Consider the following 144179-nt stretch of genomic DNA (forward strand, 5'->3'; position numbering starts at 1 on the left):
CCGCCGCTGGCAGATCAGCCCTGTCGCTTTGCGGAAGTGACAGGCAAACGGACCAGCGCTTTATAAACGTAAAAATTTATTCTCAGAACCTTTAAAGTTAGATTCCTTTATCTAAGAAGTGAAAGCGGGTCAAGGTTAACATGAGAATTTGTTTCGTACCATGGTGACTGCTGATACTTCATTATCCGGAGCCCTCCATACGGCATTCCCGTAAGTCGAGTCATTTTGAAACGTTAAACTCTGTAAACTAAACCAGCTTTTATACATGCCCAATGGAATGTGTTATATTGTGAGTTTGGTTCTTGTTTCAATTTCATGGACTGGCATGTGTACTCCTGTGCGAGTCCTGTGTACTTGTTTATTGGCCGTTTGTGTTGCATGTGCAACGTGTGCTCGCTGAACTACAAACATCGGTCCGAATTCTGTCCAATTGAATGTCGACTCCCTTCGTTACGATCGCCCCGGCCGATATAACATTGGGCCAATTTTGTATTGACGCCAATGGGAGGCGAGTCTCGTTTGAACGTGACGTGTTATTCATTGATCACACGTATATATAGGTACGGGACACGTGACACAAACAGCCAATGAACAAGTACACATAATTCGCACACAAGTACATATCGAACCCATAAAACCGATACAAGTAGAAAAACTCGCAATATGCATGCACCCAAAGCAGTCATTCAGAAAAAGGCTACGCATCGATTCTGTGGATACTTTCGGGCACCTTGCTTGCGCTTCCATCGAAAATTGCGGCCGCTGTGCCTTGGGCACAGCAGTCGACCACCCCAGCCCACTGCACCACCCAGGCAAATTATACTGCGATTAATTGTGATCGTGTATATGTTAGTTCATGGTTCCATGTGCGCAGCTCGCCTTCATCAGGGCGAAGGCATCTCCCATATTTCTCCACTTAACCCGGCAGCTCGCCTTATCTTTATTTATTTTTTTTTTCCTTATCCGCGCGCCGCAGGGCGAGATCGAGTTCCCTTTCATACATTTTCAGCGCCTTCTTGTTGTGGTCCTCTCGCAAGAGCGGTTTGCGCGCAAGGAATCTGCGCCTGCAAAACTTGCGTTAGGCTTCATGCACTTCCATGCGAGACTCCGAGCCATGCTACGCGCGTTTCCACAATAACTCGCAACCCAGAAAACTTACCATTCCAGGGAGAAACTGCGTCGGCAAAGCGTCGGACTTGAGGCGTTGACGTCTCACGTTGAGGCCAGTTCGCTGCGCCAAACTGGGATTGTACTGGTATGCGTCAGCGGAAAAGTGGCGGCCACAAACTCTGAGTGCTCTGAGCTCCTAGCGCTTGTCCGACGATGACAGCCCGATCGTTGGAGCCAGCTTTCCTGCGTGACACCTTGCTTTGTAGGGACACGATGTCGCATTATAACATCTTTTCTGTCCTCGGCTTTACAGCCAACTACACAGCAATGGTGGTCCATTGCAGACCAGAAAAAAAAGCAGCAGCAGTTGGGATCGCGAGATTTCAAGACTGACAACCGGACAACACGTGCTTTCGCGAGCAGACGGATCTCTCTCGGCCGGAAGTGTTCCGTTCCCATCAAGATGCGCGCAGAATTCTTACCTTTCTTTAATATACAATAATAACTAACGAATAAAATACTACTTTCAGGAAGAATAGTGCTAATTTTTAAATATATAATTGCAAAAATTACACGTGACGTCATATGGCCATGGCCAATGATAACGCTAACCCCAATGACGTCGCATGGGCTGGGCGGCTGAAAACGCACGGTGGTGAGTCGCTCAAATCGGCTGCGAGCGGCAATTTTCAAAAATTATTTGTAAATTATAGCTAACACGCAGAGCTTTTTGAATATGATAAGATCGGCAGTGGCGTGAGAGGAGCCCTCGCGCTAGGCCAGACAATAAAATCATCGTTCATCCTGTCACCATGTTGTGCCGTCTCTTTGCTTGTCACCACGTAACATTTTGGTCATGATTTTGGTGGAGGTGCGGCGTACGGCGCCATCCTCGCCCTGGAGCATCGACGCCATCTGTAAGCCGGGACCATCGACCGAGAGCCCTGGGACATCACCGAGCAGCTTCACCCCAGCCCTTACTGTCCAGACCCGATCTGAAGACAAGGAGAACAGACAGACCAACCAGACTTGAGACGAAAGACCCGAAGGACCCAAAGGAACCGGACATGTACACGCAACCCCTACCCAGCTGCTCGTCGACACCTCGAGCCATCGGTCCCATGGACTTTGGTGGCAGATGGTTAATTGAACAGCATAGTTCTGTTTTCCGCTGTGAGGTTGCCTGCATCTCGTTTTAGCTACACTGCTACCTGGAAGAAAATATGAAGTAAATTTAGAAGTGATCTCACTGGTTTTCAAGTGGTGCAATCTAAAAGCAAGAGGTTTTGGTAACATCACTTGTAGCCAATTTAACAGCAGAAGAAAGGAAACAGGAGTTGTAGCAGAAAAAGTCACTTTACTTCCACCAAGTCGCAACAAAACAGTGCAACAATTCAATGAAAAATATAACATAAATGCAGCGTGTACAAGGAAAACTTTACGATATTGGTGAAAGCAGAAAGGCTGTACAAAAAGTCTACATCATTTGCAGACAGTCAAAGCAGAAAGCTACACTGAAAACTAGTGTTACCAATATTGTCTTGACAACTGCTGTGTCAGAGAGCCCTAAATGTTCTTGTCATATATGTCCCCAGTGCCAGAACTGAAAATGAAATATTTTTCCTGCTTCTAGAAAAATAAGGCTTGCCCCTTTGCTCCAGTTTCCTTGCAAAGAAATTGCCCCTGGAGTGCTGCCTATTGCGTTATTGCGCATATCACATTCAAGGAAACATTTCCTAGAAGTGAAAACCGGTGCAGGAGTTATTCTACTCACGTAAGATGCTGCCACCTTGCCTGGCAAACAAGCAAAAGCTAGAGGAGCAGGTGCTCTTCTAAAAATGGCACAACTACTCTCCTTTGCCCAATGAAAGTGTCTACTTGTGAGACTGATCCTGTCGTGAGCTTCAGATCACGTAGCTGCTTCCAGCTTGACAAGCTAACACTGTCAGCACTGAGAAGCTGCATATATGAAATTGGGTTTGCAAGCAAACAGCTCAGTGAATCCAGTCTACGAATTCTGAAATTACAAATGCAAAACAATACACTATCACAGCAAAAATAATACTCTGCCTGCATGCTCCACACATCGTTTGAGAAAACTTAATTTATTTTGACGAGTACATACAAACATAACAGAGGACTTCATAAAGCATAACTGACTTTGTATATGTGTATATAGACTTGGAAAGAGCACAGCTAAGTAATTGTAAACAAATCGATACGTATGATACACTAAAAGCGCTTGCAAAATGCAAAAGTTAAAAAAAGAAAATCTATCTTGCACAGTTTTGAAGTATACTACCTCAAATTGAGAGACAACACCATTAGACTGCAGATTCAGCTTACGAGTGCAACAAGTTTATTTTTCGTAGTGACCATGTCGCCAAAACGTTCCCAGACAACTACACTTTGGGGCCATTTAATAAAACTGTCTGTACACGTACATATGCAGCTGATTTATCCAATTTTACAGCAGTCACAGAACAGACACTTAAAAATATGCCCAATTTTGGGCATCAGGCATACATTCTCTTGCTAAAATACGTTCAAAAAATTAAAAAAATAAACAAGAAATGCTGCAGATCTTCCACAAAGATTCTAAACAAATGTCACCAATGCTGCTTTCACATTCTCAGGAACACAACCGAAATCACAAATTTCTGATCACAAGATGGAATCAACGGTTGATGCATACAAGTAAATACACATGGTTTATTCCCCACAAAAAAGCTTGAAGATGAAAAAGCCTTGTAATGAAAAAGCCTTACAGACAAAAACATAAGCAGGAAAAGACACAGGCCACTGCCTTTTCTTTTGCAGAACTGCAGACAGCAGATCTCACAACGTGATAGCTAGTAATCACATGCCCAAAAGTGTGAGGCTTTGTGAAAACAATGTTTAGGCAACAATGCCTCAGTATTGCAGAGAGTCTACTAAACGAAACACATGGCATACAACTGTGCATTATTTATCCATACAAACTTTGCGGGGAGAAATTCTTGAAAATAATGCGCATCCCACTGCACTATATTACGAGAAGGAAATGGGTTTGATTTGATCATCATGGCTTGCACTTATGGTAGGTCTGTTTTAAAATGCACTATAAACTTTTAATAGTATATTATGATCAACTTGTGCCTGCTGTGAACAACACTCGGCTCCTTATGGGTATGAATCAGCTTAACAAGGTGCTTGCATAAATGCGTAGCAAAAGCTGCATAACTGCGGACGATTACGTCGGTTGTTGACAGCAGCTAACGATCCTGTTTAAACTATGTAACCTACTCTTGTACCTTAAGTCACTGTGGTCATGACGTGTATATAACAATAATAATCTTTGTATGATGTGAATGCACTGTGGAAGCGATTTTAGTCATGAAGTGCAAACTGTACTTTGTGTAAGCTATACGAAACCATTATGTCCGGTGATACTGAGGCCATAATGAGAGTAAGATAGGTACTAGTTTGATCCGTCGGCTGGCTTGCTTTCAACTTGAGTGGTGGCAAAACCGCGTCCCTCACGACTCTTGCAATTGAACACACTTGCTAAGAGTATACGCTCAGCACTAAGCAGCTTGTCAACAATCTGTCTAACAAGCAGTTTTTAATTAACTAGCTCTGTTTGCTAACAAGCTGAAATACCTTCTCCCTTTTTACAGACACCCTTTTCTTCTTTGCACTATTTTGTGAAAAAAATGCACGGCTCAGTGATCTGTATAACAGGATGCAACTAAAGTGTTAAGCAGATACCTGTACATAGCTAGAAATGGTTAAAAAAGTTGTACTGAGTGAACCACTGTATTCTATCATGCCTAGCATCCCAGAAAAGGAGAAAAATGAAATGAGGAATTTCCAAAACACAAATGAAATCTACAAATTATGCGTCCCAAAATGGTTTCAGTAATGTGTTGGAGGTTTTCAATATTTATTTCTTTTCCTGCAGTAGAATTCAAATGTAAACACGATTACTGCCGGTATCAGAAGCAATTACCAGAACCATTAATGGTTGTCTCAGTATCAAAATATGAGGCTTTTACAATATGAAAGAACCCATCCAGTTTGCTGCATTTGAGAAGCAGCTGTAACACATAAAATTTTCACATTTCCATGAACTGATACAATCTGCAAAATATAAATGAATAGGAGATGTATTTTAAAATTTTGGTCATATATCAGAGCTTTAATAGATTTTTCTGTACATACTTTGGATTAGCTGCTTCAAACTCCAGTAGCTTGATATATACTGTTCGATAACAGTATTCATCTTTGGCAATGATTCTGCAAGCATGGATCAACCAAACTGCAGAAGTGTTTTTAAGAACGTTCAGACATAACGATGCTTTTACAATAATGCAGTCCTTCTGCCCCGTCTCATTTCTTCCAACTTAATAACACTGTTTTCTCTGTTTGAAGTTATTCCAAAGAGCTACATGTTATACGAGTGCAGCTTTATTTTTGTTTTTCCAAAAAATCAGAGTATGTATGTCATTGTATTGACCTTGAAGAAGAAGGAACCTGTTACTTGGAGAAAGGGTACTAGTAGATGTCAATAGCATAAAACAAGACCCTGATCCTAAATAGCTGAGTGGCATACAAGGCCAATAGGTTTCTTTGGTACGTGAACCTGAGGTCATTGCAGTTTGGAATGAATGTTTTAAAATTTAAGGAACAAAATAGTCCATGCAATACCTCAAAATGAAGAAACTATGGCTCCAAAAAATAAGTCAGTGATCCCCCAGAACACTAAAAGAAAAAAAAAAAAAAGCAAGAAGTCATAACCAAGTTTGAAAGATGCCCCAAACAGAAACTATGTTCCTAGACAAAGAATAACATAAGGAATACAGAAGAAGCTAGTTTTGGGCTGCTGCACTAAATGGGACTTTTACGATTTTTCTACTTTAACCCCATGTTTTGTTTTATCTGCCTTCTTATTTCCATTAAATGTAGAGTTGCTTTCAATGGATGCAAATCTGAGTGAACATAGAAGTACAGGCAAATGATAAATTCAACACCGTAGGATAGCTTCCATAAGTCATCATCCTCTCTCACTCACGTGTGCACCTAATTCTTGCAATAAAATTGTAACACTGAGGCCTTTCAGCATACACGCATTTGAATTAGTACATTTCCCTTTTCCCCCCTTGTTGATAATCAAGGATATCGTAAACAAAATGAGATTTTTGGGCATGAGTAAGGTAGCCACTTAGTCTGGTTTAGAAACTGCCAAGGCAGAAGAAAGGCATCGTACACACTCTTACACAGAAACTTCGCTGCATTGGTAACCATCATCATGACCCTAGCACGAATACAACCCCAAATAGAAAGCAAACAATATTTAGACAGAAACTATCACTCCGGAGTTCGCATTCACAAACTAACAGCACAAAGTTCAAACCATGGGAGTCAAACTTAGGAACTAAGCTGAATCACAGGAATTGACATCACATTTTAACCAAACCCGAACACTCACTCACTTACCAACATTAAAAATGCCCCTACACTTGAGAACTGATACAAACTCAATGATTTACTTGGACACAAGTAATTCACATCAGGAATCAAAGTGCCACAAGCAAGGATCCAAAATGTCATCATGAGTTCACAAAGCTGCTTCAAGGAAAGTATTTGAATTTCATTTAAAACCATTCAAGCTCATGCCTTTCATGAACTTCATGAACAGATCATAACTCTCATGTGCCAGTTAATTAAATTTCCTAAAGTTAATGAAATAATATGCATTCTCTAGAGATTTATTATTGTATCATGGTACAAATGGTCACCTGTGAATATTTTTTCACAAAGTCTGTACCTTACGGCCTGCGTGCACGTCTGCTGGGCATGTACGCATGCTGCAAGATACAGCCTTCATCAAAAGTATGAATACCACCAGTGTTCGCCGTTGGGAACATAGAAACGTCCCTCCAGCTCTTTTAAATCTCTTATGTTTTGGAAGTGTTCAGAGATGTTGAGCACTAGTGGCGGTAAACAAGCCACACTGCACAACTCAGGTGGGGCCTTTATTACACTGACAAAATCTGTATGCACAAATACCACGTGGATCAAAGAACGAACAAATATTTTGATGACGTGTACTAAGAGTACAGAAGTTCACGCGAGACATTCCCGTAAAATCAAAAACGTTTTTGCAGAGTCACTTTCACTGGTTCTCCTGCGGCTAGAATGCTCAATCACAAAAACATGAAAATGCTGCGATGACTCTTAAAGCCAAAACGTGGAACGAGTGGTGGAGCTGGGAATGAGGGAGATGGGAGAACGCCCATTTCTTGTACTCCATGCGCGCACTTCTTTCTTTCCAAGTCCAGCCGTGACCTAACCCACAGGGATCATGTGACCATACAGTCATGTGACAGTCACATTCACACTCCGACTCACTTGAACTATTCCAATGGCCAACGGTAAGGGAGTTTCTGGTCACAATATACTATGCGACTAAAAACATCGGCACCGTCTCTCGAAAGCGCTCAACCACACAGCCACAACTGTTTAAAGAAAAAAATAAAAATAAAAAAAACGAGACAAATTAACAAATAAAAACAACAAACAAGCCACATCACCCGCTTCTGTCACCGAGAGTTTGGATGGAACACTGTTGTGCTTTGCACTTGCATTAGGTTCTTCCCTTTCTTAGGGTTCACCGAAAGAGGGAGAAGGAGAGGCCGTGCCACTGGCTCACTCGATGGTGGTTGTAATATCACAGTTGGAGAAAAACCTTGTGATGCAGTCACTGCCACTGGCAGTCTTTCAAACAATATCAGTCTCTCGGATCCACTCCGGGAGCTCGATGAGTTCCTGGCCTCGCGAGAGGGGACCTGCATATAAAGACAAGTCAGTAAGTCAGTAAAGCAGACAAAATAAATGCCCGCCACCTCTCCTGCTAGCAAAAATGCGTGCCAGCCGAAACTCTTTCCGAGGTCGTCACACAGTGTTGTGGGCATTAGCTGATAAAATAAAGTGTTGCTGTCGTAATTCAAGCGGCAGCATTGTTTCATGACTCAATGATCGAGCGTGTTTGATTTGCATATTAAAACCCACTTCTTCTTCTCCACAGTGCTTTCAACATCCTAAAACAGGACCCTTATTAGAGAATGAGCAGCTTTGAAGTTTATGCCAGGATACTTTGAGTTTCAATAAAATGTGCTCTGTAAAACTTGCAGAAGGTCTGTGTAAATATAACGCATGTCTCATACACAGTGGCACTATGCTTAAATGCTTGCCGCCTGCGGCTAATGGGACAACCTGACCCAAGTTTTGCAGCATGTGATATACGACAAAAAAAAAAAAAAAGAATTTCTTCTAATGAGTGATGACGTTAGAAACGTGCCAAACTTCTTCTAATGAGTGATCACATTACAAATGCACCAAAAAACATTAGTGCACCGGTCAGCTTTGGAGAGTAAGCTTGCAAGTGTAACTTGAAGGCTTGGATTTGGTTTTTCCTTTATTATAACGCGTTAAAACCTTATTGCTTAGAAAACCTGGCATCGGTGTTGTGAGCGATAAATCATGGGCATGGTTCTGGCAGGTGGCAGTAGCTGGCAGATGACATGGCCATGCACTGATTGGCAGTTGGGTTGTGCGACATCACGAGACAATGTCACGTTGGCAGGAGCTTTCAGACGTGAGGGGGTGCGAAAATTGAGCCTCCTGGGACCCCTGGGCAATGAGTAAGATACAATACTCTTAAGCAACATGAACACATCCGTACAACAGCTTGGTAACAGCGAGGCCTTGTAGATATCCATACTGAGCAGTCTTTCATATAGGCTTCCAAAGTACCGTCGAGTGGCGCTGCTGCTCCTGACAGGGAGCGCCATCTCTGACAGAAATATAGAAACTGGGGATACTCGCGGAGGCACCACCTAGGCTCCCGTGCACGTTTTCTCCTTTCGCTCTCTCGCTTCCGCGCACGTACAGACGTCTTGCGCTGCTTTGTCGCGCACTGGAATGATCCGGCTGCCATCTGTGACAGAAAAGCATGCACTGGGATGCCACCGGCTCAGCTCGCTGCCTGCACGGCGTGCGCCGCGCACTTTCTCTCGCCTGAGCACGCGCCCTGATACACCCTGGCAGGTGCATCGCGACATGCCACCTGCGTTCCGTCTTGAATGAGCAACCTGACACGTATTTCCATGAAGGATACTTAATTATAGGTGAAAAACTTTTTATTCACGTCTGCACTGTAGAGCAGACAACAGACGGAGATGAGTAAATATTGATTGTGAATGCGTCCCACGTTAGCGAAAACGTAGGAAGTGCATCTCCAGGTAAGTCTGCTATGTAACTATATTGTCGTATATAATATGTTTAAAAACTGCTAAAGTATTATCGTACTGTGAAATAAGTGGCTCGCTCGTTGACCATCGTTTTGGCCTTTAGCATGAGATCTATATACGGTTTTGTTTTTTATTAATTACGATGTTACCAAAACAAATCTTGCAGTAGAAGAATAAGTATATAGTCTGAAAGAGGTGTTTCTTCAAAGGCAAGAACGCTAGCAATCTCATAAGCACATGCGTGCTCCATGCGCTGCAAGCGACCTAACCGGCTTGCTGGCTTGGAAGGCAGGTGAAATCCAAGCTTGTGCAACATTGTGTTTTATTTCGGTTCTTATTCAATGGTTGTACTTTATTTATGGTATTTGGTTTGCACTCACAAACCCCGTGATGCGAATGGGGTGCTCCGTGCGAGTAGTGTCAATCGAGCCATAGCTAGGATCGCTTTTGTACTGCACTTCTGACATATCTTCGTTATTAATAATAATAATAATAATAATAATAATAATAATAATAATAATAATAATAATAATAATAATTGATTCATTTATTGGCCAGTTTGTGGAAATCTGTAAAAGCGTCTCAGAAAGGCATGTTTTCCAACGTTGCCCCAACCCCTGAAAAAAAAAAGACCTCGTTCCTAGACATTTTCTTGGTCATTTTAAAAATGAAAAGGCAGCTGTGGACATTTAGGGCACATTCACACATCGGTATCAATCGCGGACGTCAAATCTGTTGATTTGGTTGCTTTCAGAGGACTCGCAAAGCAGGAAGAGAGCACAGAAAATCGGCAAAACAAGACATGCAGGGAACGAAGAGTAGGATAATCTTCTATCCTCTTCACTTTGCATGGTGTTACGTATACCATTGTACTCTTTTGATGCCTCTCCAAGCCATCTTTGTCAACTGTCAACATTTCTGAGTTTACGAAGAAAGGGGAAATTGTCTCTTTTCTTTTCCACAAAGAACATGAGCCTTCTCAGAACGCTGTCATGTGGTTGGAAAACAGGTCTTGCCGAGACGCTTCCAAAGGAATCTGCAAAGTTTCACACGTGAGCCTTGTCTCTTGGTGCCTCGCCTACTATTGTGACTGCCCGTGACACAATGCTACTTAGTACTTCCTTTTCACATCAGCGGAAGCATTTTTATATCGCCAAATAACCGCCAGGCGCAACTCGATCGCCGCACGTGCACTGGAAGCTAGCGGAACGTCTGCTCCGACGATGTCCCATCATTTCACATTTCGCCACCACGGCAGGAATGCGGCGCTGCCGTCGCGTGACGAAACTTGAGCTTGGGTTCCCTATAGCAGGTATCTTAAGGATATATGCTAATGAACACGTGCAAGATAATAGGCACAAATAAAGGCTTTGAGGTTAAGTGGGTAGCGATGCAGATATACATGAACGGGGATCCAACAGGGGAGCCCCAGACGGGAGACCTCAACAATATTGCATCATTCCCTCAACAGAAGAGCCTAAGTGAGCCCCCAATTCTGTTCAATGCACATGCATCTAATAATTATCGTTTCTGAACAATTGCTCTCTTTACCTATTTTATTGATTTCGCTCGAGCTTTTTGGGCACTAATGGGGCTTCTTAACACTTTCCTGTCCGTGCCTATTCCCATCGATAGCCTGCTCTCAATGGTTTCACGATTTGAAATTTTCCCACTTTTGAAGCGCTCCTTGACAAGTGGCATTATCCAGTGGGAAATTCCGGCGTCTAGATGGTCTCCGGAGTCAGGTGATCGGCGCTCCTTGTTTAAATCATGGCGTCAATGTTATGCGCTCCTGCTGCACGGAAATGGCACGGTTCTGAAGAAGTTGACACATCGGAGAGCTCTTTCTTGGATGTGAACAGCAGCAGTGATGACACAGAAGACGAATTCAGCTCTTCTGACTTCAACACTGACAGCGAAACTACGTCAAACCGATCCAGAAAACTGACAGCCATGTCCCGATAAGTTTCGCTTTCACCCTCAAAAAGTTCCGCTTTTGTTGCGCGCTGATTGGAAGAGATCACTGTTCTGAAGGTCACAACTGTTATCTGCAGAGTGATAACGTCTTTTTGATAGTATTACTTGCCGCCAGCAGCGCAGGGAGTCGTGTTTTCAGCTAGAGGACAGCTAGGAGTCGACCTCGACTACTGTGTTCTTTCTTGACACAGCGAATACAGTACACAGAAAGCTAGAATTTGCTGCAGTGGTCCTTGTTGTAAAAAACTTATACTTTGAAAATTTTTTATTTTATATTTGTGTCAAGAAATTTTGACGCTTTTGTGTGTTTTTTTTTACTACAATTTTTTGTTGATAGTTGTTTTTTTTTCAGCATTCACTCAATAGATATGTTGATTGTCACTAATACCAATGTGAAGAGGAATTCCTCCTCTACAATTGGATACTAGACACTACTCCTGTACCAAGCAAGTTTTGTTAAAGAAAAAAAAATATTAATGACACCACCCAAAAAATCACCCCATTTCCCATGGGCAGGAAAGTGTTAAGAATTTATTTAATCACAGTGTGCTCTAGCACATGCTTCGTAGCATTCCATCGCAGCTCATGTGAAAGCACACTTTGTGAAAGAAAAAAAATTATGAATTAAAAACAACACTTGCCAGTGGAAGTGGGTCCTATGCTGACAACGGGTGTGAGCTTCTCGACCGCGGTACTGCCGGGATGTATGGCTTTTGGAGACGACGGAAGCGTTGATGATGGTAGATCGCTTTCCACATCCCCCTGCTCACCCTTGACATCGCCTTGTTGCTTGGCAAAGTTGATGAACACCTGTTAGTGGGAGCATCAAACACAGGTGCACATTTTCAATTCTTGCAAAATAACTTGCGAAAGAGAAAAAGGTAAACAAAATCTCTGAAGTTTGTTTCTTTGGAAACGGTTTTACTCGTGAAAACTGTTTAATGTAGAGGATCATAACCTGAACAGAAAGGTTATCATAGAGGGAAGCTCTTCTAAACTAAAATGAGATGCTAAAACTGTGGCTATAACTTGACACTGGCTGAAATGTGCACTGCTTACTTGAATGCTGCCGTGGAAGAGAGAAAAAAAATGCAGAGCAAATAGAGCCAAGAAGCAATAGAGGGAAAATCCTCAATATCCACTTGCATCCATACATGAAACAGCATTTTACTGCATACTCTACAGTTTATATAGCACTTCGATTTCAGAACCAACAAACTTGGTGCGGTACCACAATACTGTGTCAGGCTTACTTCTAAATAAACAACAAAAAAAAAAAAAATGCTGCTGTAATTTTATAGATTCATACTCTGAGTTGTGGTGAGGAAAATTTTGTTTTCTAGCCAAAACAAAGGCACGTTTTTCTGTCTTCTAGTTTGCTGTGGGTGTTATGGAGAACAAACCAGAATATTGAGTCCCAGTTCGCTTTCATCAAGTTTAGCAAATGACCATGAAGTCATGAAGCCCGGCTTGTCGTCAACAGTACTGTTACAAAAATGTTAAAGAGTTAAGTGCCACAATTATGAAGGCAAAAGATTTGTTGAGAGTGATCACCATAATATATTTTTGACATCAATGGTGCTTTGCAACCATAGCAGCCATTAAGTGGTTGAGGACAATGTAAGGGCCTTGTTAAAGCAGTGGTTACGGGTAGTATGCAGAAATAATCAGTTAATACAATTCACTGCCGCCTACAAAACCTTGGACGTCACGGCAGAAACTGCACTGGAAGGATGTGAAAGCATTAGCGCGGCCATGATGTTTTTACTAACTACCTATCGCTATCTACATACCACTAATCATCCTATAACTAATTAAGTCATCAATGATTATCTGATGACTAAGTATATTCATCATTAATTAACTTCAGTAATCATTTATTTAGTTAATAATTAACTAGCAATGATTATAACTTTTATCAGTATATTTTATCATTAATCAAAACTATTAATCATCAATGACTCAATATGACGTCACCAGGTGATGACATGATGACATCCGGCGACACATTTTGATGGCAGATTTTGTGAACACAGCCTGGCAGGCTTTCACTTGACATTTCACCCCTTCTCCCTAAACAATTGCTTACAGACTAAAAGTTCACCTGATCAAGGGTGGTTTGCGTGACGGAGTAATCGTCTAGCGCCGAGCTTTCGCGGGCAGCCTCGAGTCGCCGGAAAAGGACGGCCAGGGGCACGCTGGGAGACACCTGGTACTCCATCTGGTTCAGATGCTGCTCCCGCAGTTGTGCATTGGCCGCACCAAACGATCGCTCCATCAGAGACGCCACGTGGGCCAGCTCGGCCGACGCCCCGCCCACCTTCAGCGTCACCGTGTAGCCAGAACCGTACCTGCGTGGGAAATGCATGCAAATCTATTTCTGCACTAGCTGACGTCACTGTAAAATACTCCGGTGCACCCTTTGTCTGCTTTCAAAAACCAACAAGTGCAGGATGTCTGAATTTTCTGCAGAAATAATATTTCTTCCCCTGGAATAAACAGGGCACACGTTACACTCAGCGATTTTAATGCAAACTGTTCGCTCCAGTAACTCGGTGTGCATTGTGACTGGTCCTCGCAAGAAATAATCTGTGAAGCTGTACTTTTGCATTTAGCTGGAAAAAGCCACATTTTGTGACTGACAGTTGAGATCAAGCATTTCATCCACTGGTGAAACCGTTGCATAACCTATATAAAATATTCCGGGGATATAAGCTTTACTTCCAACAAAATACACATAGAAAAGAAAAGAGACAATAAGCTGAGCAAAGTTAAAGCGTTGTTTTGTATTCAGTCCGCTACCACAGTGTTAAGTCTTTTTCCAGATTAAAGATTCCAGAAGCTACACTTACACAGCTGTGAATAGTTTTGCAAAGAAAAGTTGTAAGCAAAGCTCAAAGAGCGAAGTATGCACGCTCACTTGTTTTTGAGATGCTGAATGCTCCCGAGGCAGCGGAACTGCCCATTCACCATGATTGCCAGGCGACTGCAGAGTGCTTCGCATTCCTCCATACTGCAAAAATCAGAAGAAATATGTCATGACGCAAGCAGTGCTTCGTGACAGCAGTTCAAGATGATACAAAAGGCTCATATGACAGCCTGTGCAGCGAAGATGCCTTCTTCTGATGATATCCTGCCCGACCAACACTTGCCTACACTTGCGCGTTTATGTGATAACAGTTAGTGTACAACACGTGCGACTTGCCTGTGTGATGTCAGGATGACCGAGCGGCCATCTCGGACGATGTCTAAGATGCAGTCCCAAAGGAAGCGACGAGATTTGGGATCCATCCCCGTGGTAGGTTCATCCTAAACAAGCGTATTTAAGGAAGAAAAATACCATGGATTAGTGGGAGATGGATATTCCAAAAAGCAAGCTGACTAGCAAGCAATTAAATGCCCAATCCCAAAGCCAATGAATAAATCACCAAAAGAGTGATTAAATGGATGGATAAATAAGAGGGTCGCTGCCGGCCACACCTTGGAAGAAAATGTATAGTAGTAGTAGTGGTACATGGTGATTTTACTGGGACTCTGAATGGGCCTTACCAGGAACACCAACGGAGGGTCACCAACCAAGGCGATGGCAGTGTTCAGCTTCCGCTTGTTGCCACCCGAATATGTTCCGGCACATCGATGTGCGTAACGATGCAGACCGAGTTTCCGGATACCCCAGTCGGCAACCTGCAAGACAGAAACCAAAATCTGCCGATATCTTCTGAAACTATAGAATCCGTGGCAGAACCTTTTGAACAGCTGTTATTGGAGCTAAGAAAATGTTTGGCAAGCAAAAGTTCTCGTGTCTTTCAACATAGCATTTTAATGCGACATTTTTTTTAACAACATGTCATCTTGCTTTCGAATACACCGCAAGAAATAAGTCATTGCGACAGCCATAGCATAAACATAATAAGGGCGTAATTACTCAATAACATACACCAAAGCCCAACCATACGGCCAGAAAGAAAACCTATATACAGCTTTCTAAGAAACTTTGTAGTTTAAGAAAAATTTGCCCTGGTCCGTTCTACTCCACCTTGGGGTTTCCCCTAAATTCCGGCTAATAACTGAAACATACCGAGTAAAGCTGAGATTTGGGTGAGTTGGTACACATTCATTGTTTGTATAGATAGGATCCACGGTTCCACCGATTATGGTCACGCATATTTCTAGGTAAATAGATGACTACTTGGTTATCACCCATGCAAGCACCTTCCCGAATTCCCCAAAGCGCTTGTTCATGTATTGAAGGTTTTCAATGAGTTTTCAATGATTATGGAGCAGACTCAAGCTCACAACCGAGGTTCCCAGTGACAATCAGCTTCAGTTTTTAAATCCGACTTTAACTGGTGTTATGCCCGAGGCCTGCTGAACCTTTGTTGAATTTTACATCAGCTCATTCCAAGCCAATCAAAGTAGGCACAGAAATATCATGCCTGAAATGCGCTCTTTATTGTTTAATGACAGGATTGGTGACAGCATTGTTGCACAAGTCCTGCACACTAATAGCTACCTGGCTCAAATTCTTTTTAGGACTTGAGAAATGCTGCTTAAAAGAGTGAAGAGTGGTCAGCCCGGTGTGGGTAAGAAGAAAAAGAGGACCGGTTGTGGTCCCTTATAAACATGGTATGCCATAAAACAAGGTGACATGCAAAATCATGGAAGCCTATGACATCTACAATCATGGCAAAAAGGGCGTATTTCTTCTGTGACATTAAATGACAAGGAACTAGAATACCTTGCCCCCACCCACACGTGACAGCGATTTCACCTTTCTGGCTCTGTTCTAACATCTGTCAGTTTTAACATATACCTTTTAGATTGTTGGCTGCCACTGTATACATATTTAACTTTTCGGCCTTCAATACATTCAGTTGTTAGTCAGCGCTTGTCTTATTTATGTCCCACCTTTATTGCACTGTTCCTCAAGAGTAAATGAAAGAGAAGACAAACACAAGGCCAGAAATAATTCAAGGCCAAAATTTAAAACAGCACAGAATAAAGAGTCAAACTAAACAAGAAATTAGACCTCAAATAACCGCGTGATGTAACGAAAGCAAAGCGGAGCTCCACCCTGTAGCATAAAACGCTCCAGTAAAGTAAAAAGTGATCGTTAAGCCTTGAGGCTGGTCTCTATACCTAAACTCTACCTAACCTCTACCTGATAGAGCAAATAACTAGTAACAGAGTTGTGTTCGACTATGGAGTGAAATGATGCACAGGGAACAAGTTGAAAGGCTACTAACCTTTTGAACATACTTTTCAGGTATTCCGCGAAGCCGAGCGTAGAATTCCAAGTGCTCCCACCCCGTGAGCAAAGGGTCAAGCGCATCAAACTGTGGGCAGTAGCCAACGTTCTGCCGCGCCAAGTCTAGCTGGGTACGTACGCTGAAAATGAAAGAGCATAGTAATTAAACTTAACCATAAATTATCAGCTTGAACATCCTGAAGCAACATACTGGCTACAAAGGATGCCGTAATGAAGAACTACATATTAATTTAGGCCACGTACACAGGATTTATTGTATTTTGACTCTATTAGAATATAACCACCAAGACCAGAATCAAGACATTGATATACAGTTGAACCTCGGTGATACAAATCTGACGGGATTACGAAAAAATTCGTATCGTCCAAATATTCGTATCATGACAGCATGACTGGAGATGGCGATGAGCGGGCTGCGTGGCGCCGCAAACTGCTCGTGGAGCCAGCGATGTCCGGTCCATGTGCACCTGCCGCGTACGGCGCTGCCAGCTACGGCGGTTGCGAAGTTTGCGGTTTGTGGGCCACACGCCGCTGAAAGCTTTTCACGGCGTGAGCCCGAAAGAAAATCGTGACGTCGGCGAGGTGCGGAACACGTGTCACCGCAAACTGCTCGTGATGCGTACATACAGCATGGCTGGCGATCGCGGAGTCAACGATGTGCGGACAGTGCATAGTGCTCAAGGCTGCGGTCGCAGTTCGCGCGTTCGTATCATCTGTAGTGGCGCGGGAGAGTGTTTGGACCACCCGAAATTTTGCACATTAAACACAATGCACTCTGGCCGGGGAATTTCGTGAATTCGTATCATCCTGAAATTCGTATCAACGGTATTCGTATCACCGAGATTTTACTGTATTCGCATTGTCTTCTACGCTCCATATATAAGGAAGCATGCAGTTGCAAGTCGCTCAACAAATCCTCCGCGCCTACTCAACACTGGAATCTGTGACAACATTGGAACAACAACGCAAAAAGTTGCAACACTGAGGGCTGACGTTAGAGATCCACCATAACATGGGCAGTTTTTAACAGTCTCGGTCGACTGACCTGTAGCCTGAGATGTAGGCGTTTCCTTCCGTCACCTCCGTGTTGCCAGTGAGCATCTTGAACGTGGTGGTCTTTCCAGCACCATTCACTCCGAGCAGCCCGAAGCACTCACCCGCCCTGACGCCTACACAGAGGTGATCCACGGCAGGATGCTGGCCAGCTCGGTAGACCTGGGTGAATAAAAGTGAAAAGTCAAGAAATGTAGGTAACATAGGTAAGTAATAACAGCTAGTGAAGAATACAAATTTATAGGTCTCTGGCACGTGCAGGCTTTGAATGTAGAACTGCCCTAAAAAACAATGTGGGCAGCATTAATAGCTCTGTAGTCACGCATATTTTGTTGCCCTTGGTGATGAAAAATAGGCTACTGATGCTCTTGTGGCAATGTTTTCCAGATACTCCTGCCTCAACATATTGGTGACTGATCTAATTTGACAGTGCTCCACATGTGATAACCAAAGCCAAACACCACGTCCATGCCCAACCCTCATGTCAAAATGTTCATGTCTGGACATAGCACATCTTCACAGAAACTGGCAGAGTAGAAAGATAACTGTGTTCTGGACCTGTGTTCTATATCTGTTTGGCTATGCCTGCAATGAATACAGATTAAAAACAGCCAAAGTCTTGAAGAACAATGGCTCACCTTAGTGAGGTCCACCACCCTGAGTATGGAGTCATTTGCTTGCCCAGAAAGCACGCGCTCTCTTTCCTGTACCACATCTTGGTCTGAGAGGTCCTTTGAGTCGAATGGAATTGGCCGTTGCCTAATTGTGAGACCGGGAAAGAGGAAACAAAATGCGACTATCAGAGCTGTAACCTAAAATTGTCTGCCATGGCAAGAAATGCATGCAAATATCAAACTATATAGAGTATATATGCACTACAGAGGCCAATTAGTTTAAAAATCAATGCTTAAAATGTTACAGCTAGTAGGTAAGAACATAAGGTTCATTCAGCAATCGGGCGAGCTCTTAAATTTATGGAACCTAATTTAACATATATTTTTTCTTGTACAGTAGAACCCCTTTATAGTAAAGTCCCTGGAATCAGCAAAAATATTTACTATATCAGGGTCTTTACTATATCAGTTTTGGTGATGACATGGTCCTGAAGACGCTGTATGGCAGTTAAATAAGCACTTACTGAACACGTCTTGTTGCTTAAAAAAAAAAAACTCTGAAATATCTTCCATCTCACCTTTATCACCTCCGTGCATTTTTTTGTTACAAAATTTTTTTTTTACATCATGTGGAAGTACCTCTTAAGCATGAGGACAATGTGGCTACGAATACAACCAAGTTCGATATCATGTGAAAACCAAAGCCTTGCATGAAAACTTTTTGCTGATTACGTCTTTTAAAAGGCAATAAATGATAAATGTGTGTGGAACTCAAGTGCTCTAAGACCGCACTCACTGCACCTCCACTTTTTGCCTCCGCTGCCTCATGCTTTGTGCTGCACAATGCTGTGAAGGTTCGCCAGTTTTTTCCCCTTCTCTACTTCTTGCTGCACTTTTACTCTCCTTTACTTTCTGAATGGACCACGTCGCCTCCTTTCCATGTTTGTAGACAGCTTTACTTTTTTTTTATACACGCTGCATGCTTTTCCTCACGGCTTCAAGGCTGCCATAAAGTAGGCTTCTCCTGAATGCTACTAAGTCTGGCGGTAAAGCCATTTAAATGAACACTCAATGTTATTTTTCTATTTTCAAATACAAAAAATCTTTGCCTCGCGATTCTAGGTAGTGCGCGGGTGGCGATAGTGCGCGGGTGGCGATATCATAACGCGGGAGTCGTCGCCGCGGCCAGGCGCACTTTGCTATAACCGATTTTTACCAAAAACGTCTTGACTATAAAGGGGGAGAAATGTACAGTTGTCTATGGAAGATGAACAGGGACTTCAGTTTCACTTTACTATATCAGAGTTTTTACTATACCCAAGTTTACTTTAGTGGGGTTCTACTGTATAGGTAGTATGCTGTCGCAACCTACACACATGCAAATGCAAAAAGAGCAACTCAAGCAATCACGTGCACAAACCTTTTCCGTATGAAGAAGTGATACTGGAGCAGTAGTGTGAAGGCAAAATACACAACGCCTTGGACCGCAAGGCTCACGAGGTTGAGGCCCAGGAAGTCCCATTCCAAAGGGTGCTTGAAGGTCTTCAAGCCTGGGACGCGGCACATCGAACCCAAAACTTGCAGCGAATGTCTCAAACCAACACTGCCGTTTACCTAGCACCAAATTATATTGAAAAGAAGACTGACACACAGTACTATTGTTCTCCCTAACTAACACTGTTACTGCTTGGATTCAACCAAAGCAGCACCTTGCTAGGTGTTAGTCCTACTGTGACACCATCAAGCAGAGCTGCATCTTCAAAAACCAACTTCCTACAATGCAGAACCATCAAATACCTCTCACATCATCCTTCATCCACCCTTGCTAAATTATGAGTACAAATTTTTTTTTGCCTGTGGCATAACACAATCATAGTTAGCAACAAATAAATAAATAAAAGTAGGCTGGGCCGTACACACTAAAGTCTGTGCAGTTTTTTAAAACACGATCTGGATTTCCATCCCAGAGCACAAAGAACTCAATTTCAAGGTTTAAAAGCCCCAGTCCATGTAAAGAGGCAAACTATGAAAATTTTTTAAATGGTTATTTTGGGCTATAAAGACAACAGCCTAATAAACAAATATTGTGAAAGAGGGCTAGGTCGAGATGGCAAGGTCGTGACGGCAAAACCAGCAATGCCTTGTCTAGCATTTTAATCCGATCACGAACCCAGGTGTAGAGCTTACCGCAGGTGTAGAGCTTACCAAAACGTGCCAAAGCTTCGGCTGTGAGGTGATTGGAGAACATGTCCATCAGCCCTCTCCCCAAACAGTACTGTGGAAGCACAAGAAAGGCCTTGCGCAGGATGCGGGCTATTGACTGGAGCTCCTGAAAATGGCAAACAGCATCATGACAAATGGCAAATAAGACACCCAAGGACTGCACAAAGACCCTGGACATGAGTTCTCTCACGCTTACTAACAGAGTGACGTGTTTCCATCTTCTAGAACATTACCTTGTCGTCAAAGAGCTCCAGAACGTACGTCGAAACCGTGCTCACAATGCCCACAAAGAGGTTGCAGCAGGCAAGTGTGACAAATGCGGAGCTCGGCACGCTGAAGATGAACGACGATGGGTACATCAGTGGAATGCTTGACCACCTGCGGCATGTCGCCAGCATGGCAAGAAAAGACAAAGGAGTATGATCAAGGAGTATGTCGCAGTCATTAACGAAAAGACAAAGAGTGCATTAAAGACAGCAATATGAATTTCTGTGCACAAACCTTGTAAAGCGTTGTAGAAATAGAGCATTATCATCATCACCAACAGCCTGACTATACCTACTGTAGGGCGAAGGCCTCTCCCATATTTCTCCAATTAACCCGGTTCTGTGCTAGCTGCATCCACTTGACCCCTGCGAACTTCTTAACCTCATCCGCCAACCTAACTTTCTGCCGCCCCCTGCTACGCTTTCCTTCCTTTGGAATCCAGTTTGTCACCCTAAGCGACCATCGATTATCCTCTCTTCGCACTACATGTCCTGCCCATGCCCATTTCTTCTTGATTTCCACTAGAATGTCAGGAACTGAGTTATTTCTCTTACCTACTCTGCACGCTTCCTGTCTCCTAATGTTAACCCCACCATTTTTCGTTCCATAGCCCTTTGCATTGTCCTCAACTTAAGTAGAACCCTCTTGGTTAGCCTCCACGTTTCAGCCCCATAGGTAAGAACAGGTAAGATGCAACTGTCGTATACTTTCCTCTTGAGCAATACCGGTAAGCTGCTAGTCATAATCTGAGAGTGCTTGCCAAATGCACTCCATCCCAGTCTTATTCTTCTTGTTATTTCCCTTTCTTGGTCCGGATCTGCAGTTACTACCTGTCCTATAGATATATTTGCCTACTACTTCCAATGCTTCGCTACCTAACGTAAACTACTGTTCCTTCCCGAGGCTGTTGAACATTACCTTAGTCTTCTGCATATTGATTTTCAAGCCTACCTTTCTACTTTTCCTGTCTAGGTCACCAATCATTCTTTGCATTATGGTTATTTCAATATATCTACGGAAATTCTCTGAGGTGGAGTAGATTTAAATCAAGGAAATGATCACTCAGGAACTTCGCACTCGCAGAAGAAAATTTAACCTGCCCCGTGTTCATGAGAGATTTTATGTTAACCAGAGAAGTAATCAACCTTCAAAATTTTTCATTTGTAGCTACAAAGGAAAGCAATATTTTAGCTTCCTTTGCCATTGTAAATGGTTGCACTTAGATTTCAGATCAGTGATGAACAGACAATGGTAAATCCAAGCTTTCTGTATTTTCCTCATTGCTTTTCTATTGCAGACCTTGAGTTCCACATGACAAACTTGCTACTGCCAACAAAGCTTAAAACATATTTTTATATATTTTATTGTGCTACCAATTATCAAACTGACAAAGTTAATTAGAACATTGCATAATGATGGCTAACTGAAAGCATGGACATTCACTTAGCTACCTAATCTTGAAAACTAGAAATGCAGCTTTATTAGTTTCGTAGTAAAGCTTATAGGGTTTAAAATACCAAAGTCACTCAGGCTATGAGGGACACCATAGTGGACGGCTTTGGAAATAGCTTTCTTTCTTTCTTTATTAAAACCAAAGACATAGCTTACATTGTAAAGTTTTAAACCTCCCCCAACCACATGCTACTTGTCCAGAATGATGAGAAAACTTAAATGCTCTTGAGAAAAACAAAATGGTAGACTGAATAAATCTACAAACAAGCGATAAAGTTATGATTAGATGCTCAGCAAACAACTTGCATATTAAGCAGAGAGTATCTTGCTTTGTTCAAACTAAAAAAAAAATCAGATGTCCGCTCACCCATAGAGCAACAGGAGCAAGACAAGTCCACCAATGTTGTCGTGGGAGACGTACGCTTCTTCTTTGAACGCCATGAAGATGAATACGCACAGCACTGCTGGCACAATGTAGTTACACTGGAAAGCAAACGGTCGAAAGCCGTCTGAAAACTAAAAAAAAAACTCGACTCTGGACAGTTGTAATTCGAAGGACCCCAAAGATCTATTCGAATCGATAGGACCATTTTTAATAAGCTTGACAATGATAGGAGAAAAAGACAGTTTGAATAAACCAGATGCTCAAATAAAGTCCATTCAAAGTACCACATTTCAGGCACAACTATGCCAGAGACCAAGCCACAAAAGAAACTTGCCAGCATGCTTTTTAAGAGCTGTCCAGGAAGGAGGGGATTTAAACAGAGAGAGAGAGAGCAAGAGAGAGACTGCTTACCAAGTCCCAAGTGTAGTTGCCGATCCAGTAGAGGAAGGGCTTGAGGCCGCTCACAAACTGCAGGTGCTGGGAGCCTGAGGTGCGGTCCTCTATGAGGAACATGACGAAGCTGGCTGGCACAAATGACATGGCGAAGATTACGCAAGTGGCATGGAGAAGGCTCAGGCCCCCACGCTTCCTGCATGTCATGAGGGGAAGGTGTAGTAGTACGTAATTCTTTTAATGGGGCAACAAAGGTGGCAAATGGCATCGAATAGATATAAGTAACTAACAGGCAATTCAATCACCTCTAGAATTATGCTTTGGAAAGCCTCAAAAGGTTAGTGAACCACTGTTGGAGGATTTTCTTTTTTTACTCGATTCTCTACAGTTGCAACCATATGCATTACAAAGTCTCTACTAACAAATACTGCAGAATGGTCAGCTATAAATTATGTGATTGCGGAATCAAGCAATACAGTAAAACCTACATGCACTGTGCTTTGGTAGCATCTAGTAGACAGGAATGCTTCAGCCACTTTCATCAAAGACGTTCAATCATGAGACAAAAATAATTAATTTTCCCCAACGCAGACTCCAGTTAGAGCAATATGAATCATTTCATGATTATGCAAATGACTGCCACTAACATTATTATGTTCAACCTTCAATAGAAGAGCCAAGTGGCTACAGACAACACCTTCATTCAGTGTCAGAGTGCTATCATAACTACGGACAGCAATGTGTCCAAAAGCTCTACAAAAAAAAAAATATACTAGTACTGGTACATTCCCAGCCAACCAGCCCTCTCAGAGCATTTGAAAGAGCACAAGCGGTGACTTACAGAAGTTCATCCTGGAGCTGTGCTTGGGTGAAGTTCATCGGATGGTTGATGACCGACATTCCGTACAGGCTGGCAACAGCCTCGGATGGTAGGTGTGCCCGTAAGAGGACATTGTTGATGGCGTTCATGTACGCCACTGATGAGACCCAGCCCTTGTTGTTGTACCAGACCTGTTGCGATTCACACAGTCGGTCAGTACGCTACTCAAATACGACAACAATACAATTCCTCAAACTGGACTGTGAAGAGTCCTTGGGTTCCTCAAAGAAGCTTTCTGGGTCTTGTAAACACCTGATGCATGCCTCAACCCTGCATTTCTCGTTTGTCCACTTCACAGGCCCTACTGTAAATGGTTACAACAAAGAAGCTATTCCCACTCTACATACTTTCCTGGTAAAAGTTGATTCCTTAGGTCTCTCTGGGTATGCTGACATTTGATTAGCAGCACAGAATACATTTATTCACAGAAAATCGATTTTTAAAACCTTCCTGCTGGTTGACGCAAACTCGCGACATCCTTACTGAAAATGACGGGTTGCCATCATTTTCGAATGAACGGCAGTGTAGCATCTGAAATGTGCACCAAAAATTAAAAAACAGACACCGGTACGTGCATTTTATACTTGCCAATTCAATCAATGATGGCGACACCTCTATTTTGGTTTTGATGCAAGCCAACATTTATTATTTCTCAGGGTCCCTTTGTGAGCTCTCTATCAGTCCTCTACATATGAATTTTTGCTTTAAATTCTCTCTGAAGACCATGAGAAGCAAAAAAGAAAATTTTAGAAGAATAAAGACCAGGCAACAAACCTTGACATTTTCCTGCACTCGAGAGTTGTCCACGCCACGACGTAAAGCAAAGACTGCAGCTGACAAGTTCAAGCCACCGGGGGCATTCATCTTCGAGACGGCTTCCTCGATGGCAGTAATGTTGAGTGAGGTGAGGTGATTCTTGACTCCAAACTGGACACCGCCGAATCTAGACGACAATTCGTTTCCGGAATTAAGCACAGCAGAGTGCCCGTATTCAGTGCACATCACCTGACAATGCATATGCATCAAGCAAGGCTAAGTAACATAAAGCTTTAATGAGCTTTAATGCTCATAAAGCTTTAATGAGTGCTGTAACCCTTCTTTGCTGATAAAAACAATTGCTTAAATGCACTTCCTTCACCAAGGAAGATTAAAAGTGAACAATAATAAGTGGCACTTTAAGTTTCTGAATGTACCACTATTATAAAAATTTGAGGACACTTTGGCGACTAAAGTGATGAAAGGCGAAAGCCTGAGTGCTGCGCCAAATTTGCGTCTATCCTCAGGTGCAAGCATTTGGGGGAGATGACATCAGCTCACCAGCGCTGAGATCGTTCGTGCTCCTTGTATCTTTGCAGTTGTTCTACTTTCACTGTTGTGTGGTTGACTTTATCGGGTGTGCGACTTTATTTAGTAATTAATTACACAACTGACATTAATTAGCACTTAATTATTAGTAATTGCCTAGCAATTATTCAATTAGTCATTTATTAGTAATTGATCATTGATTGGCATATGGCCATAGAAGGCACGCATTCGCGCATACTGTGGTGGTGCTCTGTGATTGGTCGAGACCTCCATGATGTCATCCCGTCTCAACCAATCAGAGCCGCCACAAAAGCGTGACACTTTTGCTGACGACAATGATGAGGCAATAAAGATTAAAAATGAAAGTGAATAAAGAGAGAGAGAGAAGCCCTACATAGATACGCTAGCAATCAACCACCTCTAATGGCCTTCCTGGCTCTAGTCAAAAAGAAAAGCTGGATTTACACTGAGCTGTCACTCAGTATAGTTGTGCACATGTGCCTTGTTCAATAATTGTATCGTTTCTCAATCTGCATGGACATTTTGTTAGCCTAACCTTTAGCTCAACACACCACACAGAAAATGCCTAACCAAATTAACTGTGCATGTTTGAAATTACAACATGAAATCTGGAGCATGAAACATGCATGAAATCCCCAGAAACACACAACAACGCAACTCGCAGTCGAGTAGAAAGCACCTTGTCTTGTGGTATGGATTCCAGGTCTTGACAAGCCAGTCTGGGACGTCACGGCCGGTCACATTGAGCATCACATCAGTGGTGGCAATGCGAACGGCTGGCGGTGTGGGTCCACCCGCGTCACGGGTGCACTGCTGGGCGCCACTGGCACAACTGCAAGTGCCGCCAGCCTCGGAGGACTCGTAGCCGTAGGGGGCGCCGGGCACCACGACACTTCCGTTGGACATCTCTTCGCACCTGAGGCCTCTGTTGAGGAAAGCATTAAAAAAAATATATAACGAGAAAACTTGCCTTCACAAAGAGGTTACCTTTCCTGCAAAGACTGCTTGCTCGCGAGAATATAACCATCCCGAGCACTTCTCTCAAAAATAACATTTCTTCAGAATGTGAAAGGTACTTTTTCTAAGGGTATGGTAATTACTTCGAGACTAAATTTTGTTTGCTTTTAATAAAACTAACACTATTTCTTCCTGAACACAAAACTGATTCTGAAGACAGTGTACAAGATATGCGCACTGCATGTGGGGTCTTTTCAGTACATTTTGAATGACTGCACGAAAAAGTGGTGCACAGATTCTCTCTCAGAGAAGTGAGCGACTGATAACAAACTTATATTTTTCAAAAGCTGGGTCAACTTGTGCTTCCACAATGCTAGTGTACTTTTGAGCTTGTGTTTTTGCAGAACAACTCTCGCTTTTGAAATGACAATGTGATTAACAGATACTTACTGAACCACAGTTGAGGACCAATTTATAAAATGCCAAAAACTTGGCAAAAATGCCAAAAATTTCTTTCTGCTTGTGCAGTTTTTCTTTTTTTTTCCCCCAATCATGTGGAAGATATGTGGACATTTTCCTTTCGAGAAACGTGCGCAAAAGTTAGAGCCTCACCTGAGAGGTTCCCCTTTGACACACCGGGCTCCCAAACCTGTTCGAGACAGGAGGCTGTCTGTGTACTTTTGGGCCAATGAACTAGATGGGTCTTCGGTGCTGAAACAGAGGTTCACAGAAAAAGTTCAGCCCTTCCACAACCCCCTAACGTGCAGAGGACATACAATGGCTTGAACAGCCACTGCTCAACATCCACTGCTCGTATCACAAACTTGCCATACTTGCTTCGCAGATTTTAAGAACGAAAAGATTAAAATAGCACAGCTTTATGAAGAGAAGCCGCAAAAATTTTCATTTTAAAACTTGTTTCTCAATATCAGAAAGGGTGATAACTTAGCTGCGCAAGACTATGTGATTAAGTGCACAAGAGTTTAATCCTAGTCAAGCTGGCTTTACGACATAAGTGGCATGCAAGTCGTAAAGCCTAGCCTGTCAAAATGCTTGCCTCTCACCCGTAAAAAACATAGTTCGGTGGGCCGTACACCCACGGTGTCAACTCCAGAGGTGGTTCTTCAGACATTGGTGGAATTAGTAAGGTGAACAGCAGGGCCAGGAGCACAAATAAGGCAGGCAAGATGATCTGATAGAGCATGGAGATAAGGACAGACAAGTTATGGCATCATTAGTTGGAAGCCATACTGACACCATTGCAATGCATAGTGTAAAGTATCAATCACATTTACCTTTCCAAGCTAATACAATAAAAGCTTTCTTTTTTTTTTTTTTTCAATGAAAGCTGCCTCTCAGCCAACTGAATGCAGTAATCTATAAATACAGAAAAATCCAATTAGTCCTCGGTGTCATTAAAAAATAAAAGTTATGAGGGTGCCTAATAATCATTATGCGATGAGGTTGCGTTAACATTAGGTGTTCTCCTAGCTTGGATATCTAAGATTGTAGGCTTAGTTCATAAACCACCGAAAGTTGATTGACGTTTGCTGATTGGCCTACCACAATCCACAGTAATCCCTCGCTGCATTGTTCACGTGCCAGCCGCCCGTAGCGCTGATCAAAGAAAATTTACTGACTGACTGGCCTTCATTCAGTAATAAATTGGCCAGTAACATGACTGACTGACTAATTAATCAGTTGACTGATTTACTGAACGAGGGATGCGATAAATAAATAAATGAACAAGTATGTGAAGTAGTGTAAAATGAATAATTGAATATGTGAATGCACAAACAAAATGTGCCTCAGCCTTTCTCCAAGAAAACGCTGAGAAACTCATAACAATTGAGAAGAACCCGGCTATAGTAAAGCCACTTGGACCAGCAAAAATCTTCACTATATTGGTGTCTTAACTATAACAGTAACAGTTTTTTATGATGGCATAGCTATGAGGATGACATTTGGTAATTAACAATCTACTTACTTAAGCACAGTGTTGATGCTTGCAAATACCTTTTATTATCCTATCAACCCTGTACGAGACCATTTATTTTTTCCATTATCGCATTTCCCGTCATCGCACTTTTGATTTCATTTACGTCTAGTGGAAGTACTGCATTTGCATAAATACAATGCGGCTACAAACGTAACACAAACTGGACTCCATGTGAAAACCAAAGCTTTGTGTGAACACGATGTCTTCTTCAAAAGCCGGGCCTCCGCTTCCATCTTGTGGCCGCAGCCTCAAGCCCCGCTGCAAACGTTTGCCCTTTTCTTCCCTTTTCTATTATCACTGCACTTTTACTTTCTTTCCTTCCACAGTGGCCTGCATTGCCTTTCTTTCCATCTTCACAGCCAGTTTTCATTCTTTTTTTAGTTTTTTTTATGAACTATCTCCCCCTCCACGCACCGCGTGCTTTGACTCACAGTTCCCACCAGACCTGTAAAGCTGGCTTCTGCTACCAGCTCAGGAGTCTAGTGGCTAAGCCCTCTCAAAGAGCACCATTTTATCACTATTCAATAATCAGTTGCCCGAACCAAATTGGCCTCGCAATGCTAGACTATGTGCACTCCAGGCTGTCAGTGTTGAAGTATGTCACCATGGCCAGGTGCTCTTTACTATAAATGTTCTTTATTAGAAGTGCTTTCAAATTAAAAGGTAAAATAAATGGCAATGTAAATCGCTCACGCGAAATGCGGCCCCAGTTTCACTTTAACTGCGCTGCACTTGGAGTCACGCACCTCGCAAAACAGTCCCTTGTAGTTTCGCGTATTACGCATGAAGCGGCGCCGGTACATGGCTGCCAGTTGCCGGCGATGAAGCAGGGGACCCACGGCCACTTTCTTGACAACAGGTGGTGCGGGGAGGTCACTGTCACCATTTGCACCTCCTGGCACAGTTGACGGTTGGGGAGAAAAATGAGGGGGGGGGGGGGGAGGTAGAGGTAGAGCAGAACCGCATGCATGCATGTTAATGAAGTTAGTAACAGAGCTACAGATTCGTGCAGATTTGAGCTCACAAGTGCCCAGAACCAGTTTAGGTGCTTGCAGAAACTTTAACAAAGGAAGAACAAACAGATACAATAGCAACAACAACAACAAAACAAAAGACACAAAGATGTTTGTGTTGTTTTCAGTTTCCATGCTTTGTTTCATAGGGTCAGTGACGAAATTGAACAGAGTACGGTGCAGGACGCAAAAAAAAGGTTTTATTTTGTCAAGGTGTTATTTTATAATTAGCGCATCAGTTTACCACAGGGGTGAAATAACATTTCTGAGCTACGAAAACACAGAACAGTGACCTGAATTAGACTCCAATAATCTAGCCTAACCTGGCTTTGCCTGTCAAACGAGCTCATAACTTCACATGTCCCGTCGACCAATCAGCGAATTTTACAACGGAAGATGTCAAATGCTGGGCACTTCAGGATTAATTATCCTGAGCCACTGTGAAACTGCACTTTAATCTGAACTAGACTCATATTACCTAACCCTCACCTGCTTTGCACTGCTTTGTGCTAACCTGGCCTTGTCCATAGCCTACCTTAGCCTAGCTTGGCCTTGTCCAATAATATTTCCACGCGCCTTACAATAACTAATATTTTTCGCTCAAAAGCAGTGTCGCACGTTTCTTTCTTAAGAATGGATATGTCTGTGACAATTTCTACAATTTCGAAAAACGCAAGAATAGCTGCACGTGGCTACAAACATTCGAGACAAATGGCAACTGGAAAAGTGAGTCAGTTTGTCCCGGCTTATCTTGGCAGTGTGGGCGGGAGAGTAGCGCAGATGTCACCACATTCTGCCATTTCATATTACTAATACTTAGGTTCCATAAGAAGACCACTAGTTTCATAGTTGCAGAAACCGTTACCCCTCTACTTCATGACAAATTTCACATTGAAACACCCGTGCGCCCAGGCGTGCGCGCGGTCACACACACAAACACACCAAAAAAAGAAAAAAATGCATATAAGACACACCCTTGTATAAGATGCACCAGCAAACTTTTTGTTAAAAAACCCATGCCGTAAAATATGGTACTTGAAATCTTGCTCATCGCTGCTTACTAGCATGCTTTTCCTGCTGAGAGATCAGTCCTGCAGTGAGTGTAAATGTTTAGTGCAGAATAATAAGAGGCCAATAAGTAAAGTCTGCGTTGTTTTTGGAAAGTGTCACTTTCACCCTCACCTGATTGGTGGAAACGTCTGAAGTGGATGTCAGCCCGTTTGGGATGGTGGCTGCTGTCACCAGAGGTGGTACATAACAGAAAGCTAACTTGCTTTCACAACACTCTCTTTGAAATTTATCTCGAGAAGGGAAAGGAGCAGAAGCGACTGGTGCTCTTGCATGCATTCACTCACTACACAAAGGTGTCGTGATAACTTGCTGTCAAATAAAAGGGATGAGTTAAAGACTTCTTGCTGTGTTTCTCTGTATTTGCACTGGGAGATCACGCAAAGTTTTCAAAGAGTAGCCAAGGTTCACCACGGCACGAAGTGCACACATGCTACAGTCGCCTGAAAACTAGCACGTACAACGCATCGGGCACCGGTCACGTCACTAATGACTGACCATCCACACGATGAGTGGGTTCATGTTGCCACACAGGGTGCATAATCATGATGTGGGAAGCTCCGACAGCTAACAGAGTGTTCTAGAACACGAATCACACAGCAGTAAACACTAGCATGTTGTGGTACATTACACTGTGTAACATCGTTCAACATTTGCAAACAAACATGATATTTTCAGCGATAGTGGCACCATCTGTTTTTTAGGAGATTCACTTTCTGCAAGTGGCGCCATCTGTTTTTCTGAAGGGGATCTACTTTCTGCAACTTAGCAGTGCTTCTCGTTATGCCTTGGAGCCGTCGAATCAGAAAATGAAGAACAGGCCAAAACTGTCATCCACCAAATTTCTTATAGGCAAAATAAGATGAAGCAAAAGCCCTGTAAAGAATCTACAGCCCGCTGACGAGCCAAAAATTCATCAGCACCTTATTGCAGTCCTTCAGCTTATGTTGTTAAGTTGAATGAATGAGGTAACTGTCCGGTTTCTTTGACAGTTCATCAGCACCTGAGCAGCCACATCCAGTTCCGGCATTTCTACCAATGAGGCGAGAGTGAAAACGACACTTTCAAAATGACTCAAACTCAGAATGTGGCACCAGCTTTACGGCAGATTGTGGACTTCATTGCAGCATTTAAGTGCTTTGACTCCCAGCACCAAGAGTTAAAGAAACATGCAAGTTGCCAGAAAACCTTAATTTCGATAACGTTATGACTGGATTATACTGCTGCCATATCACAGTACATACCCCGCATCTTAATTTTCCCAGCTATAAACTCTGACTGCAAGAAGATGCTTTTGTTCTTTTTCCTAAGAACCTAAAGCTTTGTAAATGTATGATGCTGGGTGAATAAAGTAGCATGATCTGGCTTGACTTGGCTTGGCTTGGCTGGCAAAAATTCAACCTTGCAAACGTTGCCCTTCCCCATCGCATTCACACTGCAGTCCACAGGACTTCTTATGCAAGGTCTTGGCACCTTCACCCAAAGAGGGGCTCCCGGTCTTCAAGGTCACACAAGACTCAAACAAACATGCGGAGTGCAAAACCAAGGTTTCCGCATACCCATGCCAACCCCGGGACGTGCAAATGCTGAACAGGACAGGATGGCGAAAACAAAACGAAACGGTGCAAACTGAAAAGTAACAAAAAGCGAGACTCACTAGACGACATATCCGCTGCCAGGTGCTGCCTTGCGGCTGTGAGGTGGACACCAGCAATGCATGGAACAAGCGCATGGCAGGCAATAATGGCAACAGTAAGCGACAGCAACAAAACTCCGCCAACACCCACCACAGATAGAGAGAGAGGCCCCACTTGACCAAACGTATAACTTGACCAAACTTGACCAAATAAATAACTGCCTCACTCTGCATTGTCCTAGTGTCAAAGAAGTGACAGCGATAGCTCCGTCACACCCTCAAAGGTAGAAAAGTGATCTAGGCACAGCCAGGTAGCAATCTCTGTGTTTTCAGGTATGACACTCAGTTATGTCATTTGGTCGCAACATCTGGTAAGACAAGATAGGCAGTTATGACAATGATAGCGTTGTTTATTCCAAAAAATGTCCTCCATGCAACCACTGCAGAGCAGGAACTATAAAATGAATTTAAAATTTGGAGGGTACTTTATGACAAAGGTTGAACGAGGCCATTTGCCACTTCCAATGACGGAAATTATAATGCAGGGTCTCTAACATTCACCTCAAAAGTATTAGATTTCACGAAAATAAGAGGGGAGATGATTTGTGTCTTTCCATTTTTTAAATTATAAATAACATGAAAGGATTGGGGCAGAAAAGTAATGTGACTGATGAATGACAAACCCTACAAATTGTTTCCCAGATCTTACGATTAGTACTTGTGAAGCTCATGACAATGGTCTGAGAAATATCTACGGCACAAGCTTTTGTCCCCGGTTTGTTGCAGCATAGGCCTGGTTTAAATAGTCCTGATGAAGTCCTTACATGAAGTGTGTAAAGCAACAAGGTTCCCGTCCTCCGTTTCATGGTGATTAAATAAGTTTGTACTGTAATTTTGCACAAATAGTGTTAGGGAAGAGGCTAATCCAATCATGTGTATGAGAATAGCTCAGCAGGAATAGCCCGTGACCAAATGTGACGAGAGGTTTCCCATGAGAATGTTGATTGGTAAGAGCAAAGCATACTTATTAGCATTGTATGCAGCCCTCCTAAATATCAGCGGTTTAGGATTTGCTATTTGTAAATATAGTATTCCGTTTGTTTTTTATTTATTTATTTTTATTTTTTTCAAAGTTGCCTGCAGTGATTGCAACCAGTTCACAAGCTAGAACATGTTCAAGTGAGGCCTCTCGTTCGAATCAACTGTCACAACATGCCAAACCTCCAGGCAACAAAAAAACAAGGGTACAAAAGGAAAAAAAAAATCTCCGGAACAAAAAGAAGCAACAGGACATCTACTGCTACAAACAGCCCAGAACATTCTACACGGCTAATCATGCCACTGTAAATGGTCCTTAGGCCTTTCTCATATGTTCCAAGGCATGATATGCCAATATGCGACATGAACAAAAAAATGCCTTCCACATTTGGTTCCTCAAGCTGAGACAGCCCAGGTACTTTGTTCCAGGAAAAAATATGAGACTCTCTTGTAAGCGACCGCACAGCAAAGCTGAACAATTATTGCAACAAGCGCACAAAATTTAGTACAATTGTCGTCATCATCTGACTACAGATGATGATGACAACAAACGAGAGCAACTTTTGCACAATGAGCAACACTCACTTCACAAACTTTCTTGCCACCAAAGTAAAGCAAGTAATTACGGCAAATGTCTGTTTATAACAATGGCTACTCGATTCCACTTGTCTGCGAGCCAAGGCACAGTGTCGACAGCAGCAACATCTCCGCATACCTATTTCCATTAACATCTTCTGTAGCACTGGCTCTTATAACAGCGATACAAGACGAAGTGTGCGTTACCATCAAAAGAGTAGCCACTCGATATTTCAATGATATCAATGTTAGCTGTAATCTTTAATGCTGTTGGAATGCTCTAGGAGACTGATACAACGCTTGTAATTTTAAAGCTACAGGCTTCTTTAGGTCACAAAAATTACACAGATGCAACATATAGTAGTAGTAGTGGTGGATTCTGTATAATGGCTCAGAGTGTGAAGCCTGACAGCAAGAAGGGGGCTGGTCGTTAAGGCGAAAAAAATCATTAGCACTTGCTGCCATAGTCAATGCGCCGGTCAGCATGAGAAAACGATGACTTGCCTGAGACCACAAAAAAAAATTATAATAAATAAATAAATAAATGTGTTGCTGCTTCGAGCACTCGCAAATGCAAGGAAAACGAACGTCGCGGTTCATACCTGCCTCTTCTGGATCCGGCCTGACGGTCTTTGCAGACGTCCTTAGCGACAGGCACCAGATGTGCAGTGCATCCAGGGTCTTTTGGAGCCTTGTCTTTGGCGGACCGTCCACAGACTCAGGACTGAGGATGGACAGGTTGCCTAGGGCAAGATACAATATTAGTCATACGAGGCTGTATAACCGCCATCATGGGTCTCACTCTAGATCAGATAACGGCACAAATAGTCAAAGATCGAACCGTAGGTGAGACTGTATAAAGCTTGACCTTACCCTCCGTTGCAAAAAACAAAAACAAAACAAAACGACAGCCTTTCAACAAGACAACGACATTTACAGTATGCGCACAAAACGATGCCACACTATATGTTCAATTATTGAGTGTAAACAGTCTCAAAAAGGTCAAAACAAATTAACTTCTACATACCATGATGAAAATAAAATGGTTGCAAAGTTTTTTTACACATTTGCGTCTGAAGAGTACAAAAGCAGTAGAGGGGAGAGGAGGTGACCCTTTTTTCTTTCTTTTTCAGGTCACGGGACCACAGGTTTCCAGTTCGGACAAGGACATCTCCAAGGAATAATTTTTTTTTTCATTCCTTTCCCTGCTCGCTACCTCTATCTTTCGTCTTCAGGGTTAAAAAAGTATATAAACCCCTTCAGTCATGATGGCATTGCATAACAAAAGAAAGTCGTCTTGTCGAAATGTTGGTTTGCGAACTGAGCCCCACCCCCCTTCAATCTTTGTTTAGTTTTCTGTCGCTTGTTCCGACTCTGAAAGTTACATGCTACATTTTCTCACCTTACTGAGAAAACCTATAGAAGTGCAGCGGTTATCCATCGATTAAATAAATCCTTTGATCGCCTGTTTGGCCTCTTCAAGCTTACTGCATAAAAAAACTCTGATGCGAGAACTTTAGCGCAAACATCATTTGAAAATGGTAGGCTGACAAGGGGTACTAGTTTCATGAATTATTTTGCGTATCTTTCTTTTAATTCTATTGTTCTATTTTTATTAATCTTTCTATTATTGAAGGTCATCCACATTGACCTTGCTCCAAGGCAAACTACTTGCAGGATGTTACTCCCGCTTCTACAACTGCTGGAACTGTGGTTCTTTAATCTTACAGATTCCTGGCAAAGTATAACAGGAGCATTTGAAAACTGCATGTGTGAATAGTAAATATAGTTAACAGACTCGTACAGTCTTACCTTCACCATATGGCGGGCTTGCAGCATTACTCCTGCCTTGAGTCACTCGCAGAAAGACCTTTAATAAAAAAAGAAAACAATTTTAAAAGGCATGAACGTTATCTAACAATCTGCAACTCTACGATACCCCGGCATGTAATCACTGACAGCGATTTCCATATTTCATACATGAAGTACTCCTGCACAAAGAATAGAGCACAGCACAAGAAGATAGGTTAAGGAGAGGCACAGCTACTACAGCTCTGTGACATGGCGCAGAAAGCAGAGCTAGTTGGTTGCTTCAAACAAGTCTTCATGGACATGGCATGAAAGACATGGACATGGTCCATGTCTTTTAGCACTCATATTATGGCTCACCACATTCAAAGTAACCAAACCCGTCACGCGTTCCCAGCTGGGGTAACTGCGCCCTTGACCTTGTAATCCTCAAAGATATGAATGGGCACCTTGTTTATTCTAGACAAAAAAATCTGCTAAGGTCAGTCACAGCAAAAACATAAGTATTCCCATACAGAGATGGAGCACTAGGTTGTTTCTACTCCTACACAGATTACTTCTGTAAATGGCACATTGTTGTTTATCAAGCTTCTCAACTTGAGCAACCCGAACAAACTTGTACTTTCTAGAAAAAGGAGGGAAACACAAAAAGGCAGACGCTGTGGCTACAAAATCTCGCCGTCGGAGCAAGGTGTCACACCTCCTCTAGTGTGGTGTCCGAGATGCCGTAACTGGTGATGCCAAGTTCTGCGAGGTTGTCGTCGAGGTCTTTACACAGAGACACGAAGCAGGGATACATCTCCGGGTTCGCCGGAAGCCTGTATGACAGGTCAGCTCCCATGTCCGTGGAAAGCTCGGCCTTCGGAATGTGCCGGCGTATGAGTTTGTCAAGGGCCTCAGCTGGAACAGTTGAAGATGAAACGAAAACAAAAAAACAAAAATGAAGTAACAATGGTTAGCAAAAGAAAAAAATGTGACACCTTTGAATGTGGGTTGATAAAACATACTGCAACTAACAGCACTTAGCGAAATTCCATTTGGCTTAGAGACTGTTATACTATTAGGATCCCGAGAAATGTAGGGCACTCGCTTAAAAAAAAATGGTGCTCTTCCTTCCCATACCACAGGTTCTGAATCCTTACAGTGTAAATAGAAATGATTGAACTTTCCGGGAAGAAACAGAGACTGCTGCAATAGTAAGACCTCAGATAGCATCACTTTGAAAGTTCTAATTATTTCTGTTAAGTTGGCAGTCAAGCATTACCAGCCCTGTTTCTTTGAGGTTGTTCAATGTGTGTTTTATTAATCGTCATCATAGCAAAACAGTCAGTAATAAAGTAATGGAACATATTAAAAATAAACATACTACAATGAAAGCTTAGTAATTCGAACTTCATGGAACCGGGAAAAGTTCGAATTTGGCCTCGAAAAAAACTGACAAGAACCATTTGCATTACGGTAAATGTACCGTATTCACTTGCGTAACGAACCCACTCGGATTATGAACTCACCCACCCACCCTTGATTTTTGCCTAAGAATTAAAAAACAAATAGAGAGAAGGCATCAGTCATTAGCGCTTCAATCTGTTTCACGCTGTCATGGTCCACAACGCATTTCCTGGCAATGCGCCAAGATGCTGTGGAGTGATAACATCACGGTGTGTTTACCTGGGTGTGTTTACCTTTTGACGTTAACTCTAGCAAGGGGAGGAAGCGGATTTGGTAGAGCGCCAGCGCTTGCCTGGTTGTGCAAGCCTCGTTTTCAGTACATTCTTGGGTGACTGGAGCGGGCGCTGTCCGTGCTGCTCAATCATTGGAACACATGATAGCAGCAAATGCCTTTTGAACCAGCATCATGATTGCGGCTGACCGCGTGCCTCCATTGTCAACTGATGGGTGGAAGGATGGACAACTCGTGAAAAAAAAAGAAAGTTTTTCCCACGTAACTCGTAGCGCCCATCCAAAGTGATAGCCTTTCATAGGCGTTGGTTGGGACCACACCGACTGTCTTATCTGTATTTCCAAATTAACAGGGCTCGAATTAACGAGTATTTAGTTGCGAGTTTCGGAGGTTGCGTGGAAGAGAGAGTAGGCAGCCGCCACTGCAGTCGCCGACCCCTACCCTCTGGCGCCACTGGCTGCCGCGCTGGTCATGGCGCCATTTAGTCTTTACCCACTCTTCCATGGTTTTACCTGGTTCCATCTTCTGTCCCCATTTCAGACATGCACGGCCTCTAACTATACTGCTCTTTTGCGGAGGTGTATTTTTTATTTTTTTTTTCTGGCCACGCGTTGTGTGCTAAATCACCCAGACGCGGCGGCGCGTAGTTCGAATTATCCGTAGCGAAACCGAATTGCATTCAAATTAACAGGCATTTTTATACACAGACCTCTATGAAGCTTGGCTGGACCCAATAGTGTAATTCGAACTATATTCCAATTATCGAGGTTTGAATTAACAAGCTTTCACTGTATGTAATTCTCCTCAAAATGTAACATGATCTACGATTATTTCTTGTGTTCTAATTAATGAAAATGGAAATATAATAGACCAATAATCCCCCTTCTTCCAATTTGTAATTACAAGATAACAGCTGCCGTGCTCTGCTGATTGGCGCTGCAGACAGCGAGAAAAAACAGAGGAATGTAACACAACGTACTGGCCTCGTCGCCACTGCCGCCAGTTACAAGTGAAGGGGAATCAGTGTTGGTCGATGAAATGCTGTTCGCTCCATTAGCGGGCTTCTGGGCCTGAAATAAGATCAGACGTCAAATACAAAGGTGATCACATATAGGAACTCCAGATTAAAATTTTAGAGCCGTAAACAGCATTTCACATTAAAGGGATTGAGGGATATTACACAACACAAGAGCGCTCTGCGCACGGCGTCCCATATGCTCACGTCAAAATCCGAAAAGACTGACACCACGTGTTCGCAAGAAAATGTGGAGAATTATCAAACTCGTGCTGTAACGCTGCGTCAGTTTAAAGTAGGCTTCCATTTTAACTGAATACGCATCAGTTTGGTTGCCAGAAACAATGTGCAGCATGTGATGCTCACGACTATAAATGTCAGATTGCTGCACCGCGTACAGGCCGGCGCAAAGCTGCCCCGTGTTCCTAACTTACACCCGCAAGCTAGCTTCCCTGCAGCTTCATAAAGATGCAAAGAAGCTACCTTGCAGGGTGAGAAAAAAATGCGAGGCAGCTTTCTTGTGGGGTATGTTTTTCGGTGAGAAAGTGATGTTTCAATATTTATTTTTCTAAAGCTTGCCTCAAAAGCACCTCGCAGATGTACCGTAAGCATCCTTCATGGATGATGGTCTCTGCAAAAGCTTCTCTCAACGAAAGGACATACAAAATGGTTAGTCTTAATTGTTTTTTACGCCGAATCTATGGGAACCAACCAAATGCTCGCAGATTGTTCACTGTATCCAAGAGTTCATTTTAGCTGAGACTATCATAAGGAGAGTAGAACTTATAATTTAACAATTGCAAAAGCTTTACCCATTGCCGTCTCCCATAGAGCTAGCATCGCCAACCAGAAAACAGGCCGCTCTATTAAACCAGTCTTGCAACTCACCACGTCCCTACAAGCAGACGCTATGGGGGATGATCGATTCTTGAGCGACTTGTTACGACGTGCCGACCGTACGAGAGTAAGGTAGTAGCCGCTCCCAAATCGAGTCTTGAGGAACAAGGACGAACCGCAGCAACGCAGACGCCCCTCATTGATGACCGCAATGCGGTCACCCAGCAGGTCTGCCTCATCCATGTGGTGTGTGGTCATGATGACCGTGCGACCTGAAAGCCCGACCGCTCATTACTGAGACTTGCAAAACAAACACAGTCAACTTCGAGGCTACTGCTTGTATAGCAAACGGGCGCCACTTGAACGTAAGCAACTTTAAACCCGATGACCGAAGGCTAGGGCATCTTCCTGCTCTAATGCCAGGGTCATACCTTGTTGCTGCAACACTACCTTCATTAGTCATTATCAAGCAGTACTAAGTGGCCTTGAAGACAGAAACAACCATGTAGAAAAGTTATTTTTATTTCTGAACTTGTGTCATCTCATGCTGCCAGTTTTACTGATACATAATATATGATATCTAGCTGACGATACTCTACCTTGTGATAACTTTTGCTTGAGTATTTACCGAAAAATTAAAAAAAAAATTTGGAGGACGCTTAAGCTTCGCCTTCAAGAGCGGAACGCGATAGCGTTATTGCACCTCGTTCGCACCGCCCACTCATTCGCTCGGTATGCTCTTGAAGCAGCTTGGCACACATCGCAGGGGACGCTTTCCCAGCAGAAGCGCTACGGCGCAGCGATCACGTCAGAGGCGTCTGGCATCAGACGCTGCACCTAGCAATCGCGCTGTGAGCGGAAAGAGGAGCCGCGTCGCCTAAACACCACTGTTCGAGTGACGCACGCTGGATGTTGGAAGGGGAGAGAGCGAGAAAAGTGCATGTCGGGATTTATCGCTCACGGCCAACGCCGCCGACGACACCGGCTTTTCTGCGACACGAGCTCCTTAACGCTACCGCGTTAAAACTCGGCATGCAGGGGCCAGTAGCCAAGACAGACCTTGCTTGTACTTGAGCATGAGATCCCAGATTGCTCGACGAGCGTAGGGGTCCACACCAGCCGTTGGCTCATCGAGGATCACTGTTCGGCTACCGCCAACAAAAGCGATGGCCACTGAAAGCTTGCGTTGCATACCACCTAGATGTTGCAGAAAGCCATAAAAAAAAGATAAGCATACTGCATCAACGAAGACGTAGTCATTCCCCCAAAATACTGGGAGAAGAAATATATATGTAACATTTAGTTTGCACACAAAAGAATTTTCCACAGTACAGCCAGTCCTTAGTAGTATAGTCACGATCGACTGTCAATAATTTCAACTCAAGATAGTGAAGAACTGAAGGTAATACAGTTGAACCTGGATATATCGAATTTGAAGAAGATTGCGAAAAAGTTCGATACATCAATAATTTATTGTAGAGAAATGAGCTTGAGACAAAAAAATGATACCGTATTTGTCGCGTAATCCACCCACTCGCATAACGAAGCCACCTTTCACTTTTACCCCCTAAGAATTTGAAAAAAAGAAAAAAAAGAAAGGGTTAGTCAGTGGCACGTCCCTCCGCTTCGACTGTCGCATCCACAGCTCATTCACGATAACGTCATGACGCGTTTATCTTTTGACTATACTTTTAATGTTAGCACCTATGATGGCTGGGATCGAACTTGGCAGATTGCCTATGATGGCTTGATTGCATAAGCCTGGTTTGATTTATCACGCCGCGCTTGGGGCGGGCAGAGTCCACTGCCACAAAATCAATGGAAAGCATGACAGCTGCAAATGCCGTTTGAAGCAAAGAATGCTAAAAGCCTGTGTCATGATCGCAGCTGACCGCGGGCTTTTGATGGACGACTCTTGCAAAAAAAGACATTCTGCCGCTTCTTAATGTCAGCAGCCGCCATAGCTTACGCTACGCCGTACGTTCAGCACGACAAGAATGGACTCTTGGAAAAAAAAGAAAAAACAAATTAGCTGCTTCTTAAAGTCTACAGCCATCATAGCTTACGTTACGCCCCACGTTCAGCACGAAGCCACAAGACGCGCATCACACGTCACCCGCTGCGCACAGAGGGTACACGACACACACTCAACAAAGCGTCCGATGTTCTGTCTGTCACCGGCTGAGCTGGCCTGTCGGCACATGTGTAGTGCATGCTGCTGTGAACGATGACCGGTAAAGAGAGAGGAAGGAAAGAAAGCTCAGCAGAAGAATGGGCACATTCTTGTGCTTCGCTCTATCGCGTTGTTTCTCCACTCTCGAACACCACGGCTGTATTCTGAATCTACTCCGTAACGGCTGTAGCCAAACCGGCTCCCTCTCGTTTCTTCATGCACATGGCTTGCAAACGTCATGTGCTGGCGCGCGGCAAACAATCACCACAGATGTGCACGCCTTTGGGGAAAGAACACGGCGCTGCTCTAGACCAGCCGTTGCCCTGTTCACTCTAATTCCTTCCGCGCGTAGCTTGAAACCATCAGGTGGCAAACAGCTGAAAGTGATGCGATCGTTTTTGGGGAAGGCGCACCTCAAGTGCATGGTGCGGAGTTCGATATATCAAACGATCATTGAAATTGGAGTTCGATATACAATGCAGCTTTCCTATACCATGGGATTTTCAAGGAGATATTCCGCGAGTTCGATATAACCAAAATTCGAATTATCCGGGTTCGATATATATCCAGGTTTGACTATAATGCACTCATGTTGACGGTAGCAAAGCACCCGGTTCATGAAAACTGGGTTTACAAATAAAACACAATAGGAAATTCAAAGTGTGGGAGTTACAATGCAATGAGATCATTTTTATGCAAAGTAGCATTCCACATCAAGTTTTCAAAAACACAGAATACATAAGGTAAACAGCAATGAGGATTTGATGTCACACTGAGTAACAAAATCAAAACGATGTATTCTTGTATGTGAAGCCTGACTGATTCACAACTTCAGTCCAGCTATACGTGACCCAAGCATAGTGAATATGATGTATAGGAAATGACAGCTGCCATACACCAAAAAATGAAAATTTCCCTTTCTACCTCACTACTCTTTGAATGCCAACACAATGCTGCTAGCTATCTCTTTGTGTACAGTCTTCATCTGGTTCCACATGCTTGTCAAAAAAGTTTGTTATAAGTGCTTATGTGGAACCGGATTAAGAATGTACATAAAAAGCAATTGCAAGCTTCATCGACAAATGACAAGACAGTGCTATGCAACGCAACGAATACAGCTCACAACAGACGAGCTGCATGCAATACAAGGTGATGCAGCGAAATACAAGGATAGCAAGCGTGACAACGGTTATAAACTTTCATGCAAGATTTGCAGTCAAGCTGTGACTGACCTGAGAGATTGCACGAGTATTCATCTTTCTTGTGAACGAGGGCTAAGTCGTGCACGAATGATTCAACTTCTGATTCAACTACGTCAGTGCCAATTCCTTTTAGTCGAGCGTAAAACCACAGGTGTTCGGCAACTGTTAAGCTGCAAAGCAAAAGAATAAAAAAAAAAAAATTCTTGTAGTTGTACTTGAGACACATCCCAGATTCTGCTATGCAATTATGTATAACACAAAATGAAAATACAAAATGGCAGAAAACATATTAGTAGCGACAATGCAGCAAGCTATGACTTGATTCTGATATGCTAAATGTACACATACTTTCAATATGAGTATTTCATTAATGATTACTTTATAATTATGTGTGATGAGCCCAATTCTCCTGTTCTCTAGCTTGGCATTAAAATGCCTAAAAGTCATTTTCAACTGTACCAAAGAAATAACCTCAAAAACTCATTTTTCTGCTAAAAAAGGTAGTTCCCTTTCATATTTAAGTGATCTGTATTTATGGTAATGAAATTATAAACAAGCAGCACGAAGCACGGCGTTTGAGATTGTTGACACTAACGGCATTCTGAACTATAATGTAGTTTCCAGTTACAAGGGTAAAACCAAGTTTTAACGAGTGTTACACAAAGCTGGAGCTGCCCAGTTTATTTCGTCTCCACCAGCACTGTTTTTGTAGGCTAAAAAGAAAGAACAATGCATAAGAAATTAACTTCCTGTATAACATTATGATTCATCAAGAAGTCCCTAACCGAGCCCTGCATTTTTCTTCCTAGTGACATATTCACTAAATGCATCTTCAAATCTTTATTTTCAGGCAAGTTTAATTTCCACTAATTGCATATTATTATTTGTGCAGTATTTCTGATGCAACAAACTGACATGCTTTAATAACACGGAAGTATGATGAGAGAGTAAAGAAGAAATTCATGATGATCAAGTAAGGTACATTAGTTTGGTTTATCGCGTTCAGCATCCAAAAGCAACAGCGGCTATGAGGAACGCCGTTGTAAAGGGTTGCAGATAATTTAAATGCGCAAGCATTTCCTGGCTCGTTAGTGGCACAGACAGAGGCTGTCGTCAGAGCCTGTCACGTCGGAGCGATCTGACACTTAAAAACAATCGTGTCACCGCCAGGAATTGAACCACCATCAAAACAGATCAGCTTTCTTGGCCCAGGCGCAACAGCACCCCAACTGTTTAAGCCCCATGTGAAACTGCAACACCCTCTCGCGCTGTGCAGTGAACACTGTCGTCTTCATCAAGTTCCATCTGCGCTGCTCCTTCATTTAACCTAGGTAAATAAGCCATACACATACGCCATCTGGCCAAGTGTGGCGGAGGTTCGCTAGTTTAGTGTCGGACAAATCCACTAGGTAGTGTGACCAAACTCGTAATGCTTTCACATCACTGCACCTAAGAAGACTTAAATGCACCCCTAGGAATTTTTCGCATACTTGGAGCTCTTTAACGTGCACTGACATTGCACTGTACATAGACGCCTTGCGTTTCGTCTCCATTAAAACGCGGCCACCGTGGTCCAGACTGAACCGGCCTTCTCGGGATCGGCAGTCGAGCGAAGTGAAGTCTTGACAGGACAAGTTGTACCATAAATCTAACTGCTAAACACGACAAAAAAGCTTCTTCATTCTCAACAGCATGTGCCATTCAACACGAAACAAGCAAAGACATCTTTTGCAATGTTGAGACTAACACTCTTCGCCTCACCCCCATTAATGCTTTGCAACTTAAGATGACGTGCCACAGTCTACTGTCCTAACTGCCCAGAATCCAGAGATAAGGGCACATATAGGACACATTATGTACATGTGTAACACTGTCATCAGCTCTCCTTATTTCCATTAGACTTGGCAGATGAATAACGGGCCTTAATGGAGTAATCGGTCTTTTTCTCTGGGCCTTACTTTAGTATTTGTGCTCAATAAAGTTTTCTCCTCTCCCATTGTTTGTCCTCTCTATAATGAAATTCCTCTTCAGATTGAAAGGCAAACAAGCAACATTACTTGTCAAAAAGGACGTTGTACTGGGGACACGTGCCAAGGCTTTCACGGATGATGTCCATCTCGGTCCTGATGTCCCTGCCGTAAATTTCGGCTGTGCCCTGTGTCGGAGGGTATAGACCTGTAAGAATGGAACTGGAAAACGAGAAGGAAAATATCTTAATATACATATTTCGGCTGCAATAACCAGCATATCAACTTGAGTTGAAAGAGGGCTACCAGAATTTTGCTTTTAAGATAAAAGCCATACTCTCTATAACACACAGCACTAACTCACTTCAGCATGCCATTTCCATGGCTCGCAGAGCAAAAGTTGTCAGAAATTGCAGGCTATTTAAAGAAAGCTACTGTACGAGTCACAAGGTCAGCAAACTGCAGAATTTGATCAGCACTAGAGACTCCACACTAAATAACCGGGCGCACAGCCAACCAACAAAAGCTAAAAATAAACACAGACTACAAATCAGTGTGTTAAATATAGTATCTGTTACTATCAGCGTGCGACATTAAACATCTAATCTTATCTGTTTATTAACTACATTTTGCTGAGGAACGATTTTGCTGCAGTAACTGTAGGTTAGAATGATGGGGCTTTACCAAAACACTCACATCGTCGTTGTCTTGCCAGCACCGTTGTGGCCGAGGAAGGACGTGATCTGCCCCTCGTAGAAGTTGAGGCTCAGTTCATTGACGGCCGCGCGATCCGCGCCGGCATAAACTTTAGTTAGCTTGAGAATACGCAAGCCTAGCGGGAGATTGCGGGGCTCTTCTTCCATGTCCTCTGTTTTTCCTGCAGCCATGCGAGGGCGAAACAAGTTAAATCCGACTAGTTTTTTTTCTCACCTATTTAACACTTCTTTTGAAAGCTGTAGATCTGTACCAGTGCCACGCGTTGCTCCAAAGTTTCCTCAGTGTCATCTAATGTGTCCACTTCAGTTTGCGCATGCATTAAACCTTTTCTCTTTTTTAATTTCTTTAAGCATAGCGTGCTAGTCTCAATGAAGAGGCGTGCATGCAATAGAGTTACACTGATAAGCAACTTTACATATAATGCCTACTAAAAAAGTTTTTGGTTTCTTTTTCATTCACATGTAGAAAGGCCCTGTCAAGTTTAAACTCTGCAAATTTTAAACGTAACTTCAGCCCTCACTGAATTCAAATAATTTCAAGCTAACTGCATCACAAATAGCCTTTCTTTCTGTAATAACATTTAACACATAAAATTCTTACACCCCCATCTCAACAGATGTGGCAGTCAGCCACTAGCCAAAGTTACCAGAGTATTGAAGGAGGGTTGAAATCTGGGTCAGTTGGTACATAGTCTTAGAGAACAAAAACCAGCCAAGGGATGAGGACGAAGCAGAGAAAGCTGACAAAGAAGAGAAGCAGCGGTGTCTGTCTGAAGGCACTGACGTTCTGCATTTGGTAGATAGGAAGCCACGGATGAATAGCAGCAAAGTTTTTCAACGGGTTGTCGACCACTTCATCGAAAATAACTTGACTCTCCTTCAAGCAGACAAGGAGGGCGGGTTTGTGGTTTTACCCACTAGCACGTTTGGTGAGAAGGCCTTGACAGCTATTGATAGGAATTTCCAGCCTACAAACCGTCAAAATTGAAAACTGTAGCTGTAAAACTATTGGAAGCCAACAAGTTGGATTATTTGGCTTAGAGAGTGAGAACTAGCAAAGGAAAACACCTGCAAATCTTTTTCTCGGCAAAAACCCACAAGACAGACTGCCCTTTCCGAGCCATTGTAACAGAAGCTGATACTTGGCAGAAGTCTCTGGGCCAGTACTTACAGCGACATCTCCAGTCCCTCGTGGTACAGGATCCTTTCAACGTTGTGAACGCGGCTGAAGTGGTTCAGGTACTCGGCAACGGCTTACCTGGAGCCAACTGCGGCTTCTCTATTGATATCGAAGACCTGTTTTATAGCATCCCTCATGACGAACTTTTTGTTGCAGTGCGCGAACTAATTGAACAGAACGGTGTGATCACCTTCCAAAATGCATGTGGTGTCTCGGTTGACGTGTTTTTGGAACTGCTGACAGTCTACCTTTCATCCACCGTGGTAGTTTTTAAGGGTGCTCTGTTTATCCAGAAAAAGAGAATTTGTATTGGGGCTAGTGTAGCTCCTGTACTGTGCCACACCTTTTTAGCAAAGTTTGACAGCTTACTACTAGGCTCTCTTCTTGACAAACGCGTGTGCAAAATTTATAGATATGTTGATGATTTTTTGATAATTTTAAAACTTCCACCGAATGACTCTTTTCATGAGGTTGTGAACGACGTCTTGAAGGCCTTTAAGGCTTGCACTAACGCCCTTTGTTTTACGTACAAACTACTACCCAATGACCAAAAGATAAGATTTTTAGAACTTCAACTAACTTTTCTTGACGATGGGCATGTCTGCTGGTGTTTTTTACCGAGAAGCAAGAAAGCGTTGTTACCGTACTCCTCCGCTCACTCTAAAATCGTTAAAAGAGGTATAGTTATGAATTGCTTTCGCAGTGCTCTAGAGAAAAGTTGCCACCACCAAATAAAGAATAGCTTTGACAACCAGGTTGGCCGGCTGCTGGCCGCAGGATTCCCAAATGCACTTCTGAATGCTGTGGCAGAATCGCTGCTACAAAGAGTTAAGAGGGGCCATGAAAAAGTGCCCAAGCTTACTGAAGCTGAATGGAGGAAACTTGAGGCGATGCCGTACGTGCATGGAATTTCACATAATATCAAAAAAGTTGCTGCGAGGCAAGGCGTTGAGGTTGTCTTCTCTGCTCCTTGCAAGTTATCAAGTCTTTGTTCTCGTGTTGCTCATGGCAGATCTAAGGCCCCTGTATGCTCGACGCGACATGATGATTGTTATATTCCTTGTGCCACACGTGTTATTTATAAGATACCTCTAACATGTAAAAAAGTTTACATCGGCCAAACTGGCCGGTGTATTAATGATAGGCTGCGAGAGCATCACAACTCTTTGTCACACATTAGCGGAGCTAAAAATCTGGCTCGCCATTGTAGGGATTGCGGTTGTTATTCGCTGTTTTCAAATGTCACTTATCTTGGTAGGGGCAAGGGTAAGGTAGAGCGCGAAGTTCTTGAAGCTTATCACATAAGTATGCAAGGAGATAATTGTATTAGCACAGCATTCATATCGTTGATGCAGAAAGAAATAAGTTATTTATCTCAAAGACCCTAGTACCTTGGCTATCTCCGAAGCGTTGCTGGTTTGTTTTTTTGTCACTTTTATGCTGTGTGTTGGACCTCGAGCTGCGCATGCCTTGCTAGGTTTCTTGGGAAATGTTATTATTTCAATAAAGCACAGTTGTTAGTTCCCGCTTCCGTGTGTACATCGTCTTCCTTCGTCCTCGTCCCTTGGCTGGTTTTTGTTCTCTATTACCAGAGTAGCATTATAAAAAGAATTTTTAAGTAAAAAGGTAGAGAGTGAGGCAAGGCTTACCGTTCAAGCTAGCAGTTCCATTGCAGGATTCCCACGCTGACTTTTTAGGGCTGCCGGGCTTTGGGGCACCGCACCAGTAGGACTTTGTGACAAAGAAGTACCATGGCTTTGGTACGCCGTACTGCCCTGAACAGAGCCACGAAGATCATATTTGCTAATGCTTCGGCTTGGGCTAGGTAAGGTTGTTCGTTCATCTTTGTCTCTAGGTCCATCGTAACCATGGCACAGTTATTTGTAAAATAAAGAACAAGCTGTCCCAAATGAGGGTAATGTGAGCACAGCACGCAGAAAAGAACAGCGAAAGAAACAAGCCCATATACTAGACCTTTAATCTTTTGAACTGACAGGCAGAATTTTAGAAGACAGGTCTATGTTCTCTGGAATGATATGCATTTAGTTATATTTCACGATCAAAATTTCGAATGGTTGTCATTAGGAAGTGCAAAAATGAAAAGTGCTCCCACAAGAAGAAAAGGCAAAGCAAAATAGAGAAAAATGTTCTGTGCAAGAAAGGCCTTAGCATAGTACGGTTATGTCTGTCGTGATTTCATTTTCCTGTGGCATTCTCGCATAATGCTTTTCATCCATGCCACAGTTTCAGCACCAAGTCAGTGTCAGGGGTGTTTCTTTCTTTTCGTCTCTGCTTGTCTCTTAAAGTCTCTTTCCATTAACGAGGGAGGAATCCTTCCATATATGAATGAACACATGCATGCAAAAACATCAGCATCCGGCACTTAGCCGCTCACTGTCCTCTATACTCATGAGTGCGTGCATTTTGAGGATGCTTCACTGCATAGTAAACACCATTAAGTATTGCAACAAAGCCTGCAGTGCAGTGAAACCGTGGTGAATTTCAAAATTTTTAGCGCATTATTCGGCAATTTTTACATATTCGGAAAATTTGAATATCAGTTTCCCAAGTACAAAGACGAATCGAATAACAAAAATATTCAATTCGTATTGAAAATTTCTAATATTCGCACACACCCATCTAAATACCAAATAGTGGACTGCTGTGCTAGTAAAGCATTTTCAGTTAGCTGTTCTGAGCTTCCCTGTCACATCTGTTTAGTACCACGACTACGAAAACTACGAAGAGAAAGTTCTGTCACTGCAGTAGTGGGGGGGGAGGGTGTCTACAATGTGTTATCTGCGTTCCCCTTCAGTTCTTATGGACCTCTACTGCTTGCTCACCAGGAAAAACGGCCTCGATGTACCACGCCAGCACAAAGTACAGCACGGCGTCAAGCAGCAGCAGACCCATGATGTGTGCAATAGAGAAGGTGTCGGGGGGCAGGCCCCCCTTGAGCAGGTTGTGCCAGTGTACGCCAACGCCTTCTTCTTCGAAGTGGGCAAAGTAGCTGCAGCCCAGGCCAAAGGCAACGTTGGGAACCAGGCTCTGGGAAGAGACAGCAAGTGAACTGTATTACATGGCAGGCACAATCTACCAGCCCAATATTGGTACTGTGTTGGTGATACGCTGGTCCTATGTTGGGCCAATATTACCAACATAGTACCAATATTGAGTTAATGGTTTGTGCTGTGTGTGTATGTGTAGTGTGCATCCTTGGAACAGTGTACTAACTTCGTGTTTTAGCATAACAACTGCAGTCCAGTATTGTTGCAAGTGGCAAAAAATGAAAAAAAAAAAAAAAAATGGTTTGTTTCGTGTACCTGTGAAGCTTGTACAGGGATGCATATGTTAAAAAAAATCCTTGGCTGATCCATACAGGAAGCTATAGTCAAGGGTCCAGCATTCCGCTTGTGCAGAACAGACCAAAGTTCGTGAGAATTGAGAAGCACGTTATCGAGCTTTGCGCACTTTGCGAGATGAAGCTGACACTCAGCATTCCTCTGACAATGTTCATTGATCTGGTGACTGAGACGGCGTGATTTCACAATATGCTTTGACATATACAACGCAGCATCATACAGTCAGTACCGGTAGTTGTCAAAAAGCAGTCAAGAAAAGGCAGACCAGTTAAATACTTCAAGCACGAAAACCGAATGACAGTACTAACCCAGCTTGGGCAGCTAAATGGTACAACATCCAAAGGCAGTAGACAATAGCATGTCTCACAACTGCTGCAAGGGTTGGTGTCATCTCTGTGAGCTTCTTGATGAGCCGTTTTAACACTTTGCAAAAGTTGGGAGGTGAAAACTCCATACTTGGCTTGACCAGAAATATGGCTTCAGCTCCTAATGACAGCTCTTCCACGGTTCTCCCCCCTATGCAGAGATTAAACTGGTTGAAAAGTATATTTATTATTTTAACAGATTTATTGCAAGCAAATGTTCAGGATTAGACACACGCCAAAATTAGGAATGCCTTTCTGGGAGGCTTGCTTAGAAAAAGGTTGTATTCTAAGAGCATTTTTGGCTAATTACAATCCAAGCCAAGTATACAAGAGTTACACATTGCGGCATTCTTGCTGTGAATCGATGACCACAGCCCCTCTTTTCGTCCAAAGTAATCATTAAAAACCCCCAAGGCTACAAAAAAACAGCAGAGTAGGAGGTGCACTTACAAGGGCGCTCTTGTGGTGGATGTTGAGGTGGTCTTTCCAGAGCTTGACGAACGGGTACGGCAGGTAGCAGGTGAAGAAGAGAATCCCGCCAGCAGCAGCTGCAATGTTGGCCCGCGAAAAGAGGGCAGCCACGAGAAAGGCTTTGCACACAATGGACGCCCCGAAGCAGGCCAGGAACACAAAGATCACCCCCGGATCCGAGTGGTCCAGAACTTGACCAAACTGCACAAACGTTGAGGCAATAAATCAATATTAGTTTTTTTACAAGCAGTGAACGGTGGGCCTGCAAACATATATGACAAGCACACTTCACTTACTAGCAAAAAGACTGAGGCTATCGGTATAGAATCAACATCTCCGCGCTTTGGATTAACAAGCTATCGTTCAATACATAATGAATCTACAGGCCTCGAATTCATAGGTTCTAGGTCTGGATCTTAATCTGTTGGCTGACAGTGCAAAGACCCTGGATTCACACATAGTGAATAGATGAAATTTCAGGTGCCCACATGGCATGGCCCAGGTTTCCACGGAGCAAGGTGACAGATACTACTTGCCTTTCCTGAGAATCAATTATTATTATAGATGACATACGAATATGCAATGTAGGTGCTTATAAAGCTTATAAACTTATGAGCTTTGAACCATAAAACGAAGGTCAAAGTTCCCAGTCTATGGCTACGAATTCAATCTAGATCTTCAGGCTGTTGCACTGAAAGCTCAATAGTACGAGTCAATACACAGGCTTTTGAAAATGAAATATAGGGACCCGAGTAGCAAGCTCGAAGTTTAGAGTAGCATATCCTAGCAATTGTTCCACTGCAATAGAGAGCATTGAGATCACCGTCGAACAGCTTCAGAGGAGGGGAGATCATACACACCTTGAGGATGCAGGTGAGGAGGAGTGAGGAGATGAGCATGAAGCCAAAGGCATCAATGAACCAGGAGAGCCACAGGACGCCGCTGCCCAAGCCCATGACACGCATCACTTCTTTGAGGCGCAGCTCTTTCTCCCGGACTATGCTCTTGATGAGCATTGCAAACGAGTACACCCACGAGAGCACCATGAACATTGGGAAGGACTCGGCTATAGTCACTATGAACCTGCATTATGAGTCACAGACAATATACAGAACACAAGGTATCAGACAAACAGGTCGCGGTGTGAACAATGTCAAGACAAACTTGAAACAGTTGCAAAGAGAAAACACATGGTGACGTCGAGCCCCGTGCAATCAAAACAATAAATGTTGGTTTAAAGGCAAAAAGATGCATAAAACTGAATTCTTAGCTTTTAAAGTTCGCCACGCTGCTTTGAGAAGCCATTTGATCCCCATTACTTTATTGTGCCAAGTATGGTTGGGTTACTTGCCTGGTTTGATCAGAAGTTGGATATTCGCATCGTCTGAAGCAACGGCAAAACAAAAGAAGTCACTGTCCCCTGGTGCCAGTAGCGGCCACCTCTCTTTGTTTGTAACAACAGTGAGATTCGGCAAAAATATTTATGTGATCAACAATAAAACACCATGACCTAGTTTGACCAAAACTGCACTAAATTTGAAGACTTTTGCTCGTGTATTGCAATAAATCTTCTTGTACTTGGAAAGCAACGAGATGGTGCCATCAGTACTATTGCTGGGACAGCTACTTGTTCGCTTCGCTGTCATCACAGCCGATGTGAATATCTGACTTCTTTGACTGAATCAGGAAAGCACCTCGTATAAATTGAGCGCACAAAATACTGACAATCAAAATGCCATTTCTTCATGAAATTTGAGCCCTACGGATTCAATGGGATGGGATGTATTTAGAAGTGCAACATGCATTTATTGCTCACTGTATTCAGATGCACAACATTTGCTGAATTGAAATACAAGTCTCACCAAAATGACACACAAGAAGCTGACTCACTGGTCGAAGATATAACAGGGGTACGGGAACTGCTGCAAGTACACTCCCGTCGTCCTCTCCCATCCCGTCTGCAGTGCAATGATGGAATGCTCAACAAGGTCTTGTAAGTATGTGAAGCCAAAGGTCAGGTACTTGAGGTCAATGGTCGGGCGTCGGCGTGGTCCAGGGCGAAAAAATCTGCCAGAAGCAAGAAATGTAGTAAACTATGTTGAGCTATTCTAGTGGTCCCAGAGAAAGAATCCTTACAATGCAGGAATCTCTTTCAATGAAGACATCACAAAATATGTCGCTATGAAGTTTTATATTGCCCATTGTAATATACTGTAGCTCTAGTAAAGTGGTATTTTTAATATTAACATGTGAAGTGATCTGAGAAAAAAAAATTATACCTCAGTAATAGCATACTAGACACACTCCATAGGCTCCCATTATATCCTTGCTCCAGCTAAAAGAATAAATTGACTGTCTAAACTAGTATGTTCAACTCAAAAAAATCCCAAAAGAACAGGTGTAATAAAGACAACCCAATTAAATTTAAACTGACTTTTAAGTTGAGAGCTTATAGTTCATAGACGCTGACATTTAGCAACTATAGATTTACCTGTCTTCGATCTTTTTTGTCGAGTCCACTTTGCGGGCGTCCATGCGAATCTTGTAGCGTACGAAAGGGGGCAGCACGTCCGTGTCCCGTGAGCTTCTCATACCAGCAAACACCAGTGCTGCCCACAACTTGTTCTCACGCATTAGCGTCAGGCCGCGAGGCATCAAAGCTTCTTCCGAGGGGAAGCCCTCAAACCGGTCCATTTCAAAACACTGAAGATGAAAATAGAGTGCAGGGGGGAGGGGGGGGGGGGGAATGATAACGGGTGCATGTGGAAATGGTTAGAGGCTTCTTTTGGAACTTTGTGGTTCCCTGCTCTCTTAAGATAGCGTCTGGCTCATGGGTGCCAAATACAAGTCAAAGCCTATAGACCTTTTCACGACCTTGGGAGAAACCGGTTTGGCTGGGCTGTGAAGCAGGCGTAGGGGGAGAATCCGCAGCTTTTTCCTATGCTATGAGCACAGCCCAGTCTCCAATATGGCAGTGCCCTTTGGCCAATGTTGAAAAGGTCTATAGACAATGCCAATGTCTCTGAAAAGACTAATGGTATACATTATTCTGTAACTTTATTAGAACCGTCTAGAAAACTTCTTCCGCCTCAACCGGAGCCTCGTTTTCAGTCAAACACAGCACAAAGCTTGCATGTTGTTGACCCTTTTGGGCCGAAGTAAATTTGATAATGGTGCTTACCTGGTTTGGCTATGCATGATGTGGAAACCAGAACTGTCTGTGACGAGATTGAAGCAATTGAAGGAGCCAAAGATGCCAACGCCAGTTTTTTTGGCGAGGGGCTGCGGTGGTGCCATCCAGCATCATTATGAAAACATGCCATGCTTGCCTCGGAGCTTTAAAGATGCGACATTTTCTTTTAGTGACACCAAATGGCGCCACAACACCGTTTGCCAGAAACTTGGCCTTGGTGTTTTTTGTTCCCTCAGTCTCAACGCAAACGGTTTTAATTTTTCATCATGCATGGCCAAACCAGGTAAGCACCATGGTCAAACTTACTATGCAAAAAAAAGGGTCAACGACGCGCAAGCTTTCTTCAATGTTTCACAGCAAATGGTGCTTTGGTTGAAGCGGGATAATTTTTCAAGAAATGGTCTGATAAAGCTGATGAAAGCTGCATATAAAAAAAATGAGAAAAATGAAAGAAGATGTTCTTCCCGAGATCTGTATCCTCACAGCCCAAAACCACCGCAGTGTTCCAGCAGTGTTCAATATGTGGAACTAAAAACTATGTCTTTAATGAATGCTCAACATGGCATTTGGGAAAACGATAACTGAAATAACTATATTAAACAGAGCTTATAAAGACCAGTTAAGACTGAAACAAAGACTGTTTGTCTCGTTAACATCATACATGGCATAATGAGATGTACATAAAGTGCCAAGACGATGCCTGGACATTGCAGGGTGAGGCAGTTGAAAGGGGATTCATCATAATTAATTAAACTGATTGCGGCGATATGAAATTTGAAGAAACCATTGACAGACGAGCCTCTTTTGAAGGACACCTTCAACTTCAATCTTCGAGTTGTATCTGACTGTTTAGAACCGGCACATTCAGAAATCAAGCGAGGAACAAACGGCCTCAGTTCATGCCACGGGCATATCATCCGCTACAGACGTAAAAGAACAGCTGTCAATTTCACGCGGAACAATCTAAGACAGGGCACACATGGAAGTGAACGTCTCACCTCTAAGACGTGGTACACCTCCCGGACCACCCTGTTCAACTGCTCGATGCGGCTGTCCCAGTCAGACAGGAGCCATTCGAGCACACTCTGAACCTGGGTGGCGTTCGGAACCGGTGCCAATCCCTCCCCCGCCTTCTCGCCGGCAATGAGGAATGCCTCGAAACCCTCGGATGTGGACAGCCTCTGCGACAGCAGTGCGAATATGGCACCGTTGAGATCAAGAGGAGTACAAGATTTGGCAGAATGGTGACATCACGTCCAAATTAGAACGGCAAAGAAAATTACAAGGGTGAACTTAAGTCTCTTATGTGCAAAAATGAAAAAGCATTGTTAGTTCTGGGCTTAGTTCTGTTATGAACTTGTTCTTCGTTTCGTTGCTTTCCCGATGCGTAAAGTTTACTTTTACTTTACTTTGCTTACTCATTTATCAGCGTTTTAAAATTTTTTTTTCCCTTCTTCTTTAGTTCTTTAGTTTTTGTTGCTTTTATACAATTTTAGTTCATTTTTACTATGAGTTTCTTGTATTTTATTTTTACAAACTTACTTTTATCATGTCTTATCTTTTATTTTTTTCCTTCTGCTCAAAGTTTTTCAGCATCCTTATGCTAGAGAAGGAGAATTATCGAGACATACACAAGAAGTTGGCATAAAGCAATGGTTGGCAGCTCGGTTAGAATACGGAAGGATGGTGCTTCGGGCCCCGGAATGGACACAATTGTTCTTTCCTCATTAATGATTGACAGCAGAATGTGGGTGCGCTCTGTCCACACATCCTGTCCACAGCTTGTGGTGACACGCTTTGATGACACCGCTCATTAGGCAAGGAATGCCTTTGAATTATAAGAAAGCGAATGCTCGTGGACTTTTTCATGAACAAGGTAGAGCAAATTCTTAATTCTTAAACCCAGCGTATTAAAAATCTTCCCTTAGTTCAAGTTCTGCAACACTGACGCAAAATTTTGGTCCTCTTAAAGTTAAAGTCGTTCAAAGTCGAGAATAATTTCATTCAACGCGTCACGTAGGCCAAGTATAAAGAAGCGTCTAGATGGAATCACCACAATTACTCTCACACGGCAAATTTGTTCACTTGTCAAATAAATAGCTCTTAAGTATGCGCAATGAAATTTATAAAATAATCTACCTTTTCTACTCCAAAGTCTGTAATGGAGCGAAAACGGGTGATTGAACTTTTCCAACGCCTTTTCTTTTCGTGATGAACACAAATGTCACTCACCCTGACATTCTCCAACCTGGCAGAGTTGTTGCTGATCCAGCTAGCCACCTTTGGCGCAATGTCCACAGTCCAACGTTGTGCCAAATTCTTCAGCCTGTTCAGCGGCTCAAACGTGTCATTCAACTGCAAAGTCCCAAAAAGTAACAACTTGTCAGACAGTACCTATGTAAATAAATTGTAAACAATTGTAGTGGCTGCTCATGCCCAAGTATTTGTGGACAGTGCTTGGATATTTGCACGCAAGTGACGCAAACTCATTGACCTTTTGTATTTTGTAAATAGTGTAAAAAGCTCCCTCTTTCCTTTCTTCCTATCGCTCTCTTCTGTACTTCCCTCGCTATCCTTTCCCTATCCTCTTTTCTTTCCCACCAGCCGCCGCTCAGGTGCTTCAGATCTTTAGATAGCAGCTGCTGTGGCTGGCAAAACTCTTTTCCTTCTTTTTGGTTGGTTGGTTGGTTTATGGGGTTTAACGTCCCAAAGCAACTCAGGCTATGAGAGACGCCGTAGTGGAGGACTCCGGAAATTTCGACCACCTGGGGTTCTTTAACGTGCACTGACATCGCACAGCACACGGGCGCCTTGCTTTTCGCCTCCATCGAAAACTGGCCGCCGAGGCCGGGATTCGATCCCGCGTCCTTGGGAACAGTAGTCGAGCGCCATAACCACTGCGCCACCCATTATTTAATAATAAGCCACTACCATCCAACAGGCGGCCACAAGTCCACCAAACCAGCTTATCGCGTTCGGACATTCTCGCCTCAAAACGTTCAAAACCAAACAATTTTCGAAGCTTAGTTCATGACTAGCTTAACACCCACACCATAACGTTAACTGCTTTCAACCTCTCAAGCAGCATTGCAAAGAGAGGGGGCATTCATTTATGTGTGAACGGCATAGCGAGAAACTGCAAACATTTCCCGACCTTGCGAATGATCCTCCGTGCAGCTGCATTGTTGGGGGCAAACAAAATCTTTCCACGAACGTAAGGCTTCAACTGTCTCCAGAGAAACCGCATCAGCTGATTGTGTTCAAAACTCTTGAAGACTGCATTGCAGCGTGGGCCTGGAAACAGTGCAAATGAGACGGTCTCAGTTAAAACTACAACCAAAACAATGAAAATGAAAGAAAAACAATCCAAAAAAAAGCCAGTGAGGAAAATAGCCTCAACACCTCGGTTAATTCAAAGCCAAGGTACCACTGCTTACAATTGTAAACAAGTTTGCAAAACATAAAAGGTTTTAACTTGTGCACCTGTTCTTTCATATGCTTTGATAAAAATAATAAGACGAAAAGTGCACAATTACGCATATTTATCTACAATTTCAAAATGATGGAGGTGAGAAAGCGAGACATCAAATAGGCGTTTATTCTGCACATCATATCCAAAACGCTCTGAATAATACATTTTGATGCCAAGCCTTTAAAAATAACAATGATTTTAGGCACAACACAGAGCTAATGTTCCGGCTGAATGTTTTTGTTCATGGATTAGGCAGTGTGCATCATTACAAAGTGAACTGTGGTTCTGAACATCCAGAGCTAAGGGATTCGATTTAGTCAGCACACCAACCCTCTATGCAGCACTCATCTTTAATTTCTACATTGGTTCCATAAATGTAGTGTAGTACTGATGATTCTCCTACAGCACACCAGGGGGCAGCACAGAAAAATAAAAGTGTAAATCCTACAAATGCCCGGTATAACACTTCTCCTAGAGTGCACCATGGGAAGCTTAGAATAACCAATTCCTGCAAATGCCTAGTAATAATGTTTTTTCCTATGTTGCACTAGAGCACGGCATCTAAAAAATAGTCCATTTTAAGAACAGCTTGACTAATCTTCAGCAGTCCACAGAAAAACAGGCAACAGCACAGGAAAAGCCTCTTTGCTGGTCAAAATTGTAAACAGTCACGATAGATGAATTTATGATGCAAGCAAAAAGACTCACTGGTGGTATTGTCATAAACATACTCCGAGAGCAACGCTTCATCGTTTTGCTCCTGCAGGTTTCGGTTGACTTGTTCCCTGAACTCCTCAAAGCGCTGGGCGGGGCCGTGTTCCGTGTCCAGGAGGGAGGAAGTGTTGCGTCCGCAGAGCGACACCTGGACCGCCCTGACCAGTGTGCCGTCCGGTGACGAGCGCCCCCACATGAAGAGCTTCGACAGCTGTCCAACACGCTCACTGAAGCTCTTAAGCAGCTCTTGAAAGCTGGTCAGTGCCCACACCTGAGGCAGCAGACACCACCAATTTCTGTACAGTCATGTGGCAATAATGTACAACCGCATAGTGTCCACAAAATCCTGTGTGAAGCCCACACAAAATTTATTGTTACCAGTAGAGAAAGGGGTGCTGTAGTGGAGGGCTCCGGAGTAAAAGATCCCCGGGTGGTCGAAATTACTCTGGAGTCCTCCCACTACCAGCACCCCTTTCTCTCTTTCCACTTTCACTCCCACCTCCTCCCTTCCCTTACAGAGTGGCTCAGGTGTCAAATAAAGGCATCTGAATGATGGCAGGTTCCAACGTGAAAGGTGTTGATTCTATGAATAAGCTGTGTTCCGGTAAGTTTCCAAACTGCAGGCTTTGAAACTCTGAGAACTCCAAATAAAACAAAAACAATATAAAAATGCAGTCTGAAAAGTGTAGCATAGAGGCCTCTCACCCTTCATTTCCAATGGCAAGACCCGCTCAAAATAAAAAAAATCTTATCAAGACCTTTTTCCTTTCAAAGTAGGTCCTTATTGAATTGAACGCACTCATTTTTTTTCCCGTAGAGTGTGTTAAAATATGAGGTTATTTTGTTTTCTACTCTTTACCAACTCATCATTCCCAGAACCTTGAAGCCTTACTGAAGCAGTACAAAGACACGTCGCACACATCAATTTAATGCACGATCAAAATTGTGACTAGCACCGACTGTCTTGAGAACCAAAAATTTGTTTCATAGATTTACCGCAGAGAATCTGGCAACTCTGAACAATAATTTTTACATAATGGCTGGTTATGCTATTATTAACTGAAAAGGATAAAGTAGAGAGGTGATTCTAAGGTGGGACTTAATCTGTTAGGGAATGACAGTTTTTGTGAAGAGCAGTGTGTGGCAGAGGATAGAACGCACCTCATTGCGAGCATCTTGAGCGGCCTGAAAAGCCGTCACCCAATCAGCAGTGCTGAAGTTGTGTCCACTCTCATGCATAACCGACGACACCTGATGGAGAGAAAATGACAATGTGAACCTTTAGGATGCATTCTCTAGCTTGATGCCTCAATCTAACTCAGCGAAAAGCACGGCTTCATCACTGGTGCTGCTAATCCGAAGACCAGCTGCATAAGAAATAACAGTGTGAGGTAAGTGGCCTATGGTAAAATATTAAGGCTGAACTACAATTATATCTCAACATAATGAAGCACAGTCAGGAAGCCAACTGTTTATCCATTGTAAAAAATTTACAACATATGAGAAGGCACTTGCTGAGTGGCTGACAGCAAGAAGCTGCTATCTAACTGTTCATTCGAGATACCTTCGAAACTTGAGCCTGTTCATCCAAAGTTTGACAGCATGAACATTAACAGCATAATGCTTAATATTGCACTGAATGAAGTATGAACACCTTAACCTAAGTTGCTGTGCATGTAACCCAAGAAACACATGTTTAAAATAAATGGTGCTAGGTTGACTAACATCAGAAAACACTGCACCCTTGCCACACACCATAGTGCACATATTTCGGGATTAGTCTGGATGTCGGGACTAGTCTGGACATTAATTAACGGTTCATCAAAATGTTTCCTCATGAACCCACCCTGCGCAGCACAGCAGTCCAGTTGAGGCTCCTCAGGACCTGAATGGTGAAGGCCCGGCCGTCGGATGGGGAAAGCTTGCAGAGGTGTCGCTGCACATGCTGCTCCTGGTCGCCATCTGCCGATGTGCTGGCAACCGAGAGCAGCTGGGGTGCGCCGGGCTTGCAGAAATAACTTCGAATGTCATCCTTGCCCCTGTCAAATATCTGGCAGACAAAGGAGCATGTTAAGATGTGCGCACGTCTTTGGGCAGCCCTGCCTATAACGCCTGTGCAGAGCAGCACGCTCGGGCAGCTCCTTGCTGCACGCAACGTCACCAGTCACGTTACATCACATCATGCCATGTGATAGCGACATCGTCACGCTTAAACGGATGCCATGGTTACATGATATGTGATGCCAGTAACAATGCTACCCATGCTACATGTGAGTCGCTACATAACGGCTTTGCAGTAAAAGTAAAGAACTGCAAATTAATCCTAAGCTTCCCACTATGATGACCTTTCTCTCACCTTCCTTTCAGCTCATTTTCTTCATCCCCTTTCACCGAGGCACAATTTGGCTATCCAGCGCTAAGCAAGCCTTTCTATGCATTTTTTTTGTGCATAGTCGTGAGTGTTATCATTATTATCAGCAAACAGAAGTTACGCTGCCACCCTGAAAGCTTCCCAAAAAATCCAAATACTGCCGACTGACGTTGCTTCCATGAGACATGGTGTTTATCCCATGAATGCTAGTAGTCTAAAAAGCCTCTAGGAGCTTTGTAACAGAAAAATATCATACAAAAACAAGTCAGCAGAACTGACCAGTTTTGGCGGTCTACTAGAAAAAAAATGAAATTTCATAATCACTATTTCTGACCCCAATCCAGTTAGCTAAGAACTAGGTTTCAAATATTTAATGTTACATTCTTCCACGTTGGCAGAGTGGGATAATCAAATGCAAGTGAGAGGCAGCAGCGCATGTATAGCGTGCAACTGATTCTCAGATTGTGTAAATTTACTTCTGCAATTAGTAATGCATCTCCCAATAGATATTTATTCCCTATGCCCGGCTAAAGTTATGCCAGTTTTCAGAAGAATCATATTTCATTATCATAGGACATAAGTGGTACTCATCCTGAAGAACACACTAAAATGTATAAAATGCTCTCTTTTTTTTAAACCGCAGCAGTTTGCTACATGGGAGTGAATGTAAGTTAAACTCTTTTATTTTATAGCTTGACAATATAACTCATTCAATTTTATGTAATAGCAAAGCAAATTCGTTCGAAAAGGCACGGTTAAAGGTACTGTGACGTCTACTCTTAAAGCAAAGCTTAACCGTCTTTTTAATTTTCCATTTCTTCTTTAACACAATTAGGTGAATAGTCAAAAAGAACATCTAACAACATTTTTTGTACGTGATCACATATTGCATTGTCTTGTACCTTTTCTGCTCATCCCACCCCTTACGTAATACCCCGCGAGGGGTCTTTAAGGTAATAAAATGAAATGAAATGAAATAAGCAGTGTATTTCATTTTTTTACAAAATGAACACACCTTTTTCCTCAAAATCTCGTCATATCTTCATGCAAATTTAAAGGAAACCATTAATTAGTAGAATTCTGATAAAAAAAAAAAAAACAGCGCTCACATTAACTACTCAAGCAAATATGGTAATGTTAAAAAAACAATAAACAGACAGACATGCAACCTAACAACACTGAAGATTTAGTTCCTACAATCTAAAAACTAACAAATGACTAACAACTCATTAGCATTCAACTCATTAGCATTCAAAATGGCAGAAAAAAATGATGTAAAATTTTGTATTCGCGAATTCGAACTACTACCATGCAGGACATGGTCGCCATTTAACGGCGCATTTGAGAATGAGCTGGGGAAAGAAGGAGCGCCAAGAATATATGCAACGCAAACAATGCTGAAGTCCTCCAGTGTGCTATGCCCCCCTTTGTAAGCAGAGAGGAAGCAAGGCCAAGAAGCATCACCTTTTGCAGAGCCCGCACGCTGACACTCGATTTGAAGAAGGCGGGGTAGAAGTCCTTGTTGGAAATGTTCAGGTTCTCAAAGCCATTCCTTGTGTTCTCATCATTCTTCAAGACGTCTTCTAAGTCAACCCTTCCTGGAAAAAAATTTTAAAAAGTAAGTGGACAAGGACGTATTCAGCAATCTGCTGGTTATAAAGAGCAAGTTTTGAAGTTTTGTTTGGACTGTGGTCATAACTGCGGCCAATTTCAGTAATACTTTGCTACCATAAGCAACAAAATGTAATAAAAAACAAACACCAGAAGCTAGCGACAAAAGATGCCGACACAGACAGTTAAGCAAATATACGTGCATGTGCTATTTCTTTTGGATTCTTGCATATGCATATTGTACATAAGTACAGCAAACTCACACTGTAATGAAGTCAGCCTAAACATCTGTGAACACTTTGAAGGCCTTTATTTGAAGTTCACAACTGTCCAAGCAAGCCTAGCCTAAAAAAAAAAAAAAACCCTAACTAATTACCAGTTCACCAGTAATAACCTGCCGCAATTACTAGTTTTCAACAACTTTCTGCCTAGGCTTCAGTTTTCAACATTTACGTCCATTTAGAGTGCATTAACCGAACTATGTAGTACAGCTGGTTCAGCATCATCCTGTTGTTATCCCAATACTTCAGTTAAAAAGCCTTTTACCGTAATGTTGACCTCATCAAGAGTTTTTCTTGCATATATTATCTACACCTCATAAAACTATACTGACATTATGCGACTCACACAGGCACCTGGCTACAAGGTTTATGTAACAGTAGCAATAGTTAAGACGCTGCTTTACTGCTATGTGGTATTAAGGAATGAAAATAATAATTTCTTTGCGAAATAGTAAACACCTAGGAGGACTACTTACCAGAAAGTGGGAATTGGGCATTCGTTAACTTTTTTACAAATGAAGAAAGGGTCTCCAAGTCCCGAGATAACCGCTTGATGCTGTTCACTGTGTCTTCATTCGTTAAGTGCTCATTTACTATGTGATTCACATCACTAACCAGCTGAATGATCCTAAAGAAAAAAGGAACAAAGATTTCGTAAACACAGAGGCTCACAGAGGCTAATAAAAGAAAGCAAAGGACGGGAAAAACCATATGCGTCTCAGCTAGAGGCCCTCTACGTTCCCTTCTGGGACATCACGATAGTGCTCACAATTAGCCATTTAAGTGCAGCAGATAAATTAAAGGACGCCCTTTTCAGAAACAAAGCTTGACATAGCAAAAAGCACAGCAATATATCAGAACTCTTGGTCATACTGTCCCATCCCATAAGATCTATACTATTTCCACATTGTAAGGAATGACTAAGTTGTAATAATAAATGAAGCAACTTAGACAAAAGACGCCAATCCATAGTATATTACGCATTGAGTAAGAAGGGGAAAAAGCAATATTCAAAGTACAGAGACAGATATGCTGTGTGGTCAGCTGCATAGCACTTACTTGGAATTTATTGGGGGAGGGGGAGAATCACCAAGCTGGAAATTCAGTTTAGACCAAACTGCTCAGGTAACTGATAAGAAAACTGGGCTCTCATCCACTCACAGAGATGTGTTGTACTGTTGCTCGGCGCCATTCTGCGTTGCCGGCTCCCTGTGGCACGTGTTGTTCAGGGTGCACACCGTGGACTGGACAAATGGCAGCAACCCAGCCGAGGGCATGGCCTTGGCATCGAAATGGCCTGCCCAGTTGACACACAGGGGACGGAGAAAGAGCCATTCACATACTGAAGTAACATTTCCCCTCAGAAATGGGATGCAGTACTACGGACCGGTTATTGAACACAAACGAAAATTTACATGAACACGTATTAGCCATAAAGGTATTCAAATTTATTTTAAATACTTTTTGAGGAACATTGAAGATATACTGGGTAGCAGGCGATGGAGATTCTGCACAGACATCAGTGAAAAGAAAAGCTTTCTCCAAGAAAACATTAAATATCGATGTCAATTCCTTCCTTCTCATTCCAACTTCACTCCAATTTCTCCGGGAGAACATATCCCAACCTTAATGCATATATACATACAGCAATGAAGAAAGAGAATTGTCTATTAGGTGTTAAACTTCAGGGCGACAATCCGTTTATCTATTTTTAGCCAGCTGAGCCAATTTAGGCATCAGGCACCAAATGCCAGCAATTTGTTTTTGTTGGTTTATGCGAGTGTAGCTTTCCTTATGACCCAACAGGCAAACAATGCATTTAGATTTCGCAATCCATACTTGTGAATGTAAAACTGAGAAAATTACCACTGCAGCACACAAATTTCTTCATGTTTCCTTTCTTGTGCATGCGTGCTCACAGCTTTGACGTTTTCAACAAAAAAAAAAAGAAGAAAAGAACGACTAAATAAATGTGAAAAAAAAACAAAAAACTCAGTACAGTGAAATTCTATATTCTCGGTAACAAATTCATCTTATATACATCTCTCACACTTAACAGTTACTTTCTCATCTAATCTAAGCATATGCTGCAAAGATTCACTCTAAGGAATTAGAGTGATTTTTACAACGCTTTGACAGAGAGGCATATTATGATATATACGTATATACAGGTTAATGACTTTTTAATGAAGCAAATTAAACAGCATTCAGCTTTCGAAGACAATCTTATTAATTCCTGGTACAATGGTAATAAGCATGTTCCAATTATGTAAGCCTGAATATAACTTTTATGAAAGTAGACAGCGTGACTATACTGGCCAGGCATTCAATATGCTTTTGTCAGCACTTCATTACACTGCCCAAACACTAAGCACCAGAGTTACACACTCCTAAACTAACCGGCAAAGATTTTATCCTTGGCACCAGTTTCCTAACGCAAAAACAATTCTATGCATTAGTTTACAGTGGATGCCCCTTAGTTCTAAGGTGATACATGAGGAAAACCTTTGAGGGTTTACATCAGACTGCTTTCTTTTTCCTCAAACTTGAACAAAAGAAAACGGCTCACTTTGTTTCACCTTGTCTGGACCCCAACACTTCCTCGAGTCCAAGCAAGCGTGTACGTACACATCGTGAGCACCCCTCAGGCATAACAAATAGTCGTCGCCAAGTCTGACCATTATTCCGAAGAAATGCATAGCATCCATCCATTAACTATTAATGATCGGGAGCTGTTTCTTGCACCAAGAACTTCTCAAATGGCGATATCGGCACATAAGCATCAAAGTGGTGCCCTCACAACCAATTTACCAGAGTTCAAGCATTTCACAGCTTGTTTGTTGTGGCACGAATATCAGGTAAGACTTTGCACGAAGTTGTTAACTGATTCTCAATACTCACTGCATAAAACAGAGAGGTTAACTAGTAAGCCCCATTAGATGTGAAACATACCAAATCATAATGGTGAAAGGCAAAGGTGAAATTTGGTATGGACTTGAACAGCTACCGTTCATCATCAAAACAAGAGATAGCAGCTAGTGAGGAAATGTGCATAAGCAAGTGCAGCACATTATACTTACACTCATGAATGAAAAGTCGCAGTCCCCGTGTGCGTACCCACATAAGAATGAAGAAAAGGAGGAGTGGCCATACTATTTCTATGCAGACACGAACCTGCGAGGGAAGGAAGCAAGAACTGTGAAGCAATCAACAGGTCCACAAAGTCCTTCGCAAGAAACAAAAAGACAACTTCAGGAAAGAAGACGCGTGACTCTGGTCATGCTCGTACCTTCTGCCTCCGATGTATCACAAAGTTTTTCCACAGTAGTAGGTACAGCTGGTTCCAAAACTTCATCCTGCTTCTCTGCAATCAGGTCAGAGGGAGACAATATGTTGTCACTGGCATCTGTGCCGAAGCAAGAGGATGGTAAACGTGGCAACCCCTCGCTATTCGTGATCTGTTATCTAAGACATGTTTGTTATCTGTTTGCTTCACAAGCACGGAAATGTAGCTTTGGTTTTATGGCATGATTGCACAAACACAGAGATATGGGCGTGTTTCTATAGCTATGTAGACGGAGCGCTCTGCAGCATAACATAAAGAGCTCCAGCAATAAGCTTTTGCAATTGTACCGTTTTTAGCAGCGGACCATTCCGGGCCAGAAAACTTGGAAAGGTGATTTTATATGCGAAATTTTAGCAGAAAAAAAAAAGCAAGGCTTCTTGGGTCACGAACCACCAAATCTCGATTATATTTATGCAGCAGATACACTCTATCACAGCTATAAAAAGATGGACTAATATTAGAATCTGGGGCAAGGCTACAAAGACAGGATCTCTACAGAAGGACAAATTCACAAAATCATTCTTTTTTTTTTTTTTTTTTTTTTTTGCAAACAAATAGCCAAATTATATGTTCTAAGATCTAAAAGAATTCACATCATGAAAACCTCTTATCTGTACAAGTCCTTCTTTACTATCAGGGCACAGTGGTCATTAAATGGTTATACGAGATGTGAGTCACTGACCTATTACACACTGCGCTGCACTTGCTAAAGTTTAACCAGTGAGAGAACTTTTAAACATCCCCAACACACAAACATAACATTAACACACAAAAGAGAAAACTCTACACACACAAAACAAAACTCTGAATGCGGGCGAGTGCTAATGCACAAAAAGAATTAGAAGAACAGTGACGGAAGCATAGTTAGGTCTTCGAGGCAGGAAGAAGCCCTTTAACTACGGCCTTTTAGTTGCCGTCTGCTCGCTGCAAAAATGACGTCTGGCTCACAGGAAATGAGCGTGCACATGCTCTCCGCTGGCTTTCACAAACTTCACGCGCTTGACACCAAACTCAGTGCAATGAAATTGCATAGCAGCAAAAACGAGCTGGTTGCCCAAGGGATGCCGTTACGTCCCTGCATCACGCAACTTTTGTCACAGTCCGTTCACCGTCAAGGCCATCAAGAATTGAGAACTGACAGCCTGACGGCTCGTGGGACAAGTGAAGGAGCAGAGGAAAGTGGTGCACGAGAACCAGTTTGCGGGAAACTCCCACCTTCGGGCAGTGATTAACACTAATGGATGTCCTTCTAAGTATGCATTTTTTCTGCGTGCCCTTGTGTAAACTGTGTCACTGTTGTGGCCAAACTGGCCTTTATGCCTCTGAGGTACTGCTGCACTTGACTTTAATTGAATTCTTTATAAATTTATTTCTTGTGCTCATGCTAAGGTGTTTAAAAGCCATTCAGTGCTTGTGGTGCGTCAGTTCTTCTTGAGTCGTCCCTTGTGTTTTGAGGTGAAGAGCATCGCGTCAGCAGTAAGTAGGGCGTTGTGAGTGGGGTAGGGGAGTAAAGTATGCTTGCAAGAGGGTGACACGAAGAATTACAAAAGGCTTTTGAAGTATGTGTAAAAAAAGAAAAAAAAAAAAAACATTTGCTTTCCTCAAAGTATGTTTCTGAGCGCTTCATATACAGCTTTATAAAAGTCAATGTGTGCTGCTTATCACCAATCTTTACGGCATTTTCTGCATGTGTTAATTACTGATGCATTAAAAAGTTGGGATCTGTTTTTAGCATAAGCACACAAAGGAAATATATGTATGCTTTAATACATCTGAGCAGTATATGTAGCTAACAGATGGCACATATTATATGTCTGCTGATTTACAGAACAAAGAAAAGAATTGTTATTTTTTAAATAGTTCTTTTTTCTGGACAGCAGTTGATCATATAGCAGCTGGATCGGATATTGAGGAAAAGCTTGCACATAATTCCGAAAGCATACTGCCTTGACGTCTTCCAATGAGAAGACAGGTATTAGAGAAAATAAACCCTGCTGGCCATTAGTACTGAGAACTAACAAGCTCGAGCATATAAGGTGACTTCAATGTGCAGCAGAGAGTATGTGCTTAAAGTAAGCTACTTAAGTATAATGGCGAAGTAAAAAAGAAAAGAAAAAGAAGCCGCGGGTAAATGTAAAACTTTGGGGCATCCTGCTGATGATGGGCCCTAGCTGTTTATCAAACTCATATTCAGCGGCGTACATTCGCGAACCACGGATACTGAATGAACTGCAGAAAACAAAGGCACGCCAGAAGCGTAGGCAGGTAAAATACAACCAGGCGTAGAAACAAAAACAAAAAAAAAAAGCCCCCTTCCGAAAGGAGTGAGTGCGACAAATATCACCGTTCCTATAGTCCGTAAATGAGTGGGTGCGCATTAAAAAGGCCACAGAGAGACTCCAGTAGCTTTCTCCGAGGGCCATGTGCGCAGAAGCGAAGGCACAAAAGAGAGCGTGACTCTACAAGAATATACGACGAAGAGAGAAGGAAAAGGGAGACGTCGAGGGTGAATTCAACGCTAGGGACTGAAATATACATCCTAATAGGAAAAAAAAGAAAAAAAAAAGACGATCGAGCTCGAGGCCGGCACGCTGAGAGACGGCCGCATCGATGCAAGATGGAGGACAGAGAGAGGTGCCATTGCCATTTACCATCACGGCCACGCAGCGAGCGAAAGTGGGAGCGCGCGATGCTGACTGCGGGGCATGGTGGTGGGTAATAGAGCGGAAACCGCGATACGTGAATAGCAGAAGAGAAAGAAACGGGCGAAGAAATCGGAGAGAGAGGGGAAGGAGATGCAGTGCGGAACCGAGAGCAGGCGGAAGGCAGTGCACGCTCGAGATGCGGAGGGGTGAAAGCGCGCGCGAAAGGAGAAAGCCGTCCGAAGGAGAGCCAGAAAGGGATAGAGCGAAAGAAGAAAAGACTCGGCAGGCGGAAGACGAAGGCGGAGAAAGACACAGACGATGGAGAGGAAGAACGAAGGAGAGCAAAAGAGAAACAAGGTCATCTCGGTGCAGCCGCACCCGGGAGGACCTCGAGCGCGCGCTGTTCGAGGCTTGCACCGCCAGCGTCCGCGGCGTTCCCCAGCGAGCCGGTGCGGCAGGCGGGCCGACCCGCAAGACGCCGCCGCGGTTGTTGGTGGGAGCGGGTGCGCGTGCACCCGCCCGAAAACGCGCGGGCATGAGAAAGGAGGAGCAAAGAGCGGCCGTTCTCGCTTTCCCGCGGTTTCGATGTTTTTGCCGCGGTTTCGCTTTTCCTGCATGTTTCGGCACGCGCCTTTGTGGTTTCTAGCTTTTGACTTCCGATCATGAGGCTGAAAGAAACGCGGCGTCGCGCGGTGGTAGAAGCTTTGTGTTCTTTCTTTCCTTGCTTATTATTTTTTTTTTTTATTCGGCGCGCGCGTGCTGTTGTTGCTAATACTTTGAAGAAACGCCTAGACAAAAGACGAGCGACGGGACGAGCAGTGCGGGAAAACCGGTGTCTAAGGGCGGTAGACAGGTCGCGAGACTGGCAATATGCATCACATAAAGGTCGGGTGAACGGACGCGACGACCGTTGTTGGAGCTACGGGAGTAGAAACGCTGCAATCCCAGAGAACGCAGTAAAATTAAGGCGAAGCTTCAGTAAGCGACATGGGCTCAAGTAACAGTTCATGTGTCTACAACACAAGCTGTTTCGTACCAGAAATTTTTCGCGCCATTTAATGAAATTCAAAAATCGACTCTTACGTGTAATAGTTTACTGCTCCAACATAAGAGAGATAAGTTAGGACACCTGTTATAATTTCAACAAACCTTCCCTTTCGTATGTATGCGTCCAAACTGAGGAAGGGGCGCTCCATGTGCGCCGCAAACGGCCGCCCACTGCGTGGCGGAAAGTGCGTGGCCGACCTCGTGGGATCATGAGGGAAAAGTCAACTTAAACTTAAAAATTAGATTTATATTGGGGAGTATTTCGTTGCATGAGTGCCAGTGAACTTGCGTCTCTCCATCGTTGTAAGCAGAGATGACAGCCCCGCACTTCATGGTCTAGTACAGAGTGGTCTTAGCATTAAATCATCATATTTACAGGCAGCCCTTTTACGTCGACAGCAGTTAATACGAACTCACACATTGAGTAGTAATAGTAATAGGAGATCTGAAACCCGTTGCATACCCGTAAATCTGCAAGACATGCCAACAAGCAGCAAAAAAAAAAAAAAAACTAATACCCCCCCCCCCCCCCTTATTATTATTATTTTTTTTTAACTAGAAGCAGAGTTAGCAAATTTTTTAATGTGTGATGCTTCCTGAAGTTCACATACGACGCAGTTCTGGGTTTCAGCCGAAGTATGCTCATCTCTCGAAGACGTGCGCGGGCCTATACCCAGCAACCTAGGCTGTTCAACGGCCCACCTGTTCAGCGCACGACTTGCCATTGTCAAACGCACGGGAATCTCGTAAACCTCGATCGATCGTGACATATACGGCATACCGCACACGACCCGGCGCTCAATTCTTTCATTTCTCGTTAGTAGCCTTACGAGAGGTTCGTCCGGTTACGTGCGGTAACAACTCACAACCTTCGGAGCAACCGGTTTTATGGAGGGAGTGTGTAGTACACTCTAGTGTGGGAGAACTTAATCATCAGCCCTGTTTCCTATTCCACAACTCTGTCCAGCGTCCGATATTGCGCCGCCCTACGAGTAGGCTACGACCTCCTTTACATAAGTGTCATGTGAGGTTCAAAAACCACAGGAATCGGAGGTTCGCGAAGTTGCTACTTCCGGATGGCCAGTGTCTGAAATGGCCAAAAAGGATGCATCCGCCGATATTAGAGTTTTAGCTTACCGTGATCCGCGATCCGCTACTGTGATCCGCCACCGCGCGTTCTACTGCGCATGCCCAGATCCCCCTTGACGCCGATAGATGGCGCCACATACTGCATGTCGGCACACAGACCTGCCGCGTTGGGACCAATCAGCTTGAGCGCGGTAGAGAGTCACGGTGGCGGATCGCGGATCACGGTAAGCTAAATCTATATTACCACGGACATCCTCCCATCGACTCCTGAGATGCTTTCCGCAACAGCGTAATAGTAGAATGAAAATAATTAGCGAGTTTTAGAATAGGGTGACTCTATCCATCTAACCGATAGGATTGCCCTATTCTAAAACACACAGCTTGAACGCAGATAGGTTATTAAAAGTTTTAATGGCAAGGAAGCTGCCAACTGAACACGGAGGGTTCATAAGCGAGAAACTGAGGCTAAAAAAAAAGAGTTGGGATACAGGCGCCGCGGACTTTAGGCGCCGCTACTCTCGCCCATATTTTTCATGCAAAACTGAGGTGCATCGAGACAGTTGGGGACACAGCCTAGGGTCCTAGGCTATGTCACCACTGGTACAAACGGCGACAATGCAGTCCTGTTCGTTCCTGACGTCAGAAGCGAGCAGAGTACAGCGGGAAGTTTTTCTTTAAATTCAATTTAGTTTTTAAAAAAATAATCTTCGGTACCGGGCAAGCACAACCAAATAGTTACAATCGATTTTCACAGAGAACAACCGGCGGATGTAATTGATCTCATCGTCCCTTTGAAAACATCTCCTCAAATCGCTAACATTACTTCCCTTACCTGCATGGCAGCGCGCACATATTATTCTGGTGTATTTGGCTGTGAACCGGTAGTAAAAAAAATGGAATTTTTGCAGTAATAGCAGAATTTTGCGCATATATAGTAAGTTTAGGAAAATACTATGGGCTAGAGAGACTTCAGTAAAGTACTATAGAAAATCCTTAAGCGAGAAACAATAACGCACAAAGGAACACGGGACGATCGAAGACACGGACAATACTGTCCAATGGTCTTGTAACAGATGAAAGTATTGGCATGGTGGCAATGTTGGAGGCGGCGGGCTTTCCTACAAAAGTGATAGCTTCAGTAGCTGAAAGCTTTCATAGAAAAATGGAGGAAGCGTCACGTCTGAGTGACGAAGAAAGAGCAGTGGGCACGAAAAAAAAAAGGCGAAAGAAATGTTAGCTGTAATACCTTACATAGATAAGGTTTCACACAATCTTACAATCACTTGTGAAGGTATAGTGTTTACGGCCTCTGGCAGATTGCGGAGCTTGCGCAGGATGAGTTGCCCTGTTCAGAAGCTAAGCCTGGCTTTACTATCAGGCATAGGAAGACCTTGGTCCCTGCGCCAGCAGGGGGTGGTCTAGAAGATTCATCTGTCGCGCTGAAAATTGTGCATCGGGCAACGGGCAGACGCCTGAAAGAGCACTAAAAGAAAGTCAGCAGTGTTGCTGTTTCAATCGAGAGATTGTTGAAGCGTCTAAGGTTACGCAAGCAATGGGTAGATATTAGAGAGATTTAGCTTACCGTGATCCGCGATCCGCCACGGTGACGTCACCCTCTACCGTGCGTGGGCGGGGCGAACAAGCTCATTGGTCCCGACGCGGCAGGTCCATGTGCGGACATCCAATATGTGGCGCCATTTATCCGCGTCGAAGGGGTTTGGGCATGCGCAGTGGAACGCGCGGTGGCGGTTCACGGTAGCGGATCGCGGATCACGGTAAGCTAAAACTCTCTATTAGAGAGCTTTAGCTTGCCGTGATCCGCGATTCGCTACCGTGATCCGCCACCGCGCGTTTCACTGCGCATGCCCAGATCCTTTGACGCCGATTGATGGCGCCACGTTCTGGATGTCGGCACATAGACCTGCCGCGTCGGGACCAATCAGCTTGTGCGCCCCGCCCACGCACGGTAGCGGGTCAAGGTGGCGGATCGCGGATCACGCTGAGCTAAATCTCTCTATTAGAAAGTTTTAGCTTACCGTGATCCGCCACCGCGCGTTTCACTGCGCATGCCCAGATCCTTTGGCGCCGATTGATGGCGCCACATTCTGGATGTCGGCACATAGACCTGCTGCGTCGGGACCAATCAGCTTGTGCGCCCCGCCCACGCATGGTAGCGGGTCACGGTGGCGGATCGCGGATCATGGTGAGCTAAATCTCTCTATTAGAGAGTTTTAGCTTACCGTGATCTGCTACCATGATCCGCCACCGCGCGTTTCACTGCGCATGCCCAGATCATTTGACGCCGATTGATGGCGCCACATTCTGGATGTCGGCACATAACCTGCCGCGTCGGGACCAATCAGCTTGTGCGCCCCGCCCACGCACGGTAGCGGGTCACGGTGAGCTAAATCTCTCTATTAGAGAGTTTTAGCTTTCCGTGATCCGCTACCGCGCGTTTCACTGCGCATGCCCAGATCCTTTGACGCCCATAGATGGTGCCACATACTGGATGTCGCACATAGACCTGCCGCGTCGGAACCAATCAGCTTGTGCGCCCCACCCACGCACGGTAGCAGGTCACGGTGGCAGATCGTGGATCACGGTAAGCTAAATCTCTCTACTGAATTGTTGGAGCGAGCGGGCGTCTGAGTATACGTTTCGGTGGGTGTCACTCTTTTCTTTCCTTTTGCATTTTTCTGGAGTGTATACATTTGTCGATACATTCTTACGATAAAAGATTGTCATATTTTTTGGCACGGTTTTGTTCTTTCTTTCCCAAATCTGCGGGGCGGATTTACGGATCAATGCGAGGCTGGTCAGCCGCATGGGTAGGTCAGGGGTAGGGTGTCATTGTAACCACGCAGTGCTTTGACCTTTTTCCGGCTAAAAAAAGAAAAAAGAACATGGTGTTCAGGGCTGTTTTCCTGAGCGTCAAACGTTGCACTGCCCCATAAATCCACTCCTGTCAGGAGGTACGCGCAAAAACACGAGCGGAATAAGAAAGTAAAAGGGAAAAGGCGGGGGGCAAAGTGTATGCGTCCGATGCGCCAAGCGGAAAAAAGGCAGTAGCGGCTGAAACAATAGGAGCGTGACGCGCACCCCCTGCGAAGATGACAGCTAGCGCGCGTCGAGGACAGACGATACAGCTGCGCGAAACCAGAGAGAAGTGCAATATGTATACACATGGACCGAGTCCGGAGCTAGCGGGCGTGGACTGCGCACAAGGAAAAGAACACACGCCCGATGCTGCGTTACTTTACTTTCAGCTCGCCGTAGTGGGTGGTCCAGCAGTAGCTACGAGCACAGGGCGTGGGTTCGGTCCCAGCTCAGGCAACCGGATTTAGACGGAGGCGGCGAAATACATAGACATTCTACCGATACTTTTTTTTTCTTTTTTAATGCGTAAGCATTGCATGGCTATCTTTGCAGTATCGTATCATCACGAGCTTCTCCGCACGATTACGTCCGAACGAACGAGTTTACAAGACAAAGAATGGTTGCATCAGATAGAACATATAAAAACAAAATCCCATATGGAAAATCAGGGGGTGCATGCGGACTAGTTAATTAGAGCCAATTAAATCAGACGTCGAAGTAGCCAGGTATGTAATGTCGACTTCCGGAGGAGGTCACGTGGTACTCGAGTTCCAGTGACGTAGGCCTAACTACTGGCGGCGGGAAATTTGAAATGTCTGAACGTGAACGAGCGGGAAAGGGCGTGATTTGCGTGCACAAATTGGTGGGAATGGTTAGAAAGCATGTAATTAAGAGAGCTAATCAACCAACTGCAGTCTGAGAGTCTGCAGTGGAGAAATGTGAAAACCTGATCGTTGCTACTGCACACGGTGCATCGCGCGCCCCCTGTCGAACACAACCAGCGCGTTCCGTTGAACGCATCAAAGTACGGTGCATCAAAGCTCACCGGCGTTCTATAATTGGTTAACAGGAAACGAAATGCGCAGTATCTGTCTCTCGCGGAATCCCGTTGACACATCTCGCGGAAAACACAGCGAAGCTCAGTTCTCCGGCGCATGCAGGTTCTAGAGTGATCTAAGAATTTTTTTTTTTTTTCGCTTGCATTAAGTCGCTTTCTATAAATCTGGGGCCTTCCGAAAAGGCGCGTTTTGCGGTCCACATTATGTTTTATAGAATTTCAAAATTCATTATTGCCTTCAGGCAATAGGCTGCGCCCACTTTGAGACAACGAGCGGCCAAACCTATCCCAGAATTATTTCCTGATATCTCCTCAGCTCATTTCGTGCCGTAACAGCTTACGCTTCCCTAAATTCCCAAGAAATACGCTCAATATCCCACTAAGAAACCACTGGCCGCTTATGTACCCATCATAACACCGCACGCTCTTTTGGATAACCGCAATGACAACTCCAGTTTGCCCACGTTATTCGAATTCCGACTTCATGGAACAGATTTGCAAAATACGTTCATGAAAACGAAATGCACTGTTAGGCTTTAGTCGACCAAACGAACATCCTTGAAAACTGCGTCCCGTGCAATGGATACTCCTGGGCCCGCTTGCACAAAACAATCTTAAGACTGTCTTAGCTAAGTCCAGACTTAACTGGAGTCTAAAGAATAGGCCACTAGCATGGCGGCTTAAGACTGGAGTAAAGACTGGGCTTCAGTCCTGACTTGAATAAGTCGCTTGTATGATTACGACTCTAGTGCTGTCTTGGTTAAGACACAAGGACGCCAGGTGTCTAAGTAGAGAAATTAGGGAAATACAGGGATGCGCTGGCACTGTCCCTGCTGTAAGATGTACACATTCCGTCAATTTTGCGTTGTGTAAAATCCGTGCCATTGCTTTTTGCGGCTTAAAATAGTGTTACGAGGAAAAATGCCCCAAGTGGTTGCTGAGGCCGTTCTGGGAAGCCAGTCTGGTGAACATGAACCCGAAGCGTTCGACGTTCGGAACACGAGCCGTCTTAAATAAGCTTGGTCTTTCTAAAGACACCATTTAAGTCTGGACTTAGCTCGGACTTTATCGTGCAAGCCGGCCCTGGTGTATATTCAATCCCATTTGTGAGCCTAAATCTGGAGAGATCGGCGGCGTGCAGTTGCTTTAAAAGACACGTAAATTACCGCGTCTCGTCATATCGCGCTTCTTGTATTCTGCCGACAAACCGCGAGCATCGCCTCGTCGATATGAAAACTCCATGGTCGTTGCCACATTGCTGGCTGGACTGCTGCGCGCAGCTGACGTCAGCATGGCGACAGCGATAGCGTAACCGGTTCACAACAGCCCACACAGGTATCGTTGCAATATCTATGTGCACCCGATAGAGAGCTAGGTGTATATATTAAGGCGAAAGCCTTTAATGGCTCATGCAGTCGTAGACAAAATGTGTCCCGCTTTTGCGGCGGCTCTGATTGGCCGAGGTGGGACGACGTCATAGAGGAGTCTCGACCAATCACAGAGCACCACCACAACATGCGCGAATGCGTGCCTTATATGACCATATGTCAATAAATGATCAATTACTGATTAATGACAAGTTGTCAACTAATTAAGTAATTCATTATTTACTGATTATATTTAAGTATTAATTAATGTCTAAGTGGTTAATTACGAATTTGTGCTAGTTGTGTAGCAGAATGCGGCACTCAGGCTTTCGCCTTTAGTCGCTAAAGTCCCTCGTAATTTTACCCATTAAATGCATCTCAGTCGAGTGGCCCTTCCTCCACTAACCCAAATGGGCCGACACTCCGAATGTCATAGAAAAGGCCCTTAACAAAGAAACAAATGAACACTTGCAACGGTATCAAGAAGCACAAGAAGAGCAGCGACTGATAAGGAGACTGATAAGGAAACAAACACGGCGCTGGAGATACCCTATCGCGAAATTACGAGGTTGCAATAGACCCGGGGGACGGGGCACTTAATGCGGAGATCAGATTGACACCTTGGTCTCTTAGGATACCAAAGTGGATTCCAATGGTACGAAGACCTAGTAGTCCATTATGATAAGAGGCCAATGACGTCATGACAATGGGTCGACGACATTGTTCGACGGGCTCTTTTGAAGAGCGTTGCTCAGTGCTTAAAAGGACGCTTTCGACTGATTGCCACGGTCTAGCAAATAGCAGAGATACTACTTTGCACTGAAAAAGTAGCTTTCGTAACTAAGAAAAGACGAAAAAACATCAAATACCAGTATCGCATCGCCGTCGGTAGCTTTCGCGCACAAACTTCAATGACGTAAGACGGTTCCTTTTATTCCAGCGGGTCCCAGAGGTCATGTCATCATTCTCCTTATAATGTGGTTCCGGAGTCATTTCCGTTAGTGACGTGCTGACGTATACGAGATGAAATCGATGGTGGCGACAAAACTGTTTTTCCACCGCTTAATCTAAATTTCTCGGCCGCATTTACGTCTCTTGCCGCCCAGAAAGCACCAACAAAGTCACGAAGAGAGATGGCTATCGATCTATACTAATAAAAATTGCACTGTGCTGTTCTCATTGTCCACCCAAGTTGTCTCTCAACAGTTCTTTTTACTTATAGCTCCTTTACACTATCCACGCGTGTAATCATGAACTCGATATGATCTCGCGACATCTGCGGAAATGAACCGCTGTGAGTCAGCCCAACTCTAGGCGGTCCAACCGCCCCGACCATTATCCCCAACTACTGATCAAAGTACATCGACATGACACACTGCCCATCACGGAGCAGTGTTAAGCATTGTTGTCACGAAATGACAGGCGAATATAATTTCAAAAAAGCCGACAGGCAATGTAGCAGCCCTGCAGCTGCTTTGCACGCGTTACAGAGGTATCGCCGTGCGTGGCTGACAATGTATACGCTCCAAGGAAAGAGATGGCAGACGCTGATCGGCCGACGCGATGGCCTTTTCTTCCACGCGTCATTTCCGCGTTCAATTCGTACGAGATTCGTCCGCCCAAGCGATGCACGACAGCCTTCCTACAAGAATACAGAGCGTACACGAGGCTGCCCTCCAAAAGGGAGGTAAACGTGTAGGGGGACAAAGATAGCCTAACCCGATACGGCCAACCATCAGCACGTGTGCACAGTTAATAAACATCTACTAAAGCATAGAGATGGCGAAGTTCTAGAGAGAGAGAAAGAGATAGAGGGAGAAGGAAGACGAGAAGACATTTAGCTTCTGCGATAAAGATCTCTGCAGGATGAAGCCTTGTCTACATTATCTACATCGATAAAAGCGACTCTTGCAATTTCTGGCATCGTTGCACGTAATACTGCTGCGTTCCTATCAAGATCGACCGAGTTGCATCTACCCAAAGTGTACGTCAAACCGGTGCTTTCACAACCTGGTGTAACTGCACTCTGCGACAAAAGGTGGGACTTTACAAGAAATACACCAGAAGTGTCAAACTCAAGTTGGTATGAGAAGTTGCATAGAGAAAACGTCGTCGCTCGCGGACCAAGAGCTGAAAAATAACGACGAGGAATATAAGCCATAACAAAAAAAAAAAAAAAAAAAAAAAGAAAGAAAATGATAACTATAAACAAGAATGACATACAAATCAACCATAAGATCTCGTTCTCAGTACACAACCTCCCATTCTTCGTGGAAAGGAAAATCTACGCGTTCTGTACTCTGCGTAGGTGATAGAAACTTTTATTCCCAAATATACAAAAAATTGCCGAGCCGTGCATGGCACTTGGCTGCTCCCTCACTTTGAGGAGACACCATTGCAACGCAAAAGAAATTGCTTGGAGCGCAAACTTCCTAGGGATAAGGGATGAGGGAAGGTGGGGCATGTAAGAAGGACGTGCAGAAAGTCTCCTGGTTGGCCGCAATGTTTGCATGAGGAGGAGAATTGGCCTGGGTATCGGGCATGTAGAAGTGTAGGGTATGGAGCAGTCGTAGTCAGCAGCCGTCGCCAGTGTGCGGCCTGCGCTATGGTGAGGGATGGGGCTGGGGGTGTGTGTTCTCTTCGTTTGTCCCGGTAGTATAAGAGATAATATCACGGAAGGACAGCACAGCAGGCGCTCCCCGGCCTGTAAGAGGGGCTCGACACCTCTAGCGAATTCCTCGTTGCCAGGGAGGCCGGCATGCGCTGTCATCCAGATGATGGGGCGCCGGGGCTGCCAGAAGCTCAATATGCGAGCAGTGGTGCGAGATAATAGCCGTTGGAGTAATTTAGAATGGCAGATTTAGAGCCGGAGATAATTTTTGTGGCAGATGTAGAGATATGAGAAGCGCGATGGATGATTCTTCGACCGCACTGGTGATTACCGAGCTGGAAGCAAGATTTGCTTGATTGTCGGCTACCGCTGCACGGAAGCCCGAAGCACATTCCGCTGCGTCCACGTAGACCACCTCTTGGTTCTCGAGCCCTGGCTATTCTGCGGTCCTCGTCTCGCTAAGGGTGCATGTTTTTAGTGATAGGGGTATGTTGAGGTAAGGAGAAAGGGGGACACCGTCTATAGGGCGTGTAACTGGGGTTACAGGCTTAATTGGTATAATAGAGTGCGGCCAGCCGCTGATTTGGATAGACGGGATATTTGTGCCGTACATGTTGCTTTTCTGAGTTCCTCAAAAGTGTTGTGTACACCGAGTTTGAGGAGTCGGGCGTTGGACGTGCTGGGGGGAAGTCGTGAAGCCGTTTCCGTGAAACTTCGTAGTAGCGCGTTCACTCGGCTTTTCTGCTCTTGCTTGAGGGGGAGGTATGGGAGGGCATATATGACACGACTTATAATGCAAGCCTTGGTGAGGCGAAGCGTGTTTCTCTCGAGTAGCCAGCCCGGCGGTTCACTATACGGCAAATCAATCGGATGGTCTGTTCACTGTGCGTGTGGAGAACGTACGCCGGACGGGAGTTTTTGCTTTAGTATAACTCGGAGAGGGCTACTGAAAGGGTACAAGTTATTAAATATAATAGCTACTTATCTCCAAAAGAAAATAATGTAGACTTGGAGATGAAAGAGAGCAAGGTTGTTCGGCACCTTGCTCTTAATGGAGCGGAGCAGACCGTCTTTCGAAGTTCGCACAGATTAGGGGGTTAGTGCCTCCTCATTTTCCCAAGGAACGGGTACTGTCTGGAGACGATGCCTTGTGTTGATTTTAATTGGAATAGTAAAGCGCTGGCAGATGCTTCCGGAACAAAGGCTTAAATTTTTGTGGCCGGTGGGCCGCATCACACAGCTTCGCGGACCACGTGTTTGAGACCCTGCAATGGCACCGTTGCAGAACGCAGCCTGGAGTCTCTTCGATTCGTTTCTCAGTGAAGTTTACACCACGTTTACACTAGGTGTTTTACGCCCCATTTACACGATATTTACACCCCGGGTCGCACCATCGTTTACACCACATGCAGGGACCACACCATCTTTTACGATACATGGTACACCGGATCTAGCGCCGTATTTTACACCCGCAGTTAACCCTTGAGCGCCGGAACAGCGAAGATTAGACAATTGCAGGGCTTTCATGGTCTTCAAACGCACGCTCCCGACGAACTAAATACAGTGCGCGGGTGGGGTGCGTTTGCTTACCGGTCAACACGAATGCCTCTTCTCCTAAGCCCCACACACAACGCTGGTTAGTTATGCTGGCTTCACAGGACGTAGGTAACTAAGGCTATCATACTTTGATCACATCTTTTAATTTCAAAGTGTATGACGAGTTCAGCGTCCCAAAGACGGGAAAGGCGCAGAAATAAAGACGGACAACGTTGAAGGTACAGCTAGAAGAAATATGAAAGGGAACACAGGAGCTCGTGGCCTCCGCGCTTTGCAAAGCGCTGCCACCAACGCAAGACGAGAATGGGTGGCACCAAGTGTATGCTCGGGAAGCTTACTTTGGATGCGTCTTCACCGCTGATTATTATCGTCTGTCGATGACAGCGCATATGAAAGCGTGGAGACCACGCGCTCCGGTGTTCCCTTTCATATTTCTGCTAGCTGTACATAGCGTACACGATATATGGAAGACATTTCCGTCTGAAACTACCGCACACACGATACGGCCACTTTATTCCCTTTGGCTGATACGTCGGCGACTTCTGAGTGCGCGTAAGGGTTTGTTCACGAGACACGGCGCCCGAGGAGCTGCTGAGAACCAGTTCCACATTGGCGTACCGAGCCGTTCGTCCGTGACTCAACTGTGTGTTTTTCCCAGCGAGTCAGCGGCACGCATGCAGAGCGTGACAATAGATAGATATATGCCATTAGGAAGTGAAGAAGGTGAGGAGGGAAGACAGACAGTGTCCCAGTGTCTCGACCAAAAGCTTCAGCGCACAGTCCAAATTATCGTGTACCTCTCACGCGTATAGTGTATCATGGCCGGAGCAGCTACACTGCAGTTGGCGCCGACCTACGAAAACATATATGCGAAAAGAAATAGGAACAACGTCACGCGAAGTCGTAAATAATATACGCGTGAAATCGGAGACTGCAACTACCCGCTACACCTAGATACTATACTACAAGCATCATTATGCAACTATAGATGACAACATGCAGGAAACTGCTGCACGGGCTGATTTTATACACATTCTGGAGTATTTTGCAGTCACACTAACGGATTGAGTGATCGTGTACTTTAATTGAAATTTATATTATTTCCCAAACCTGGTCGTGTATTTTCTGTTGAAACCCAAGTGTCAATGAGCGGGATACCTAGACGCGGCGGCTCGGAATCCCGGAGTGGTTAACTTCGAGTTGATACGGTAGTTCTGACAATATTGTTTAGTTAGGATTGAAGCACACTCGACTTTTGACTTCGCTACATAGACGGAAAGAAAAAATTGCAGGAAAGAAAAAAAATATTGCAGAAGCGAGGCCCCAACGAACGAAAAGACTGAAACAGGCTAGAAGTGTGAATTTAAGTGGCGGAATTAGAATACAGAAGGAAGTTCATTCCGTCGGTTTTGAGGGTCACGATCATGGGCACGCATAATCCTGCACTTGAGACCACGACGGGTAGCTGCGTGTAATTATATTCTGTCCGCATGGTACGGCACACATCAGAAAGAAAACAAAAACACACATGACACACAGCGTCACAACCGCCGCTATCTGAACACCTGTGCCGACGGCAGCTGCCGGTGAAAGCACGCGCTTTTTAGAGCGCGGCTGCTGGGCGCCTGGCCTTGGTTTGAGCGGCATCGCCGTAATAGAAGATGGCCCAGGAAGCCACCCTTTCGATATAGCACTGTTGGCACTGCAGCCAACCTTGAGCGCAACTATCTGCCCTGCCTCCCGCAACTAGCCATGCATAGTCATTCGGAATTCAGACGTCTGAGACTGTCTGATGGATGGCAGCGTTGGAATCGTGAGACCCCACGTGATCGAAAGTGAACAGGCGAATATTAACCTGGGATAAGGTGCTCCGCGCGGCCTTTACCTCAGCACATTACAAAATTAAATTCCGGGAGAGCTGCAGTCAAATTAGGCATTACCGGCTATCATAATTATCAGACAATTTCATTTTTCACCCCTCATTGCGAACGGCAAAAGAAAGAGACAGAGAGAGATAAATGTCTACGCTTTCTCCGGTAAAAATAGATGTTTATATTTCGCGAGCTTTATATTTCATGAATTCCAATAAGGTCGCAATATAAAAATGATTCATCGAGAGCATTGAAGTTCGCGAAGTAACGGTACCTGATGATAATCCCCTTATTCGCGAGACCATATATATATATATATATATATATATATATATATATATATATATATATATATATTGCCAGATATTTGCAGTTTACATAATTGTCGTAAACTAAATTTTTGCAAATACCTTAAGGTTGGCTTGTATTAGCCAGCGCAGCGGTACCTTAGTGCTACGACGCGAAATTTTAGGACGTGAATGCCTGTCACCCAGCTCGTTCACACAAACGCTCATTTTAAAAGCAAGCTGTATAAATTTAAAGATGTCTGTGTGCTTTGCGTACACATGAAAGTTACTCGAAACACGGAAATAGAACTACTCGCTATCCAAAATAGGTCCTGTTATGATTACTTTAGGATCAGTCGCACACATTATCCGAGGAATATCCTCAGCAGGTCTGCTCTGGATCCAGGACGTTTGGACCACTTGAGGATCTCCTGAGGATGTTTCGTGTTTACTGGGAATTTTTTCTTGTAGGTATACTTACCAAAGTTTTCCATAGCGCCGTACAATTATGCGCGATCCATCAGTCCCGCACTGCTGCTCAGACATTGGAATACCGTGATACCAACACGCGAGCTAGGCGATGAACTCGATCCCCGAATGAACCCGTTTTATATCGTAATTTGTAAAATCATCATTCGATTTCAATTCTGTCTCACGCATCGACAGGGGTTGGACGGAATTTGAAAATAATTGCTAAAATAACGATGATTATTTTTTTCTAGAGAAGCAGCAATGCACACGAGATATATGCACAATCACGTGTGCTATGAAGAGAATGCTAGATCAATATGTTGAAAGGAGAATTAATATGTATTACATTCGTAAACAGGATGCGTGACATGACCACATGCGCGACTTTATCAGCCCACAAGTGGTTACCAGGCTGAACTGAGTCGATTCATCATAAGCGCTCGATATCGGCAAGTACACAAATGAAATCCCACATGGAAATGACTACGGTGCTATAACGGTGCCTAGCACTGTAGACGATTGTCTTACGCATCGACACGGTTCGGATGTTGATGGACAGAGGTGAATGCTTCAAAGCTGAAAGTTCATCAAGAATGACTTATGATCGTAACCTTCAGGAAGTACAGCGCCGCGAACATCGGCAGTGCCTTCGCATTGCTACCTGACGTGAAGACTTGCTGGCATAACTTCGCATAATTATATGAACGACGAATTAAGCAGCTTTAAATTGGTTTTAACTGCAGCATCTGAGCAAACTCGAAACCTCACTTTAGTTCATGATCAACTACAACGCACAAATACAGTCGTGATAGACAGATGGACACTAAATCAGCGCGTCGATCAATGTGACGAGTTTCTGCTACCAAGATTGCTCACGGCTATCGCTGAGTTTAGGTCTCCGCAAGTGACCTACGGAGTGGCGTCAGCCGCTGCCTTGAGATCATCAGTGGAGAACCTTGCGCGACGCACGAACTGCGCGACCTTTTCAACAAATGCAAAAACGAAGAGGAGAAACCGGCAACACACAATGAGGCAGCCGCGGAAGACGTCATGCCGACACATGTGTCCACCACCAAGTCAGCGGATCATCTTTCGCACAAATCAGCCCTGGTAGCACGCACAACCAAAACTCGAGCGACAGGCCACCGATCCTATGCATGCATGCCGCGAAAGCAAAAAGCAGCGCGCGGGCTCGTGCGTGCCAAGCCAATACTGACACAGGGACGGGACGCAGGCCTCACGATAACGACGCAGGAAGAGCGTAAAGACGTATACGTCGAAACTCACACATCAGGGTCTCTTATCCGGACGAGATATGAGGAGCGTCCGCGATTAGGCCTGTAGACGACCAGCTGAGCTGACTGAATGGCCGCGCACTGCCTGAGCCATGTAACAGTGACAGTCTGTGCACCCATGACAAACCTGAACTCGAAAAATAACTCACATAAAACCAAACATTTGTAACTTGACGGTTGTCGCGCCGTCTATCGCACAATTTAAAAGTAACAAGTGAGTATGTTTTATAATGAATACGAATAAACTGCTTTCATATCTCATAGATGGCAGACGCATCTGTGAGTTCTAAGTTTGTGGAAAAAGGTTGGGGCAATTTTGATGCATCGTGGCTTTGGAGCCGGCTCCAGTCATTTCACTCTCCTCTTCGCCCTCTCACGCAGCAGACGACGCAAGGTGGCCGGCCCCAGCAACACCATCCAGACTACCTCAGTTCCTCTCATCGTTTTCTTCCTTGCCTGAGAACGAGGGAAAGGAACGAGTGGGTAGCGTTTCATTTCCTTTTCTCCATTGTGTTTCGTTGGCAGTGTATGTTGTTACCAGTTGTTACGCTTCTCCAACATTTCCTTGTACCGCTTGACCGTGACAAGAAGCAAACTGTACTGAAAAAGGAACCGTTGACTGTAAAAACCGGTCCGAACCGCTTTCTTTAGAACGAATAGACTGGTTTCATCCGTGACCATTATTTTCGGTCTCATTCAGTGCATAAGCTGGTTGGGAAGAGAACGCAGTCAATGCTTACCTAGTTGCCCAGATACGTGTTTCGTCATAGAGACGCGCACTGCGCAGCCAATGGCGTTCGCCTGCTCTTCTTTCATGTGCTCCTGTAGACGGCACGACCAGCGCGACTGCTTTGTTGTTGCACTACGGCGCGCTGTAAAGATTGGAATGTGCTAAGGGACATCGTAGCTGTAAAAGCAGCTGCGTGGGATGTTTCAGCCATTGCTCTGTCATCCATCGCCGCGGCGGGAGCTTGCAAGCTTGCTCCATTTGCTCGTAACAGCCCGGAGGACAGTACCGAAAGGTGGTCGCGTTTTGGCAGTGACATCCATACTCCATCCACACCGTACTCGTGCGAGCGTGACTTCTTCAGCCAGGATGACCCACAAACCGGACGAGTTTCTGTATTTCGCATATGGAAGCAACATGTGGTCAAACCGCATACACATACGTAATCCAACGGCTAAGTTCTTCGACATTGGAGAGCTTGAGGTAAGTGCAAGTGCGGTGGACTCAATGGAAACAAGCTTGCACGCACAGCGCGACATGTCCAGCTGGCGTTGCATCTGATAAGAAACGAATGTCACAGTCAGTTGGCGCGGGTTATCTCGAAATGAGCTGGTAATCGCAGGCTTATTTGCGAGATCCAGTTCGCACTCTGCGTCAAATTTCAGGGCTGGAAATAGATATCAATTAGGGCGTAATGACTACTGAAAGCGAGCGGAGTGCGAGCATTGAAACTTCGTAGGGATACCCGAATTTTCATGATTCTGCAGTATTTAAAAACTTGCAGTCGCTGATCGAAACACTTGTCTATTTGAAAACGTAACGGCTTTCAATACTTTCCACAATGTATATGTATGTATTTTAGAACATGCTATTTTGTAGTCAGTTCAACACATGCAGTCACCTGCATTGGTGGAGGTAGGAAGTGATAGATGCATGTAAACTTATTTCAGAATGGCATAATTTATTAATTATTGATCGTGTGATCCATGTCATCCGCCAGTTAAGCAAAGAAAAAAGGAATGGGTAAGCATTTCAGTAAACCCTGTATGTAGCCGACTAATTGGAATTTAAAAAAATATATTAGGTTAACACAATTAATCTGCCTTTCCTTATATCCCTTCACAAACTACGATCTGTTTAGTTTCCTTGGTTAAGACTCGATTTTCTTAATCATGAAACACCCTTCGTTTCTGTCCAGTCTTCGGCACTGCAGTTGCAGAGGCTTGAGCGAGCTGATAATCGTTCATACTCAAATCAAAACATTAGGATGCGGAGAAACGGAGGCATATAAATGTGCTCTACGTATATGTCCTCTTCTCTGTCCATTGTCAGGTCTGCACTACTTTGAGCATGTATAAACTCTGGAAGTAAAAGATCATAAGCAATTGGGGCAATAGTAAAATCTCTGCGAGGACAGTGAACATTACGTCACACTTATCTTGTCAAACTCAGCTGGCAATACCAGCTTTTGATCACTGTAACCATACGTCATAGCACTTAACACACTATGACGAGTGAGTCTGTTGTCGTTGGTAGGCTTACGTTCGAAGCAAAATTTAACTAAAGTACAACAGCTGGCTGAGTTGGGCCTGTATTGGGAGAGAGATACTGCAATAAAGAACGGAATTTGTGCTATTTGCACGCTTTCTAATTTTACCTCAATTCTCTGCAAGTGTTTTTCTAATTTGGCAACATGTGATGGTAATATGAAGCAATCCTATTGTACTTCATTATATTTGTAACAAAAAATACAGGAATACTGCTACAACAGAAATACAGCTACAATAGATGGCATACCCTGGAATGGAAGTGGAGTGCTGGGTTGGTTTCAAGTGTCATAGGCTTGTTGCAAGTTTTCTAATGCATTTGCACTAAATGGGTCGCTTGCGAAAAAGCCATTATATTCTGGGGGTTTGCCTGCTATAACCTCGGGTTCGGCACGAACCTTCTCTCACATTTACTTAATTTTATTTTCTGAAAGTTTTACATTGAGGGGGTGAAGCCCGAAGCAGATGGCACATTCATGTGGTATATTTTGCAAAACGTGATAGCTTATGGTAATTGAGGAATTGGCAATTAAAGGAGTAGCAAAGGGCATGTATGCAAACAACCACGTAAGGTAAACAAAGTTAAACCTATGTCACATTTAGTTTAGACATGTAAATCACGAGCCATTTCTTTCACTCCTTTCTTAATTTTGTATTAAAATCCACTGTTGCAAGGTGTTAAATCCAATTCGTGCAAGTGTAAATTTTTCAAGGAGTAAATTTTGACATTGCAACAGTGCTTGATATGAACTTAAAAGGAAATTAAATGAGGTAACTGCAATTTGTGTTCGGCTCAGAAATGAATTCATGTTTCGATAGTAAAATGTGTGGTCAGGAATTGACTACTTGATTTTCATTTTCTGTAGGGATATCGTGTAGATTTCGTCGACGAATATGACAGCTGGCAAGGTGCGAGCGCTGTTCTCGAGAAGGATGATCAACGGACCACTCACGGCGTGGTGTGGACAATTCCAAAGGCAGAAGTAATGCACCTTGACAAGTGAGTTATGTTTGTTGATAAGCAAAAGTGCAGTGTTTTTCGTTTTTGTTTTGCAGCAAGTAACTCATTAATAGAATAAATGAAAACTATGAAACATTCTCTGCTGTATGGGAGCTTTGAATAGTGTTTATTAAAGTAGCTAATCTGAAAGCTGAAACCACCTGCTGACGAATCAGTGCTGGGCTTTGTCACCTGTCAGCTACCACTTGCTGGAGGCTTGCAATTTTTTGCTTGAAATGTGCCGACGCTGAGTTTTCTGCTGCATTGGGCTTTTTTTTACCAGCATCATGTTAAAAATGCTGGGTTTTGCATTAGTGACCTGCTTGTTTTGAAAGATAAAAGGAGACCGGTTTGTAAATGTTGTTATGGCATCCTCAGGTGTATATTGCCACTTCTCAATTGCATGAATCAAGCACTCGTATAATATGACCGTGTGCATGTATGACAAAGGCAGGTATAGTTAAGATAGGTGAAGTAATTTTGTACTGCGAAAGTTGACGTGACCAAATCATTTTTGTATGGCTTGACCAATCCTCTTAGCTTGCCTCTTGTCTTGTGTGAACTTAATTCCTGTTGTTACTTTTTAGGCTGTTTTCAGTGGAAGTAAGAAAAGTAACTAACATCTTAAAATCTGAGAGCACTGGTTACTCTTGGAAATATACAGATTCATATCACATATTGTTTTTCTCCTTTGTTTTTGAATACTAGTGTGTCTTCTCATCTTTTTCTTTCTGAACACAGGCAAGAGAGCTCGTATGATGCTGGCGACGTGACTGTGAAGCTGTCTTCAGGGGAAAAGGTGGTCTGCCGGACTTATTTCTACAGTACCAGGAAGCCTGGAAAAAAGTGCCTACCTTCACTTCTCTACAAGGCGGTGCTTGTGGCAGGAGCGATTGAGCACAAGTTGCCGGAGAGTTATATACAGGAACTCGTCAAGCAACCCGACAATGGCAAAACAAAAGGCATTAACGTTGGAATCAATGTTGAGAAATTACGATCAGACGTAAATGGGTACCTAACTGTATAACTTCATGTATTTCAAGCAAATCTGGCTAAGTAAGATTATGCTGCTGAGCAGTTTCTGAACATCTAACTGCCACAGCAGCATATGCAGCAGTGTTTTATTTGGTGAGAATGCCTACTAGCTGCAGGTGACACTCAGACCAATTTAGCAAGGCTATATGTTGAGCTTGAGAGCATGAAGATGTAATGGTTTGAATTGATCAGGTGACTGACATCAGTTGTTCGATGTGAGGGGTGGGGCACGTGTGTACTGTCGCCCTAAATTTTTGTTTTTCGTCAATAAGAGAAACAACTGTGGGGATCATGTTTACAGCGACATTTGGTAAAGTCGCTGCATGTCTCCTGTTGTATCTGTATCGGCTGCAACTTGATACTGTCATTGGTGTTTTGCAATTTTACGTTATAGGATTTTTCAAGAGCACACTGAATAAAGGCTCTCCGCTGTTGCAAAGCTGCAAGTTGTGACTGCTTATTTCACATTTCTCGAAATGCTCATCGATGAGAGCTGACGATGTATGTGGGATTTTTTTTTTTTGCTTCTATTTTTTATTTAATCTTCGGGTACTGGTTTGAAACATTTCGACTCTCTGCAGAGCAGCGGCGGCATTCGACGATTATAATTTGCTTGTTCGAAGCCGTAAAACGCTCGGCGGCATCCCTTGCGTTCACGTCAAGGTGATCTTGTTTCTCTACTTGTCTAGGTCGGGTCGGTTTTCACCTTATCCAAAGCTTTCACCGGCCTAGATAACCTCGTGTGGTGTTGCATTATCAGCCATACAGCTGCTGCCCAACGTTCAATAGGAAGGTTTATCGTTCTCAAGGAGCTTTTCGAAGAACTTGCGTCTTTTATCTTTCCCGCTGGTTTCGTCAGGTAGTAAACTTTTAGGCGCGACACTAAGAAGCATCACCAATGTGGCGTTGAAAATACGGCCACCAATTCTGAGCTGGCGCTGCAATCCTTAGCGACTAAATGTTTTTTGTTCTGTGCGAAGAAATTTTGTACAAATAAGATATTTAACGCTCATTGAAATTACCCGTTATTTTTAATTTTTACTATTTGTTCATTATAATTTTAATAGCATTAAAACATGGTTTATTTTGTAATAATGTAATATAGACAAAGCTTTGCAAAGTGGCCTCTAGACAGCGACTCAACAAAAACGCCTTGCTTTGAGCGAGCATATTGGTAGGCCCGTAGTGCTCCTACTAATATTTTGTACTATGCCACGCACAAAAAGTAAAACAGGAAGAGCAGCAAGCAAGGAAGTAAACCCGTAAACCAGCAGTCAAGCCCATGAGGACAGTGCTCCTGGGTCGATATTGGAGCTGCAGTCGACAGATTTTGAGGAACGCAAGCAGGCAAGTTGCCCGCATATTATGGGCGGTCGGCGTTTCGAAAGCTCTGTCACCGGCTCCTTTGCGTAGATTGATCAGATATCATATTGACTAGGCGTCATTGCTTCCTTCCTTCTCCTGCTCAGGTTCAGAAAGCAGCCGCTGCTGCCCACCGTTCGAACGTTTGCCGCCGCGATGAGTGGTGAGGCTGCACGTGTCGACGCCGTCGCCGGCCGGGGCTACGTGGTTCGACGCGGAGCCAGCGGCGCGGCGGTAACCTACCGCCCGTTCAACAACGCCGAGCACGGGCTCGAGCCGGAGTTCCGGCTCCTGGGCTTGGCTGACATGAAGGGATGAGGCTGCAAGGTTCCCCAGGGAGTGCTCAACAAGCTGCTCAATTCGCTGAGGGGAGACGGCGAAGCACAGCAGACCGTGTCGCACCACCCTGAGGGAACCCAGATCGGTGCGCGGAGGTTTTGAAGCTGCATATTTTAGTTTGCGTATTTATCATGCGCACGATTCCTTTGTTGTCATCTTTTCCTGATTATTCAGGCATAATAACAGCGTGCTCAGACAACAGTTAGGTCATTTTTCAATGAGGCTTTGATGATACGACGCTTTGTAAGGACAAGTTTTATCGTGATCTGGATTGTACATGCAGGTACAAACGTGCTTGGTTGCTCGGTTGCAGGCGTCTTTCAATTTTACGGTTTCATAAGGTTAGAACTGCTAACTGTTCGATGTGTTGCTAGAGCTGTGCAAGGCTGAGAATAGTGCACTAAATTGAAACGTTGCCATTTTTGAAGTTACGATGTAGAGAAGCTTTGTTATTACGCCAGAATTTAAATAAATGTACTAGGTGATCCAGGATATATTTACTGATCTGATGTTCTGTGATGCTGCAAGTGTGTAGACGCCCCAATTTCAAATTCTTACTCAAGCGTGCTGTGGGTGTTAGCTGTTGATCAGCCACTGTTGAGAAAATTCTTCTGGCATACGAGAGAGTGAGGTACAGCTTCAATATCCTATAAAAAATGTCAGAGAGAAACAATGCCTTTCAGTGATCTAAATTTGACAGTGAGGTGTTATTGGCATTCACAAACATGAAGCAGATTTTAATTTCACAAGCTGAACAAAGATGTGCAAGTAGTTAAGGGTTTTTCCAACAATGCATGCCTATTGCCAGCTGAATAAATTCACAATGTTCTCTGCAGTTTAGCAGATTGTACATACATCTGTAGTTCTGTGATATGTTCACTTTGATTCATCTTTTTTGGAGGGATTTAAATAATGTCTTGTTTCAATAAAAATATAGTGTTGCATTAAAAAATTTTAAATTGGAGTTGAATGTCCCAAAGCTGCACATGGGCTGCTAGCGACACCTTAGTAGAGAGCTTCGGATTAATTTAGACCACACGGGGTTACTTGAAATGTGCTTATATTACACAGCACACCTTATCTTGCCTTGTGCATTTTTCTGTGGCATTGATCCTCAGATCTGGCACAGTAGTGAGCACCCTAGCCTCACATTCTCATAAGGGCAGCAAGGTTGACACCGATGGCATGGTGGCAATTTAGCACCGCTGAAGACATGTTTTGTGGCATAGACATTTGAGAACTTTATTCAAAAGCTACTTGTGCCAACCTAAATAATCTTTCTTTCTTTCTTTTTTTTTTTTTTTTTTTCAGACATTGGCATGGATTCCAGCGTAGTGCCCCTTGGAGATTCTGGTTATTCTCTGGTTCAAACTATTGATTACTTCTACCCATCTGTTGAAGACCCATACATAGCTGTAAGTGTTAAACAACATATAAAGATGCTGCAGTAATGCTCTGAAATAGTCTAATATAAGAATGTGCTTTTTAACATGTTACTAACATCAATTTGAGTTCATTTGTTGCTTAAGTTAAGCATTCCAGAACTATAAAATGATCTTCTTGTATAAATAAATATGAATTCATAGTGTAATGCCAAGTGATAAACAAAACATGGCAATAATGAACTCTATACAGTTGGCGACCGATTTTTCGGACTCTCAATGGACCGCGAAAATGTCTGAAAAATCGGGCAGTCTGACAAAACAAATGTGCATCAAAAAAGCTCAATTTATTGCCTATTATTGACTTTGAGGCCAGAAAAAGTCCTGCACCATGCTCCGCTTCCGTGCTAACAGGTTCGCCTGAATATCGGCGAGAGTCGGTAGTGTCGCCGCGAACCGACAAAAGGGTTGCGACCACTTGCATCAGCTCAGCATGTGTTGGCTGCGCTGCTGCAGGTGAGTCATTGTTGTCGTCGCTCTCAGACTCCGTAACCACTTGGCGATAATTTCTGCATCTGTGAGCCTAGCACACAGTTCCAACTCGTGGTCCACGTCTGTGAACTCTGAAAACGAGACGGTTGATCGAATTTCGACACCTGCAGTGTGAAGGTCATCAATGAGCTGCTCGCTGACTGACAGCTGTTCGAAGACACTGTCTTCGTCCAAGGCAGCTAACTTGTCATTCAGCACAAATCCCGCGTGGTGGAAGCAATTGCGCAGCGTTGTGGGTGCCACCGACTTCCACTCATCGGTGAACATACTAAGTGCTCCAAGCAAATCGACAGAGTAGGTTTTCCCACTGTCGAGGCACACCACCACCACCAACCACTGGATCACACTGTTTTAAGTTCAGTGACAAAGCGGTCCCATGTCGTCAGCGTGTCCTCATGGTTTTCAAACCAGACTAGGGCGGAGTCGGTCAGGAAGAAAACGACATTGTCGAGCTGAGTGGCGAAGTCCCAGCGGTTGTAACGGCTCAGCCGTTGGTAGTGGCGGAGCCTGTCGTCAACGTCCTCGCCCGGTGCGCTAGCGATAGGACGAGGTTCTCGGTAAGGTTGATAAAGGCCAGAACTCGCCTGATTTGAAGAGGCAAGAAGTACTGGGCTAGGCTCAGTCGGTGGCGGCTTTGTAACGATCAGTGGTGGGAGTCCAGCAAGGCGGCGGCTACGACGAGGCTCCAGGGGTGTGGCAATGGCAAAATGCCGCGGGGTCGAAACCGCATTCTCCACCAAAAGTGTAACACTCTTGATGTCCCTACTTAACACAATGTTACTGAGCCCAAGGAATTATGCACACGAAACAAGCGGCACTTCAATTCCCCCACCCTTCTTCTTCGTCCACCTACTCCCGAGTTCCTCATCTTCATTATTCATCTGGGTTGTAACAATATTACACCGCCCATTTTCTTTTTCATGGTTCACGGTGTGGTCCATAGTTGGTCCATAGCTAAGGTTGAGCCTTTTTCGTTAGTCTTCCTTTCCATAGTTTGCTGGTTTGCCCTGAATTTAAATTTAACCCTTTTTATTAGTCTCCATGTTTGTGCCCCACGGGATAGTGCTATTAAGGTGCAGCTGTATGGGATTTGCATCACAATTTGGACGCCTGTTTTCTGTTTTGAACTGAAAAATGCTGCTTTAATTTGAGGAACGAACCCATTAAAAATCTTGAGAAAAAAGTGAGGTCCTTAGTTGAGTGAATTAGTATGCTTTATTTGTTTGCTTTTCAAAAAATGATAACACTGCCAAACTTTTGCCATAACCAGACTTTTTAAATACTAGGTTCTTGAATATTGACTAGTCTGGATAACCGGTCACTTGCTGTGATCATATTGCACTCACAGTTGGGCAATAAATGTACTTGCCATTCTACACAAGCCTTACCTGGTTTTTGTAGAGGTGTACTTGCGTCTTTATGCCTTAGGTTTTGTATTACAGCCTACGGTTTATAGGGCTCAGTTTCTCATATAATGCATGCTTACCATCGTTCAAGGTGTGCTCCAAAAACCATATTGAATGGGATATTGATTGCCTTTTAATTTTAATTGCCAAACGCATGGTGGCTGGTCAAACAGTCAGTAACATAGGGAGTAGTGGAAATGCTCTAAAGGTGCGATAAATATAAAATGAAAATGCACAGGGCCTACAGGTTATGAGTATATACAAATGATTCATTGTGTAAAGTGTGAAAGAATGACTCAAAAAGACGAACGTGCGTAGGACCTAAAAGAATAGTTTCAATTTGATTTGATCATATATGATCATAACAAGCTATGATTAGAGCTTCTAGTAGTATGCTTGTGTGCTGTCTCACAGTCGCCCATCATAACCGCTTTTTGTCCTTGCTGAGTATAGAATAAAGTCAACATCAAGGTTACCTCTCTGCTTTTACATGCATACACTTTTTTCACCATGAATTCTGCTGTCACACTTGTGGTGGTACTAATATACTGAAGGCGGCTGGCCTCAGGTTGGCGTCATGCTGGCACCATGTGTACACTATATATTCTTTTTTTGTTTGTTGCAGGGCAAGATAGCATGTGCCAACGTGCTGTCTGATCTCTATGCACTTGGTGTGACCCGCTGTGATAACATGCTGATGGTGATGGCGGTCAGCACCAAGCTCACTGAAAAACAGAGGGACATTGTTGTGCCTCTTCTCATCAAGGGAATCAAGGTAAGACGATCGGGCTTTCTTGCAACAAAACCTGAGGTGTTTGCATTGATGTTACTCGTTGCGTGGAAGCAGCGGATTCCTGTAAAACCCAAACTGAGTGGAGGGGCAATAGTTACTACGTTCGGTCTCAAAATTTTAATGCAGGCAGAGTTTTTTTTTTTTTTTTTTTTTAACTTGTGCTGCTTAACTCGGTTGAGGGATTACTTGACCTTACAGATCTACAAAAGTTGTTCACACCATGAAGGGGCTCAAGTGGGCAGATGTTTGAAATTTCAAATAATAATGGAGCAAGTTTGTTATCCTGTTCATATTTGATTAACGAGGTAAAAAAGTAACTGGTATTGTAGATTTTTTAAAATAATAGAAAGTTACCGATGGCAACTAACTTTCATAAATCTGACCCCAAAAATTGAGCGTAAAGCACTCGGGAAACAATGCAGCAGTATCTTCGTCGCTTTCTGCTTCGTCTTCTATTGCACGGACTGGTCGAATTTGGCTGCTGGTAAGCTTGACCTCATGTGAAATTTCGGCAGTAGGCTTTCCCATATATCACAAATGATGCGAGAGCAAAACTACTGACCACCTACTGTGAACAATCACTGCACGAGATCTAATTTGTTTTTGTTTGAGCCTTCCTTAGCGATGTTTACACGAAGCTCCTAGATCTGTGCTGTTCGTCTTGCTGCTTTCCCAACTATTTCAGAGAGAGTTCTGCCATCTTGTTTCTGTCAAGTGTGAAATGTGGGAAGCTGACTCGCAGAATTTCACATAGGGCTCCCGAAGGGCTAGGAAGTTGAGGTATCGATGGCGGGGTAAAAATTATGCAAGTGGGTTATGTAAAAATCTCATCTTTTACAACGCGTGCATTGTAAGATGTTCATCTCTGAGTTGTGGGACAGTCCTTGCTGCTAGACCAAAAAAATAGCAGGCTGCATAGATTAGAGTTCAGACCTTTGCTACCAGTTCGTGACGACGCCAGCTGTCAACTACGCATTTGGTAGGGATCAAAACGCAGCTGCTCATTGCTTTCAGGTGCTGATGGGCACATCACTAGTCATTAAAGAAGTCTCACTCTTTTGACATCAATGTGTCCGTGTTCCTCTAGCATGTTCAAACTGTGTTTATCAGGGAATTTTAACCATCTGGACTATGTAGTCTTTTCTGGGGACTTCACAATACAGGAGGCTTGAGGTGGGGGCAGTTGATAACTGTCCCTAACATTCCCTCTGGCCTCTTGAAGTCCAAATTATAAAGTCGTGACAATTGTGGATTGGGTTTCATTTGGTCGCAACTTTTCTATGACCACATTGCAAGTCAAACTGTTACATTGTCTAACCAAGCTGTGTACATCAGTAGAGTTTTCTTAAATCTTGGTTGTAAATGCCAAGCACCATTTTAAAGGTATTTTGTAGGAAGTGGAAGTGTGCAAATATTGAAATTTCCAAATGTGAATCGAATACTATCGAATATCTCATGAGTAAAAAAAGAAAAATTAAAATAGCAAATTTTGCCTTATTTCAGAATTCATATACTGTTTTCATATCAAATTGCACTAGAATTGTGCAAGAATTGCACAGAAGTGTATACTCTACTGAAAAATTCAATGTTAATTTTATACAGGATTCCGTATACCAATTTTCTTTTTTTTGTACAGGAAGGATCTGCATGCAACCAGGTAGAGCTGTCAGATGCAGTGAACTCCCATTCATTTCACCTTCAAGGGGGCACTAACCGAAGGCTCCAATTATCGAATAGGCCTGAAAAAGACTGGCGAAAATCATTTGCATCATAGTCATTTTATCTGACGAACACCTGCACGAGGGTTGTCTGCTTTTGAGGTGAAACCGAAGTGAGAAGACGTTTTTTCTTGATTTGTCGAGTTTTTGTGCACACTGTCGGGAAGGCCCGCTTCACAAAGCTTCCCCATCGCGTTTGTTTTGAGGATGCTTCACTGCAGAGTCCACGCAGTCGAGCTCTACAGTGAAGTGCGCAGTGTAGGGAAAGTGCGGTGAATTTGGAAATTGTTTGTGTATTCGGTAATTTTTGAATATTCGGAAAATCACGAATGTCAGTTTTTCGAATAGGAATCGAATGTTTGTTGTTTGATTTGATATTCAAAGGCATTTATGTTTGCATTCATATTCAAAAGTTTCGATATTCATACGATCCTTGTTTTAAACTGCTTCACTGCCAGAGTTTTTTCCCTTGATGCCGAAGCTATAGGCTTGGTGCAGCTATATTGAACGGCATTTGTGTGTCTCCAGGACTTGGCTGAAGAAGCGGGCACCAGGGTCACGGGAGGGCAGACTGTACTCAATCCTTGGCCTATGATTGGTGGCGTCGCATCAGCAGTCTGCAGCGAGTCTGAAATCATCTCGTGAGTACAGCCACCATCTTCTTTATTTCTTTCCTTCTTCAGTGAATTAGGTACTATATTATGCGCTGTTTTCGTTGACATTGGTGCTCAGGAAGTAAAAACATACGAGGTTTTTGATGCTCTGCCTGTTGGCCACTGTGCATGACTAATTTTTCCAAAGTGAGTGCAGTTTTTAAAAGCTGCCTGCTTCCTATACAGGCCAGACAATGCACAGCCTGGAGATGTGCTGGTCCTGACCAAGCCCCTGGGCACCCAGGTGGCTGTGAATGCTCACCAGTGGCTGGAGAAGCCAGAGCGCCGGGCACAGCTGGACAAGGCTGGCATCAGCGAAGAAGACGTGCGCAGGGTCTACTTTCGTGCTATGGACTGTATGGCACGCCTCAACCTCACCGGTCAGTGCTCACCTGTTTGTGCAACTGCAGCTGCTTGTTTAATTATTGATGCACTTATGAATGGTAACCTTAACGATGTTTTCCTTACACACTGTAGAGAGGAAACATACAGCAGCCTAAGAAGAGCGGACAAATACCAAAATACAAAGAAGGTGAACACAGGACAGTGGTAAGCGGAGTAATGTTAGGTCTCATGATGAAAGCAGCTTCAGCTACAGCAATCATAGTTGAAATACTGCAGTGGGATATGGTTAAGCATTGAAAGCGAACAGCGGAAGACTTGGTTTTAAAGAAAAAGAAGGTGCTCAATGAACTAGACTATGTAGTTAAGAGCTGCACATTTTAGATTCTGCACAATACTGTGCAAAAGCAAAGGACTTCGTGACATGTAAATGCACCAGGAAATGTATACTGGAGGATAATTGAGTGAAGAAGAATGGAAAGACAAGGCAGGAAAAAAAGGATTGAAAATATATAAAGAGTAAAGCAAGAGGTAAATGGTGGATTTAAGAATTTTGTGACGCAGTCACAGTCTGAACAAGAGGCATGAGGGGAGACGTGAGACATTGAAACATTGGCTAGCAGATGTTCATTGTGTTAGGAAGCATGTCATCTTTGCAGCTATCTTTTATCTTTGCAGCTATCTTTTTACTGCCGTAATCAGTTGTTATACAAATTAAAGGGACACTAAAGTGAAAAATGCAAAATATCGTATGAAATTTATACGGATTATGTATATTGGTTTATTGGGCAAGATAAATCTGCACGAAACTAGGCAGAACTGTTGCACAGGCTTACAGGCTGTCTCGGTATTATTTGCCAGCCCTGGTTGCTTGAAAAGAAGAAAGCTGGAAAAAGAGCTATAAAACGTGGCCCGGAAACTTCGTAAAAAGAAAACAAGCAAAGACTTTGCTCCAAGCAGATGTGGTGGCTCGGTCCTTTGCATGCTTTAGTAAAGTTTCAGTATTGATGCTTGAATAATCATATAAGCCAGCTTTCAGATGCAGTGTTCCCCTATTCGAGTTAGACGTCTCGGAAACCCTCATTCAAGAAATAAAGCATGGAACAGTCAGAAAAATGCCTAAAAATCACCAGAAAGCCTCGAGGCCTGCCTGTTGTTTTCTAGGCATCCAACAAAGTCTGAAAGTTATGCCTGCGTATTTGCAATCCAGGAAAGCATGGATGTGGATGAAATTAAGAAAATTGATAGGTGAATAGTAAATGATAAGCACACACATTTGGTTGCGCACATCATAGATCTAGTGTAAGCGATGTGGGTCCTAGTGTGAAGAAACAAAATAAGGGTTCAGAAAAGAAGGCACGGATTAGTGTGGAAGCCTACCACATAGTGAAATGGGCAGTGAGTGCTTCAGTATCCTCTGTACCTCTTGTCTATGGCTGAGATTGTCTGGAAGCATGTAACTGCTAAAAATATGAAAAGACAAGCTGATTTTGTGAGCCATGCTGAACCTTTGTTATGCATATTTTTCATCTTTTTGCCTCTCTGTGTACATGCATGTGTCTGCATGTTGTTTGTGTGATTACCTGTGTTGCACATAACTTTAGAAATTATGCATGAACTTGCCTAAGAAGTTTTAATTAGTAGCTTATGAACCTTAAAACCCAGTACAACACAATAAAATAAAGGCACCTTAAAGGAATCTTATCAAGTGCTGACAGTGTTGAAACAAAAACTGAATAGCCACAACCTGTACATCCTAATAGTATGAACAGATAGTGAACCCAGGCTAAAATCATGATTATCTAATGAAATCAAGACCAATAATATTATAATGCCAAGCACAAGGGAGAAGGCATCATGACAAAGATGGGAACAGGTCGGTTTCTTCTTTTACTTCTAGAAGAGTTTTTTTCGGCATTGATAATCCAGTGACCAACCATAAAAATAATATTGGTCGCTTGATTACGACCTCACAGGGTGTGCTGGTGATATGAGCTATCTTACTTATTGCAAATGCAGTTATGCTTGTATTAATAGTACTTCACTGTCCCCATGCAGTAAGGCTACAATAAAACAATTACCAGATTTTTGATGAGCTATGGTTTTCATTTTGATTACAGCATGTCTTTACCTGACAAGCTGCATTAGTTTACCAGCTGAATAGCATAACATTAATATTAATTTTTCAGCTGTGTTTGTTGTGCAGAACTTCACTATTAATATTAATAATAGTAATTAGTATTACATTAATTAATAAATAAATAATATTAGTAATATTAAGACAGTGAATCTCTTTTGCCCTTGTTGTTTCAGGAGCTCGGCTGATGCACAAGCACGGCTGCCACGGTGCTACCGACGTGACGGGGTTCGGTCTTCTTGGTCACGCCCAAAACTTGGTGCAGGTACAGCAGCGGTCGGTGGGCTTTGTGATCCACACGTTGCCCATCATTGCCAAGGTTCCAGCCCTCCTAGCCGCCACGGGCACCTCCTTCAAACTCATGCAGGGCTACTCGGCCGAGACTTCTGGTGAGGCGCTGACCAATGCACACTGTCAAAATCTTAGTTGTGTATTGCAAAATTCCATTTTGACGTGTTCAGCCGATTTTTAAGAGCAGAAATAGCGCAGCCTTATAAATGTGCGCTTCCATAAAGTGCTAAAGTGTACAAATATATTTCAAGTTTTACGGATATGATGGTGTTTCTCCGAAATCCTCCATTGTTATCATTATTATTTTTTGAAAAGGTGTTTAAGGCGGCCTCTATTTACAGCGGCAGGAATGTTTAAATTCTTCGAAGCGAGTACAAAGAACTTGCGGTAATTTGCGGGAAGCCTCTCACCTGTTAACTCATAAGGTAATTTATGTGAAAATGACGCACGCTTTGATTTGATAGCCAAAGGTCATTGAGAATTAAGCTTTTCCTCAGCTCATAAGCCCAAACAGTTAGCTTGCTGTAGGCATCTGAAGGAAAGTAGAGAAAAAAAAGAAATTGCCATATTTGTAATTTTGTAAAAAGCTTCCTGGAGCAGATGGCACAAGAAAAAAGAAAACCTCATCATGTTTGTGCAAATTCGATCTATATTGCTTTTGACAGGCCTTATTATGATGAATCAACATCATAGATGCCTTTCGGCATGCTACTGTCATAGCTGCAGTACATTATGTGCAAGCGTGCTTGGAGTGGATGATGGAAAGTGTGACGAGCAGAATTTCATTTATTACCAGATTTTACCTTTCAGCAGCATTCAGACGATCAGATCAGTCATGTTCCCATCATTCTAAAGTTAAACCTTGATGTAATAAAGTTGGAAAATTCGGCACTTTACTTTTTTACATCGAAATGTCATTGGATTGAAAATTGTCCCCCAGCATGCAAAGAAACTGCCAAAATGTGTTGTGAAATCTCGTTGATACGATTCGGCTAAATACGCTTTTCGGCATAATACGTTTTTTTTTTCGTTCCCGGCCGATGCCCTATAGAGGTAATGCATTTTTGTACGGCTAATACGATCGTATTTCCACGTCGGTTTGGATAATACGATCGTGGAAACGTCTTCCGTAAATCTCGCGCAGTTTCGATTTTCGCGCCAGGAGGCAGCAAAAGTGTCCTAGCGGGATCTGACAGTAGCTGCAGTGGTCGTAACTCCCCTAGCGCTCGTGGCCGATTTTCGATGTTGGACATGACCTTTGCTAGATACATGTAGGAATCACATCTCTCCAACTATGATGATGACATCAGAGCCAGTCCTTTGCAGAGGGTGGGCAGAGCTACTGAAATTATCGCATCGAGTGAAACTACAGGCACGGCGGACTGAACATGCGACGACATGCGCTTCGTATGCTCGAGGCTTGGCCTGGCTCGGCTCGGCTCGAGTCCGGCCGTGCCTCAGCACAGCGTCTGCAGCAGTGTGGCGGCCTCTGGGAGCCATTTTCCCAAGCTCGCACAACAAAAGCGCCGAAGCGCACCGAAGGTTTTTAGCGCCATCTATCCTAAGACATAGTAATCACGGTAAAATCACGTGACCAAGGAGCAGTGATTGGCGCATGCATTGACGATGCTGTAGGCTTTGTTGGCTTTGTGTTTGCCATTTCTCGTTGCCATTTTGGTTTTCCGAGCGTTCAGCTTGCACTTCGCACTTATCGTTTTTGTTTTGGTGCCGCGTTTCACCCGTGCGCTTCACCATGTCTAGGAAGCGTAAAGCGTTATCGCTGAAAGAAAAACTTGATATTCTCTTAAAAGTCGACGACAATCCGCAGAAGAAACGTGTCGACCTGGCACGCAAACTTTGTTTGCCTGTCTCCACGCTGAACACGATCGTCGGCAAGCGAGAAGAAATTCGGAAAAACATTCAAGTCTTCGGCGCCGGCGTGAAGCAAACAAGGGGCGCCCAGCATGGCAAGATGGAAGAGGTTCTACTGGCGTGGTTCAGGGAAGTAAGGGCGGCGGGCGTGAACGTGGACGGGACAGTTGTTCGCGAGAAAGCTGATGAGATTGCACTCTCGTTGGGCATTGAAGATTTTAAAGCTTCGGGCGGGTGGCTCCATCGTTTTAAAACACGACATGGCCTGTCGTATAAAACCGTTTCCGGCGAAGGGAAGTCTGCCGACCAAGATCAGGTCTCCAACTGGCTTTCGACTCTGCCGGCGGTGATTGCTCAATACCAGCCAAGGGACGTGTTCAACGCAGATGAAGCTGGGTTGTTCATCAACCTCCAGCCCGAGAAAAGTCTCAGTATGAAAGGTGAGACGTGTCAAGGTGGAAAAAAAAAAGCAAAGAAAGAGTCACCGTATTGTTGTGCTGCAATGCTGATGGAACCGAGAAGCTCAAGCCTACCGTCATTGGCAAGTTCTGGAAGCCACGCTGCTTCTCGCGTAACCCACGCCTTCCTGTCGTTTACAAAGCGAATAGGAAGGCATGGATGACCGGAGCCCTTTTCACAGAGTTCCTCACCCATCTGGATGCCCGGATGCGTGCCGAGAACCGTAGAATTCTTCTATTTCTCGACAATTGTGCCGCGCACCCTGTCGATACTTCGTGGCTGCAAAACGTTAGAGTAATTTTCCTGCCGCCCAACTGCACCAGCCACTTGCAGCCCCTAGATGCAGGAATCATTAGAAACGTGAAATTTCACTTTAGGAGCTTGTTGGTCAGACGCTTTTTGGCCAAGATTGACCGGAAAGATGCCAGCTTGAAGGTGGATCTTCTTGGGATTCATTTTCTAGCGATGTCATGGGATCGCGTCAAACCCGACACCATCGCCAACTGCTTCAAGAAGTGTGGCTTTTTTTGTGCATCTGGCGATACGGCGGAACATGGAGCTGACAGCGCAGAGATTGACATCCCGGACTGGGGCGACCTCGATGTCGGCGTGTCTCCGGAAGAGTTTGTATCGGCGGACGACCAACTGGCGACATGCGAATTGCGCACCGTCCAAGACATCATTGCAGATGTTACCGCTGAAGAGGAGAGCGACGACGATGACAACCAAGACGCCGGAGATTGCAGCGGCGATCGTCGGCCATTAAATACTGACGGTGCACTCCAAGCTTTGGACGGGCTTCGTGGCTTTGTCGCGTCTGCGGAGCTGAGTGAGGAAACTGCTACTCGTTTCTACGAGTTCCAAAAAAGCTTTCTTCAGGACCTCGAAAAGCAAAAAGTGCAACGCAAAGTGACGGATTATTTTAACATGCTTTAATAAAAGCAAGTTCTGTGCCAAGTATGTATTATTCGCGATCTTTTGGAGTCCGTTTTAGATAATACGATTTTCGGATAATACGCTTTTATTGTCGGAGCCCGTGGGAATCGTATCAATGAGATTCTACTGTATATGAGTTAAAATGCTTAACAGTTAAACCTCTATGTAACGAACCTTCATGTAGCGAATTCCTCAATATTACAAAGTTTTTCAATTCCCCAACGCCGCCCCCATTGAAGTGAATGTATTTGAAAACGGCATGTGACGAACATGTCGCGGCAGTTGACCTTGATATAATGAACTCGAGGCACCAACTGTCTCTTAGTTAGTGCCGAATTAGGGGAAATTTGCCAGAACTCCGCACGTTTCAGGACGATAAAACACGAACTAAAGTGAGAGGAACGCCTACTATAGCAACGAGTGACCGCAGCAGATACAACACGCCATATTTCAGCGCCAACGCCGCATCTCCGCGGCAGACGCAGCAGTCTCCACTGCTTTCGCTGTTGGAACATGGCACCACTACAGTAGTTCATGCTTAAAAGCTGCCAAAAATAACAGAAAAAAGACACGGGGTAAGCAGCGCATGTCTATCGCTGCCACGCTGCTGCTCGCGGGTTCCCGCGCGTCGGCAGCGGGAACAGCGGAGCGCGCTGGCGACGCGAGGCTAAGTAGGTTTCCTTGGGCAAAGGTGGTGGGCACGCGCAGGGAGGGGGGGGGGGGGGGGGGGGGTCGCCAACGCGTGCGCTCTCCCCAGACTGATTCCTCCTCTACCCCCATTCCCCTTTCTCCGCACCCTCGTAGACGTGCTGCGCGAGCTGCGGAGGCGGAGGTGCAGGCTGCTGCCACAGTCGCGCCGCACTATCAGCGCGATCGCGAAACATCCCCTTCTGTGTCTTCAAATAATTCTGGTTTACTGTAAATACTTTCAAGGTGCTTTTCCTTACATCAATTCTTCATCTCGTTTTCGTTCTACATTGTCCTTTTGGGTCTTCGTGTGAAAACTGCATGTAACGAAAACCTGGATGTAACGAAAAATCGCAGACATTTTACAATTTCATTATAACCAGGTTTAATTGCATTACTGATGAGATTAATCAGTCGTCTTTTTTGCACTTCTTCTGTCATTAGCAAGATGTTAGACGGCGTTCGTATGCCCACAGGGACTGGATACCCTCTTGGTCTTCTGCGCTAGTGAACCGCCTGAGCACGTTGATCGCGTCGACCTCTTCGCGAGCGGTTGGGATGTTGTACTCATCCTGCATATTGGCTTCGCCGTCGCCTTTGGAGCTTCCCACCATGCCGTTCACAATAGTTTCCACCGTCACCTCCTCCTTGGCGAGGGCACAGGAGTCGCCAGATAGTCCTCCAGGTCGACTCCTTCCGGAACAGCACCGTCGCTGCGAAGACGCTGCCAACTCTCATCAAGAGCCATTTCCAGTGCACAGGCAAATTTAAGTCTGCCTCCGGGCAGGCTGCTTAGGCAGCTTTGAGACTCGCTTTGCGAAAGCAGTTTTTGAAAATCTTCTTTAGGATGGCTTTTCAGGACGTAGACAACCGTTCGAGTGCCTGCAACAAGCCCACTTTAGTAGAGCACTCGAGCCGCAGGACAAGCAGAAGCTTGTCAATGATGCGCCAGCAATATGCGCACTTTACACTGTTTATTATGCCTTGGTCCAGCAGCTGAATTAGCGAGTTGCAATTAGGTGCCAGAAACTTCACTTCAACATGAGTTTCAAGTCAACTTGGTGTGTGGAGCAATTGTCCAAGATGAGGCACACTTCGCGTCCGGCAGTCTTCATGTCCGCGTCGAAGGCTTGCAGTCAGCCACAGAAAATATCACGCATCATCCATGCCTTTCCTTTGGATGTGTACTCTATTTGCAGGTAGCGCAAATTCGTGAAGCACCGCGGCCTCTTGCATCGTCCAATGACGAGCAGCACATGCTTGCTGCTGCTGTCCATGTTAGCACAAAGCAAGACCGAGATACGAAATTTGCCATTTTCTTCTGTGACACCATTTCAATGCTAACGTACGATTCGGCAGCATCTGATGGAACAACTTCGTTTCTTCGACGTTGTAGACATTTGCTGGGTCATAGCACTTCCGTGTCTACCCAAGCAGCCAATTCTGTCGTGTCAGCTGATGTTGATTCGCCACTTAAAGGGAAGCTGCAAGGCTTTTTTGGCAATTTCCCAAGGTGCATGCATCAGAATATATGAAAGCTGTAGATTAAGCTTACGAAACGGTTACGCGCTACCATATAAAGTTACGACATAATGTACTATTAAATTTGCGACAATCCTCAAGCTTCCTCACAGCATTGCAGCAGTGTGGTGAAACTAGACAATGACGTCATTATTGGTATCATTTAGAGTTTCAACACCTTTCGTCCAATTCTCTCTGCGAGTCATCCGATGTCACCAAATGACGCCTCGCGACCTTTAACTTCATTGGCGTTGGTCTTCTTCCTCAGAGGAAACGTTTTCGCGTAGAAAATGCATCATCTCTAGAGATGACGTCATAACTGGTGTCTCCACTTGTCACCGTGTACTGCGGAGAAGCCTGAATGCCGAAATAGTTTTATTTAGCGATTGCGTCGTGAATATAAATGAGCTTGGCATGAATTAACCTTAGCCTTCACACATTCGACTACTTTAACTTAGTTGAATTCCAAAATCTCTTCAGTTTCCCTTTAAGATTTTGCTTACGATGGCATGGCAGGTTTTAAAGCGATGCAGCCACCCTTTGCTGGCCTAAAAATCATGTCCGAACAGACAGGCGAAATGCCTCGCCTTCTGTTGCAGTAATGCTCTGGTGATGGGAATGCTCTGTTCCCTAACCGACATGAACCACGCAAAAGTGGCCTTTTCCGCTTCGTCGAATACGGGAACCTGCAACCTTTTTTTTATGTGTTTGTTGCCTTCTTCAGAGATTCGAGGATAGAGTTGTGTGCCTCAAAGTCATCAAATGGGAGCTATGGGGTATGCCGAACCGGGTGGTGCCATCCTTCTTCTTTTCACCATTTTGTACGGCTTGTAGAACATCTGGACCTTGTGTTTGCCGCTCATGTTGTCTGAAATGTCAGGCACGTACACAAAAGCAGTGTAAGGCACATCGACGTTTACAATAAAGCAACACAACACTGTCAAAAAATGCAACGTGCATGCTTCGGTGGCCAGGCCTAGACTGTGTCAACTGCATAGCAGTGTACGCAGCAAGAAAACCAGCACAGCTGCATGAGCAAGGATTCAATGCTAGTGTCCTCTAGAGAACTTATTCGGTGCGATGTTAGCCAGTGTTGCCCGTGCTACGCCAGATGGCACCACAAATGGTACCTTATCATCATCATCACAACTGTCAGCCATGTGCAGCTGCGCTATGGCTTATAGTCGTACCGGAGCAATTTTTAGGGGCGTGCATTGGTGCACGTGCATTTTTCAGCCATTAAAATTCGCGGCATACTTTTATACAATTTTTCCGGTGCACCATGGGCCAGCAACGAAATTTCGTTACATTGAAAGTGCGCCAGAACTACTTCGCTCTACAGAGGCTGAAAATACATAGTGTTCTATGAGAGCAATGTTATAGAAACTGAAATACTTGGTTACATCGAAAATTTCATTACACTGAAGTTCATTACATTGAGGTTTAACTGTATTCCTACTTTATGCCTGTAAATACAATATAGTAAAACCTCGTTAATGCATACTGGCATACCAAAGTAGTTGTGGTTAAAACGTAGTTGCGAGAATTCTCCGGCTTAACCACAATTGAAACCCATCTATTGGCTAACCGCTAAAGATTTAGTGGCTCATGAAGTGCCTCCCAGATAAGCCTGCCATCGCAGCTTTGCTGGCTGGGCTGCGACGTGAAACATTTTTCACCTTTCCAGAAAGCATTATCACATGCGGACTGCCGGCTATACAACATTGTGGCCATGTTTCGACAAATGCAGTGATGTCCATGTTAATAGGGAGCCCACGAAGTGTCAGCTACATTGACGTGAACGCATTGCTGAGTAGTATTGTCGCCAGCCCCATCGCGGTAACCATCACTATCATACTCTCGCGCACGGTCGTGCTGCTCGCTCGTGACGACCTCTCACTGCGGGCCTGTGGGCGCTGTTGCGTTGTGAATGTGTTGCGGGCAGGTAGCGCGCGTTTTGTGGGAGCATCTTTTTGTGCGGGGTGCTGTGCAAAGTACAAAGCAGTTGTTGCATTAGTGTGTGTGCAAGCGGTCGGCACTATGGCGAAGCCTACTCGACTGAAGTATCGCATACTGACAGTTAAGTAAAAAGTTTATCATCACTCATTCTACTGAAAATACAACTATGAAGAGTGCACTAGCGCGTGCATGAAACTTGCTTACCCCCAGTCTCGCCATTTTTGATACTGCTGTTGTCGCCGCACGACTACCATGGCGGCAACTGAAAATGACGGAATCCTGGTCGGTAGCGCACTAATAAAATGCACGTACGTACATGTATTCGTGGAAAATTTACTGTGTCTGAATTTTTCTTATTTCAGAGTGTGAATAATGGCAAATTTGTACTGATTGGTTAAGGTGTACTACGGAATAGTGCATACTTTTCCCACGTCCAAGGCAACTGTGTATTAACGGGGTTTTACTGTACCGTCAAGAAAAGAGATAGTTGGCTCTGCAGATAAAAATGCTCAAAATTCTTTTTTTTTTTTTTTTGTGGAACTATGGAATACCAGGGGCGTTAGGTGTGTTACTGTCTGAAACTTCACAGAGTGACGACTAAGAGCAGCTTTTTCTGATGTAAATCTGATGGTTTACTGTCCGCAGTATTTTGATTAATACAGAGCCCACCATTACTGCATTCCTTATAGCCTGAATTGCTTTGGGACGTTAGGACTTCTTATTTTACTTTGGTTGGTTGTTTGGTAAAACTTTATTTGAGCCATTTAAGTGCCTTTGAGGGTGGGGAAAGGGCAGGGATATTAGCAGGATGGTGACAGGGGCCGCTGTACATGACTTTTCGGCCACAGCTACCCAAGGCCTAGCCCACAATGCGAAGCTGTACCTCCGTTTGTCAGCTTCGCAGAATAGCCCATCCGTTGCTCCTACGATTTCAACCCTTGAAAGGGATGGGAAAGAGGGGGGGGGGGGGGGGGGTGTTCTGGTTCATTAGGGAAAGTTTGGTAAATGTGAATTGAATCCTCCCTGAGGCTTGGTCATAATATGCAGTTTGCAGATTTCGTCCCCTCTATACATGAGGGAGGGTTGGAAAGAATACCAATACCATAAAGAAATGGACCATGGCAATAGTAGTTTGTAGTCGACACCATCCCAGCTGCTTGGTTTTGGTCGGGTAATAGTGAGGATGGAGGGTATGTTTGTTTTGAGTTTCTATAATGCAGAGTAATATAGTGATATGTGAGGCGATAGTCTTTTGCACTGTGTTACTTTGGTATCTTTACTCTAATTAAGTCGAGGCTTCACACACACACTATGGAATTTGACAGAGGGTGGTGGGCAGCACTGTGGGAGGGTGGAGATGTGTGAAGGCGGGGTGGGGAAGTAATTGGTGAGTGATGCTTCTTGAGGGTATCTTCGTCTTTAAATTGGATTTCATCACTTTTTTTTTTTTTCGGTTTTTCTTGGGCACCTATTCAGCGGTGGCATTATGGAGGGTGGAGCTAAGGTGGGGAGGTGTGTCAAATTGTGGAGTGTCGAGACGTCACTTTCAGAGTCTTTGCACGGAGAACGTTTTCCGTCCTAGTGCAGATAATGCTGGTATTTTTGCCAAGTGCCACTCTTAACTACTACTGCATTAAAAAGAATAGAATGGCCTACAGTTTTTTCTTTGGAGCGTGCCTCCGAACCTTCTTGACTTGAGACCTGCTAAGCTAAGCTTTTTGGTGACTCATGTTTAAAAGCATATAGAATATAATTTCAGGTAAATTTCACAGGTTGCAGCGTTGCGGTATGTACTGAAATATGTGACATTAGAGAGAGAAAAGTTTCCATTTTTTCTTCCTCAGGTGGACTGCTGATGTGCCTTCCAAAGGAGAATGCTGAAGCATATTGCAAAGAAATTGAGCAACAGGAGGGATACCCAGCATGGATCATTGGTGATGTTGTTGAAGGGGAGCGAGTAGCAAAGCTGACTGACTCTCCGCGTGTGCTTGAAGTGCCTTCAGCCGACAAGGAATCTGATTTATGGTAGCGCAGGTTCGGGGAATAGGGAGCAGGGAAAGAATTGGTTGTGTGTAGAATTTCTAGCCTTTCAAGAACTTTTGGAATGAAGAGGCTGGACTCTGATGCTTTCACTGATGGGGTACAACAAATTCTAAATTGGACTCATGGCAATAACATGCAAATGGATAAGAAATATGTGAATAAGATAAGACAAGAGACATAGGAACAAAAAGCAACACCACACTTCTCGTTCTTATATCTCCTGTCCTGTCTTATTTGCGCAGTTCTACCTTTTATCTGCAATGAACCAACCAGCCCGCAAGAGCATTCTACTCCATGCAAGTGCGATGTCGTATTCACGAGTGGTAGCAACTTTGTTTTCATGCTGCAGGCCACTGGCCTAACACGAGCTAAACGGGCTCCAAGCAAACATTTTGTGTTGTGTTTGTGATATTTTATACCTAATGAGTACACTGATATTTTCATGTTAGTCATTAGTCATAGTCCTCTACATAAGTTAGTTATGTAAAATATTTTGTATTTTATTCCATTTTGTAGCACAGATGGTTTGTTCGGTTAAGAAACTGGCTGTTGCCTAAAGAGACCTTTATGAATCTGCACTGACTAAATGTTATGGCGGTGTGGAGGATGGCTAGTCTCCTGTGGGCATCTCCCATAGCCTGTCTTTACTTAAGCCTGTTCAGCCATTTGCCATGCATTGTGAATAAAAATATTTTGCAAAAGTTCTGGCTCTTCTCTGGACTGAGAGTTTATCGTAGCAAATTATTAGAGTTCTATTCATCTGTGTACACGCATCATTATGGGCACACATTACTTAGCCCTACCAAGGGAAGTCAGTGTTCCACCTATATCTCATTGCAGAACATGAACATGGTGTCTGATCCAATGTCCAGTTCGTCTATTGGACACATCAGCAGGGCATATGGTACTTGCGCATTCCCTGCATGGTGCACATAGCAACATGCAGTAACACGGCTAACGCAATCTAGCATTAATTTGAATAATAAAGGTAACTTCAGCCAAAAGTTCACTGCATACAGTAAAACCTCGTTGACATGTTCCCAGTTCATACGGTCAGAATTGCGGTCGATAAAAATGGTTCATGGCGATTACAATATGGTATCGTGGATGACAGGTGCTAGCTATGGAAAGAGAATCATATTTTGATCTTGTTTTTTTTCATAGATGACACCACTCGTGCAGGCTGTACCAGCCTTCTTTCATGTTTTTCATCCTCATTGTCTTTGCCCTCATCCTGTTAGTGAAGGTAACAGCAAAGAGCTATGCTCTAGAGACTTGCAAGTGGGTTCTTTTATTCGCATTGTCGCTGCATTATGACATCTGACAAACCCAGTAACAACCAGTTGAGTCCATGCTCATTACGAGGGTCGAGACTTGGGGATGCTGGAACTGGGGTGAAGCAAGGGGGGGGGGGGGAAGGGAGGGGGGCTGAGCCTCTTGAGTATTCTGATCGGCAGGCCTCAACCGCCGCTACACCCACCTGTTTTCCTGCATTATATATAATTTGGTGTAACCCACTTTAGGACCTTCATCTTTCCATAAAATTGTATTCCACCATAATGCCGTAGTAGGCAAGTTTGCGTTGATGCCCATTAAACACGAAAGCAGGCAACGATTAAAGGTGGTTGGAATCATTTTGTTTTTCATAGAACAGCAATTTCAACAAATATAAACAGGCTGGCCTGGGTACCGCGCTGTGTACAACTTGCTCGCTGCTATCGTTCTGCGTAAAAAAGCCGAGAAATGACATTTTGAGCAAGTACTTTTCAAGTACATAAGTCAAAAGAAAAACGTTTTTCCAGGCTGCCCCCCCCCCCCTCCCCCTCCCCTACTAAAAATATACTTTCAGCGCGAATTTCGTGATTTTCATTCCCACTTCGCCATTTCATGTATTTTAACCTTTTTGTTCGAAGCTTAGCTTGACATCCACACTCTGCTGCATTATAGCTGTTCTAATCTAAAAGCATTACTAATAATATTGTTACGGGGTAGTTCAGCTTGTAGCAGAGGGCGGACACCGAAGACAAGGCTTTTCAACGGACGTTCTCTGTAGGCACCAGCCGACGCTGTTGAACGTCGTCTTCTCTCCAAAACTCACGAGAGTCTTCTTCTTCTTTCCTTATGCGTATGCGTTCTTCTTTCCTTATGCGTTGCACCGCCTAATGTGACACTACCCCGGCGGCTGAAAAGCACCGTCCCGGTGCGTACTAGCGTCCAAACCAGGGTCCATGTAGTACGGTTTTAGGCGTGCAACATGGACTGTCTCGGTGCGTGGTGTAGAGGCATGGCGGACGGGATGCAAGGGCGCAATTTCGTATGTCACTGGTGTCACTTGTCGTAAAATACGGTAGGGTCCTGTATACCGGGGCAAAAGTTTTTCCGAGAGGCCAACACAGCGAGCTGGAGTCCAGAGCAGCACGAGAGAGCCGCAAGAATACTCGGTGTTGCGATGACAGGAATCATAGCGACGTTTCTGGGAGTGCTGAGAGGCTGCGAGTCGGTTGCGAGCAACAACGCGGGCAGCATCAGCTCGGGCTATGGCGTCACGAGCATATGAGCTGGCAGTGGTGACAGACGGGAGCAGGCTGTCAAAGGGAAGCAGAGGTTCACGGCCGTATAAAAGATAGAAGGGGGAGTAGCAGGTAGTGTCGTGACGCGACGAATTGTAAGCGAATGTCACAAATGGCAGCGTTATGTCCCAGTCGCGGTGGTCATCAGAAACGTACATAGACAACATGTCAGTCAGTGTCCGGTTAAGGCGTTCGGTAAGCCCGTTCGTCTGTGGATGGTAGGCGGTCGTGAAAGAATGACGAACGTTGCACAGCCGTAGGATCTCGTCGACTATACAAGCCAGAAAGCAACGGCCACGGTCGGTGAGCAGTTGGCGGGGAGCTCCATGGACGAGTATAACGTCGTTGAGGAGGAAAGCAGCGACATCAGTTGCACAACTGGTTGGTATTGCTCGTGTGACCGCGTAGCGTGTTGTGTAATCAGTGGCCACCGCAATCCATTTGTTCCCCGATGCGGACAGTGGAAAAGGCCCTAGAAGATCCAGACCCACTCGAGAAAATGGGTCTATGGGGATGTCGACTGGCTGCAGAAGTCCAGCTGGTAAAAGTGATGGCTTTTTCCGGCGTTGACAGCGGTCACAAGCAGCTACGTAATGGCGGACTGCGCGATATAGGCCTGGCCAAAAGAACCGACGACGCACACTGTCGTATGTGCGAGAGACGCCTAAATGACCCGCTGTAGGAACGTCGTGAAGCTGTTGAAGGACGGCTGAGCGTAGGTGCTGAGGGACTACTAGTAGAAGGTCGGGGCCATCAGGTCGCATATTGTGCCGGTATAAGGTGCCGTCGTGGAGCACAAACAAACGAAGAGAAGGGTCATCGCGATCGGCGCTGAGGCGATTGATAATTTCGCGAAGCTGAGGGTCCTGGCGTTGCTCATGGCGAATGTTGGAGAAATCAGAAATAGAGAGCACGCAAGCATCATTGTCACATTCAGGTTGGCTTGGCGGGTCGACTGGATGACGGGACAGGCAATCGGCGTCTCGATGCAACTGGCCAGACTTATAAACTACTGAAAAATTGTACTCCTGAAGGCGCAAGGCCCAACGTCCAAGGCGGCCAGTAGGGTCTTTGAGTGTAGAAAGCCAACACAGTGCGTGGTGGTCAGTGACTACTGTGAATGGCCGCCCATACAAGTAAGGGCGGAACTTTGTAATGGCCCAAACTAGGGCTAAGCACTCACGTTCAGTGATGGAATAATTTTGTTCGGCCGCAGAGAGGAGTCGGTTGGCATAGGCGATGACGCGGGGTAACCCGAGCTGACGTTGTGCGAGAACAGCACCAATTCCATGACCACTTGCGTCGGTGCGCACTTCTGTGGGCGCTGACGGATTGAAGTGAGCCAACACTGGCGGACCGGTGAGGTGGGCAATAAGAGCGACGAAGGCGGCCGATTGTTCGTGGCCCCAGGTAAAGGAGACCTCTTTTTTCAGAAGCTGCGTGAGCGGACGAGCTATTTCTGCGAAGTTTGGTACAAATCGCCGGAAATATGAGCAAAGACCGAGGAAGCTACGCACGTCGCTGCTAGATTTCGGTTTAGGGAAATCCCTTGCAGCACGAATTTTGTCGGGATCCGGTTGGATGCCATGGGTGTTGACTAAATGCCCTAGGACCTTGAGTTCCCGGCGACCAAAGGTACACTTCTTGGAGTTCAACTGAAGGCCAGCTCGTCGGAAGACACCAAGAATAGCCGAAACACGATGGAGGTGGCCTTCGAAGGTTGATGAAAATACGATGACGTCATCGAGGTAGCACAGACATGTCCATTTGAGCCCGCGTAATAGGGAGTCCATCATACGCTCGAATGTCGCAGGGGCATTACATAAGCCGAAAGGCATCACCTTGAATTGGTAGAGGCCATCCGGGGTGACAAAAGCCGTCTTTTCACGATCTCTTTCGTCAACAGAGATCTGCCAATATCCAGAACGGAGATCGATGGAGGAGAAGTAGTTAGCACCATGCAGGCAGTCGAGAGCGTCATCGATCCTTGGAAGAGGGTACACGTCTTTCTTTGTTATCTTGTTTAGGTGTCGATAATCAACGCAAAGCCTCCAGCTGTTGTCTTTCTTTTTGACGAGTACTACCGGAGACGCCCAGGGGCTGCTCGACGGCTCAATAATGTTGCTTGCCAACATTTTCTCTACTTCGTCCTGAATGATCCTGCGTTCGGAAAGAGCAACTCTGTAAGGCCGTCGATGAATAGGTCGGGCATCTCCAGTATCAATACGATGTGTGACGACGGACGTTTGGACCAGGGATCCGTGACCGAAATCAAAAATGTCGCTGAATGACCGCAAAAGGCCGGCAAGGGCGCTGGCATATTCGGGACGCAGGTCAGAGGCAACCATGGCTGAGATGCGGTCCTCCGGACTATGTGATGGGACACGTTATGCAGGTACGTCGGCGTGACGGTCGGACAGCACTGCAGAAATGGTGAAGGTGGACAAAGGCGACAGCTCGGCAAGGAAAATGCCCTCCGGGAGAACTTGTGAAGACATGCTGAAGTTGAGTACGGGAATGTAGGTGAGGTTATTCTCGACGTGTACAATGTTATGAGGTAGGACGATGTTGCACTGTAGAGTGACGTCGGTGATGGGGTTGACAACGTAGTCGCCGTCAGGAAGGGAGGGAAAAGGTGACATGGGCACGTATACTGCTGCCTCGGGAGGTAGGCGAGTAAATGTACTGGAGCGGAGGCGAGGCTGGGATTGGTCAGCACTGGGGTCGTGAACACAATAGGGCAGGGCTAGGCGCAGAAGTCCGGCGGAACAGTCAATGAGAGCGGAATGGGCTGTTAAAAAGTCTAGGCCTAAAATCACGTCTTGAGGACAAGTATTAAGGACGGCGAAGAGCACAGGGACATGGTGGCCGGCGATGCTAACGCGTGCAGTGCACATTCCGATGATGGCAGCAGTTTTTCCATCAGCAACGCGAACTGTAGAGGTGTTAGCGGGCGTAAGAACTTTTTTTGAGGCGCTGGCGGAACGACGAACTAAGAACTGAAATATGGGCTCCAGTGTCAATGAGAGCGGGCACAGGGACTCGATCTACGAGGACATTGATCAGGTTGCGGCGTGGTGCGATGGTCGAAACACAGTTGGCTGTCCGGGTTGGTAACGCAGCGTCACGTCCGGGCGCTGCGTTGCCTAGTTTCCCGAGTAGGTGCCTTGGTACGTTGGGGACAAGCTGCGGCGACGAGTAGATGATAGGGAATGGTGGGCTTGAGGCGATGGAGAACGGCTAGGACGACGGTCTTGCTCTGTGTTCTCAGTACGAAGATGTGCTGGGGTGACAGTGGTGCATAATAGTTATGGCGGGCAGGGCTGTAATAGGGTTGAGAGGCCAATTATGAGAAATTGGCAGTTGTCAGCAGACTTGCAGATGAACCTTAATAATGTCATCAAACAACCATATGCTGCAAAAGCTATGATATTGTAATGATATGACACAAACCGTACACAACTGAGGGCACCTCCCCTTGGTGCTATACGTGTGGTTCATCTGTATATACTTTGCACTGGTGGCAGTTTCTAAGATTGGTATCAAAATTGTGATGCAACCATTCATCGTAGACGTTTCCGAGGGGTGTAATCAGACTTAATTCTTGTTGCATTTATTGTTTATTTAACAGTTGTGACATGACTCTAGCATGAAGGGCATTATGCCTAAAGGATTGGACTGTGTAAAGTTACTATACAACGAAAAGTACTAAAATTAAGGACACACTTTCAACTCTGGTCATAACAAAGAGGACAAAATTCAAGAACTCAGTTCAACTCAATTTACCGTGCACCTGCCGGTCTAGCTGGTGGCTAGCTCGTCACAGGGATCCAAACTGATATATGTACCTCTGGTTGTATGCCTTTTAAGCGAGGTTTCAGAGTTGACGGCTCCCAGATGCATGCAGCATGGCAGTTGCGTCCAATAGGCAAGCACACACACCAGTTGCAATAGGAGCAGAAGGAATGTTAATTAGGGGTGTGTGGATATTTGAAGTTTTAAATACAAATTGAATGTACTTGTTATTCAATTCCGATTCGAAAAACTGATATTACTTAATACACCGAGAATTTGTAAAATTTACTGCAGCTTCACTGCACTGCGTGCTTTGCCGCAATGCTTGGCTTCGTGAATTTTGCAGTGAAGCATCCTCAAAACGCAACGGGGGCCATTTTGTGAGGAGGGCCTTCCCGACAGTCATCGCAAAGCGAAGCACTTCGGTTTCACCTCAAATGCAGACAACCATCATACAGATGTTTATGAGATAGAACTTCTCCGATGCAAACAGTTTTCGGCGGCTTTTAAGGCGAAAGCCTTTTATGGCTCGTATTGCTGTAGGCGCCCGTCCGGTCACACTACAGCTGTCAATCAAATGACGTCATCATGAAAATGAAACTCCTGTCCCTAGCAGGAATCGAACCTCCATACCTCGGATCCCCAGCCGAGCGCTTTCACCAACTACACCACCCCCGGGATTGTGAAAAGCGTATCATACGCTCGTTACCGTGAGGATAGTAGCGATGACAATGACGCTGCAATTAGTGATGACAATGACGACAGTAGCGATGATTGCATTTAGTTGATAATGATATGAGAAACGTGATGTATCCTGTGCAGCAGCAACGCTCAAGCTTTCGCATTTCTGCAGTGTAGATTCAACGGTGGTCCCAGAATTTTTTCAAGGAACAATAATTTCAGAGATATCACTACTGAGTGCACGGTAAAAGTAGGCGGTAGGATAGTTAGAGAGGATACCGGTAAGCTGTCTAAGGAGACGAAAGATTTGATTAAGAAACGCCAGAGTATGAAAGCTTCCAAACCAACAGACCAGATCGAATTGGCCGAGATATCAAAGCTAATCAATAAGCGCAAGGTGGCCGATATAAGGAAGTATAACATGGAGAAAATTGAGCATGCTGTAAAGAACGGGGGAAGCCTTAAAGCGGTAAAGAAGAAATTGGGCATAGGCCAAAACCAGATGTACGCGATAAGGAACAAGGCGGGCAACGTCATTACTAATATGGAGAAGATAGTCAAAGTAGCCGAGGAGTTCTATACAGATCTCTACAGTAGCCAAAGTAGTCAGGACCGTAATGAGATTGGCAGTAAGGAAAAACAGACGTTCTACCAGTGACGAAGGACGAGGTCAAGAAAGCACTAGAAACTATGAAAAGGGGGAAATCAGCTGGAGAGGATCAAATAACTACAGATTTGCTGAAAGGGGGGGGGGGGGGATATCGTGCTAGAAAAACTGGCCACCCTGTATACGCAGTGCCTGGTGTCATCGACGGTACCGGAACCATAGAAAAATGCAAACATTATCCTCATTCACAAGAAAGGGGACTCTAAGGAACTTAAAAATTACAGACCAATCAGCTTACTGTCTGTTACGTATTTATAACTAAGGTAATCGCTAATAGAATCAGGACAACCTTAGGCTGCAATCAAGCAAAGGATCAAGCAGGGTTTCGGAAAAGGTACTCTTCTATCGATCATATCAATACCATCAATCAGGTGATAGAAAAATGCTCGGAATATGACCAGCCCTTATACATAGCATTCATTGATTACAAAAAAGCATTTGACTCAGTTGAAACCTCGGCGGTGATGCAGGCATTGCGAAATCAGGGAGTAGACGAGCCGTACGTGAAAGTGCTGGAAGGTATATATAGTGGCTGCACAGCAACCATAGTTCTGCATAAAGAAAGTAACAAAATTCCCATAAAGAAAGGTGTTAGGCAATGAGACACAATCTCCCCAGTACTATTCACAGCTTGCTTAGAGGAAGTATTCAGAGACTTGGAATGGGAGCAGTTAGGGATAAGGGTAGATGGAGAATACCTCAGTAATCTGCGATTTGCTGATGACATAGCCTTGCTAAGCAACTCGGGGGATGAACTGCAAATAATGATTGATGACCTAGACAGGAAAAGAAAGGTAGGCTTGAAAATCAATATGTAGAAGACTAAGGTAATGTTCAACAGCCTTGGGAAGGAACAGCAGTTTACATTAGGTAGCGAAGTACTGGAAGTAGTAGGCGAATATGTCTACTTAGGACAGGTAGTAACCGCAGATCCGGACCATGAAAAGGAAATAACAAGAATAAGATTGGGATGGAGCGCATTTGGCAAGCACTCGCAGATTATGACTAGCAGCTTACCGGTATCGCTCAAGAGGAAAGTATACAACAGTTGCATCTTGCCTGTATTCACCTATGGGGCTGAAACGAGGCTAACCAAGAGAGTTCTACTTAAGTTAAGGACAACCCAGAGGGCTATGGAACGAAAAATGGTAGGGGTAACATAAGAGATAGAAAGCGTGCAGAGTGGGTCAGAGAAATAACTCAAGTTACAGACATTCTAATGGAAATTAAAAAGAAGAAATGGACATGGGCAGGACATGCAGTGCGAAGAGAGGATAACCGATGGTCGCTGAGGGTAACAAACTGGATTCCAAGGGAAGGAAAGCGTAGCAGGGGGCGACAGAAAGTTAGGTGGGCGGATGAGATTAAGAAGTTCGCAGGGGTCAAGTGGATGCAGCTAGCACAGAACCGGGTTAAGTGGAGAAATATGGGAGAGGCCTTCGCCCTGCAGTGGGTATAATCAGGCTGATGATGATGATGATTCGATAATCTGATCAATCGGTTAGTTCGGACATTTTAAGGCGTCCGTCCGACCACAAAAAGTGTCACATTTCTTCGCGAGATTCCGCGGCATACCGTGAGATTGTGACGTCATCCCACAACCCATGCTGACGCGAGAAAGATAGGAAAAAATAAGTCCTGTCTCCACTGGGATTCAAGCCTTCATCCCTTGGATCCCCAGCCGTGCGCTTCAACCAACTGCGCCACACCCAGGATTGTGAAACGCTCATCATAATTCTTGTCTACTGTGAAGATGATAATAGCGATGACAATGAAGCTGCAATTAGCGATAATGAAAATGACATATAATGACGGTGCATAATAGTTGATAATTATAATGAAAGCGAATTTCATCAGCAATGCTTAGGCTCGCAGTTCTGCAGTGTGGAGTACACATACAGTGCTGTTGGAATATTTGCCTGCTTTATATGACAATCGCACCCGGTTTCACAACGCGACAGCGTTATCTGGCCCCGTTATCACCGCCTTCCCATGCTTCTCAGCCGCGTCAAGTACTGTATTTTGTATTTTTCATATTTAGTGCAGAGTGAAATTTCACTCCTGCCTTGATTTTACCCGCCAATTAGATAATATCTGTTGAGTTATTTCTTCCCGCTTAAAGCAGCTGTATGTTTTTTCTCCGCTGTTCTTAAACTCCAATAGCTTCAAGACGATGGATGGATGTATAAGGCTTTGAATTTGACGGCGGCTCGCGCCATCTGTTGCGGCAGCGTCATACGATCGTAAAAATTTTCTAGTGAGCGCCACATCGCAGGTAAGCAAAGCGGAAATGTTCTTGGTTACTCGCTTAACTATTACTTCCGTAATTAGTTTCTAATGACGCGCCTTAGCTGACAGTCATAAGACAATGCATGCATTACGTCCACCTTCATTCGGAGGTTCTGTGGCGGAGTGGTTGCGTGCTCATTGCGTGCTGGTATTTCCGCAAAACATTGTTTCTTCCCCTGATTCTCGCGTTGCAACAACAACGCCGACGCCAGCATTTTTGCAACACGGGGCCCCTAACACTATCGCAGTGTGTGCGGGGTTGGGACATTTGTGCCAACCGCGTCTTTTTTTATACAAATTCAGTTTACTGCGCCATGCTTGGCCAAAAAGCATTAAATTGACCGAAATCGCGCTAGCTTGCACCAAAAAGGCCAGGCAAGCTCAACGCGATTTTTGTTTGCTCCGCATGTCGCGGCTTCCTAGGTGTCAAAACATCCGATTTTTTTTTGCGATAGCGATTGCTATTTCATTCCCACCACACATTTGGATATGTTCCAATGCGAATTTCAAAAATTACGGATTCTTTTGTAAACTCGCGGCCAGCAGTAATCACAGGTCGCAAAATTGCGTTCACTGGTTGCAGCATTTCTCAACTGTAACATATCAGTTGACATGATCATCTTTCACGTGGAATCGACATGTGCGGTAATGCATGTTAGGACAGAGAGCGATGCTTCGCCAGCATCGAAAGGCGGTGTGGCGGCACCAGCAGGTAGTATGTGGAGCAATGCGGCACGTACTGTTTGGCACGTTTGACATTATCCAGCCGCGATGCTTTTGGCCTCGGTGTGCTTTGTAATAAACGGCACTTGTCCGAGAACACGATCGAGTTTGCCAAGGTATCAGCTCTCAAGAAGTAGACACACGCATGCGGCGCCAAGGTATCAGCTACGCATACTCAAGACGCAGACACACGCATGCGGTGTGATGCACGCTGATTATATATTTCAATCATGACCATGCATGTGCGCTTCGATCGCCGGATGCCGCAAAAGGATGCATATATATGCATTTGCACAAGACGTACTACTTAATGCGATGTGGTATATACTTGAAAATCTTCATATGTTTGAGATGATTAGCGCCGTTGATCGAGCGGCATATACACAGGCGATAGAATTCATTCATTCATTCATTCATTCATTCATGAATATGCGATGCATATATATACAAAAGCAGACCGCATGTGGCGCGGTTATCTGTGAATTACATTGCCACTCACATCAACCGGCGCCAACATGCCGAATAAGATCAATTTTCAAATAACACATCGCAATGAAGCGTCGACACGAACCAGCCTCGATCGATGTATGTGTATGCGCACCATGCGGCAGAGCGCAAACTTCGATCACGATTGAAGTCAGCATGAACCATAACGCATGCACGTACTTACTTGGTATATAGACATGTTTTGAAGTAGTACGCGTCGTCGTTTCTTTGGAAAACACAGGCACCGTTCTCGTTGGCGAGTGCAATAAGTGTCGCTTCACTCTTTATCACAACACGCAAGCTGTCGTCTGCTTTCATGCGGCGGCTGCAGCTGCACCATTTCGGCACTGACCGCTGAGGAGGTGCACAGTTTTGCTGCACTTTCGCGAACTCGACCTGCACGACGTCTCCACTTTTTGAAACGAACGGCGTGGTGCAGAGGGCGCCAATTTGCATCGCTGAAACGAATGGTGAAGTGCAGCACCACGTGAACCAGTTCACGTAGTGCAGGTGAAACGAACGGACCTAAAACTTTGGTACCGACCCGTGTCGATATGCGCAACTGCACGGTAAGCGTCGGCCTGTGCCCACGCATAAATATGAGCGACATTCATGAATTCCTTGTCCTACGGACGAGCTTCGCTACAAGAAACCAATCGCAAGCCTACTGACCACTCGAAGAACGCAACTACGTTACAAGCGGCTGGGTTAAGAGCCACGGTTGAAGCAGACGAACTCGCTCTTTGTACAGTTACGTGCGTGCCGTCCAACGTTTATACCAACTAAACCGCTGAGTTTTTGTAGCTGATATTCTGCATAGAAATGGCGCTTGGTAGTCAGTATCTTGTATACAAAACTTGTTTGGTGTACTTGCCTCAGTCAATCAGAAGAAGTCGGATGTTTGCATCGTCTGTGGCGGTAAGGAAGCGAAAGAAACCGCTGTCACAGGCCGCAGCGATGAGACCGGTGGCGCCACCCCGTTGCCTTGCGGGCTCGAAATAAATTTTTGCAACAAAACTCTTGAAATACAGCGCAGTTTTGGCCAAGCTAAACTTGATTTGTTATGAGAGATAAATAAGTTTATAAAGTTCTTCAAACCTTCTGCAAAACATCTGCTCGCCTACGTTCCTTCGCCGAATCTGCATGCGGTCTGCTTTGATTAGCAGACGACACAGACGATGCGAACATCCGACGTCTTCTGATCGAATGAGGCAAGTACGGCAAACACGAAGTTTAGCGAGCCCTTTATGAAGGATTTTATTGCAGCAAAACACAACGAGGTGGTGTTGGCGGCGCGCTGCATGCATGCGCATGACTGGAAGCGATACATCGCTGCGCTGCTCTTTTACCGGGAATATGTCTTCCGAGTGCGTGAAGAACAGTCGTGCACGGATAGTGACAAGAGCTGGCTGCTAGGGCACATCCGGAAGATTCCAGTCCAGCCCATTTAGACACACATTTCTCATATTTCATGATACTTGTGCGGTTGAGCCGTGCCAGCCGTACGTGACGTCGCATCTCGGTGAGGTGTCTCGTTCGAGTGGAGTTGCTCGTGCGTACTTCCGGAACCCTAAAATGCCGAGGTCGTTCGCGCAGCTCTTCAGCTTCCGTTGTTTACACTGTGCACGCGTCTATTACAGCCTACGATAGCTCAATAAACAACATATAGCTGCGGATGCCACTGCTTGTAGAACCGCACGACAGCACTTGATACGTACGTTCGCCCTGTTCGTTCCGTGGACACAAAAATGGTCGACTGCGCCTCAATTACCCACAATGCATCGTGCATCAGTGAATACCCCCTATAGGGAACCGAAAGACTTCAAAGCATTTTTTCTCATTTCACAGGGCACATATGATGTCGTTATTTAGCACAGAGCAACAATGAACATCCTAGAAGAGATCGGGAAAGTATGAAATGTCATTACCGAGGCGAAGTATCTTTAAAACATTGCGAAACGTATGAGTGTGCGAGTTCGGAGGACGACCCATAAAAATACATGTAAACACAACTTACCGCAACATTTTTCTCGGTTCAGCAGCGTTGAACCCTTCTCATTTTTTTGGTGGATGCCTTGTACCATGCCCTGACATAATGTTGCCTGGCACACTAAATTCCCTTGCAAGTACTGCAAGTCTGACGACTTGCGGGACCGTTGACAGCACGATAAACTGACCGCGCAGAGTTGCAGACGACCATGCACCACCGGCGCTGTCGCTAGCAGACGCTGCGGAGCTGGAGGCGGCCGTGGTGGGTATCGCCTGCTGCGTTGTCGTCTGTTGCAATGCGCAAATCTCGTCCGGTCCGTATTGTCATATGGCGTTTGAAAATTGCTTTTTAAATGTAATTCTGCCTAGGACTTATCACTTGATCGACAGTATTATCAAGCTAATTTACCCCATGCGGCAGCATATCAGACTGTAAGCAAAACTGCGCGATTGGCTACATGAGCATTTTGGGGGTGTCCGGATTCATACTATAGATTATTCGGGGAGTTTTAAAAGTAGACCGCTTCCACAATGACGCAGCATACTTCTCCAAAGCGCTGGTCAATATTTAACGACCGGCCACCGCAATTCTGGTGCCCTGCTGCGGTAAGTTGTGTTTACTTGTGTTTTTATGGGTCGCCTTCCCAACTCGCGCCCCCGTACGTTTCGCGATTTATACTGCGCCTTGGCAATCAAATTTCATAAGGACATCATAGGTGTCCCGTGAAATCAGAAAACTGCTTAGAAATCTTTCGGTTCCATGTATTCCTTCGGGCGCTAACCCTACTTTTCACCCCCAGTCGGCTGCGGCGCCGCGAACGCCCCCTTTGTTTGTAAACACGGTGTTGGTCTATACGCTCATAATCCTCGATCGCTGTACCACGAGAGATGCGGCACACGTCCAGGAAACACCGCGGAACGGCCAAAGTGCGCATGACTGTGCTTTTTTTGGTCACTTTAATCCTATTCGTGATTTTTTTAAGGCAAAAGCCTATCTTGGCTCATGGGCAAAATGTCGCGTGTGCGAGATATGTTCGCGAGACTCCGCAAGATGTGTTCTTATTGTCTAGCTTTCCTGCCACCTTCAAACCCTCACTTGTACGCTCGCCAAGGAACGCCACGCGGCAGCAGCGATGATTTATCGCCCAAAGTGGCACTTGCCGAAGAAAGTGTGACATATAGTGCGCATTGCCTTTCCTGTAAACCAATTATAATTATATATAGCCCAGCAACGAACGCGTTCCAAGGAAAGCTTCGAAATTTTCACTGTGCAACATAACCCCCGGCTTTGCTAGCAAAAACTATACACGGGCCGCGCGGTATACCATGTGCTACAGCAACGCTCAGGCATTCGCATTTCTCCAGTGAAGATTCTGCAGTGCTCTCAGAATGTGTTAGTGGTGCAGTACTATACTATACCCGCATTCTTGCAAAAACCCGATGTCTGAAGCTGATGTGACCTTGTGGGGTTGTAATAGGGGGACAAATGCGTTTTCTACGCTTAATCGCGGCTGACAGTCAAACTACCGACCCCACCCAGTGATCGCGTGCGCTACCGAGAGCACGCCGACCACTGCGGGCCGTGCTGTTGGGAACAAAGGAACAGCACGTGCTGACAACAAACAGGCATTTATTGCTGCAATAACAACAACGCCAGCTAGCAATAAAACGCACTAATGAATACAGGTCGTCTGACTCACCAGCAAGGCTACAGGCGAATGTTCGCCCACGCTAGGGCAGGGGATAAACTCCGAGGCCGGACAAGACGGGCAAGCGGAAAAAGTCCCGCGAGGCTCCACCTCGCCGGCGACTGCGGCGTGCCGTGAGGAGACGCCCGCTCGCGTCCAGTTCCCGATGCCGAAGGGAATTGGCTTTATCCGTGTGCGCGGTGACAAGATCAGGGTGGCGCTTGTGCTGCCGCGACGCTGGCGCCATCTCTCGATAGTTAATTTTAACCACCAATGTTGGCGCCATTCCGCGATAGCTAGAGTATCTACCTCGGGGGAAAGCCGACTTTAAAGGGGATGGTGGGAGATCGTTCCCCATAACCTTTGACCTTTCCGAGGGACTTCAGGCGTCCGCAGAAATAAGTGCGGTCAGTGCAGGCCGTGTACGCAACCATGCATATAATATTAACGGTGGTAGCGTATAGCGTATTACGAACCTAACTCCCATACCTCCACCCCTCACATTATACCCTAAGTGAGACAAGATAGCTTTACCGCACAAAGAGGCTATCTACAGTGAAGAGACCTTTCAGTAAGAGATCGCACTTGAGTACCTAATTTTTTTGAAGGACACCTGCACATTCCCGCCGAGACACAAAAACATCTCCAACGAGCTATTCATAGCTTCGATGGAAATACATCAAAATTAGCATGCAAACTGCGCGACCAGTATCTTTGCACTAAGCAGGACCCCGGAGGACCCGCGTACTCGTATGCAGGTTCAGAGAACGCGGATCTGGATCAACCGTTCCAGTTGCATGATCTGAAGGCGGCCCTGGCTAAAAGGAAACGAGGAACGGCACCGGGCCGGGACAAGATAACTGTGAAACTGCTTGCCAATCTTCCCGACCCCGCCTACGAAACCCTCCTCGCTTTCATCAACTCGATCTGGCTTGGTGAGGCACCTCTACCAATTGAATGGAAGACCGCCCTGGTAACTTTCATTCCGAAAGCCGGCAAAGCCATAAACACAGACAACCTCCGCCCCATCTCCCTCACGTCTTGTGCGGGAAAGCTGATGGAGACCATGGTGCGCGATAGGCTGTCTGGGTTTCTGGAAAATAAAAATACATTCGCAGACACCATGTTCGGTTTCCGCCCGCAAAGGTCCGCTCAGGATGTTCTGCTTCAACTCGACCGAGAAATTCTCAATCCTGTCGAATATCCCTTCAACGATAAGGCAGTACTCGCCCTTGACTTGAAGGGGGCTTTCGACAATGTCACACACAAAATCATACTGCAACATCTCTCCCAGACGAACTGTGGACATAACACATTTCAGTACATCAAGCAATTTCTCTCAGATCGGCAATCTTTCATCCGAATACAAGGCGAAGAACACGGCCCATATAAACTAGGAACGAGAGGCACCCCACAGGGCGCGGTCCTCTCGCCATTACTTTTCAATCTGGTCATGATGAAACTCCCGGCTCAGTTGGCGACGGTCGAAGGCATCCAGCACGCGCTGTACGCCGACGACATAACCATCTGGGCCAAACACGGATCGGTTGGAGACATTGAGGCTAACCTGCAGCAAGCGGCGCAGATCGTAGACGCTTACGCCCGCCGCTGCGGCCTTCAATGCTCACCGTCCAAATCCGAATTTGTGCACATTCGCCCGTCGTCTAAGTGCACCACAAAAATGGAACTATCCCTGGCCAGCGGTCCAATACCCGAACACGATGAGATTAGAGTACTTGGTCTCCTTATCCACAAACATCGACGGGCTGATACAACACTAGCAAAACTGCGCAAGGTGGGGGACCAGGTGGGCCGGATGGTGCGCCGGGTTTCCAACAAACGCGGGGGGTTACGGTGCACAGACGCTTTGCGGCTGGCGCATGCATTCGTGACCAGTCGAGTACTCTACTCGACTCCTTACCTCCACCTGCGCAGATTTGATGAGAACGCTCTCGAAGTGATTCTCAGAAAGATGTACAAGCGTGCCCTCGATCTCCCGATCAACACATCCAACCAGCGTCTTATGGGTCTGGGGATGATAAACACATTCGCGGAGCTCCGAGAGGCGCACTTGACTAATCAATACACAAGACTTTCAAAAACGCCGTCGGGACGCCGCCTATTAGCCCGACTACACATCCACCACCCAACATTTACGGAAGAGCGCGTACGCATTCCTGAAATCTGGAGATACGCCCTGCACGTACGCCCTCTTCAGGCCAACATGACACGTGACGACCACAGTGGCAGGCGCCTTGCGCGGGCGGAGGCACTGGCCCGTCACTATGGGAACAAACACGGAATTTTCTACGTGGATGCCTCCGGCCCTCACCATGGGGGGTGGTACACAGCCGCAGTCCATCAAAAAATCACGGTGAATGGCCTAACGTTCCGAGCTCAAGACATAACACATGCGGAAGAAGTTGCCATCGCGTTAGCCGCCGCAGACAAGGACTCACGAGTCATCATCACCGACTCGAGAGGGGCCTGCAGAAATATTAAACAGGGGTACATTCCTCACTTTGCGCACCGCATCCTTCAAAACAGTGACTACCTCGGGGCCCCCGCGTCTCGAACGATTGTATGGGCTCCAGCTCACATGGGCCTCGAAGGCAATGAAACGGCCGACGCCGCCGCCCGCGCGCTCACTCTCCGGGCAGCGCCTTCAGACCCTTATGATACGGATCTCGAACCCAATCCGGCTCTCACTTTTCGAGAAATTATTGAATTATTTCAATTCGGCCATGCAATTTATCCTAAGCCTTGTAAGGGTCTTACAAAGGTGGAGGAACGCACACTCCTCCGCCTTTACACCAAAACGCTGCTGTGCCCGGCAGTTTTAAAACACTTTGATCCTGCCTGTACAGGAAAGTGCCCGCACTGTGCGGAGAAGTCTTCGGACATCTTTCATATGGTGCGGGCATGTCAGTCAACCCCGAACCTCACCCCCAAACCCAACCCCACCCGGGAGGACTGGGAGGCAGCCCTGCTCGGCTGCTCCGATCTGGCAAGCCAGAAGGCCCTGGTTCACCGGAGCCGCAGCGGTCGCCAATGGGCTCCTGTAATGAGGAGCCCACCTAGTGTTTGCGTGAGGTTGCTCCGGCTACCTCAAGCTTCCTCCCAATAAAGGTTTTACACACACACACACACTGCACATTCCCCCCCCCCCCCCCCCCCAAAGACTGAGCGATATTCAGAAGTTAAAGTCTATATATAAGCCGCAGGTGAAGCACGGGCAAGATTTTAATGCGGAAACATTTGCTATGGTAACGTAATCGGAGATCAAAGTTCATGTTTACTCTCAAAGTTTTGGATAAGTGCGGCGCAGCTCGGCGTGAATGCTATGGGTGGTAAGAGTTCCAGTTTCTGCAACCATCGCCCACATCGTGCCGTACTTTGTCAGCGAAACAGAGCTTAGATTAAACAGTTCTGATTTTCTTTCTTCTCAGAAACGTCTCTGCATTAAAGATGGGCCAGCACCGAGGGTGTTATAATAGAACTGCTGAAGTGGAGGAGGTGCCTGTGTGCCGAAGCTGCACGCCGCCATCTTGCCATAAGCAGGTAATGCGCCGGTTTCGCTTGGTGCAGTCAGTTCGCTCGCTTGAGTTTAGGCTCACGGATGCTGATCTACGAGAATGGTGACGTAGCGCATTGCCTATTGCCTCGAACCTTTGAAATCTTTATTTGTTATTTTCAACAGTCGCCAGAATGCGGCCTTAATTATCGCTGTAATTGTAGAGCGCGGACCGACCTTGTGCTCTTCGTTCATGCTTGGTATTGGGAAACGCGCATTTCTCACTTTCGTTTTAGCACGAGACGCGTCGAGATTAGTGTGGAATAGTCGCAGGCAAGCACAATTGTTTCCGCATTATTCAGAAATTTTCTAGTATTTCTTGGCTGGTTTATCTTATTGTTTCTGCTCCGACTTTAATTTGAGCGCCGCCGATTGCAACGGGCATTCGTAGATCGATGACCGTCGAGCACACTTTTCTGCTATTGCCGCCGCCGATTCACTAAGTTCTTTTGTGGGCGCAAGTCGACCTAATAAAGTGTTGTTTTCAATACTATACTACGCCTGGCTGAACGTTTAGGCACTCGGCATTGTCACTACCATGTGACAATATGAATGCGCACATAGAGCGAAGAAAGGTTCGGGGGTTACGTATTCCTTCTATAATCCACTAAAGCTAACAGAAACAGTGCGTGCTGCTGTCGGTTTCATCTTGTACTCGGACTGCGCCATTGCATGACTTTGTTGACATGTTTTCAGAAAGTGAAGAGGTGCGCTGCTTATGGAAGCGAACTGTTCGAAGGGAACTCTTGGAGCCAATTGAAGACGGAGACAATTTGCGTCCTGTGTTTACGCAGCACCTGCAGAAACCGCTAACTAACCCCAAAGATTGCAGTCCTTAACAACTTATGCCGAAAGTAATTCGACCCGACCGAGGCATGCAGAATATACCGTTGTTTAGCTGCGCATTCTTTGCTGTAATCACTCAACTTTAGCATTACTGTGCGAGGGCTCATCTAAATTGAAAAACTGAACCACAAGCAATAGCATTTTAACTGTTTCGCGTTTAAATCCTGCGGACAGTGAGCTGTCATTCGCTATTGATTGCTGAGTTGAAGATGAAAAATTCATTTGGCAGTTTAGGTGTAAACATTAGCTCATGCAATAATGGGATAAAAAGAATAATTATAAATTTTCGTAGTATTTTTTGTAGTTATGCTATCATCTTTTCAGCTCACACTAAACGACAGTGTGCATGTTGGTCATGCTGAATGCGTTTGTAGTTTGCATAAACCATTACTTTAGAACACTAGCTTGTAATTTTTTATTACAAGTGGAAAGGATGACAGAAGGTCATCGAGGTTGACAGACGGTCATAACCTCGACTGCGATGGCCTGGACGACCATATCTTCGACTTGTGCAAGAGGATATGGTCGTCACACACACACACACACACACACACACACACACACACACACACACACACACACACACACACACACACACACACACACACACACACACACACACACACACACACACACACACACACACACACACACACACACACACACACACACACACACACACACACACACACACACACACACACACACACACACACACACACACACACACACACACACACACACACACACACACACACACACACACACACACACACACACACACACACACACACACACACACACACACACACACACACACACACACACACACACACACACACACACACACACACACACACACACACACACACACACACACACACACACACACACACACACACACACACACACACACACACACACACACACACACACACACACACACACACACACACACACACACACACACACACACACACACACACACACACACACACACACACACACACACACACACACACACACACACACACACACACACACACACACACACACACACACACACACACACACACACACACACACACACACACACACACACACACACACACACACACACACACACACACACACACACACACACACACACACACACACACACACACACACACACACACACACACACACACACACACACACACACACACACACACACACACACACACACACACACACACACACACACACACACACACACACACACACACACACACACACACACACACACACACACACACACACACACACACACACACACACACACACACACACACACACACACACACACACACACACACACACACACACACACACACACACACACACACACACACACACACACACACACACACACACACACACACACACACACACACACACACACACACACACACACACACACACACACACACACACACACACACACACACACACACACACACACACACACACACACACACACACACACACACACACACACACACACACACACACACACACACACACACACACACACACACACACACACACACACACACACACACACACACACACACACACACACACACACACACACACACACACACACACACACACACACACACACACACACACACACACACACACACACACACACACACACACACACACACACACGCACGCACGCACGCACGCACGCACGCACGCACGCACGCACGCACGCACGCACGCACGCACGCACGCACGCACGCACGCACGCACGCACGCACGCACGCACGCACGCACGCACACACACACAAAACTGAATTAGACGAGCAATATAGATATTTGCATGGTTTTGCGTGGTTTAGAGTTTGTTTTCGGATTACACTAGCCGAGACGTTTTCAACGATGTATGACTTCATGCTGTAGTGTAACATTATTTTTAATCAAAATAAATATTTCATGTTAACTAGTTATGACCGATATTTAACCCACTGTAATTATGCTCGACATAAGCCATACAACGATACATCACTATGTAGCGTAGAGTTTAATTTTTATAACCCCAATTAACAACTGCAAATAAATGTGAACCGTGATTAGTAAAGGTCCGTTCTTGACGTAAGCTATCCAATCATATAACACTTGTGTTGCAAATACTCGGCGAAAGTTACACAACGGTATAATACGTGTTACTAAAGCCTGACTCGGATATTCATTACTGTCACATCTGCAGGTGACGCTCACTAATGGAGCTAAAATCCATGGCAAAGCTTAAATAAACTACATTTTTGCGGAAGTGTTAACAAGGCTTGTTGGTTTAATTAGGTTAACTCCGATGTGCTAAATAGACTCAGTAACTAGTATTGCGCTGAGTGCGCGTTTGTCTCTTCTGTCCTCGCCTGGTTCACGCTATAATTTTGATTATTTGTTAAAGACTTTTCTGGTCGAGCTTTATATTCGAACCACCTTGTTTAGTTTAAATCTACACGGTGTAAGTACGACAGTGGCTTATTTAGAAAAGGGCCAACCGCCCCCTCTGAGTAAAAGACAGCTTTGAAAAACCGCGAAAAAGTCAAGATATTTTCATAAAAAGTGCTAAATTAACTCTTTGAATCAGAACAAACTGCGCCTCTAACGACGTAGAAACACTCCGGCATGTAAATAAGTGATACAGAAGCGTTGCTGCGCAAATATTCGATTCACTCACTGATAGCAGTAAACATGTATTTATGCTCGTAGACAACCTTTCATAGCAATTTCATCTACCTCGTACTCGGAACCTCGTTTAACAAGAAACGCTATACCGCAACACAGAAGCCCTTCTACATTCTTCACATGATCTGGTACGCATCACCCGGACACCCGGACCTGTAAAAGCCTGACGCGAGGAGAGCTTCGAGAATGTCACTTCTATTCTCACTTCGAAAATGACGCATGGAGCGACTCCGCAGTCTTCCAGGAACTTCTTTATGCCGAGGTGGCGTTTTTCTCGCTCGAGGTGCAACCCCAGTTCTTTCCTGATCTAGTTCTTCACTTCGAGGAGGCATGGCGTCTTTGTGCTGAAGTCGTCATAACGCCTTGCAAGACGCACTTGATAATCTCGGCGAGTGCCAAGACAAACTGTCTCTGCTTCGCTGTGCAGCGGGCTCAGGCACCTTACTGTGCGCTATGGGAAGCCTGATAATTGTTACATGTCCCTTAGGCGTCTTAGGAGAGAGGTGGGGATGACAAAATAATAATAATTGGCTGCGTTTCGATGGAGGAGAAACGAAGTGGCGTCCGTGTGCTGTGCGATGTCAGCTCACGTTCAAGATCCCCAGGTGGTCGAAATTACTCCGTAGCCCTCCACTACGGCTCCCCTTTCTCTCTTTCCACTTTCACTCCCACCTTCATCCTTCCCTTATGACGCGGTTCAGGTGCCCACATAGGAAGTGTGACAGATACTGCGCCTTTCCCTTCCTGTGAACCAATTATTATCATTATTATTATTATTATTATTATTATTATTATTATTATTATTATTATTATTATTATTATTATTATTATTATTATTATTATTATTATTATTATTATTATTATTATTATTATTATTATTCACAGGAAGGAAAGGCGCAGTATCTGTCACACTTGTTTCTGTGGACACCTCTGATTTAAAAAGAAAAACTGATTTATTTATAGGAAGGGAAAGGCGCGGTAACTGTCTCACTTGTTTTTCTGTGGACACCGCAACCGCGCCGTAAGGGAAGGGGGGGAAGATGGGAGTGAAAGTGGAAAGAGAGAAAGAGGAGCCGTAGTGGAGGGCTACAGAGTAATTTCGACCACCTGGGGATCTTTAACGTGCGCTGACATCGCACAGCACACGACGCCTCTTCGTTTCGCCTCCATCGAAACGCAGCCACCGAGGTCGGGTTCGAACCCGGGTACTCCGGCACAGTAGTCGGGCGTCTTATCACTGCACCACCCCGGCAGGGTTCTGTGGACACCTCAACCGCGCCGTAAGGGAAGGGATGAAGGTGGGAAAGAAAGTGGAAAGAGATAAACTCCCGTCTTCGGCTTGCAATGGCTGAACTCCCATTCACTGGTCGGAAAACCGGCCTCTTTCCCTGACGCCCGCCTCGTGGGTGTGCGGAGGCCCAGCCATGGCAGCCGCCATGACGCCTTCCTCCACAGCTCTTTCGTCGGCACCCGGTACGGGCACCGATTCTATCCATCACCTGGAACCCTATGGCTACCAAGACAATCCGGAAACGGCCATGGATCACCAAGCCATCGAAGTAGCATGGATGTAATCCACGGATTGATAAAAATGAAAAAAATTTTAACACATCACTTAAGTAAAATATATGCTAGGGATTTTTATACCTGTATGTACTTTACAGACCAGCAATAAAGAAAAACGAAAGCCCGGATAGTTCAGTTGATAAAGAGAAGCCGTAGAGGAGGGTTACGAGGTAATATCGACCACCTGGGGATCTTTAACGTGCTCTGACATCGCACAGCACACGGACGCCTCTTCGTTTGACACATTTGTAAAAGATGTCATCTGTTGTTGTGACTGTAGGAAGAAGGAAAAGCAAATGCACGGGCCTGCACTGGCTCTGTCGCTGAGCCACCTCCGCTGTCTTGTGCGTGCAGAAGAGAAATTGATTTATAGGAAGGGAAAGTCGCGGTAACTCTCTCACTTGTTTTCTGTGGGCACCTCATCCGCGCCGTAAGGGAAGGGAGGAAGGGGGTAGTGAAAGTGGAAAGAGAGAAAGAGGAGCCATAGTGGAGGGCTACGGAGTAATTTCGACCACCTGGGGATCTTTAACGTGCGCTGACATCGCACAACGCCTCTTCGTTTCGCGCCTCCGTCGAAACGCAGCCGCCGAGGTCGGGTTCGAACCCGGGCACTCCGGCACAGTAGTCGGGCGTCTTACCACTGCACCACCCCGGCAGGACAGAAGAGGGAAAGTAGAGAAGAAAGCAAAAGAAGAGGGAGAGAAAGACGCGCGCCGCAACAACGCCGTCGTCCGCCACCTAAGTGGTGGCGGGTGCAATGACGGCCTACAACAGAAAAACATTCGGTGGCTGGCTAGCCCCCGCCGCAAGCGGCGGTGACCTGCCGTCCTAGTCCCGTAAGGCCAGGAACAGCCACTCTTCGATGTGATCTGCGATTTCCCTCATTGCGCTGAAAGGAAACGCCTCGATCAGCCCTGGCAGTGTTGAAACGAAGACCCGGTGGTGGATAGGTAGGATTCCGCGGGTGAAGCACCACATGAAAGATGGCGGCGTGTGTTAAGGAAATGTGCGAATATGTACTGCCACATGAGGCGTTCCGTTACTAACAATGTTCTGCGGTTTCCCGCACTCCGCAGAAAGGACGCGCTCTGATCGGCACTGACAACGTCGAAACGAAGGCCCGGCGGCCGATATGTAGGATTCCACGCTACATGGAAGATCCACTTAGCTCGTTAAGGAAATGTAGTACGTATATGTATAGTAACATAAGGCGTTCCGTTATCAAGTTCCTCCGCAGGAAAAGGAAGACGCATAATCTCAAAATTTCACGTGCACGAGATATGTTCGCGAGATTCTGCGAGATGTGTTCTTGTTAGCGTTGCAGTAATTTGCAATACCATGTTACAAGTAGAGAAGCCTGGGATACCCTGCGGCGAAGCGCAGACCCTGCGATCCAGCACCGCACCGTCCATCTGGCGGAAGAGGCCGCAACAAGCCAAGGGCTACCTGCCAGCCTCTCATCCGCGGGCGCAAGACTTCCCGTCTTCCCCGGAACGCGTGCCGGGGGCGGGGAAGAGGACGCCCATTTCCGATCTAAACAAAAGTTTTGCAACCAACTCTTGAACGCGCGCCAAGGAACGTCATGCCACAGGTGCGACAGTACCGTACAAACACACCACGAACTAGAATACTCAAGTCAGCGTGGGACTGTTGCTATGTGGTGCAGGTGTCCACAGCGATTAACAGCGAAGTACCAGTAGCAGTTATCTCTGTGGACACCCGAATGGCATCAGGATCGCGCGCAGCTACAGCAGCGCGCTGCCCCGGCTGCGGAGCTGGTTACGAGGGACTACGGCGACGCCGCGAAACGTAGGAACGGGCGCCATCACTGAGCTGCGCTCTAAAAAGCATGGTGCACGAGGCTCGTGCTCACGTGGCTTCTGGCTAAGAATTGTGGTATGTTACCGCGATCGAACGACGGACAGCTGCAGTCAAGAAGAACGCTGATGACTTGCGCCACGTCAGCTCTCTGCTTCGTACTGCTAGGCCTAACACTTATTTTCAGGGTGTTTCATATTCGACCCTTCGCAGCTGACACTGCACCTGGTGCATCCTCCCTTCCATCTGACAAGGCAAGACGAAGAGCGGCGGCTGAGTATCGTTGATTGGTCTCCCATTCCATCTGCGAGATCCTTCGATTCATCGGGGCATTTCGAATCGTTTTGCGGGAGGTGAGTGGCAATTTTTGCTCCACGACTGCTGCCGTGTATTTTCTACCCGAGCGCTTCGTTGCGAGTGCCTGCTTTGCCTTGCGTGGAAACTTGCTCGCGGCCTAATTGGCAGTACCGATTAAGTTTTGAAATGCGAGCAAAGAACGCGACGCGTGACTGAGTCCCGTTCAGCCAACACCCTCTCTTCGAGAAGGTGTTGGTTCAGCTGGGCTGTGTGGTCATCGGTGATCCCTAACGACAGGAGCCACGGATGCGTTCGAAGCTGCTTGCCTTGATTTGATTTGTGAGGCTGAACGTTCCAAAGCAACTGAGGACATGAGACGCATTAGTGGATGATTGCGGTTAATTCCGGCCACATGCGGTTCTTCAAACGTGCACTAGCATCACACAGTGCACGACGGTTAGCATTTCACTTGTTCAGGAACGCAGCCGCCACGACCGGCTTTGAACGCGGCTCAGTCGTCGTGCGGTTGAAGTGAGCCACTGCGGCGGGGCCACTCGTTCTGTCACTGCTTAGCTTCGTACGACACTGGCTTTGAGGCGAGAGCCTTTAATGCCTCAACGTTGTCGACAGAAGGTTGTCGACAGAGGTGTCTCGCTTTCGAGAGCTAGAGGTAAAAATAAATGAATAAACTTGTCTCCACCGGGAATCGAATCTACATCCCTTGGATCTCCACTCCAGCGCTTTACCAGCTGCGCCACGCCCCGGATCATGAAACGCTATTCATAATTCCCCTTGTTTAGCGTGAGAATAATAGCAAGATTTTGCGAGTGACCAATACTGCACCTTTCCTTTCCTGTAAAAAAAAATTAGAACGCCGGTGAACGTTGATGCGTCCAATGAGAGAGAGAGAGAGAGAAAACCTTTATTAGACGTAGGAATTCGGGGCGCGCAGGCCCCTGGGTCCCCGCACGACCCCACTGAGATTCAAGTGTTGATGTCCCTGAGGATCATAACACTGGCAGCCCGGCCGGTGGCGATGGTCTGCACGGCCGGGTCCTCCGAACGCAGCAGGGTCTCCCAGTCCTCCCAGGTCTTCAGTTGCTCTAGGCCCCGCGGGGGAGGGTCCGCCGGGCAGAGGGAGAGGATGTAGATTGAAGAGGCAAGGGGTTCAGGGCAAAGGGTACAAGCAGGAGTGTGGAAGGAGGGATGGTAGTGTGAAAGGGTAACGGGTGAAGGAATAGTGTGTTTGCAGTCTGCGCCATAGTGTTGCGGGTTTATTGTCTAGGGACGGGTGGGGTGGGGGGTAGAGCTGGCGCAAGGCTCTGTAGGCCTGCGTCAGCTCGCTGAACGAGTGCACGCGCTCCTTCGTAAATCCCGGATTAGAGGCCACCTGAGCTCTGTTTAAAGAACCTCGAGCTAAAAGGTTGGAAGCCTCGTTTCCGGGATTCCCGGAGTGCGCAGGCACCCATATCTGCTCCACATGGCGGGGCGGGGGTGCATCGGGCGAGTCCAGTATGCTAAAAGCAGGGACATGAACTCGGCGTGTGTTCAACAAAGGGCGCGCGATGTACCGTCATGACAGGCCATGACGTCACCAAGTCATTCATAGTCCAATCCAGGCATCCGTGCGGTGTCTATCATTTGCCGCTTTTTCGAGCGCCGCACCACAGCAAACAAGCAGACCCAGATGTCTAGAAGGCGATAGTACAGCAGGCATCAGCAGCGTTTGAAATTGATTTACAGGATAGAAAAGGCGCTGTATTGGTCAGTTCTCCGCGGACAAATGTACTACGCCGTAAGGGAAGAGAGGAAGGTGGGAGTGAAAGAAGAGATAGAGATGCCCTAGTAGAGGGCAACGATCCTCATCACACTTTAGTGGCACAATGTGCCCTCTAGAATTTTTTTTCGGCTGCGGCTGATAGCACCTCGTGCCATAGCACGAAGTTGGAGAGGTAGTCGAGTAGGAATGCTTGTTGAGTATTAGTGGCGTCGTCTTAGAGCATATAGCCGGTTTGATGCCTCGCCTCATTTCATTGCACCACCTCTAGAGGCCATCTAGGTGGCCTTAGATGTACATTGGCGAAAGCCTTTAATGGCTCATGCTGTCGTGGACAGTGTGTGCCGCTTTTGCGGCGTTCTTATTGGCCGAGGCGGGATGCGTCCCTGCCATCTGCAATGCCACACTTGAACGTGTGCCAAGGAATGCCACGCGACAGCTGTGGTGTACCTTCTAGATGCACACTTGCGGAGAGTGTGTGACAGCTACTGCACCTTTCCTTTCTTGTAAACCAATTATAATTATATGTAGCACTGCAACGAATGCCGACAAGAGGCTAACGATGCCAAATGACAAGAGGCAAATTATAAGATAGGAAGTGTAGGCTTTCGCCATTCACCTCTTAAGAGACATCTAAGAGACCCTCTAATTATTGCATAGAGGTAAAAGAATGACGGCCGACGTGGTCGCCATTCAGTCGTAGCCCATCAGTACCTAGCTTGGCTAGGTGTTTTACTTCGAGGTACAGTACGTCTTGGGCAGAAACGCTTTATTTCTTTCTACTTGTAATTTGCGTCCCGGGCTTTCACTTTTTCTTTTCGTTTAATTTGAAATGGTTTTAATCCCGCCTACATTACGCTCTCGCGTCTGCTGGTGTCTGGTGTCTGCGTTGTCGTAGTGATGCGAAAATACACAATGAATGAAAGAAAAAAAACAAACGTGGAGTACCCCGGCGTTGCATCGAACGCAACAGCGCGTTCCGTCGAATGCGCACTGGGACGCATCGATTTTTAAGAAGAGGCGTTCGAACTTACCGCTGACGTCATCGCTCGACAGGTCATAAGAGAAAATATATAAAAAATAAAGATAAAAAACAGAAAACTGCTGTAGTGTGTGAGAAACGCTGTCGCGTCTAACCCTTAATGGCGGATCGCTTACTTCGTCTCACAAGATGTTTGCAGCACTGCGAAAGGTACGGCTCTCGTCCAGTCAGGACTGCGCGCCCTACATGATTGCGTTCGTACGCACCAGTCCAAGTCGCCCGACAAATGGCTCCATCCAGGTGGAAGGAGGCGTACTAGCAGTTAGCTTTTGTCTCTAGCAGGTAGTGCTTGATGTCTTTGCTCTTTCTTTTGTTTTTGGACAAGGGACCGTTCCAAAAGGATTGGCCCCACCTTTTTCTTTTGCCACCACGTGTTCGTTCGTATCAGATCCTCGGTTGTCGTGTCAGTTATTTTCAGTGTTTCTGTCATGTGCATATAATTTTATTTGCTCCAGAGTGGTCACAGAACAAGTTGGGTAGAATGCAAGTCGGGGAAGCGGAATTTCGATGGTGGCGGAATGAAAAACAATCGCATGTGCAGCGCGAAAGTCAATGCACAGCGCTAAAAAATATTCCAGAGCCCTCCACTACGGCGCCTGCCATACCTCATGAGAGACGGTATTGTTATCGAGATGGTCAGCAGCTTCAGCGATGCAGTCTACACGGTATCGGTCCCCACCTGTGTTCACGCTGCTGATAAGCTGCATGAGCTCGGCCTTCACCATGCCGCTGTTCCACGCGACACCTTTTCCGGACAGCCAAGCCTGCATATCCATAACTCTGCCGGGTGGTAGTAGTGGGAGTTTAGTCGCCCGTGGTAGTCACTAGAGTTTTTCTTAGCTCGGAAAACTTCCGCTGCCCCTTCGACTAAACCTTGTTCACTGCCACAGTGTGTAACTATAAATGTGTCTGCCACCTTTTTCACTGGGGTTTTGTAGACCAGTCGATAGTCCGGATCGATGTGCTTCTTGCGCAGATTGGATGGTGCAGTCAGTCCACACTCGACCTCGAGTGTGGCCGGCGTTGACGCACGTTTCGTCGGTGAAAAAAATTTGTCTACCCTGGCGTCGCAGCTCCGCTATCTGACACAGGTACCGGCGGCGACACTGCACAAATGCGTCGCTTCGTTTAACATTGCATTGCGAGAGCTCTTCTTGTATTGGAAGAATTTCTTCAGCATCCTCTGCATTGTCGCTGTGGACATGGTCGGTAGCGAGTCATCATTTGCGATATGTGCTACCACATTTGCAATAGAATTTCGCCTCTCTGGAAAAAGCTGTGCACCACCCTCCGCACCACGCTCAGATCAAAATCGTCCATCTTCTTCGTCCGCTCGCGACCTCTTCCACTAGCACGCTTCTTCGGTGATAGCACTCGGCCCGCCTCCAAAGCCTCCGTTGCCCACTGGTAGAGCCTACGCTGGCTCACCTGAGTGAGTTTTGCCATCCTCTTGATGAGCGCATTCGTACTTGGGCTGCGCCCACTCTCGACGCGAAGCGCTTCAAAAACACTAAGCCTCCGCCTGCTTGGGAAAACAGCCCACTGTCGGTGGACGACACACAGAAGGCACAACCGACTCAGCTGACGCCATGTTGGAAAATAAAAACGCATTACTACGTCGCACCAGGCCTCCGCAGAGCTGTGTCCGTACGGGCGTTCTCTAGCAATTTATTCAGCGATTGGAACACTTTCTACTATTTTAATCTACCAGCCCAAGCTATGTTTCGAATTGCTGTGCTTGTTGATTTATATTAGCCCGACACTGCTGAAACATTTGAGGGGCTATTTTTTTTATTTCTGCAGCCCTGATAGGACGAGAGAGCTGTACCTTTTGCAGTGCTGCAAGCATCTTGTGAGACGAGGTAAAATTTTTTATTTGCTTGTGCCGGCTCTCTTGATTTGCCTTTTAGAGCGCAGCTCTTTGGCGTCCGTTCCTGGGTTTCGCGTCGGCGTCGGCCTCGTAACCAGCTCCGCCCCCCTTTCATCCCCCCAGCGCTAGCAGCGACCGAATGATACCGCTGGATGCCGCTGACGCCGCTAGAGAGTCAAGATAACGTGACTGCATAGAACACCGTCGCCGCCATGCAGAAAGAGGAGGGGAGGGTCCCCCCCCCCCCCCCCCCCCCCTGTTCCTGTGTGGCGGATAGGGTGCTCTTCAGTTGCCGACGCGCCGGCTATTTCACGTAGGCCCCGGCACGTCGACGAATACGTGACCATCTTCCCACGGCTAGACCTGGTTCTTGGCTCTGCGGAAGCGAGGGTATCATATTGTTTGCGTCGGCATCGGCGGCGTTGTCCCTGAAACCAACTCCGCAGCTGGGGTTGACTCACTATCGGCGTCAGCAGCATCAGTCAGTCGCTGCTATCTCTTCCCTCCTCCCTTTATCGCGTTGTCCGCTTGTGCGCGCGCTTCTGCCTCCATCGTTTGCCGCTGGGTGTACACGCCGCCCCCCTCCCCCCTCTTCCTGCGAGTCTCCGGTTGTCAAACCGCCGGCTCGAGCTTAATCCCTTTCTTCGCTCCTCCTCCAATGCAACCCCTGTGCGGTGGCAATCAGAGAGCCAGATCAGTGGCGGCGGATCTGTATATGTGCACCGCCCGAGCCAAAATTGCCGCTGCCGTTCTTTGTTAAAGGAATACGTGTGAAAAATAAAAAAAAATTCTGTGATAGCGCATACATGTGTTGCTCGATTTCTTTGCCCCAATCTATCGAAAAGGTGAAACAGCTTATTTGCTGCGCTCAAATTTCGAATTAAGAAGTAACGTAATCGTCGGTAATTTTTTAGTGGCCGATGTTGGCTGGCACCTGATGAGAGCACGCTGCCGAACAGGAGAACATGGATGCGAACCGATGGGGAGCTATAAACGCTAATCAGATTTATGCGATCCACTCGCTGTATCTAGGAGCAGTGCATGCACCAAAACATCTTTTCTCCGTGAAAATTTCGTGGTAAAATTGTAAATTTTTTGTATCGAGAGCTACATTGGCCATAGTCTAGCTATTTTGAGCTTCAAAATAAGCTTAGCCAAACTGATGCGTAAGATACTAAGCTCAACTCTGTAAATTGACCCCAGCAATATAAACTGCTCACCGCGATAACAACTGCACGCAATGATACAAAAGCAAAGGATTCTATTCATAAGGACTTGATAAGTTAGTTCATTTTATCGGTAGAGAAAAGAAAACCTTAGCTGTTTGAAGCAACTATGCATGTTTCTATGTATGACATGTGATGCGAGTCGCGTAACAGATGATCTTGTTTACGGTGTGATTGTAATAGCTGCGGCTTTTTGTGATTTACGTTATTGAACACTGTCCAAGGTGGTTTGAGCAATGGTGGTTTGTCGCTGCAACTGCTACTAATTACCTCGAGGTCATTTATGGTTAGTCCGCAAACTGGCGGCGGCACCCACGGAGTAATTGCGACGGCTGTTATTGGGTGCTGCCGCCAGTCGTGCACATACATTTTTTTTTTACGGACACTTTCGTTCACACTTGTTCACGGGGTACAGGGGCATGAACGATGAGGCATTAGAGGATTCCACCTCAAAATAATTTTGCACCTACTGAGGATCTTTATGTAGCAGCGCACTTTCGTTCACGGGCATGAACGATGAGGCATTAGAGGATTCCACCTCAAAATAATTTTAGACCTACTGAGGATCTTTATGAAACAGCACGCGGACGTCTTTGCCTTTCGCTGCTACCGAAACGCGGGTGCTGCGGTCACGTTAGCACCCGTCTACTGCGGTTAAGTAGTCAAGCGTTTTAGCCTGAGTTGCTTTGGGATGTTAAACCCAGAAAACCAACCTAGTCAAGCGTCTTAATCACTGAGGCACCGCGGCGGGTTGGTTTGGGCGTTGGCTGTGCTTACCACCTCAGCACTGCCACATTTCTGACGCCTCCGTCTGATTGAACGCACAACTTGGCTGCATTTTTCCAGGGTTGAAACCCGCGTTTACTACGGCGTCCTCGAGCATTGCCCCCTCTGAGTGGAGGTGGCTGTTCCTGGCCCTACGGGGCTGTTACGGTATGTCAACGCCGCTTGCGGCGGGGGCTAGCCAGCCACCAATTGTTTATCTGTTGTAGGCCGTCATTGCACCCGTCACCGCTTACTTAGGTGCAACACCACCTAGACTAGGTGGTGGTGTTAGGTGGTGGCCGACGGCTGTTGCGGGGCGTCTTTCTCTCCCTCTTATTTTAAGGTGATAGCCTTTAGGGTGGTGCGGTGGTAAGACGTCCGACTACTGTCCGGAATACCCGAGTTCGAACCCGACCTCAGCGGCTGCGTTTCGATGGAGGCGAAACGAAGAGGCGTCGTGTGCTGTGCGATGTCAGCACACGTTAAAGATTCCCAGGTGATTGAAATTACGCCGTAGCCCTCCACTACGGCTCCTTTCTCTCTTTCCACTTTCACTCCCACCTTCCTTCCTTCCCTTACGGCGTGCTGCAGGTGTCCACAGACACGGCTCATGCTGTCGTGGACAAAGTGTGTCCCGCTTTGAGGCGTTCTGGCACACTTGAACGCGTGCTCTGTGAAAGGTGGTTGTTCCTGGCCCTACGGGGCTGGGAGTGGTAGGTCAATGCTGCTTGCGGCGCAGGCTAGCCTGTCACCGAATTTTGCGGCGGCTGTCGCGTGGCGTTCCTTGGCGCGCGTTGAAATGTGGGATTGCAGATGGCAGGGACTCCAGAGATCAGATTTCTGGAGGAAAGGCGCAGTATCTGTCACACTTTCGCCAAGTGTGCGTTTGGATGGTACGCCAGCGCTCGTGTTGCGTGGCATTCTTTGGCGCGCGTTCAAGTGGGGGATTGCAGATGACAGGAACGCTAGACAATAAACTTCTGGAGGAAAGGCACAGTATCTGTCTCACTTTCTTTGAAAAGTGAGCGTTTGGATGGTACGCCAGCGCTCCTGTCGCGTGGCGTTCTTTGGTGCGCGTTGAAATGTGGGACTGCAGATGGCAGGAAGCTAGACAAGATGAGACTTTTGGGGGAAAGACACAGTATCTGTCACACTTTCTCTAACAAGTATGAGTTTGGGTGGTAAGCCATCGATCCTGTCGCCTGGCGTTCCTTGGCGCGCGTAGAAGTGTGGGATTGCAGATGGCAGGAACGCTAGACAAGAGACCTCAGGCTTTCGCCTTTCCCTACTTTAGTCGCTAAAGTTCCTCGTAATTTTCTTTTATTTTCTCTTCTGTACGCCCGAGGCAGCGGAGGTGGCTCAGCTACAGACGTGCATTTTCTTTTCCTTCTTCCTACAACAGCCACAACAACAACGCGGCGAGTGGGAATACCCCTCCACGTTAAAACATTAATGCGGGGCCCATTCGAGAAATCCGCTATGACGACGTCACCGTGAAAACGCTGGAGTCGACTTGAGCAATGAACACGCCACAAAAGTTGTCACAAATTTTACCCGAACCGATCGCACCCTCCTAATGGTTGATTCGTACTGGCCGGCATGTCACCCAATACGAAATGGCGGCTGCCTGACAGATTTTGTGGAGTTCCTTTTAGAGCGCAGCTCTTTCGCGCCCGTTCCTGAGTTTCGCGTCGTTGACGTTGACGTTAGCGTCGACCGCGTCGGCCTCGTAACCAGCTCCGCCCCCCTTTCAACCCCCAGTTCGAGCCGGCGCTTTGGCAACCGGAGCCTCGCAGGAAGAGGGGAGGGGGTACACTCAGTGGCGAACGATGGGGGAGGATCGTGCGCAGCAACCGGAGAACACGAGGAAAGGAAGGGGGGGGGTCGCCGGAGGCAGCGCCAGCAGCGACTGACTGATGCCGCTGCCGCTGCTTGCGAGTGAAGACAACGTGACTGCGTAGATTGATTTATAGGAAGGGTAAGGCGCGGTAACTGCCTCACTTGTTTTCTGTGGACACCTCGACCGCGCCGTAAGGGAAGCGAGGAAGGTGGGAGTGAAAGTGGAAAGAAAGAGGAGCCGTAGTGGAGGGCTGCGGAGTAATTTCGACCACCTGGGGATCTTTAACGTGCGCTGACATCGCACATCACACGGAGCGCCACTTCGTTTTGCCTCCATCGAAACGCAGCCGCCGCGGTCGGGTTCGAACCCGGGAACTCCGGCACAGTAGTCGAGCGTCTTACCACTGCACCACCCCAGCGGTGCTGATTGCGTAGACTGAGTGATTTATAGGAAGGGAAAGGCACGGTAACTGTCTCACTTTTCTGTGGACACCTCAACCGCCGCCGCCATGCAGAAAGAGGAGGGTGCCCCCCTCTTCCTGCATGGCGGCGAGGGTGCTCTCCGGTTGCCAAAACGCCGGCTCGCTGCGTGCATGATGTGTGCATCCCGTTCTCACTTGCTTCATTCGGTAGCAGCGTCAGCAGCATCAATTAGTCGCTGCTATCTGCTCGTCGCGCAGCGTTCCTATGGGCTCGAAATCTTTGCCTCAATCTATCGAAAAGGTGAAACAGCTGATAAGCTGTGCTCAAATTTCGCATTAGGATGTAACATAACCGTGGGCAATGTTTTGATGCGGTCGTTAATCCTGTCCCTGAACCGCAACGTGAGAGAATGGAGAAAGATGGTAGTGGAATAAGAGGATGAGTTGTCGCACTGGACGGCTTCAGAATATATTCAACCGCGCGGGAGGCTTTACCTGCATTGACGTCGCGCAGCGCGCACATGTCTTCTGCGTTCCAGCTCCACGAAACGCTGCCACCGCGGTCATGTTCAACTAGCGCACCAAATTCTTGCTCCCGAGTGGTGTCCTTGTTGGCGTCCATGAGTCGGCCCAATCTGTATCGTAGTTTCATGCCCTAAGGCACGATACTTGGTCTACTTGTTGTCTTACGTTGTCTTATTCCAGAGCAGTGCAACCAGGTCTTGTCTTATACTACCGGGCACTAAGGAGACTACGCGGTGTGCCTTGTTGAGGCACACCGAAAGCATGGAGCTAAATTACGGCAACATCGCATCACAAAACCTCACCAACGACAAGCCTCCCGGCAAGAACCGTCCCATAGGAGAGCGGCTAGCTTATCGGTTTGTGACAGGCTGTGCGTTGTCAGCGCACGTGAAAGATCCCCAGGTGGTCGAAATTATTCCGTATCCCTCCACTACGGCCTGCCTTGCTCTCTCTCCACTTCCTCCCTTCCCTTACAGCGCGGTTCAGGTCTCCACAGCTATATGTGTGACAGATACTGCTCCTTTCCCTTCCTGTGAACCAATTATTATTAATTTCTGACACTTTTTGTGATTTGGTTGGAGCGCAATTTGGCCCCAGTTCCTAGTAGCTGCTGACTTCCACTGGCTTCTACGCTGCCAGTTAGTTCTTGAATGACTTGGCGATAGTTGACTCCGTTGCCAGCTGATGTGTTGACTGGTGGACGGGTGTCTCGTGACAACCGCATGCAGCTGCTAGTTGCATCAGCTGAACCTAT

The 144179-nt window shown here is 45.3% G+C and overlaps 3 protein-coding genes across 5 annotated transcripts; 2 read left to right on the forward strand and 1 right to left on the reverse strand.

Moving 5' to 3' along the window:
• Positions 1 to 7458: 7458 nt before the first annotated feature.
• Positions 7459 to 83556, reverse strand: LOC146181918 (phospholipid-transporting ATPase ABCA1-like). Of its 3 annotated transcripts, none has more exons than XM_084576907.1 (48): positions 83463 to 83556; positions 65240 to 65314; positions 65031 to 65124; positions 63112 to 63247; positions 62427 to 62578; positions 61523 to 61656; positions 59534 to 59737; positions 58849 to 58938; positions 57682 to 57958; positions 56656 to 56795; positions 55734 to 55856; positions 54500 to 54682; positions 52800 to 53011; positions 52199 to 52375; positions 51169 to 51391; positions 50288 to 50509; positions 48954 to 49158; positions 47760 to 47885; positions 44911 to 45091; positions 44305 to 44436; positions 42278 to 42417; positions 39932 to 40069; positions 38924 to 39144; positions 38000 to 38090; positions 36040 to 36239; positions 35343 to 35400; positions 34133 to 34273; positions 31938 to 31973; positions 28946 to 29094; positions 27265 to 27392; positions 26813 to 26911; positions 25923 to 26168; positions 24692 to 24860; positions 23879 to 24048; positions 23056 to 23233; positions 22627 to 22742; positions 20774 to 20918; positions 20523 to 20646; positions 19738 to 19867; positions 18342 to 18462; positions 17696 to 17865; positions 16628 to 16769; positions 14931 to 15065; positions 14587 to 14690; positions 14302 to 14394; positions 13486 to 13732; positions 12023 to 12191; positions 7459 to 7940 (listed from the first exon to the last, which is right to left on the reverse strand). In XM_084576907.1, the coding sequence occupies exons 2-48, from the start codon at positions 65303 to 65305 to the stop codon at positions 7873 to 7875; spliced, it is 7005 nt and encodes a 2334-aa protein (XP_084433033.1). In that variant the 5' UTR covers positions 65306 to 65314; positions 83463 to 83556; the 3' UTR covers positions 7459 to 7872. The 3 variants fall into 3 exon arrangements, with proteins under 3 accessions (XP_084433033.1, XP_084433034.1, XP_084433035.1); XM_084576908.1 differs by having other exon boundaries at positions 65240 to 65309; positions 83463 to 83531; XM_084576909.1 differs by lacking the exon at positions 31938 to 31973.
• Positions 83557 to 84309: 753 nt separating this feature from the next.
• On the forward strand, positions 84310 to 88225 carry LOC146181919 (gamma-glutamylcyclotransferase-like). The gene is made up of 3 exons (XM_084576910.1): positions 84310 to 84680; positions 86611 to 86744; positions 87486 to 88225. The coding sequence occupies exons 1-3, from the start codon at positions 84399 to 84401 to the stop codon at positions 87769 to 87771; spliced, it is 702 nt and encodes a 233-aa protein (XP_084433036.1). The 5' UTR covers positions 84310 to 84398; the 3' UTR covers positions 87772 to 88225.
• Positions 88226 to 88925: 700 nt separating this feature from the next.
• LOC146181920 (inactive selenide, water dikinase-like protein) lies at positions 88926 to 108932 on the forward strand. Its single transcript, XM_084576911.1, has 8 exons — positions 88926 to 89126; positions 89249 to 89565; positions 90792 to 90895; positions 93446 to 93595; positions 95860 to 95972; positions 96171 to 96364; positions 98640 to 98852; positions 108033 to 108932. The coding sequence occupies exons 3-8, from the start codon at positions 90800 to 90802 to the stop codon at positions 108215 to 108217; spliced, it is 951 nt and encodes a 316-aa protein (XP_084433037.1). The 5' UTR covers positions 88926 to 89126; positions 89249 to 89565; positions 90792 to 90799; the 3' UTR covers positions 108218 to 108932.
• Positions 108933 to 144179: the final 35247 nt, after the last annotated feature.

The sequence above is a fragment of the Amblyomma maculatum genome, chromosome 8 (assembly GCF_055883805.1).
Source record: "Amblyomma maculatum isolate TAMU_Amacu chromosome 8, ASM5588380v1, whole genome shotgun sequence".
Taxonomy (NCBI): domain Eukaryota; kingdom Metazoa; phylum Arthropoda; class Arachnida; order Ixodida; family Ixodidae; genus Amblyomma; species Amblyomma maculatum.

Bases quoted from the DNA above. Each gene is read 5' to 3' on its own strand.
- LOC146181918 (XM_084576907.1), bottom strand. From the start codon at position 65,305: ATGAAGTTTTGGAACCAGCTGTACCTACTACTGTGGAAAAACTTTGTG. The intron at 62,579-63,111 runs GTGAGTGGATGA...TTTTTTCTTTAG, and splicing joins CAACAGTACAACACATCTCT to GATCATTCAGCTGGTTAGTG. The intron at 7,941-12,022 runs GCAAGTGTTGTT...CTTTATATGCAG, and splicing joins CATAGGACCCACTTCCACTG to GTCCCCTCTCGCGAGGCCAG.
- LOC146181919 (XM_084576910.1), top strand. From the start codon at position 84,399: ATGTTTCAGCCATTGCTCTGTCATCCATCGCCGCGGCGGGAGCTTGCA. The intron at 84,681-86,610 runs GTAAGTGCAAGT...CATTTTCTGTAG, and splicing joins TCGACATTGGAGAGCTTGAG to GGATATCGTGTAGATTTCGT. The intron at 86,745-87,485 runs GTGAGTTATGTT...TTCTGAACACAG, and splicing joins GAAGTAATGCACCTTGACAA to GCAAGAGAGCTCGTATGATG.
- LOC146181920 (XM_084576911.1), top strand. From the start codon at position 90,800: ATGGATTCCAGCGTAGTGCCCCTTGGAGATTCTGGTTATTCTCTGGTT. The intron at 90,896-93,445 runs GTAAGTGTTAAA...TGTTTGTTGCAG, and splicing joins TTGAAGACCCATACATAGCT to GGCAAGATAGCATGTGCCAA. The intron at 95,973-96,170 runs GTGAGTACAGCC...CTTCCTATACAG, and splicing joins AGCGAGTCTGAAATCATCTC to GCCAGACAATGCACAGCCTG.